General features: G+C 43.6%; 4 pseudogenes; all 4 read left to right on the forward strand.

Annotated features, from left to right (window-relative positions):
- The first annotated feature begins 4094 nt into the window (after window positions 1-4094).
- Window positions 4095-33149, forward strand: LOC139155751 (zinc finger protein 208-like; annotated as a pseudogene).
- A 1865-nt stretch (window positions 33150-35014) lies between these two features.
- Window positions 35015-68307, forward strand: LOC139155754 (zinc finger protein 850-like; annotated as a pseudogene).
- A 7320-nt stretch (window positions 68308-75627) lies between these two features.
- LOC139155755 (zinc finger protein 850-like) lies at window positions 75628-121327 on the forward strand (annotated as a pseudogene).
- Window positions 121328-136170: 14843 nt separating this feature from the next.
- LOC139155748 (zinc finger protein 850-like) overlaps window positions 136171-144179 on the forward strand; it is an 18613-nt pseudogene continuing 10604 nt past the window's right edge.

Consider the following 144179-nt stretch of genomic DNA (forward strand, 5'->3'; position numbering starts at 1 on the left):
TTTGATCAGATTTGTATGCCGTCCCTCTCCGCGGACTCGGGGCGGCTCACAGCAATAGCAATACAGTGATCCCCCGGGTATCACGATCCCGATCATTGCGAACGGGCTAAATCGCGATTTTTCAACCCGGAAGTGAAAACACCATCTGCGCATGCGCGCCCTTTTTTTCTATGGGCACGCATGTGTAGATGGCGCCGGGCAGATCAGCTGCTGGGCGGCTTCCCTGGGTCTTCCCCCTCTTGCTGGCGGGAGGGCGAGCGGCGGGCATCAGCGAGGAGTTTCCCCACCGCCCACGCAAATTCCTCGCTGCCGCTCGCCCGCCCTTTGCCCGCCCACGCCGTTCGCTCGCGCCGCTTCCCAGCTGAGTCCTGAAGCGAATTGGCTTCAGGACTCAGCTGGGAAGCGGCGCGAGCGAGCGGCACGAGCGAGCGGCGCGAGTGAGCGGCTTGTCCGCCGCCTGCCTGCCCACGTGCCCGCCGCCCGCCCGCCCTTCGCTCGCCCATGCCGTTCGCTCGCGCCGCTTCCCAGCTGAGTCCTGAAGCGAATTGGCTTCAGGACTCAGCTGGGAAGCGGCGCGAGCGAGCGGCGCGAGCGAATGGCTTGTCCGCCGCCTGCCTGCCCGCGCGCCCGCCGCTCGCCCGCCCTTCGCCCGCCCACGCCGTTCGCCCGCGCCGCTTCCCAGCTGAGTCCTGAAGCGAATTGGCTTCAGGACTCAGCTGGGAAGCGGCGCGAGCGAGCGGCACGAGCGAGCGGCGCGAGTGAGCGGCTTGTCCGCCGCCTGCCTGCCCGCGCGCCTGCCGCGCGCCCGCCCTTCGCCCGCCCACGCCGTTCGCCCGCGCCGCTTCCCAGCTGAGTCCTGAAGCGAATTGGCTTCAGGACTCAGCTGGGAAGCGGCGCGAGCGAACGGCGTGGGCGGGCGAAGGGCGGGCGAGCGGCAGCGAGGAGTTTGCGTGGGCGGTGGGGAAACCCCAATCTTCGGCTCCTCGCTGCTGCGGCGGAAGTAAAAACACCATCTGCGCATGCGCAGATGGTGTTTTTACTTCCGCAGCGCTACTTCGCGAAAAACCGATCATTGTGAGGGGTCCTGGAACGGAACCCTCGCAATAATCGGGGGATCACTGTACAATGTAAGACAAATCCAATATTTAAATTAATTTAAAAAACACCACAAGTTAAAAACCAATCATACACACTAGCGTACCATGCATAAATTTTAAAGCCTAGGGGGAAGGAACATGTCAATTCTCCCATGCCTGACGACAGAGGTGGGTTTTAAGGAGCTTACGAAAGGCTAGGAGGGTGGGGGCAACTCTGATATCTGGGAGGAGTTGGTTCCAAAGGGTCGGGGCCGCCACAGAGAAGGCTCTTCCCCTGGGTCCTATGGCCGACAACAGGGCAAAACCAGTATAAAGAGCCCTGAAAAGCAATCCACGTTGTTCAGATATTGCTTTTATATCTTCTGAACCTGATGCATGCACCAAATAAACCTGGCAATCTCAATCTTCTCGTGGTCTCTGCTCTCTTATTGGCAACAAGTCGTTCTTGTTCTGCTACAAGAAGAGTTTTAGTGGTAATTCTAACCTGGTGCAAAAGCAGAGGGCTCACACGGGAGAGAAACCCTTTGAATGTCCTGACTGTGGGAAATGTTTTAGGGATAATTCCAACCTGGTGAGACATCAGAAGTCTAATACAGGAGATAAACTCTTTGAATGTCCTGATTGTTGGATTGTCGCATCCCTTGTATCCTGGACATAAACGGTTTCAACTCCTACCCTCAAAATGTAAAACAAATAATTCCCTCAACACTGTCAAAGTAATTACTAACTCTGCACTACTATTACTACTAGTTTTTTCTCATCATTCCTATCACCCGTTTCCTCCCACCAATGATTGTATGACTAACTTGTTGCTTCTATCCTTAAGGTTTTTATTAATATTGATTGTTTCCTCATTGCTTATTTGATCCCTATAATCATTGTGTTGTACCTCATGATTCTTGATATATACACACACACACATAAAAAACCTTTCCTAATACATTATATAATCTATAGAATAAAGTTCTATATATTTAAACCAAAAAACAATAACTACAATTTGTGTTGAATCGCTAGTGCTCCCGCCATTTCTTATCCTCGCCATCTGGTTTCCAATATTTTAAATTCAATTCTCTTTTTTTAGTTTTTACAATATTAGCTAATTAAAATACATATCTCTTAATTTTCTATTCTATCATAAAACTTCCCCCAAATCTTATAATAATCAGAATCGTTTATCTTTAAATTTCAAGTCAGTCTATTCATCTCTGCACAGTCCATGGTTTTACTCAAAACTTCCCTTTCAGTTGGTATTTATTCAATTTCCAGTTGTGAGCATATACAATCCTAGCTGCCGTAACTATATATATTAATAATAATAATAATAATAATAATAATAATATAATAGTAATAATAGTAGTAATTATAATAATAATAATAGTTGTAGTAGTAGTAGTAATTTATTAGATTTGTATGCCGTCCCTCTGCGATGTTTCATCCTTATCAAAAGTATCTGGTAAATTACCCAGAGGTATATTTCCGGTTTAAGTTCAATAGTCTTTCTTAAAATCTCAAGATTGACTTCTAAATGTAGTTCATAAAATCGTCTGCCACAATGTTCTACCAGTCAATGAATGCTTCAGTTTCAACCACAACAACACACAAACACACAATATATTCAAACTCAATGTAAACGGCTCAAACACTAAATCAGTGCCTGGAATGCACTACTTGACTGTGGTTTCTTCCCCAACGCCAAAAACTGAAACCTTAGTCTGTATATAGTCAACCTCACCCCTTTTCTTAGAGGTGTGTAAGGGGGTGCATAAGCGAACCATCGTGCCTACCCTCCCTGTCCTACTGTCCAAATGTTTGTAACTGTTACCACGTACATGTTTTGACAAATAAATAAAATAAAAATACTTCCTTTAAAAAATAAATTTAGGGGAAAATGTTTTTCCATCCCCCCTTCACTTTTTTTTGTATGTTGGTCTTGTAGACATGTATATTTTGCATTTTGTATGTTGGTTTGTTTTAAATAAACAATAAATAAAAATCATTTTTTAAAAAAGTAAGATAAATTCAGGGCTCAGAACATACTAAATTTGGTAAGCTAAGAAGCATCACATTTCACTAGGCTAAAGTGACCAGACGAGCGGGACAATCACACACTTTATGATAATTTGTCCCTTTGAAAAATGTCCTGCTGTTTTTCCTCCCAACCAGCCCTCTTGAGAAGAGGCTTGCGGGAGGGGATTCTGGGCTTTCCGCTGATGCCTCGCCCTCCTCGTCCCTAACCCAGCTTGGCAGGAGGTCTCTGCGGGGAGGAAGAAAGAGCGAGAGGGCCCACTGAGGTAAAGGGGCGCCGCGGCGGGGACGGTGAGGCGCGCACTTGCTGAGGGGAGACGGTGTCGTTGGCAAAGCTTCTGTTGCCTCGGTGCTTCTGGAGGCAGCGGCCAGCCCAAGGACGCAGTCTGTCCGGGCACCTCAGGATCCGCCGAAGGGGAAGCACAGTGTTGCTTTCCCTCACCTCGGAGCTGGCGGAGCCTCCCAGAGTGCGCTTGGGGGCATCCTGAGGCGGGGTCCTCCCCCCCCCGTTTGCCCCCTGCCCTAGGAGCCCCCGTTTTACTGAAGGAGCAGGTGGGGGGGAGCCGGGAGCGTCTGGGAGGAAGGAGCCTCCCGCTTAGGGCCTGGTCCGAAGGGGGAAAAGTGTGTGTGTGAGGGGGAGGCCGGACCAGGCTTCCATTGCGTCTCTTCCAAGAGCCGGAGGGGGCTGGGTTCATGGTGGGGGGAAGGCCCTTATGGAGAATGACGAGGGAGGGGAGAAGAGTGAGGAAGAAAGAGTGAAAAGGAGGGAAGGAGGGAGAAAAAAAGAGCGAGGGGATGGAAATAGAGAAATGGAGGAAGGAAGAGAGAGAGAGAGAGAAAGATAAATAGAAAGGAATGGAGAAAGAGAGGGGGGAGGTAGGAGGGAGAGAGTGAAAGAGAGATGAAGGAAGAGAGAGAAGGAGGGAGGGAGAGAGAAAGGGAGGGAGGAAGAGAGAGAGAATAAAAGAAAGGAAATTTTCTGGTCACTTGCAAAGGTCAGTTGCTAGAAGTGCAAAACGATTTGATAGAATTTATACAGTGAGAACATCTTGCAAACGCCTTAGATAGAGACGGGGCAAGAGTGTTCTTCCTGCTGTCAGGAGATGGCAGTCAGAAAGGCAGCATCTGGGCCAAAAAGGTGAGGAGTTAAAAGCATCGAGTACTGAATTGCTAGAAAAGATCCGAGGAGAGAAAAAACGCAGAGCTTCCTCTTCCGGAAGACTCATGGGAGAAAGAGGGCCTGTAGAGCGGCTTTTGTGCTCTCCCGAGGATCGAAGCAGCAGCTGGAAGGTGAGTTGAGGGCAGGTGGGAGGAAAGTCCGGGAGCAAGTCAGGCTGTTTGTTTTTCCTCCGCGGCCTGGAAGCAGAGAAGCAACTCGGATGAAGCATGTCAGCTGCTGCTGCTGCAGGTTCCCCTCCTGCTCAAATTTAAGCCTTGCGGGTCTTCTATTCCGACGGCCTGCAGGAGACCCAATACCATTTCAGACAATCGATTAATTGTTCTCAGCATCAAGAAAAATTCTCCTTAGTTCTGGGCTACTTCTCTCCCGGATTAGTTTCCACCCATTGTTTCTTGTCTTGCCTTCTGGTGCATTGCAAAATAAGTTGACCCCTTTCTTGACCCTTCAACTATTGGAATACTGCTATCATGTCACCCTTAATCCTTCCTTTTACTAGACTAGACTAGTCATACTCAATTCCTGCAACATTTCTTTATATGTTTTAGCCTCAAGCCCCCTACTGCTCTTCTCTGCACTCTTTATAGAGTCTCAACACCTTTTTAAAAAATGTGGCAATCAAAACTAGTTGCAATAATCCAAGTGTGATCTTACCAAAGCATTATAAATTGATACTAACACTTCACATGATCTTCATTCTAGCCCTGTGTTAAGGCAGCTTAGGATTGCATTAGCTTTTGTGGCCACTGCATCACACTGTTGGCTTTTTAAAAGTTGATTGTTCACTATGGTAGGACTTCAAGATCCATGTCACAGTTACTGCTATTGAGTCAGGATGTACCTATTCTGTACATTGCCATTTGCTTTTTTGTGACTAAGTGTACAACCTCTTTTCTTTTCTCTACTGAATTTCATTTTGTTGGATACGGCCAGGCGTTCAAATCTATCAAGATTCTTCTGTATCTTGAGGTTGACTTTTGGGGTGTTGGTTATTCCTGCCAGTTTAGTGTTGTCTCCAAATTGTCCTCTGGGAGTTGGGTGGAATATAATTCCAAATGAGCTGAGTTCCCATTCTAGAAAAAAACATCCGGTTCCGGCGGAGCAGCGAGAAGGAAGGGATACCGCTGCTCCGCTGGACTACGGCGTTAACATCAAAAATATAGGTGATTTTGAACTAGTTTGAAGGCCAGTGTGCATGTCCGGGAAGCTGAAAGTTCCTTGCCTCGGTGTCCGGTTCCTGTGCGGCGTCCTCTCCTTGGTTTGGCCGTGGGAGAGCTGAGAGCTGGGAGCCCCGATCAGCTGGGGCTCGGAAGATGGCGGCCGCCAGCGGGCACATTCGGTGAGCCGGGGTGCATATTCAGCGAGCCGGCGTGGATATTCAGTGAGCCGGCGTGCATACTCGGTGGGCCGAAGGTTCTTCATCTTGATGCCCGATTCCTGTGCGGCGTCCTCCCCCTGTTTTTTTGCTGTGGGAGAGCGGAGAGCTGAGAGCCCCGATCAGCTGGGGCTCGGAACATGGCGGCCGCTGTGGAGTGAGTGAACTGCCCCGCCTCCGAGTTCTCTCCCTGAGTTCCTCTCTCGCTCCGGGAATGCTCCCACGCCGAGATTGAGGCTGGGGGGACGAGTGAAGGAGTTTGGGGTGAGATTCGCGAATGAACAAGCTGGTGAGTCGGGTGAGTTGATCGAGTTGACTGTGTTGGAGGAGGACACTCTTGAGGACAATGCGACCAGCCAGGCAGACCGGGACGCTGAGCAGCTGTGCGGTGGGTGCGCTCGGCGCTGGAGGAGACCTGGCGGACGGAGAACTGACCATTGCAATAGGAGAGAGGAGACTGAAAGGAGACCAAGGGAGGAGGACTGGTAGAGCAAGGTCTGGTGGTGGGAGAGTTATACAGACATGGACGCCCCCTCCCTATTCTGGGGGGGGGGAGAGAGAGAGATGCTGAATGATCCTTGACTTTTGAATAACCTCTGCCCCTGAGAACTTGGCACTTTGAGAAACTTGGCACTTTGAAAAACTTGGCACTTTGGGAAACTCAGCACGTTGAGAACTTTAGCACTTTTATTAGTTGCTGCTGACCGGATTCCCTAAATGAATTGAATCATTCACTATTACCTATATTTGTATTTTCTGTATTTTTATTGTTATTTTTATTCAGTTTTATATTTATAGGTTTTTTAAAATTTGATAAATTTAGATATTTTTCTTATTGTATTTTAATAATCAAGTTAATCTATTTTAATTATTACTAATTTAATCTTAATATTATTGGGGGGTTTCTTAATGAATGGATGACTGGGGTGTATGTAATATTGTGCATAGGATGAATGATTGGTGTGACTGTGATGGTTGGAGTGGGTGGGGTTGTGGTATGCATGAGATGAATGAAAATAGTACGATTGACAGATTTGGCCCACCTGACGCTCGGGAGACAGGGGAGGAAGGGGCACTGATCTCTGGGGTGGCAGAGGGTCGGAATATTCCAGTGTTGCTGGGGAGAGGCAGATATGGCGGGGGCCACAGAGTTAGCCGTTCCAGGGGAACGGGGGATCGTTGCTTAATAACGATCCCTTGTTCTGGCTCTGTGAGCCCAATCTTGGGTACTGGTGATGAATGTAACTCTGGCCCTGGGCTCAGGTTGCTGCTACTCAATGCCAGGTCGGTGGTAAATAAAGCTCTCCTCATCCGGGATTTGATCCTGGATGAGGAGGCCGACCTGGCATGTATTACTGAAACCTGGCTGGGCCCAGAGGGGGGTGTTCCTCTCTCTGAAATTTGCCCAGCTGGGTTTCAGATATGGCATCAACCTCGACCCCAGGGAAGGGGGGGAGGAGTGGCTATTATAGCCAGGGAGAGCCTTTGCCTACGTGGACTCATTGCTCCGGAAATTGCGGGTTGCGAGTCTCTCTTGATGAAGTTGGACTTAGGGGTTCAGGTGGGCTTATTTCTCACGTACCTGCCTCCCAGCTGCGTGTCAAAAGCCCTGCCTGTGCTACTCGAGGAGGTAGCCGGGTTGGCGGTGGAGTTCCCCAGACTTATTGTCTTGGGGGACTTCAACCTGCCGTCACTCGGCGAAACCTCGGGGTTGGCACAGGAGTTCATGGCCACCATGACAGCCATGGACCTGACTCAAGTAGTATGGGGTCCGACTCATGAGGGGGGGCACGCACCTGACATGGTATTCCTTTCCGAGCAATTGAGCAATGGTCTGAGACTAAGGGGCTTAGAAGCAGTGCCTTTGTCATGGTCAGACCATTTTCTACTACGGCTTGACTTCCTGGCTCCAATCCTTCCCCGCAGGGAGGCGGAACCAATGAAGATGTTCCGCCCCAGACGCCTAATGGATCCAGAGGGTTTCCAGACGGCGCTTGGGGTTATTCCAGAGGCACTCATCCACAGTTCGGCAGAGTCTCTTGCAGAGGCCTGGAATACGGCTGCTGCGGAGGCTCTCGACCGGATTGCGCCTTTGCGACCTCTCCGTGGCGCTAGACCCCGTAGAGCTCCATGGTTCAACGAGGAGCTCCGGGAGTTGAAACGCCAAAAGAGACGTCTAGAGAAGCGATGGAGGAAGAGTAGGTCTGAATCTGATCGAACACTTGTAAGAGCTTTTATTAAGACTTACAAAGTGGCGCTCAAGGCGGCAAGATGCGCGTACCATGCCGCCTTGATTGCATCAGCGGAATCCCGCCCGGCCGCTCTGTTTAGGGTGACCCGCTCCCTTCTTAACCAGGGGGGAGTTGGGGAGCCCTTACAGAGTAGTGCCGAGGACTTTAACACGTTTTTCGCTGATAAAGTCGCTCGGATCCGAGCCGACCTCGACTCCAATTGTAAAACAGAGTCGACTGACAACGAGTCAGTCGAGGTGACTGGGGCACGTACTTGTCCACCTGTCTGGGAAGAGTTTGATCTGGTGACACCTGATGAAGTGGACAAGGCCATTGGAGCTGTGAGTTCCGCCACCTGTTTACTGGATCCGTGTCCCTCCTGGTTGGTTTCGGCCAGCAGGGAGGTGACACGGAGCTGGGCCCAGGAGATTACCAACGCTTCCTTGGGGAGGGGAGTTTTTCCATCACTCTATAAAGAAGCGCTTGTGCGCCCCCTCCTCAAGAAGCCCTCCCTGGACCCAGCCGTACTTAACAACTATCGTCCAGTCTCCAACCTTCCCTTTATGGGGAAGGTTGTCGAGAAGGTGGTGGCACTCCAGCTCCAGCGGTCCTTGGAAGAAGCCGATTATCTAGGTCCCCGGCAGTCGGGTTTCAGGGCCGGTTACAGCACGGAAACCGCTTTGGTCGCGTTGATGGATGATCTCTGGCGGGCCCGGGACAGGGGTTTATCCTCTGTCCTGGTGCTCCTTGACCTCTCAGCGGCTTTCGATACCATCGACCATGGTATCCTTCTGCACCGGCTGGAGGGGTTGGGAGTGGGAGGCACTGTCCTTCAGTGGTTCTCCTCCTACCTCTCTGGCCGGTCGCAGTCGGTGTTAGTGGGGGGCCAGAGGTCGACTCCTAGGTTTCTCCCTTGTGGGGTGCCTCAGGGGTCGGTCCTCTCCCCCCTGCTATTCAACATCTACATGAAACCGCTGGGCGAGATCATCCAAGGACATGGGGTGAGGTATCATCAATATGCGGATGATACCCAGCTTTACATCTCCACCCCATGCCCAGTCAACGAAGCGGTGGAAGTGATGTGCCGGTGCCTGGAGGCTGTTGGGGCCTGGATGGGTGTCAACAGACTCAAGCTCAACCCGGATAAGACGGAGTGGCTGTGGGTTCTGCCTCCCAAGGACAATCCCATCTGTCCGTCCATCACCCTGGGGGGGGAATTATTGACCCCCTCAGAGAGGGTCCGCAACTTGGGCGTCCTCCTCGATCCACAGCTCACATTAGAACAACATCTTTCAGCTGTGGCGAGGGGGGCGTTTGCCCAGGTTCGCCTGGTGCACCAGTTGCGGCCCTATCTGGACCGGGACTCATTACTCACAGTCACTCATGCCCTCATCACCTCGAGGTTCGACTACTGTAATGCTCTCTACATGGGGCTACCTTTGAAAAGTGTTCGGAAACTTCAGATCGTGCAGAATGCAGCTGCGAGAGCAGTCATGGGCTAACCCAGGTATGCCCATGTTTCACCATCACTCCGCAGTCTGCATTGGCTGCCGATCAGTTTCCGGTCACAATTCAAAGTGTTGGTTATGACCTTTAAAGCCCTTCATGGCACTGGACCAGAATATCTCCGAGACCGCCTTCTGCCGCACGAATCTCAGCGACCGATTCGGTCCCACAGAGTGGGCCTCCTCCGGGTCCCGTCAACTAAACAATGCCGGTTGGCGGGCCCCAGGGGGAGAGCCTTCTCTGTGGCGGCACCGGCCCTCTGGAACCAACTCCCCCCGGAGATCAGAACTGCCCCTACTCTTCCTGCCTTCCGTAAACTCCTCAAAACCCACCTTTGCCGTCAGGCATGGGGAAACTAAACATCTCCCCCTGGGCACGTTGAAGTTATATATGGTATGTCTGTATGTGTGTATGTTAGTACAGGGGATTTTCTTAAACTTATAATATTTTAATTAATTGGATTGTATTGGATTGTTTTTCACTTGTTGTGAGCCGCCCCGAGTCTTCGGAGAGGGGCGGCATACAAATCCAAATAATAAATAAATAAATAAATAATAAATAGTCATTTACTGAAATTGGTTATGAAAATATTGAAGAATACTGAGAATAACATACAGTCTCCATATAGATGTAGTTCCATTGACTAATGGTTGAATATGGTTTGTCAGCCAGTTACAAATCCATTGGATGGTGATCATATCCATACCACATTTTCTTCATTTACCAAGTCGTATTTATCAAATGCCTTTTTGAAATGCCAGTATACTATGTCCATAGCATTTTGCTAGTCTACTAATTTAGACACTTTCTAAGAAGGAAATAAGTTTTGTTTGACATGATCTTTTTTCAACAAACCCATATTGGCTTCTGCTTCTACGTTTGCTTGGTTCTAGATGTTTGCAGATCTGTTGCTTGGTTATCTTATTCAGGATCTTAATAATAACACAGCGTTGGAAGGGACCTTGGAGGTCTTCTAGTCCAACCCCCCTGCTTAAGCAGGGAACCCTACACTACTTCAGACAGATGATTATCCAACATCTGCTTAAAAACTTCCAATGTTGGGGCATTCACAACTTCTGGAGGCAAGCTGTTCCACTGTTCAACCATTCTGACTGTCAGGAAATTTCTCCTTAGTTCTAAGTTACTTCTCTTTTTGTTTATTTTCCTCCCATTGCTTTTTGTTCTACCTTCAGGTGCTTTGGAGAATAGGTTGACTCCTTCTTCTTTGTGGCAACTCTTGAGATACTGGAACACCGTTATCATGTCTCCCCTGGTCCTTCTTTTCATTTAACTAGCCGTCCCTTATCCCTGCAACCGTTCTTCATATGTTTTAGACTCCAGTCCCCTAACCATCGTTGTTGCTCTTCTGTGTACTTTTTCTAGAGTCTCAATATCCTTTTGCATCTTGGTGACCAAACCTGAATGCAGTATTCAGGATTGGTTGCAGTGTGACCTTATTAAGGCCTTATAAAATGATATTAACACTTCACGTGATCTTGATTGTATCTTTCTGTTTATGCAGCCTAGAACTGTGTTGGCTTTTTTGACAGCTGCTGTACACTGCTGGCTCATATTTAATTGGTTGTCTTCTAGGACTCCAGGATCCCTCTCAGAGTTACTACTGTTGAGCAATATACCACGTATACTGTACCTGTGCAAAAAAAAAATTCTTGCCTAAATGTAGTTGAAGTTTGCAAACACTCTTCAAAGGTAGTCCCATTTTGCACCCATCTTCTGCAGTGTTGGCTATTCCTGCCAGTTTGGTGTCATAGAAACATAGAAGATTGACAGCAGAAAAAGACCTCATGGTCCATCTAGTCTGCCCTTATACTATTTATCTACGGAGAGGGGCGGCATACAAATCTAATAAATAAATAAATAAATATTTCCTGTATTTTATTTTAGGATGGATATATGTTTATCCCAGGCATGTTTAAATTCAGTTACTGTGGATTTACCAACCACGTCTGCTGGAAGTTTGTTCCAAGGATCTACTACGCTTTCAGTAAAATAATATTTTCTCATGTTGCTTTTGATCTTTCCCCCAACTAACCTCAGATTGTGTCCCCTTGTTATTGTGTTCACTTTCGTATTAAAAACACTTCCCTCCTGGACCTTATTTAACCTGTTAACATATTTAAATGTTTCTATCATGTCCCCCCTTTTCCTTCTGTATTCCAGACTATACAGATTGAGTTCATTAAGTCTTTCCTGATAAGTTTTATGCTAAAGACCTTCCACCATTCTTGTAGCTCGTCTTTGGACCCGTTCAATTTTGTCAATGTCTTTTTGTAGATGAGTTCTCCAGAACTGAACACAGTATTCCAAATGTGGTCTCACCAGCGCTCTATATAGTGGAATCACAATCTCCCCCTTCCTTCTTGTTATACCTCTAGCTATGCAGCCAAGCATTCTACCTGCTTTTCCTACTGCTTTACCGCACTCTTCACCCATTTTGAGACTGTCAGAAATCACTACCCCTAAATCCTTCTCTTCTGAAGTTTTTGCTAACACAGAACTGCCAATACAATACTCAGATTGAGGATTCCTTTTCCCCAAGTGCATTATTTTACATTTGGAAACATTAAACTGCAGTTTCCATTGGTTTGACCATTTATCTAGTAAAGCTAAATCATATGCCATATTATAGACGCCTCTAGGAATATCAACCCTATTGCACACTTTAGAGTCATCGGCAAATAGGCAAACCTTCCCTACCAAACCTTCCCCTATGTCACTCACAAACATATTAAAAAGAATAGGACCCAGAACAGACCCTTGTGGCACACCGCTTGTAACCTGTCTCTGCTCAGAATACTCGCCATTGACACCAACTCTCTGATGTCTACGCTTCAGCCAGCTGCAAATCTACTGAACTATCCTGGGATTAAGTCCAATCTTCACTAATCAGCTCTTTATGTGAAACCCTATAGCATCCTAGCCAAATGGCAGTCCACTTTCCTCTTTAAAATGTCCAGAGTATTGGAGTTCACAACGTCCACTGGTAGGTTGTTCCACTGATTGATCGTTCTGACTGTCAGGAAGTTCTTCCTTATTTCCAGGTTGAATCTCTCCTTGGTCAGCTTCCAGCCGTTGTTCCTCGTCCGGGTCTCTGGTGCCCTGGAGAATAAAGTGAACCCCTCCTTTCTGTGGCAACCCCTCGTATACCTGTAGACTGCTATCATGTCTGCTCTGGCCCTCCTTTTCTCTAGGCTATCCATGCCCAGTTCCTGCAGTCTCTCTTCGTAAGTCTTGGTTTCTAGACCCCTGATCATTTTGGTTGCTCTTTTCTGCACCTTCTCCAGAGTTTCAATGTCTTTTTTGAAGTGTGGTGACCAGAACTGAACACAGTACTCCAGGTGTGGTCTGGCCAGGGCGTAATAGAGTGGTATTAAGTCTTTCCTGGTCTTGGAGTGTATTCCCCTGTTGATGCAGCTTGGGATTGTATTGGCTTTTTTGGCTGCTGCAGCACATTGTTGGCTCATGTTTAGTTGATTATCCACCTTGGTTATGAGTCCTTCTTTCCATTTATTGTATTTGGCTTTTTTTTCTTTTACGTTGTCTATGAGGTCCTTGTTTAGCCATGCTGGTTTCATTTTTGTTTTTCTGCTTTTGTTTTTCATGGGGATTGAATTGTTTTGGGCCTCAATGATAGTGTTTTTTAGGGCTTCCCAGGCTTCCTGTGTGGATTTACTCTTTTGAGGTTCCTTCCAGGGTTTATTTTTCAGGTTCGCTCTGAGCTTTTTAAAGTCCGCTTTTCTGAAGTCTGGGACTGTAATGGAGTTGGGTGTTGGTTATGACCTATAAAGCCCTACATTGCATCAGACCAGAATACCTTCGGGACCGCCTTCTGCCGCACAAATCCCAGCGACCAATTAGATCCCACAGAGTTGGCCTTCTCCGGGTTCCGTCGACCAAACAATGCCATCTGGCGGGACCCAGGGGAAGAGCCTTCTCTGTGATCAACTCCCCCCAGAGATTAGGTCTGCCCCCACCATCCTTGCCCTTTGCAAACCTCTAAAAACCCACCTATGTCGCCAGGCTTGGGGAAACTGACATACCCCTAGCTGTTCCATTTCATGTTTGGTTTGTTTGGATTGTATCACTGTTTCATAATGGGCTTTTTATTATTGTTTTTCATATTAGATTTGTAATTCTGTATTATTTGTTGTGAGTCGCTCCGAGTCTTCGGAGAGGGGTGGCATACAAGTCTAATAAATTGTTATTATTAATTATTATTATTATTTTTCACATCATCTCTAACAACTTTATAAACAAAGTTCTACTTTTCTTTGTATCTTGCAGACAAAGAGGATGGCAATAAGAGCACTCTGGACAATTGTAAATAAGAACCAACATTGAAAAGGGAAGAAGATCAAGCGAAAAGTCAAAATATTTCCATTTCTTTCAGAAAACCATACAATTCTCCTCCTGCTCCTCCAGCAGCTGTTAGAGGAGAGAGAAAATCAAGAAAGATTTCAAGCTCAAATAAGCATTATGAAGAACTGAAGGTTACTTGAAAAGCCAAAGGAGATTATTTTTCAATCAGCAAAAAAGGGAAATATCTGGAAGTCAGTGGGGAGGAAAAGGCCAATAGTAAAGTCACATAGAGCAGACAGGAATGCAGCCCTCTCCCTGTGAGGAATAAAACGGCTTGAATGAAAGCACCACTAAACAAGGCATTGTCCATATTTCTGGTGGCCTCAGCTGTGGAAAAGTGACTTAAATTTGCCTATTGTCCAAAAAGAAGAGATTTCAAATCAGAGCTGTTTATGAAACGAGGAGCTAGACAGGAGAAAAGCCATACACACTATCTCAATGTAGCAAAAACTGCCTTGTGATTCATGGAAGCAACCACACAAGAGGGAAGCCACAAAAGTGCTCCCAATGTGCTAAGTCCTTTAGTGAGCGTGAGAACATGTTGGTACACCAGAAGACACACATGAGGGAGAAAACATATGACAGTGCAAATTGTGTAAGTGTTTCATTAGAAATTCTTAGGTCAGGTCTGTGAGAAAGGTTTCAAAGAGAAAATTCCTGTCTGGTGAAGCAAGGAAGAGTCGCAAAGAAGAGAAAACATTTGAATGTGCTGTAAAATATTCTGCCACAATTTCAGTCATGAAACATCAGAGTATTCACAAAGGAGAGAAATTCTTTCAATGTTCTGACTGTGGGAAAGATTTCAGTCAGAGTTTCAAACTGGTGAGACACCAGAGGACTCACAGAGGAGAGAAACCCTTTGAATGTCCTAAATGTGGGAAACGTTTTAGTTATAATTCCAGGCTGGTGACACACAAGAGGACTCACACAGGAGAGAAACCCTTTGAATGTCCTGTCTGTGGGAAAAGTTTTAGTCAGAGTTCCAGCCTGCTGAAACACAAGAGGACTCACACAGGAGAGAAACCCTTTGAATGTCCTGATTGTGGGAATTGTTATGGTCAGAATTCCGACCTGGTGAGACACCAGAGGACTCACACAGGAGAGAAACCGTTTGAATGTCCTGACTGTGGGAAATGTTTTAGTGATAATTCCAACCTGGTGCAACACAAAAGGTCTCACACAGGAGAAAAACCCTTTGAATGTCCTGACTGTGGGAAAAGTTTTAGTCATAATTCCATCCTGGTGAAACACAAGAGGACTCACACAGGAGAGAATCCCTTTGAATGTCCTTACTGTGAGAAAGGTTTTAGTGACCGTTCCAGCCTGGTCAATCACAAGAGGACTCACACAGGAGAGAAACCCTTTGAATGTCTTGAATGTGGGAAAAGCTTTAGTCAGAGTGCCAACCTGGTAAAACACCAGAAGACTCACACAGGAGAAAAACCCTTTGAATGTCCTGACTGTGGGAAAAGTTTTAGTCATAATTCCAGCCTGGTGATACACCAGAGGACTCACACAGGAGAGAAACCCTTCGAATGTCCTGACTGTGGGAAATGTTTTAGTCACAATTCCAGCCTGGTGATACACCAGAGGACTCACACAGGAGAAAAACCCTTTGAATGTCCTGACTGTGGGAAAGGTTTTAGTGATAATTCCAGCCTGGTGAAACACAAGAGGACTCACACAGGAGAGAAACCCTTTGAATGTCCTGACTGTGGGAAAAGTTTTAGTGAGAATTCCAGCCTGGTGAAACACAAGAGGACTCACACAGGAGAGAAACCCTTTGAATGTCCTGACTGTGGGAAAAGTTTTAGTGAGAATTCCAGCCTGGTGAAACACAAGAGGACTCACACAGGAGAGAAACCCTTTGAATGTCCTGACTGTGGGAAAAGTTTTAGTCAGAATTCCAGCCTGGTGCAACACCAGAGGACTCACACAGGAGAGAAACCCTTTAAATGTCTTGAGTGTGAGAAAGGTTTTAGTAATAGTTTCAACCTGGGACAACACAAGCGGACTCACACAGGAGAGAAACCCTTTGAATGTCCTGATTGTGGGAAACATTTTAGTGAGAATTCCAGCCTGGTGAAACACAAGAGGACTCACACAGGAGAAAAACCCTTTGAATGTCCTGACTGTGGAGAAAGTTTTAGTCTTAATTCCACCCTGGTGAAACACAAGAGGACACACAGGAGAGAAACCCTTTGAATGTCCTGACTGTGGGAAAAGTTTTAGTGAGAATTCCAGCCTGGTGAAACACAAGAGGACTCACACAGGAGAGAAACCCTTTGAATGTCCTGACTGTGGGAAAAGTTTTAGTCAGAATTCCAGCCTGGTGCAACACCAGAGGACTCACACAGGAGAGAAACCCTTTAAATGTCTTGAGTGTGAGAAAGGTTTTAGTAATAGTTCCAACCTGGGACAACACAAGCGGACTCACACAGGAGAGAAACCCTTTGAATGTCCTGATTGTGGGAAAAGTTTTAGTGAGAATTCCAGCCTGGTGAAACACCAGAGAACTCACACAGGAGAGAAACCCTTTGAATGTCCTGATTGTGGGAAAAGTTTTAGTGAGAATTCCAGCCTGGTGAAACACAAGAGGACTCATACAGGAGAGAAACTCTTTGAATGTTGTGTGGGAAAGGTTTTAGTGATAGTTCTAGCCATTTGAAACATCAAAGGACTCACACAAGACAGAAACCCTTAAATATCCTCTATTGTGGGAAAGGTTTTAGTCATAATTCCAGCCTGTTGAGACTCTAGTGGTGTCACATAGGAGGGAAACCCTTAGAAAGACCTGACTGTGAGAATGTGGAAGGTGGGCTATGCTTTGATATCTGTATTTTCATTTTATACTGCAATTCTTGCCAGGATTATGCTCTTTTTGATATATGACCTTTGTCCTACATATATCTGCTATAAACTTGACATTTTCTAAGTGCCGACAACAGGGCAAAACTTTTTGCCTTCACACTTGTGTTTCCTCTATGCTAACCACGAAATGTACTCAGGAAGGGAACATGGCTTTGATAGGGCAGAGATAGATCTGACACCTGCTCTCAAGGCACATAGCTTCTGCAGGAACCCACATACTAACCGCAGGTTCCTTCTTGTTGTACATTCTGCACCTTCTACATAGTAAAACTCTTTCTTTACTTTCTGTATAAGGAAACTTTGACAACTAGTATCTGATTGGCTGATACTGTGTGTTTTTTGTACTCCTTTGGAAATGTATAAAGAGCCCTGAAAAGCAATCCACGTTGTTCAGACATTGCTTTTGTATCTTCTGAACCTGACGCATGCACCAAATAAACCTGGCAATCTCAATCTTCTCGTGGTCTCTGCTCCCTTATCGGCAACAAGTCGTTCTTGTTCTGCTACATTTTCTGGCGACCACGAAGGGACCAGACGGGACTTTGGAGCCCTCTGGACGCCCACCTCAGTGGCGTCTGCCCCAGGTGTGAAAGAGGAACAGTCCAGGCGCCATCGGAAATCTTTCTCCGAGGACCTTCCTGTTGACACCGGGGCAGCCACGCTGACGGTTTGCGATCCAAGAACCACTCCTGAGAGGAAACGAGAGACCAGGACATCTGTTCGCCAGCCTGGAAGAGTAACCGAGTCGCCAAGATAAAAGGCAAGTCCTCAGGCAAGTCCTCAGTTATAGGCACTTTTTAGAGACTGGTAGGAGTCTATCTCTCCCTATGTAGAGGGACAGAGGCGAGGACTGATCCCCCTCGTTTTGGCTCGTTCTTCATTAAGTGGCTCATAAGGTGGGAGGCCCGTGCTTTTGAGAGAAAAAGCTGTGTGTGTGATTGCCTACCGCGGTTCCCACAGGCGGCTGTGAGCTCCAGGACCTTGGGCCGGTAGAGATTGTGTGCAGTGAATAAAAATCATTTTGTGTCTCAAGGGAAGGACCCCTTACCTCCCTTGTATACTCCCTCCCCTTTTCTGTCTGGTGCCCCAGGTGGAAGATGGGAGGTAAACCAAGTGTGCCCAAGACCCCCCTTGAGTGTGTAATGAAACATTTCAACCAGGTTTATAATAATCAAACACAAGAGTATGGTATAAAATGACCTTTGTATATCAGAATGGCCCTCTTTTAACTTAGGATGGCCCGATATAGGAACCTTCAATATTCCCACTATATTGTTCATAGACTTGTATTTGATCCTGCCTTGGGTCATCCTGACCAAGAGCCATACATTGATGTTTGGTTGAAACTAGCTCGAAATCCACCCCCATGGGTCACCAAATGTAGGACCAAACAATGTAAAGTCATGGCCGTGGTCCCCATTCCTTCAGGGGCCACGCTCAGGAGAAGGACCCCTAGGAGAGGGGGAGGTACAGTGATCCCCCGCTCGTTGCGAGGGTTCCGTTCCAGGACCCCCCGCAACGAGCGGGTTTTCGCGAAGTAGCGCTGCGGAAGTAAAAACACCATCTGCGCATGTGCAGATGGTGTTTTAAACTTCCGCAGCGCTAGCGAGGAGCCGAAGATTGGGGGGCGGCGCGGCTCTTTTAAAACATCGCCGCCGACATGGGGGGCTCGCTAGCACCCCCCCGAGCCCCCAACCCGGGTTTGGGGGGGTGCTAGCAAGCCCCCCATGTCAGCGGCGATGTTTTAAAAGAGCCGCGCCGCCCCCAATCTTCGGCTCCTCAGCGGCGAGCGAGCGAAGCCAAGCCGGCAGCAATGTCGCCGCCGCTGCAGCCAACGCGCGCTACGATCTTCCGGGCCAGCCAGGCTCAGTCACGGAAGGCAGCCGCTTGGCCCGGGATGCTGGGCCGAGAGGAGCAGGGCTTGATCCGCTGAGCCTGGCTGGCCCGGAAGATCGTAGCGCGCGTTGGCTGCAGCGGCGGCGACATTGCTGCCGGCTTGGCTTCGCTCGCCGCGCTGCCCCCCAATCTTCGGCTCCTCAGCGGCGAGCGAGCGAAGCCAAGCCGGCAGCAATGTCGCCGCCGCTGCAGCCAACACGCACTACGATCTTCCGGGCCAGCCAGGCTCAGTCACGGAAGGCAGCCGCTTGGCCCGGGATGCTGGGCCGAGAGGAGCCGGGCTTGATCCGCTGAGCCTGGCTGGCCCGGAAGATCGTAGCGCGCGTTGGCTGCAGCGGCGGCGACATTGCTGCCGGCTTGGCTTCACTCGCCGCGCCACCCCCCAATCTTCGGCTCCTCAGCGGCGAGCGAGCGAAGCCAAGCCGGCAGCAATGTCGCCGCCGCTGCAGCCAACGCGCGCTACGATCTTCCGGATCGGGCGGGACCAGGTGGGGGCTGGAATTTCTCCGCCAGGGCGAAGGGCGGGCGAGCGGGTGCTGGGGAGGGCTTCTCGCCCTCCCGCCAGCAAGAGGGGGAGCGAACGGCGTGGGCAGGCGAAGGGCGGGCGAGCGGCAGCGAGGAGTTTGCGTGGGCGGTGGGGAAACTCCTCGCTGATGCCAGCAAGAGGGGGAAGACCCAGGGAAGCCGCCCAGCAGCTGATCTCCCGGTTGCCATCTACGCATGCGTGCCCATAGAAAAAAAGGGCACGCATGCGTAGATGGTATTTTGACTTCCGGGTTGAAAAATCGCGAATTACCCTGTTCGCAATGGTCGGGGACGCAATAACCGGGGGATCACTGTAAATCATCCCCTCCCTGGTGGCCCAGAGAAGTGCACATTGTTCCATCTCCCACACCAAAAGGGTCAGAGGACCCAGCCAACCCCCTGTATTGTCCAGTTGCCCGGAGGAGGTGTCCCAGCCCCCGCCATATGTCCTTTTGCCCTATGGCCAGCCACAATCATCCCTAAAGGACTCCTCCACCGCAGGGACTGGGGGGGTGGCCCTTCTTGAAACCCGCCTCCGCTTGAGGGAACCACCGCTCCCCTACCCGCAGCTTTGGGTGGGGGACTAGGATCCCCTGTTCTCCAAATAGACCCTAATGAAGCCACCGCTGACAGGTTTGCCCGTTATCACACCCTCCTCCAGCAATTTGCCCGGACTACCCTCAGACCCCTTGACTGTTCTGAGGTTGGACTACCCCCTTGTTGGCATGATGGTCGCAAATTCTATCAGTGTAAGACCGGGAGTACTATTAGATGTCATCTCACTCAATCTCCCTGTAAATTTTACCTTTGATGCCTGCTATTATATTAACCGTAATGCCCACCCCCAAGGCGGGTGTGGCAGCCTGAGTTGGGAACGCTCTTATTCCTTCCAGCATGGATATGTTTGCCATGGTTCCCAATGGGGTGACCGCCGTGTCATTAACCACAACTACTGCCCCTATTGGTCTTGTGTTACATTTGCTACATGGACCCCTGGCACTACGGGTGGGATGAAGTTCTCCCTAACTCGTGGGGAGGTTTTCCCAAACTACAAAAGTGGCCAGTGTAACCCTGTCACTCTCTCTTTCACTCCGGTTGTGGTCCCACAAGCTCCTATACTTTTTGGAATGCAAATAGATGGCCAGGGATATGACCCCTCTCTGATTCTGTCCTTGGAAATCACGGGCCAGATCTGGACAGTAGTACGGAAAAAGAGCCTCTTTTGGTCCTACTATCAGGAAATGGATAAACTGAATACATGGGCAGTCCCTTCTGCTGTTACCAATACTTTTGTACAACTTGCACAAGATGTAGCGCGCACCCTTCAGGTTAAGAACTGTTTTGTCTGTGGGGGAACTACCGTGGGTGAGAAATGGCCTTGGGAAGCACTTGAGTTGAATTACACCGTTGTCCATGACATGGAGGTGGCCGGTAAATCTGACAGCCACTGCAGGGAAGGAGGGGAACTGGGCTCTGTCTTCTAACTTGGTGGGCAATGTCTGTTATACCCGTAACCACACTGCTGGCTGTGCCCACGTTGGAAACCTGCGTTGCCTGTCCACGTGGAACAATGCAGCCTGGTGGTCTGGCAAGGGTCTGCAGCCAACCACCATGGCCCGGGCATTGCAAAACGTTAGCCTCCTGAAGCCTTATATTTTGGACCCCCAAAACACCAAATTGCTTTGGCTTGCTCCAGATGGCATGTACTGGATTTGTGGAAAATATGCTTATGCCCAACTCCCTCTCAACTGGTGTGGCTCTTGTGTCCTGGGTGTCATTCGCCCTGGTTTATCCTTGCTCCCCATGAAACAAAGGCAGGTTCTTGGGGTGCCTGTATATGATGAAATTGCCAATGTCCGCTTTAAAAGATCCCTCATTAGCGACCTTAAGATCGGGATCTGGAAGCATGATGAATGGCCCCCCGAGCGTATCATAAAGGTTTATGGTCCGGCCACCTGGGCCGAGGATGGTACCTTTGTTTACCACACCCCCATTTATATGCTTAACTATCTCATCCGCCTTCAGGCAGTGGTGGAAATTGTCACCAACGAGATGGTCTGTGGTCTTGCCCACTTGGCCTCGGAGAGTGTTAGGTCATGCACGTATATCATGCAAAACAGGCTGGCTTTGGACTATCTTTTGGCCAAGGAAGGGTGTGTGTGTGTCAAGTTTAATTTGTCTAATTGCTGCATCAAGATTGATAATAGTGGGGAGGTCATTAAGGAAATCGCCGATCGCATGGTCAAGATTGCACATGTTCCAGTGCAGACTTGGAAAGGTTTGGATCTCTCCCATGCCCTTGCCGTCTTCCTTCTTTTCCCGGTATCGAATATATTGTGGCTTGTGTTGTTTTTCTGGTGGCTGGCTGTGTTATTGTCCCCTGTGTGCTTCCTCTTTTTATGAAACTTTTTCATAGCACTGTTTCACTGGTGGTGGACAAAAAGTCCTCCGAGAAGATTTTGACTCTGTGGCACCTGCAACTGCTTAACAACCGCAGGGGCGGAAATGTGGAAGGGGAACTCAGGACCCCGATAATGAGGACCCAATATATGAAGTTCTCCTGCCGCTCCAGCCCCAGCCCCTCCAACACCTTCAACCCCCTTCCAGTAACATGGTTGAAACCCCATCCGAATAAACTTTATTTCGGTTGCAGTTCCAAGAGGGGGGAAATGTGGAAGCTGGGCTATGCCTTGATATCTGTATTTTCATTTTATACTGCAATTCTTGCCAGGATTATGCTCTTTTTGATATATGACCTTTGTCCTACATATATCTGCTATAAACTTGACATTTTCTAAGTGCCGACAACAGTGTTCCCTCTATTTTTTGGGGGGGGGGCGAAAAGTATAGTGTCTGAGCGGCAGTCCCTTTGGGACTGGGCGGCACAGAAATAATAAATGAATAAACAAACAAACAAACAAATAAATAACCCACCCTGTTTTGCCTCAGAGAATTTCAAAATAAAATACTGTACTGTGTGTCTATAACAGTGAGCTCATAATAGGGCAACTCTATCAATATCAAAATGCCACTTAAATGGTTGAGCTAGTTTCAAACTAGATTTTGATTTTCTTTCTCTCTTCCTTACTCCCATTCTTTTTCTTTCTCTTTTCCTTCCTCTCTTTTTTCTATCTGTTTCTCTCTCTTCCTCTCTCCTTCCTTCTCACTCTTTCCCTCTCGGCTTCTGGGCAGGTTTGAAAAACTCTGAGTTGATGATGATTTTTAAGTGAGCAATTGCTCACTGCTCAGCTTAGTTTAAGTTTAAGTTTAATCAGATTTGTATGCCGCCCCTCTCCGCGGACTCGGGGCGGCTCACAGCAATAGCAATACAATGTAAGACAAATCCAATATTTAAATTAATTTAAAAAACACCACAAGTTAAAAACCAATCATACACACTAGCGTACCATGCATAAATTTTAAAGCCTAGGGGGAAGGAACATGTCAATTCCCCCATGCCTGACGACAGAGGTGGGTTTTAAGGAGCTTACGAAAGGCTAGGAGGGTGGGGGCAATTCTGATATCTGGGGGGAGTTGGTTCCAAAGGGTCGGGGCCGCCACAGAGAAGGCTCTTCCCCTGGGTCCTATGGCCAACAACAGGGCAAAACTTTTTGCCTTCACACTTGTGTTTCCTCTATGCTAACCACGAAATGTACTCAGGAAGGGAACATGGCTTTGATAGGGCAGAGATAGATCTGACACCTCCTCTCAAGGCACATAGCTTCTGCAGGAACCCACATACTAACCGCAAGTTCCTTCTTGTTGTACATTCTGCACCATCTACATAGTAAAACTGTTTCTTTACTTTCTGTATAAGGAAACATTGACAACTAGTATCTGATTGGCTGATACTGTGTGTTTTTTGTACTCCTCTGGAAATGTATAAAGAGCCCTGAAAAGCAATCCACGTTGTTCAGACATTGCCTTTATATCTTCTGAACCTGATGCATGCACCAAATAAACCTGGCAATCTCAATCTCCTCGTGGTCTCTGCTCCCTTATTGGCAACAAGTCGTTCTTGTTCTGCTACAAGAAGAGTTTTAATGGTAATTCTAACCTGGTGCAAAAGCAGAGGGCTCACACGGGAGAGAAACCCTTTGAATGTCCTGACTGTGGGAAATGTTTTAGGGATAATTCCAACCTGGTGAGACACCAGAAGTCTAATACAGGAGATAAACTCTTTGAATGTCCTGATTGTTGGATTGTCGCATCCCTTGTATCCTGGACATAAACGGTTTCAACTCCTACCCTCAAAATGTAAAACAAATAATTCCCTCAACACTATCAAAGTATTTACTAACTCTGCACTACTATTACTACTAGTTTTTTCTCATCATTCCTATCACCCGTTTCCTCCCACCAGTGATTGTATGACTAACTTGTTGCTTCTATCCTTAAGGTTTTTATTAATATTGATTGTTTCCTCATTGCTTATTTGATCCCTGTAATCATTGTGTTGTACCTCATGATTCTTGACATACATACATACATATATATATATATATATATATATATATGTGTGTGTGTGTGTGTGTGTGTGTGTGTGTGTGTCACATGTTTAAGCTGAATTTGAAAATTAAGGGAGACTAGGATAGATCTATTTCGGCCTTATTTTGGCCTCATCAGCTAGCCATACCCACTGAGACTTGAACCTGCAACCTTTGCCTTGTAAGGCAGAGAATTATCCTCTAGGCTACAGTATCCAATCCCTTCAGCTCTGTACCATATATATATATATATATACACACACACACACACACACACACATAAAAAACCTTTCCTAATACATTATATAATCTATAGAATAAAGTTCTATATATTTAAACCAAAAAACAATAACTACAATTTGTGTTGAATCGCTAGTGCTCCCGCCATTTCTTATCCTCGCCATCTGGTTTCCAATATTTTAAATTCAATTCTTTTTTAGTTTTTACAATATTAGCTAATTAAAATACATATCTCTTAATTTTCTATTCTATCGTAAAACTTCCCCCAAATCTTATAATAATCAGAATCTTGTTTATCTTTAAATTTCAAGTCAGTCTATTCATCTCTGCACAGTCCATGGTTTTACTCAAAACTTCCCTTTCAGTTGGTATTTATTCAATTTCCAGTTGTGAGCATATACAATCCTAGCTGCCGTAGCTATATATATTAATAATAATAATAATAATATAATAGTAATAATAGTAGTAATTATAATACAGTAATGATAATAGTTGTAGTAGTAGTAGTAATTTATTAGATTTGTATGCCGTCCCTCTGCGATGTTTCATCCTTATCAAAAGTATCTGGTAAATTACCCAGAGGTATATTTCCGGTTTAAGTTCAATAGTCTTTCTTAAAATCTTCTCAAGATTGACTTCTAAATGTAGTTCATAAAATCGTCTGCCACAATGTTCTACCTGTCAATGAATGCTTCAGTTTCAACCACAACAACACACAAACACACAATATATTCAAACTCAATGTAAACGGCTCAAACACTAAATCAGTGCCTGGAATGCACTACTTGACTGTGGTTTCTTCCCCAACGCCAAAAACTGAAACCTTAGTCTGTATATAGTCAACCTCACCCCTTTTCTTAGAGGTGTGTAAGGGGGTGCATAAGCGAACCATCGTGCCTACCCTCCCTGTCCTACTGTCCAAATGTTTGTAACTGTTACCACGTACATGTTTTGACAAATAAATAAAATAAAAATACTTCCTTTAAAAAATAAATTTAGGGGAAAATGTTTTTCCATCCCCCCTTCACTTTTTTTTGTATGTTGGTCTTGTAGACATGTATACTGTATTTTGCATTTTGTATGTTGGTTTGTTTTAAATAAACAATAAATAAAAATCATTTTTAAAAAAAGTAAGATAAATTCAGGGCTCAGAACATACTAAATTTGGTAAGCTAAGAAGCATCACATTTCACTAGGCTAAAGTGACCAGGCGAGCGGGACAATCACACACTTTATGATAATTTGTCCCTTTGAAAAATGTCCTGCTGTTTTTCCTCCCAACCAGCCCTGTTGAGAAGAGGCTTGCGGGAGGGGATTCTGGGCTTTCCGCTGATGCCTCGCCATCTCCGCCCCTAACCCAGCTTGGCAGGAGGTCTCTGCGGGGAGGAAGAAAGAGCGAGAGGGCCCACTGAGGTAAAGGGGCGCTGCGGCGGGGACGGTGAGGCGCGCACTTGCCGAGGGAAGACGGTGTCATTGGCAAAGCTTCTGTTGCCTCGGTGCTTCTGGAGGCAGCGGCCAGCCCAAGGACGCAGTCTGTCCGGGCACCTCAGGATCCGCCGAGGGGGAAGCACAGTGTTGCTTTCCCTCACCTCGGAGCTGGCGGAGCCTCACTGAGTGCGCTTGGGGGCATCCTGAGGCGGAGTCCTCCCCTCGCCCCCCCCGTTTGCCCCCTGCCCTAGGAGCCCCCGTTTTGCTGAAGGAGCAGGTGGGGGGGATCCGGGAGCGTCTGGGAGGAAGGAGCCTCCCGCTTAGGGCCTGGTCCGAAGGGGGAAAAGTGTGTGTGTGAGGGGGAGGCCGGACCAGGCTTCCTTTGCGTCTCTTCCAAGAGCCGGAGGGGGCTGGGTTCATGGTGGGGGGAAGGCCCTTATGGAGAATGACGAGGGAGGGGAGAAGAGTGAGGAAGAAAGAGTGAGAAGGAGGGAAGGAGAGAAAGAAATAGAGAGGGAGAGAGAAAAAAGAGCGAGGGGATGGAAATAGAGAAATGGAGGAAGGAAGAGAGAGAAAGATAAATAGAAAGGGAGAAAGAGAGGGGGGAGGTAGGAGGGAGAGAGTGAAAGAGAGAGAAAGAAAGATGAAGGAAGAGAGAGAAGGAGGGAGGGAGAGACAAAGGGAGGGAGGAAGAGAGAGAGAATAAAAGAAAGGAAATTTTCTGGTCAGTTGCTAGAAGTGCAAAACGATTTGATAGAATTTATACAGTGAGAGCATCTTGCAAACGCCTTAGATAGAGACGAGGCAAGAGTGTTCTTCCTGCTGTCAGGAGATGGCAGTCAGAAAGGCAGCATCTGGGCCAAAAAGATGAGGAGTTAAAAGCATCGAGTACTGAATTGCTAGAAAAGATCCGAGGAGAGAAAAAACCCAGAGCTTCCTCTTCCGGAAGACTCATGGGAGAAAGAGGACCTGTAGAGCGGCTTTTGTGCTCTCCCGAGGATCGAAGCAGCAGCTGGAAGGTGAGTTGAGGGCAGGTGGGAGGAAAGTCCGGGAGCAAGTCTGGCTGTTTGTTTTTACAGCCTGGGAGCAGAGAAGCAACTCGGATGAAGCACGTCAGCTGCTGCTGCTGCAGGTTCCCCTCCTGCTGAAATTTAAGCCTTGCGGGTCTTCTATTCCGACGCCCTGCAGGAGACCCAATACCATTTCAGACAATCGATTAATTGTTCTCAGCATCAAGAAAAATTCTCCTTAGTTCTGGGCTACTTCTCTCCCGGATTAGTTTCCACCCATTGTTTCTTGTCTTGCCTTCTGGTGAATTGCAAAATAAGTTGACCCCGTCCTTGACCCTTCAACTATTGGAATACTGCTATCATGTCACCCTTAATCCTTCCTTTTACTAGACTAGACTAGTCATACTCAATTCCTGCAACATTTCTTTATATGTTTTAGCCTCAAGCCCCCTACTGCTCTTCTCTGCACTCTTTATAGAGTCTCAACACCTTTTAAAAAAATGTGGCAATCAAAACTAGTTGCAATAATCCAAGTGTGATCTTACCAAAGCATTATAAATTGATACTAACACTTCACATGATCTTCATTCTAGCCCTGTGTTAAGGCAGCTTAGGATTGCATTAGCTTTTGTGGCCATTGCATCACACTGTTGGCTTTTTAAAAGTTGATTGTTCACTATGGTAGGACTTCAAGATCCATGTCACAGTTACTGCTATTGAGTCAGGATGTACCTATTCTGTACATTGCCATTTGCTTTTTTGTGACTAAGTGTACAACCTCTTTTCTTTTCTCTACTGAATTTCATTTTGTTGGATACGGCCAGGCGTTCAAATCTATCAAGATTCTTCTGTATCTTGAGTTTGTCTTTTGGGGTGTTGGTTATTCCTGCCAGTTTAGTGTTGTCTCCAAATTGTCCTCTGGGAGTTGGGTGGAATATAATTCCAAATGAGCTGAGTTCCCATTCTAGTCATTTACTGAAATTGGTTATGAAAATATTGAAGAATACTGAGAATAACATAGAGTCTCCATATAGATGTAGTTCCATTGACTAATGGTTGAATATGGTTTGTCAGCCAGTTACAAATCCATTGGATGGTGATCATATCCATACCACATTTTCTTCATTTACCAAGTCGTATTTATCAAATGCCTTTTTGAAATGCCAGTATACTATGTCCATAGCATTTTGCTAGTCTACTAATTTAGACACTTTCTAAGAAGGAAATAAGTTTTGTTTGACATGATCTTTTTTCAACAAACCTATGTTGGCTTCTGGTTCTACGTTTGCTTGGTTCTAGATGTTTGCAGATCTGTTGCTTGGTTATCTTATTCAGGATCTTAATAATAACACAGAGTTGGAAGGGACCTTGGAGGTCTTCTAGTCCAACCCCCTGCTTATGCAGGAAACCCTACACTACTTCAGACAGATGGTTATCCAACATCTGCTTAAAAACTTCCAATGTTGGGGCATTCACAACTTCTGGAGGCAAGCTGTTCCACTGTTCAACCATTCTGACTGTCAGGAAATTTCTCCTTAGTTCTAAGTTACTTCTCTTTTTGTTTATTTTCCTCCCATTGCCTTTTGTTCTACCTTCAGGTGCTTTGGAGAATAGGTTGACTCCTTCTTCTTTGTGGCAACTCTTGAGATACTGGAACACCGTTATCATGTCTCCCCTGGTCCTTCTTTTCATTTAACTAGCCATGCCTTATCCCTGCAACCGTTCTTCATATGTTTTAGACTCCAGTCCCCTAATCATCGTTGTTGCTCTTCTGTTGCACTTTTTCTAGAGTCTCAATATCCTTTTGCATCTTGGTGACCAAACTTAATGCAGTATTCAGGATTGGTTGCAGTGTGACCTTATTAAGGCCTTATAAAATGATATTAACACTTCACGTGATCTTGATTGTATCTTTCTGTTTATGCAGCCTAGAACTGTGTTGGCTTTTTTGACAGCTGCTGTACACTGCTGGCTCATATTTAATTGGTTGTCTTCTAGGACTCCAGGATCCCTCTCAGAGTTACTACTGTTGAGCAATATACCACGTATACTGTAGCTGTGCAAAAAAAAATTTCTTGCCTAAATGTAGAACCTTACATTTTTCAACATTGAATTTCATTTTATTAGATAGCGCACATCTCTGAGGACTCGGGGCAGGTCACAACTTGTACAGAAAACAATAATCAATAATAGCAATCCAATTAATACATCATAAAACAGTCTTTAAAATTCTAATTAAAAAAGAAGAATCATCAATATCATTCATTCGACAATCAAACTAAGGTATTCATTGGTCAGGGGGGAAGATCTAAGGAACCCCAGGCCTGGCGGCAGAGATGAGTTCTTCTGGAAGGTGAGGAGGATGGGGGCAGTGCGAATCTCCAGAGAGAGCTGATTCCAGAGTGCCAGGGCCCCCACAGAGAAGGCTCTTCCCCTAGGTCCCGCCAGCCAACATTGTTTTGTCGACAGGACCCTAAGGAGATCAACTCTATGGAACCTCAACGGTGGATGGGATTCGTGCAGCAAAAGGCGGTCTCGGAGATAGTCTAGTCCTATGCCATGCAGGGTTTTATAGGTCATAACTAACACTTTGAATTGTGTCCGGAAACAGATTGGTAGCCAGTGCAGTCCGCGGAGTGATAGTGAGATGTGGGCCTTTCTTGGAAAGCCCAGACTGCTCGCACGGCTGCATTTTGGGCAAGTTGAAGTTTGCAAACACTCTTCAAAGGTAGCCCCATTTTGCACCCATCTTCTGCAGTGTTGGCTATTCCTGCCAGTTTGGTGTCATAGAAACATAGAAGATTGACAGCAGAAAAAGACCTCATGGTCCATCTAGTCTGCCCTTATACTATTTATCTACGGATAGGGGCGGCATACAAATCTAATAAATAAATAAATAAATAAATATTTCCTGTATTTTATTTTAGGATGGATATATGTTTATCCCAGGCATGTTTAAATTCAGTTACTGTGGATTTACCAACCACGTCTGCTGGAAGTTTGTTCCAAGGATCTACTACTCTTTCAGTAAAATAATATTTTCTCATGTTGCTTTTGATCTTTCCCCCAACTAACCTCAGATTGTGTCCCCTTGTTATTGTGTTCACTTTTGTATTAAAAACACTTCCCTCCTGGACCTTATTTAACCTGTTAACATATTTAAATGTTTCTATCATGTCCCCCCTTTTCCTTCTGTCTTCCAGACTATACAGATTGAGTTCATTAAGTCTTTCCTGATAAGTTTTATGCTTAAGACCTTCCACCATTCTTGTAGCTCATCTTTGGACCCGTTCAATTTTGTCAATGTCTTTTTGTAGATGAGTTCTCCAGAACTGAACACAGTATTCCAAATGTGGTCTCACTAGTGCTCTATATAGTGGAATCACAATCTCCCCCTTCCTGCTTGTTATACCTCTAGCTATGCAGCCAAGCATTCTACTTGCTTTTCCTACTGCCTGACCGCACTGTTCACCCATTTTGAGACTGTCAGAAATCACTACCCCTAAATCCTTCTCTTCTGAAGTTTTTGCTAACACAGAACTGCCAATACAATACTCAGATTGAGGATTCCTTTTCCCCAAGTGCATTATTTTACATTTGGAAACATTAAACTGCAGTTTCCATTGGTTTGACCATTTGTCTAGTAAAGCTAAATCATTTGCCATATCATAGACGCCTCTAGGAATATCAACCCTGTTGCACACTTTAGAGTCATCGGCAAATAGGCAAACCTTCCCTACCAAACCTTCCCCTATGTCACTCACAAACATATTAAAAAGAATAGGACGCAGAACAGACCCTTGTGGCACACCGCTTGTAACCTGTCTCTGCTCAGAATACTCGCCATTGACAACAACTCTCTGATGTCTACGCTTCAGCCAGCTGCAAATCTACTGAACTATCCTGGGATTAAGTCCAATCTTCACTAATCAGCTCTTTATGTGAAACCCTATAGTATCCTAGCCAAATGGCAGTCCAATTTCCTCTTTAAAATGTCCAGAGTATTGGAGTTCACAACGTCCACTGGTAGGTTGTTCTACTGGTTGATCGTTCTGACCGTCAGGAGGTTTTTCCTTATTTCCAGGTTGAATCTCTGGAGAATAAAGTGAACCCCTCCTCTCTGTGGCAACCCCTCTTATACCTGTAGACTGCTATCATGTCCGCTCTGGTCCTCCTTTTCTCTAGGCTATCCATGCCCAGTTCCCGCAGTCTCTCTTCGTAAGTCTTGGTTTCCTAGCTGTTCCATTTCATGTTTGGTTTGTTTGGATTGTATCACTGTTTTATAATGGGCTTTTTATTATTGTTTTTCATATTAGATTTGTAATTCTGTTTTATTTGTTGTGAGTCTCTCCGAGTCTTCAGAGAGGGGTGGCATACAAGTCTAATAAATTGTTATTATTAATTATTATTATTATTTTTCACATCATCTCTAACAACTTTATAAACAAAGTTCTACTTTTCTTTGTATCTTGTAGACAAAGAGGATGGCAATAAGAGCACTCTGGACAATTGTAAATAAGAACCAACATTGAAAAGGGAAGAAGATCAAGCGAAAAGTCAAAATATTTCCATTTCTTTCAGAAAACCATACAATTCTCCTCCTGCTCCTCCAGCAGCTGTTAGACAAGAGAGAAAATCAAGAAAGATTTCAAGCTCAAATAAGCATTATGAAGAACTGAAGGTTACATGAAAAGCCAAAGGAGATTATTTTTCAATCAGCAAAAAAGGGAAATATCTGGAAGTCAGTGGGGAGGAAAAGGCCAATAGTAAAGTCACATAGAGCAGACAGGAATGCAGCCCTCTCCCTGTGAGGAATAAAACGGCTTGAATGAAAGCACCACTAAACAAGGCATTGTCCATATTTCTGGTGGCCTCAGCTGTGGAAAAGTGACATAAATTTGCCTATTGTCCAAGAAGAAGAGATTTCAAATCAGAGCTGTTTATGAAACGAGGAGCTAGACAGGAGAAAAGCCATACACACTATCTCAATGTAGCAAAAACTGCCTTGTGATTCATGGAAGCAACCACACAAGAGGGAAGGCAAAAAAGTGCTCCCAATGTGCTAAGTCCTTTAGTGAGCGTGAGAACATGTTGGTACACCAGAAGACGCACATGAGGGAGAAAACATATGACAGTGCAAATTGTGTAAATGTTTCATTAGAAATTCTTAGGTCAGGTCTGTGAGAAAAGTTTCAAAGAGAAAATTCCTGTCTGGTGAAGCAAGCAAGAGTCGCAAAGAAGAGAAAACATTTGAATGTGCTGTAAAATATTCTGCCACAATTTCAGTCATGAAACATCAGAGTATTCACAAAGGAGAGAAATTCTTTCAATGTTCTGACTGCGGGAAAGATTTTAGTCAGAGTTACAAACTGGTGAGACACCAGAGGACTCACAGAGGAGAGAAACCCTTTGAATGTCCTAACTGTGGGAAACGTTTTAGTCATAATTCCAGGCTGGTGACACATCAGAGGACTCACACAGGGGAGAAACCCTTTGAATGTCCTGTCTGTGGGAAAACTTTTAGTCATAGTTCCAGCCTGCTGAAACACAAGAGGACTCACACAGGAGAGAAACCCTTTGAATGTCCTGATTGTGGGAATTGTTATGGTCAGAATTCCGACCTGCTGATACACAAGAGGACTCACACAGGAGAGAAACCCTTTGAATGTCCTGACTGTGGGAAAAGCTTTAGTCAGAGTGCCAACCTGGTAAAACACCAGAAGACTCACACAGGAGAGAAACCCTTTGAATGTCCTGACTGTGGAGTAAGTTTTAGTCAGAGTTCCCACGTGGTGGAACACCAGAGGAGTCACACAGGAGAGAAACCCTTTGAATGTCCTGTCTGTGGGAAATGTTTTAGTAATAGTTCCAGCCTGCTGAAACACAAGAGGACTCACACAGGAGAGAAACCCTTTGAATGTCCTGATTGTGGGAATTGTTACGGTCAGAATTCCGGCCTGCTGATACACAAGAGGACTCACACAGGAGAAAAACCCTTTGAATGTCCTGACTGTGGGAAAAGTTTTAGTCGTAATTCCAGCCTGGTGCAACACCAGAGGACTCACACAGGAGAGAAACCCTTTGAATGTCCTGTCTGTGGGAAAGGTTTTAGTCTGAGTTCTAGCCGGCTGAAACACAAGAGGACTCACACAGGAGAGAAACCCTTTGAATGTCCTGACTGTGGGAAAAGTTTTAGTCTTAATTCCTACCTGGTTGTACACCAGAGGACTCACACAGGAGAGAAACCCTTCGAATGTCCTGTCTGTGGGAAAGGTTTTAGTCAGAGTTCCAACCTGGTGAAACACAAGAGGAATCACACAGGAGAGAAACCCTTTGAATGTCCTGACTGGGAAATGTTTTAGTCAGAATTCCGACCTGGTGCAACACCAGAGGACTCACACAGGAGAGAAACCCTTTGAATGTCCTGACTGTGGAGAAAGTTTTAGTCTTAATTCAACCCTGGTGAAACACAAGAGGACTCACACAGGAGAGAAACCCTTTGAATGTCTTCATTGTGGGAAAAGTTTTAGTCAGAATTCTAGCCTGGTGAAACATTTAATATTTAAACATTTAATATTTAAACCAAAAAACAATAACTACAATTTGTGTTGAATCGTTAGTGCTCCCGCCATTTCTTATCCTCGCCATCTGGTTTCCAATATTTTAAATTCAATTCTCTTTTTTCAGTTTTTACAATATTAGCTAATTAAAATATACATATCTCTTAATTTTCTATTCAATCATAAAACTTCCCCCAAATCTTACAATAATCAGAATCTTGTTTATCTTTAAATTTCAAGTCAGTCTATTCATCTCTGCACAGTCCATGGTTTTTCTCAAAACTTCCCTTTCAGTTGATATTTATTCAATTTCCAGTTCTGAGCATATACAATCCTAGCTGCCGTAACATATATATCAATAATAATAATAATAATAATAATAATAATAATAGTAATAATAGTAGTAGTAGTAGTAGTAGTAGTAGTAGTAATTTATTAGATTTGTATGCTGCCCATCTCCGATGTTTCATCCTTATCAAAAGTATCTGGTAAATTACCCAAAGGTATATTTCCGCTTTAAGTTCAATAGTCTTTCTTAAAATCTTGTCAAGATTGACTTTTAAATGTAGTTCATAAAATTGTCTGCCACAATGTTCTACCTGTCAATGTATACTTCAGTTTCAACCACAACAACAAACACACAATATATTCAAACTCAATGTAAACGGCTCAAACAATAAATCAGTGCCTAGAATGCACTACTTGACTGTGTGGTTTCTTCCCCAACGCCAAAAACTTTAACCTTAGTCTGTATATAGTCAACCTCACCCCTTTTCTTAGAGGTGTGTAAGGGGCATGCATACGCGTACCATCGTGCATACCCTCCGTCCTACTGTCCAAATTTACCTATAACTATTTTGCTTTTGTTTATGCTTATAACTGTTATCACGTACATGTTTTGACAAATAAATAAAATAAAAATACTTCCTTTAAAAAATAAATTTAGCGAAAAATGTTTTCCCATTCCCCCCCTCACCTTTTTTTGGATGTTGGTTTTGTAGACATGTACATAGTGGATCTTCTCCGGGTCCCGTCAACCAAACAATGTCGCTTGGCGGGACCCAGAGGAAGAGCCTTTTCTGTGGCAGCCCCGGCCCTCTGGAACCCACTCCCCCCCAGAGATTAGAATTGCCCCCACCCATCTATAAAACATTTTAATTTGGTTTTCTTTTAAGGACACTGATTTTGTCATTTTCCAATTCCCAATCCAGACTTTCTCCCATGTATCTATATCTATTTCTTTTCCAATATTTTTACACCAACTTATCATGTTATCCTTTAATGTTAAATCTATATGTTTATGGGCAATCAAGTATTTATAAATTTCCCCTATTGTTTTAGTTTGATTGATGGTTATTAAATTACTTAATAGGTTTTTATTCTTATTAAAAATATAGAGCATACTATCTTTCTGGTATCTAGATCGAATCTGTGCGTAATGCCACCAATCGATTATTATCCCTTCTTCTTGTAATTTAGTCCTAGATTTTAGTTTCATTTGATCATTTAATAGGTCCTTATATCTTATTATTCTCTTTTCCTGTATAGAATTTGGGTGTATTATTGCTTCTAGAGGGGCAAGCCATTCTGGAACAGTCAAAAAATGATTTTTCCTTATGTCTTTCCAAACTTCTAATAAAGATTTTCTTAATGTGTGTCTTTTGAAATATGAATGATTTTTATCCTTGTCATACCACATAAAGGCATGCCAACCAAGCATAAGATCGTGTCCTTCTAATTTCAATATTCTTTTATTCTCTAATGTTAACCAGTCCCTAATCCACGTTAGGGGGGCTGCCTGATAGTATAATTTCCAATTAGGGAGTGGAAACCCTCCCCTTTCTTTAATATCTTCCAAAATATTTATCTTTATTCTTGCCTTTTTTCCTTGCCATAAGAATTTTTTGACTATCGTAGTTCAGTTTTTGAAAAAATTTCCGCCTGGATTTATTGGAATCACCTGAAACAAAAATAAAATTTTAGGTAAAATGTTCATCTTAATTGTGGCAACTCTCCCCAAAAAGGATATTTTTAAGTTATTCCAAATTTCTAAATCTTTTTAATTTCCATGATTAATTTTATGTAATTATCATTTTTTAGTGTTATTGTTTTGGATGTTATCCATATTCCTAAGTAATTAACCTTTTTAACTATTTGTATTCTGGAAATGTATTCCAATTTTCTTTCTTGTATTTTACTCATATTTTTTGTTATGAATTGTGTTTTACTCTTATTTATTTTTAAGCCTGCTACTTTTCCATATTGTTCTATTGTCTGAATTAATACTGGAACTGTTGTTATCGGATCCTCAATTATAAACGTCAAGTCATCTGCAAAAGCTTGGACTTTATATACCTCCTTTCCAACAGTCAAACCTTTTATTTTTGGATCTGCTCTTATTTTTATCAATAGGGTTTCTAAGGACAAAATAAACAGTAAAGGTGAGATAGGACAGCCTTGTCGAACTCCTTTATTTATTTCAATTGGTTCCAATTTTTCATTATTTAATATAATTTTGGTTGTTTTGTTTTGTATATACAGTGGTCCCCCGATTATCGCGAGGGTTCCGTTCCAGGACCCCTCGCGATGATCGGTTTTTCGCGAAGTAGCGGTGCGGAAGTAAAAACACCATCTGCGCATGCGCAGATGGTGTTTTTACTATCGCCGCAGCAGCGAGGAGCCGAAGATTGGGGTTTCCCCGCCGCCCACGCAAACTCCTCGCTGCTGCCGCGCCCGCCGCTTGTCTGCCGCCTGCCTGCCCACGCGTCGCCAGCTCGCCCGCCCTTCGCCCGCCCACGCCGTTCGCTCGTGCCGCTTCCCAGCTGGGAAGCGGCGCTGGGGTCTTACCGGCCGCCCACGCAAAGGGGAAACCCCGGCTCCTCGCTGATGCCCGCCGCTCGCCCTCCCGCCAGCAAGAGGGGGAAGACCCAGGGAAGCCGCCCAGCAGCTGATCTGCCCGGCGGGGAACGCAAACTCCATCTACGCATGCGTGGCCATAGAAAAAAGGGCACGCATGCGCAGATGGTGTTTTTTACTTCCGGGTTGAAAAATCGCGATATAGCGTTTCGCAATGATCGAGATCGCGAAACTCGGGGGACCACTGTATAGCATCTATTAAATTTACAAATTTAGGACCAAATCTCATTTTATTCAGTTGTATTTTTATAAATGTCCAATTAACGTTGTCGAAAGCTTTTGGGCATCTAAGAACATCAATGATAATGTTTTTTCATAATATTCTAATGTGTTAATCATCATTCTAAGGTTATTTTTAATCTGTCTGCCTGGTAGAAAGCCATTCTAATCTTGATGTATTATCCCATTTAAAATTCTTTTTAATCTATCTGCATATATTGCAGTAAATATTTTATAATCAACATTCAATAATGATATAGGTCTATAATTTTTAATTTTTTCTTTCGGTGTTCCTGATTTATGAATTAGAGTTATTAAAGATTCTGACGATGATTTAGGAATTCTACCATCTAGCCTACATTCATTAAAAATTTCTAACATGTTATTTATTATTGTTTCACTTTCTATTTTATACCATTCCTGCGGTATGGCATCTGGTCCGGTTGCTTTATTATTTTTTTGCTTTTTGATAATTGCAAGGAGTTCCTCTATTGTTATTGGTTCTTCCATGTTTGCCTGTTGCTCTTCCGTTAGTTGTGGTAGTTAAGTATGTTCTAAGTATTTAAAAACTTCGTCCTCACTAATATTTTCTTTTTTACATAGTTCTTTAAAAAAAATTGTACTATATTTGCTTTTCCTTCTGTATCATGTTTTATTGTTCCATCTTTATCTTCTAGTTTTTTAATTATTTTTGATTGTCGCTGTTTCCTAAGTTTATATGCGAGCCATCTTCCTGGTTTATTAGCATGTTCAAAATAATATTGTTTAGCTCTTTTTATTTTTTCCACTATTTGGTTTTGCTCTATTAATCTGATTTTATGTTTGATTACGTCAATTTTCCTTTTTAATTCTCTATTCTTTGTATTTTGTTGTGATAAGATTTCTAATTGTTTTAGTTCATTTATTAATTGTTCATATTTAATTTTTTTTCTTTATTTTGTTTTGCAGTGTAGGAAATCGTTAGTCCTCTTATGTATGCTTTGGTTGTGTCCCACAAATTTTGTGGAGTAGTGTCTGAATTTTTATTAATTTCAAAAAATATCTTTAATTCTTTCTCGATGCAATCCTTGTATTTTTTTTCTTTTAAAACATTTCTATTCATCTGCCAATTTAAATATTTTTTATTATTTCTCATATAGACTACTACGGGGTTATGGTCTGCCCATGTGTTTACATCTATTTCCACCTCTTTTATTTGTTCTGCAGTTATTTTTGGAGCCCATACCATATCTATTCTTGTCTAGATTTTATGGGGGTTAGAATAAAAGGTATACTGTCTCTTTTGAGGATATCTTTCCCTCCAAACGTCATTTAATAATAATTCTGTTTTCATTTTTTGAAAGGTAGTGGGTAATAAATTTTTCTTTTTCTTTTTACTATTTTTCTTTTCCCGGAATGGTCTAATTGTCTATTTGCAACGGCGTTGAAATCTCCAATTATTAACATATTTTCAATATTTAATTCCATTATTTTTTGATGTAACTTTTTAACTTGTACTATCAAGATTCTACCTTCATCATCTGCAAATAATTGTTTGGAATTTATAGAATTCTCAACATACATCACTACTCCTCTTTTTTTTTGGTCTGCTAATGCAGCATACATATTTCCAATTTTAGGATTTAATAATAATTTCCGATTATTCTTTTTTATATGTACTTCTTGTAATATTACAATTTGAGCTTTTTGATTTTTAATTTTTGAGAACATTTGTTTTCTTTTTCTCGGTTCATTTAAGCCATTTACATTTACTGAAAAGATTTTCAAATCTTTCAAAGTAGTCATTTGTAGTGTTTTTTGGTTTCTTTAGTTTTGCGCTGAGGTTGTTTTCTTCGAGCACCTTGGTCCTGCTCTTCTACTTGTGCAGCTGCCCCCATAACTTCTTCCTGCTTTTTTGTCAATTCCTTTGTTGGTTGTTCCAGTTGGCATATTCCACTGTTTTCAAAAAAGTCTCTTGCTTGATCCAGGTTTTCTAATTTGTATCTTTTTGACTGCCAAGTTAATGATAGTCTTTGTGGAATGAGCCAACGGAAAGTTATATTTTCTTTGATCAAAATTCTAGTCAAGAAATGGTAATCTCTTCTACTTTCTCTGACACTTCTTGGCACTTGTTTTAGTATTTTTACTTCTTTTCCTTTATGTTGTAATTTTCCGGTTCTTGCCCAATGTAGTATGTCATCTCTCAGAGCTCTTCTTACAAATTTGATGTGAATTTCTCTCGGAAGATTGTGACGATGTATGTAGCTATTTGAAATTCTGAAAACTTCATCGATTTCTTCGGAGAGGGGCGGCATACAAATCTAATAAATTATTATTATTATTTATTTCTATGGGATCTGCCTGGAGTATTCCTCCGATGGTTTCAGCCATAGTTGTCTGTAAATCTTCATCTTTTTCTTCTATTATATTTTGAAATCGTAGCCCATACGAAGCACGTTGCATTTCAAGCTGTGTGATTGATTCATCATATCTTCTGTATTGTATGTCAGATCTGTTTTCAAAGTAATCCATTCTCTTCTCCATTTTATCAGTCTTTTCCTCTACTATTTTATAGATGGCACCTCCCACCAAATAGGATAGCAAAAATGTTTCCTAAAACTTCTCCGTTGTGTTGGAAATGTAAAAAGGAAATAGGGTCCTACTACCATCAGTGGTGGACGTGTAGCACAGCTAGACTCTATTGGAAAATGATAGAAAAAATGATCAAAGAAATAGTGAAGCAGGATATAGAAATAACCCCGGAATTCTATTTATTAGGAATCACAAATCAGACTTACAAGAAAGAAATTTTATATTTAATTGTACATATTTTAACTGCGGCTAGGATTATATATGCGCAAAACTGGAAAGGGGAGGATATCCCCAAAGAAGAAGAAGTAATTACAAAAATATTAGATTGCGCTGAAATGGATATGATGACAAGACGCTTAAATGATCAAGAAGATACGGAATTTTATGAAACATGGAACAAAGTTTATATATTGATAAATAAGAAGAAACAGTAGAAGGTTAAGATAAATAATTAAATAAATGAGTAAATTGTTTCGGCAAAGATAAGATTTATGTGCTATAATAGAATTACCTAGAATATGTTTGTTTTAGAAGTACTACTGTATATTAGAATTAGTCTATATATGAAGAATTATTATGAGAAGAATTTTGAATTTATATTAGAATTAGTTTTAAATATGAAAAGTTTTAAATATGAAAAATTATAATGAAAAGTTTAACAAATTATTTCTTAACATTTACAATAATGAATTGTACTTAAATATGTATTCTTTTTTCTGTATTCAAATTTATACTTTTGAGATAAGCGGGGAAAATACAACCCCACTTTTATGTTAAATGTCTGTCTGTCTGTTCGTCTATTTTATGAAAATTAATAAAAATATTTGAAAAAAAAAAAAGAATTGCCCCCACCGTCCTTGCCTTTCGAAAGCTGCTTAAAACCCACCTCTGCCGCCAGGCATGTGGGAACTGAGATACACTTCCCCCTAGGCCTTTACTATTTTATGCATGGCATGTCTGTATGTATGATTGGTTTTTATATAATGGGTTTTTAACTGTTTTTAGTATTGGATTTTGTTATATACAGTACTGTTTTATTGCTGTTGTTAGGCGTCCCGAGTCTGCGGAGAGGGGCGGCATACAAATCCAATAAATAAACAAATGTATATTTTATATTTTGTATGTTGGTTTGTTTTAAATAAACAATAAATAAAAATCAAAAATAAGATTAATTCAGGGCTCAGAACATACTAAATTTGGTAAGCTAAGAAGCATCACATTTCACTAGGCTAAAGTGACCAGAGGAGCGGGACACTCACACACTTTATGATAATTTGTCCCTTTGAAAATGTCCTGCTGTTTTTCCTCCCAACCAGCCCTGTTGAGAAGAGGCTTGCGGGAGGGGATTCTGGACTTTCCGCTGATGCCTCGCCCTCCTCGTCCCTAACCCAGCTTGGCAGGAGGTCTCTGCGGGGAGGAAGAAAGAGCGAGAGGGCCCACTGAGGTAAAGGGGCGCCGCGGCGGGGACGGTGAGGCGCGCACTTGCCGAGGGGAGACGGTGTCATTGGCAAAGCTTCTGTTGCCTCGGTGCTTCTGGAGGCAGCGGCCAGCCCAAGGACGCAGTCTGTCCGGGCACCTCAGGATCCGCCGAGGGGGAAGCACAGTGTTGCTTTCCCTCACTTCGGAGCTGGCGGAGCCTCCCTGAGTGCGCTTGGGAGCATCCAGAGGCGGGGTCCTTCCCTGGGCCCCCCCGTTTGCCGCCTGCCCTAGGAGCCCCCGTTTTGCTGAAGGAGCAGGTGGGGGGGAGCCGGGAGCGTCTGGGAGGAAGGAGCCTCCCGCTTAGGGCCTGGTCCGAAGGGGGAAAAGTGTGTGTGTGGAGGGAGGCCCGACCAGGCTTCCTTTGCGTCTCTTCCAAGAGCCGGAGGGGGCTGGGTTCATGGTGGGGGGAAGGCCCTTATGGAGAATGACGAGGGAGGGGAGAAGAGTGAGGAAGAAAGAGTGAGAAGGAGGGAAGGAGGGAGGGAGAGAAAGAAATAGAGAGGGAGAGAGAGAAAAAGAGGGAGAGAAAGAAAGAGCGAGGGGATGGAAATAGAGAGAAAAGGAGGGAGGAAGAGAGGAAAAAGATTAAGGAAGAAAGAAAAAGAAAGAGAGAGAGACAAAGATAAATAGAAAGGGAGAAAGAGAGGGGGGAAGGTAGGAGGGAGAGAGAGTGAAAGAGAGAGAAAGAAAGATGAAGGAAGAGAGAGAAGGAGGGAGGGAGAGACAAAGGGAGGGAGGAAGAGAGTGAGAGAATAAAAGAAAGAGAAAATTTTCTGGTCACTTGCAAAGGTCAGTTGCTAGAAGTGGAAAACGATTTGATAGAATTTATACAGTGAGAACATCTTGCAAACGCCTTAGATAGAGACGGGGCAAGAGTGTTCTTCCTGCTGTCAGGAGATGGCAGTCAGAAAGGCAGCATCAGTGCCAAAAAGGTGAGGAGTTAAAACCATCGAGTACTGAATTGCTAGAAAAGACCCGAGGAGAGAAAAAACGCAGAGCTTCCTCTTCCGGAAGACTCATGGGAGAAAGAGGGCCTGTAGAGCGGCTTTTGTGCTCTCCCGAGGATCGAAGCAGCAGCTGGAAGGTGAGTTGAGGGCAGGTGGGAGGAAAGTCCGGGAGCAAGTCAGGCTGTTTGTTTTTCCTCCACGGCCTGGAAGCAGAGAAGCAACTGGGATGAAGCATGTCAGCTTCTGCTGCTGCAGGTTCCCTCCTGCTGAAATTTAAGCCCGCTGGTGCTGCACGCTGTAAAACTGGGGGCTGCAATTTTCTGCAGGTGGGAAGAATGAAAATGCCTCTTTCAAGTTAAGGTTGATTCTTTGGGAATGGCTTCCCTCCAGAGGTTGTAGGTGCTCCATCACTGGGGCTTTGTGAGAGAGATGGAAGGGACCTTGCGGGTTTTCTATTCCGACGCCCTGCAGGAGACACAATACCATTTCAGACAATTGATTAATTGTTCTCAGCATCAAGAAAAATTCTCCTTAGTTCTGGGCTACTTCTCTCCCGGATTAGTTTCCACCCATTGCTTCTTGTCTTGCCTTCTGGTGCATTGCAAAATAAGTTGACCCCGTTCTTGGCCCTTCAACTATTGGAATACTGCTATCATGTCACCCTTAATCCTTCCTTTTACTAGACTAGACTAGACATACTCAATTCCTGCAGCCCTTCTTTATATGTTTTAGCCTCAAGCCCCCTACTGCTCTTCTCTGCACTCTTTATAGAGTCTCAACACCTTTTTAAAAAATGTGGCAATCAAATCTAGTTGCAATAATCCAAGTGTGATCTTACCAAAGCATTATAAATTGATACTAACACTTCACGTGATCTTCATTCTAGCCCTGTGTTAAGGCAGCCTAGGATTGCATTAGCTTTTGTGGCCACTGCATCACACTGTTGGCTTTTTAAAAGTTGATTGTTCACAATGGTAGGACTTCAAGATCCATGTCACAGTTACTGCTATTGAGTCAGGATGTACCTATTCTGTACATTGCCATTTGCTTTTTTGTGACTAAGTGTACAACCTCTTTTATTTTCTCTACTGAATTTCATTTTGTTGGATACGGCCCAGTGTTCAAATCTATCAAGATTCTTCTGTATCTTGAGTTTGTCTTTTGGGGTGTTGGTTATTCCTGCCAGTTTAGTGTTGTCTCCATATTGTCGTCTGGGAGTTGGGTGGAATATAATTCCAAATGAGCTGAGTTCCCATTCTAGTCATTTACTGAGATTCTTTATGAAAATATTGAAGAATACTGAGAATAACATAGAGTCTCCATATAGATGTAGTTCCATTGACTAGTGGTTGAATATGGTTTGTCAGCCAGTTACAAATCCATTGGATGGTGATCATATCCATACCACATTTTCTTCATTTACCAAGTCGTATTTATCAAATGCCTTTCTGAAATGCCAGTATACTTTGTCCATAGCATTTTGCTAGTCTACTTAATTTAGACACTTTCTAAGAAGGAAATAAGTTTTGTTTGACATGATCTTTTTTCAACAAATCCATGTTGGCTTCTGGTTCTAAGTTTGCTTGGTTCTAGATGTTTGCAGATCTGTTGCTTGGTTATCTTATTCAGGATCTTAATAATAACACAGAGTTGGAAGGGACCTTGGAGGTCTTCTAGTCCAACCCCCCTGCTTAAGCAGGGAACCCTACACTACTTCAGACAGATGATTATCCAACATCTGCTTAAAAACTTCCAATGTTGGGGCATTCACAACTTCTGGAGGCAAGCTGTTCCACTGTTCAACCATTCTGACTGTCAGGAAATTTCTCCTTAGTTCTAAGTTACTTCTCTTTTTGTTTATTTTCCTCCCATTGCTTTTTGTTCTACCCTCAGGTGCTTTGGAGAATAGGTTGACTCCTTCTTTGTGGCAACTCCTGAGATACTGGAACACTGTTATCATGTCTCCCCTGGTCCTTGTTTTCATTTAACTAGCCATGCCCAGTCCCTGCAACTGTTCTTCATATGTTTTAGACTCCAGTCCCCTAATCATCTTTGTTGCTCTTCTGTGTACTTTTTCTAGAGTCTCAGAATCCTTTTTGCATCTTGGTGACCAAACCTGAATGCAGTATTCAGGATTGGTTGCAGTGTGGCCTTATTAAGGCCTTATAAAATGATATTAACACTTCATGTGATCTTGATTGTATCTTTCTGTTTATGCACCCTAGAACTGTGTTGGCTTTTTTGACAGCTGCTGTACATTGCTGGCTCATATTTAATTGGTTGTCTTCTAGGACTCCAGGATCCCCGAGGACTCGGGGCGGCTCACAACATGTACAGAAAACAAGAATCAATAATAGCAATCCAATTAATACATTATAAAACAGTCTTTAAAATTCTAATTAAAAAAGAAGAACCATCAATATCATTCATTCGACAATCAGACTAAGGCATTTATTGGTCTGGGGGAAGATCTAAGGAACCCCAGGCCTGGCGGCAGAGATGAGTTCTTTTGGACGGTGAGGAGGATGGGGGCAGTGCGAATCTCTGGAGGGAGCTGATTCCAGAGCGCCAGGGCCCCCACAGAGAAGGCTCTTCTCCTAGGTCCCGCCAGATCAACTCTATGGGACCTCAACGGTTGCTGGGAATTGTGCGGCAGAAGGCGGTCTCGGAGATAGTCTAGTCCTATGCATGCAGGGTTTTATAGGTCATAACTAACACTTTGAATTGTGTCCGGAAACAGATTGGTAGCTAGTGCAGTCCGCGGAGTGATAGTGAGATGTGGGCCTTTCTTGGAAAGCCCAGACTGCTCGCACGGCTGCATTTTGGGCAAGTTGAAGTTTGCAAACACTCTTCAAAGGTAGCCCCATTTTGCACCCATCTTCTGCAGTGTTGGCTATTCATGCCAGTTTGGTGTCATAGAAACATAGAAGATTGACAGCAGAAAATACCTCATGGTCCATCTAGTCTGCCCTTATACTATTTATCTACGGAGAGGGGCGGCATAGAAATCTAATAAATAAATAAATAAATAAATATTTCCTGTATTTTATTTTAGGATGAATATATGTTTATCCCAGGCATGTTTAAATTCAGTTACTGTGGATTTACCAACCACGTCTGCTGGAAGTTTGTTTCTCATTTTAATACTTTCGTATTAAAAACACTTCCCTCCTGGACCTTATTTAACCTGTTAACATATTTAAATGTTTCTATCATGTCCCCCCTTTTCTTTCTGTCTTCCAGACTATACAGATTGAGTTCATTAAGTCTTTCCTGATAAGTTTTATGCTAAAGACCTTCCACCATTCTTGTAGCTCATCTTTGGACCCATTCAATTTTGTCAATGTCTTTTTGTAGATGAGTTCTCCAGAACTGAACACAGTATTCCAAATGTGGTCTCACCAGCGCTCTATATAGTGGAATCACAATCTCCCCCTTCCTGCTTGTTATACCTCTAGTTATGCAGCCAAGCATTCTACTTGCTTTTCCTACTGCCTGACCGCACTGTTCACCCATTTTGAGACTGTCAGAAATCACTACCCCTAAATCCTTCTCTTCTGAAATTTTTGCTAACACAGAACTGCCAATACAATACTCAGATTGAGGATTCCTTTTCCCCCAGTGCATTATTTTAGATTTGGAAACATTAAACTGCAGTTTCCATTGGTTTGACCATTTATCTAGTAAAGCTAAATCATTTGCCATATTACATACGCCTCCAGGAATATCAACCCTATTGCACACTTTAGAGTCATCGGCAAATAGGCAAACCTTCCCTACCAAACCTTCCCCTATGTCGCTCACAAACATATTAAAAAGAATAGGACCCAGAACAGACCCTTGTGGCACACCGCTTGTAACCTGTCACTGCTCAGAATACTCGCCATTGACAACAACTCTCTGATGTCTACGCTTCAGCCAGCTGCAAATCTACTGAACTATCCTGGGATTAAGTCCAATCTTCACTAATCAGCTCTTTATGTGAAACCCTATAGCATCCTAGCCAAATGGCAGTCCACTTTCCTCTTTAAAATGTCCAGAGTATTGGAGTTCACAACATCCACTGGTAGCTTGTTCCACTGGTTGATCGTTCTGACCGTCAGGAAGTTCTTCCTTATTTCCAGGTTGAATCTCTCCTTGGTCAACTTCCAGCCGTTGTTCCTCGTCCGGCCCTCCGGTGCCCTGGAGAATAAAGTGAAACCCTCCTCTCTGTGGCAACCCCTCGTATACCTGTAGACTGCTATCATGTCTGCTCTGGCCCTCCTTTTCTCTAGGCTATCCATGCCCAGTTCCTGCAGTCTCTCTTCGTAAGTCTTGGTTTCTAGACCCCTGATCATTTTGGTTGCTCTTTTCTGCACCTTCTCCAGAGTTTCAATGTCTTTTTTGAAGTGTGGTGACCAGAACTGAACACAGTACTCCAGGTGTGGTCTGACCAGGGCGTAATAGAGTGGTATTAAGTCTTTCCTGGTCTTGGAGTGTATTCCCCTGTTGATGCAGCTTGGGATTGTATTGGCTTTTTTGGCTGCTGCAGCACATTGTTGGCTCATGTTTAGTTGATTATCCACCTTGGCTATGAGTCCTTCTTTCCATTTATTGTATTTGGCTTTTTTTTCTTTTTACGTTGTCTATGAGGTCCTTGTTTAGCCATGCTGGTTTCATTTTAGTTTTTCTGCTTTTGTTTTTCATGGGGATTGAATTGTTTTGGGCCTCAATGATAGTGTTTTTTAGGGCTTCCCAGGCTTCCTGTGTGGATTTAGTCTTTTGAAGTTCCTTCCAGGGTTTATTTTTCAGGTTCGCTCTGAGCTTTTTAAAGTCCGCTTTTCTGAAGTCTGGGACTGTAATGGAGTTGGGTGTTGGTTATGACCTATAAAGCCCTACATTGCATCAGACCAGAATACCTTCGGGACCGCCTTCTGCCGCACAAATCCCAGCGACCAATTAGATCCCACAGAGTTGGCCTTCTCCGGGTTCCGTCGACCAAACAATGCCGTCTGGCGGGACCCAGGGGAAGAGCCTTCTCTGTGATCAACTCCCCCCAGAGATTAGGTCTGCCCCCACCATCCTTGCCCTTTGCAAACCTCTAAAAACCCACCTATGTCGCCAGGCTTGGGGAAACTGACATACCCCTAGCTGTTCCATTTCATGTTTGGTTTGTTTGGATTGTATCACTGTTTCATAATGGGCTTTTTATTATTGTTTTTCATATTAGATTTGTAATTCTGTATTATTTGTTGTGAGTCGCTCCGAGTCTTCGGAGAGGGGTGGCATACAAGTCTAACAAATTGTTATTATTAATTATTATTATTATTTTTCACATCATCTCTAACAACTTTATAAACAAAGTTCTACTTTTCTTTGTATCTTGCAGACAAAGAGGATGGCAATAAGAGCACTCTGGACAATTGTAAATAAGAACCAACATTGAAAAGGGAAGAAGATCAAGCGAAAAGTCAAAATATTTCCATTTCTTTCAGAAAACCATACAATTCTCCTCCTGCTCCTCCAGCAGCTGTTAGACAAGAGAGAAAATCAAGAAAGATTTCAAGCTCAAATAAGCATTATGAAGAACTGAAGGTTACATGAAAAGCCAAAGGAGATTATTTTTCAATCAGCAAAAAAGGGAAATATCTGGAAGTCAGTGGGGAGGAAAAGGCCAATAGTAAAGTCACATAGAGCAGACAGGTATGCAGCCCTCTCCCTGTGAGGAGTAAAACGGCTTGAATGAAAGCACCACTAAACAAGGCATTGTCCATATTTCTGGTGGCCTCAGCTGTGAAGAAGCGACATAAATTTGCCTATTGTCCAAGAAGAAGAGATTTCAAATCAGAGCTGTTTATGAAACGAGGAGCTAGACAGGAGAAAAGCCATACACACTATCTCAATGTAGCAAAAACTGCCTTGTGATTCATGGAAGCAATCACGCAAGAGGGAAGCCACAAAAGTGCTCCCAATGTGCTAAGTCCTTTAGTGAGCGTGGGAATATGTTGGTACACCAGAAGACGCACATGAGGGAGAAAACATATGACAGTGCAAATTGTGTAAATGTTTCATTAGAAATTCTTAGGCCAGGTCTGTGAGAAAAGTTTCAAAGAGAGAATTCCAGTCTGGTGAAGGAAGGAAGAGTCGCAAAGAAGAGAAAACATTTGAATGTGCTGACTGTAAAATATTCTGCCACAATTTCAGTCATGAAACATCAGAGTATTCAAAAAGGAGAGAAATTCTTTCAATGTTCTGACTGCGGGAAAGATTTTAGTCAGAGTTTCAAACTGGTGAGACACCAGAGAACTCACAGAGGAGAGAAACCCTTTGAATGTCCTAAATGTGGGAAACGTTTTAGTTATAATTCCAGGCTGGTGACACACCAGAGGACTCACACAGGAGAGAAACCCTTTGAATGTCCTGACTGTGGGAAAAGTTTTAGTGATAGTTCCAGCCTGCTGAAACACAAGAGGATTCACACAGGAGAGAAACCCTTTGAATGTCCTGACTGTGGGAAAAGTTTTAGTGATAGTTCCAGCCTGCTGAAACACAAGAGGACTCACACAGGAGAGAAACCCTTTGAATGTCCTGACTGTGGGAAATGTTTTAGTCATAATTCATACTTGCTTGAACACCAGAGGACTCACACAGGAGAGAAACCCTTTGAATGTCCTGTCTGTGGGAAAGGTTTTAGTCGTAGTTCCAGCCTGGTTGTACACCAGAGGACTCACACAGGAGAGAAACCCTTTGAATGTCCTGATTGTGGGAATTGTTATGGTCAGAATTCCGACCTGGTGAGACACCAGAGGACTCACACAGGAGAGAAACCGTTTGAATGTCCTGACTGTGGGAAATGTTTTAGTCATAATTCCAACCTGGTGCAACACAAAAGGTCTCACACAGGAGAAAAACCCTTTGAATGTCCTGACTGTGGGAAAAGTTTTAGTCATAATTCCATCCTGGTGCAACACAAGAGGACTCACACAGGAGAGAAACCCTTCGAATGTCCTGACTGTGGGAAATGTTTTAGTCACAATTCCAGCCTGGTGATACACCAGAGGACTCACACAGGAGAGAAACCCTTCGAATGTCCTGACTGTGGGAAATGTTTTAGTGACAATTGGAGCCTGGTGAAACACAAGAGGACTCACACAGGAGAGAAACCCTTTGAATGTCCTTACTGTGAGAAAGGTTTTAGTGAACGTTCCAGCCTGGTCAATCTCAAGAGGACTCACACAGGAGAGAAACCCTTTGAATGTCTTGAATGTGGGAAAAGCTTTAGTCAGAGTGCCAACCTGGTAAAACACCAGAGGACTCACACAGGAGAGAAACCCTTCGAATGTCCTGACTGTGGGAAATGTTTTAGTCACAATTCCAGCCTGGTGATACACCAGAGGACTCACACAGGAGAAAAACCCTTTGAATGTCCTGACTGTGGGAAAGGTTTTAGTGATAATTCCAGCCTGGTGAAACACAAGAGGACTCACACAGGAGAGAAACTCTTTGAATGTCCTGACTGTGGGAAAAGTTTTAGTGAGAATTCCAGCCTGGTGAAACACAAGAGGACTCACACAGGAGAGAAACCCTTTGAATGTCCTGACTGTGGGAAAGGTTTTAGTGATAATTCCAGCCTGGTGAAACACAAGAGGACACACAGGAGAGAAACCCTTTGAATGTCCTGACTGTGGGAAAGGTTTTACTGATAATTCCAGCCTGGTGAAACACAAGAGGACTCACACAGGAGAGAAACTCTTTGAATGTCCTGACTGTGGGAAAAGTTTTAGTGAGAATTCCAGCCTGGTGAAACACAAGAGGACTCACACAGGAGAGAAACCCTTTGAATGTCCTGAGTGTGGGAAAGGTTTTAGTGATAATTCCAGCCTGGTGAAACACAAGAGGACACACAGGAGAGAAACCCTTTGAATGTCCTGACTGTGGGAAAGGTTTTAGTGATAATTCCAGCCTGGTGAAACACAAGAGGACTTACACAGGAGAGAAACCCTTTGAATGTCCTGACTGTGGGAAAAGTTTTAGTGAGAATTCCAGCCTGGTGAAACACAAGAGGACTCACACAGGAGAGAAACCCTTTGAATGTTCTGACTGTGGGAAAAGTTTTGGTGAGAATTCCAGCCTGGTGAAACACAAGAGGACTCACACAGGAGAGAAACCCTTTGAATGTCCTGACTGTGGGAAAGGTTTTAGTGAGAATTCCAGCCTGGTGAAACACAAGAGGACTCACACAGGAGAGAAACCCTTTGAATGTCCTGACTATGAGAAAAGTTTTAGTCAGAATTCCAGCCTGGTGCAACACCAGAGGACTCACACAGGAGAGAAACCCTTTAAATGTCTTGAGTGTGAGAAAGGTTTTAGTAATAGTTCCAACCTGGGACAACACAAGAGGACTCACACAGGAGAGAAACTCTTTGCATGTCGCGTGGGAAAGGTTTTAGTGATAGTTCCTGCCATTTGAAATATCAAAGGACTCACACAAGACAGAAACCCTTAAATATCCTCTATTGTGGGAAAGGTTTTAGTCATAATTCCAGCCTGTTGAGACTCTAGTGGTGTCACATAGGAGGGAAACCCTTAGAAAGACCTGACTGTGAGAATGTGGAAGGTGGGCTATGCTTTGATATCTGTATTTTCATTTTATACTGCAATTCTTGCCAGGATTATGCTCTTTTTGATATATGACCTTTGTCCTACATATATCTGCTATAAACTTGACATTTTCTAAGTGCCGACAACAGGGCAAAACTTTTTGCCTTCACACTTGTGTTTCCTCTATGCTAACCACGAAATGTACTCAGGAAGGGAACATGGCTTTGATAGGGCAGAGATAGATCTGACACCTGCTCTCAAGGCACATAGCTTCTGCAGGAACCCACATACTAACCGCAGGTTCCTTCTTGTTGTACATTCTGCACCTTCTACAATCTACATAGTAAAACTCTTTCTTTACTTTCTGTATAAGGAAACGTTGACAACTAGTATCTGATTGGCTGATACTGTGTGTTTTTTGTACTCCTTTGGAAATGTATAAAGAGCCCTGAAAAGCAATCCACGTTGTTCAGACATTGCTTTTGTATCTTCTGAACCTGACGCATGCACCAAATAAACCTGGCAATCTCAATCTTCTCGTGGTCTCTGCTCCCTTATCGGCAACAAGTCGTTCTTGTTCTGCTACATTTTCTGGCGACCACGAAGGGACCAGACGGGACTTTGGAGCCCTCTGGACGCCCACCTCAGTGGCGTCTGCCCCAGGTGTGAAAGAGGAACAGTCCAGGCGCCATTGGAAATCTTTCTCCGAGGACCTTCCTGTTGACACCGGGGCAGCCGCGCTGACAGTTTGCGATCCAAGAACCACTCCTGAGAGGAAACGAGAGACCAGGACATCTGTTCGCCGGCCTGGAAGAGTAACCGAGTCGCCAAGATAAAAGGCAAGTCCTCAGGCAAGTCCTCAGTTATAGGCACTTTTTAGAGACTGGTAGGGGTCTATCTCTCCCTATGTAGAGGGACAGAGGCGAGGACTGATCACCCTCGTTTTGGCTCGTTCTTCATTAAGTGGCTCATAAGGTGGGAGGCCCGTGCTTTTGAGAGAAAAAGCTGTGTGTGTGATTGCCTACCGCGGTTCCCACAGGCGGCTGTGAGCTCCAGGACCTTGGGCCGGTAGAGATTGTGTGCAGTGAATAAAAATCATTTTGTGTCTCAAGGGAAGGACCCCTTACCTCCCTTGTATACTCCCTCCCCTTTTCTGTCTGGTGCCCCAGGTGGAAGATGGGAGGTAAACCAAGTGTGCCCAAGACCCCCCTTGAGTGTGTAATGAAACATTTCAACCAGGTTTATAATAATCAAACACAAGAGTATGGTATAAAATGACCTTTGTACATCAGAATGGCCCTCTTTTAACTTAGGATGGCCCGATATAGGAACCTTCAATATTCCCACTATATTGTTCATAGACTTGTATTTGATCCTGCCTTGGGTCATCCTGACCAAGAGCCATACATTGATGTTTGGTTGAAACTAGCTCGAAATCCACCCCCATGGGTCACCAAATGTAGGACCAAACAATGTAAAGTCCTGGCCGTGGTCCCCATTCCTTCAGGGGCCACGCTCAGGAGAAGGACCCCTAGGAGAGGGGGAGGTAAATCATCCCCTCCCTGGCGGCCCAGAGAAGTACACATTGTTCCATCTCCCACGCCAAAAGGGTCAGAGGACCCAGCCAACCCCCTGTATTGTCCAGTTGCCCGGAGGAGGTGTCCCAGCCCCCGCCATATGTCCTTTTGCCCTATGGCCAGACACAATCATCCCTACAGGACTCCTCCACCGCAGGGACTGGGGGGGGGGTCCTTCTTGAAACCCGCCTCCGCTTGAGGGAACCACCGCTCCCCTACCCGCAGCTTTGGGTGGGGGACTAGGATCCCCTGTTCTCCAAATAGACCCTAATGAAGCCACCGCTGACAGGTTTGCCCGTTATCACACCCTCCTCCAGCAATTTGCCCGGACTACCCTCAGACCCCCTGACTGTTCTGAGGTTGGACTACCCCCTTGTTGGCATGATGGTCGCAAATTCTATCAGTGTAAGACCGGGAGTACTATTAGATGTCATCTCACTCAATCTCCCTGTAAATTTTACCTTTGATGCCTGCTATTATATTAACCGTAATGCCCTCCCCAAGGCGGGTGTGGCAGCCTGAGTTGGGAACGCTCTTATTCCTTCCAGCATGGATATGTTTGCCATGGTTCCCAATGGGGTGACCGCCGTGTCATTAACCACAACTACTGCCCCTATTGGTCTTGCGTTACATTTGCTACATGGACCCCTGGCACTACGGGTGGGATGAAGTTCTCCCTAACTCGTGGGGAGGTTTTCCCAAACTACAAAAGTGGCCAGTGTAACCCTGTCACTCTCTCTTTCACTCCGGTTGTGGTCCCACAAGCTCCTATACTTTTTGGAATGCAAATAGATGGCCAGGGATATGACCCCTCTCTGATTCTGTCCTTGGAAATCACGGGCCAGATCTGGACAGTAGTACGGAAAAAGAGCCTCTTTTGGTCCTACTATCAGGAAATGGATAAACTGAATACATGGGCAGTCCCTTCTGCTGTTACCAATACTTTTGTACAACTTGCACAAGATGTAGCGCGCACCCTTCAGGTTAAGAACTGTTTTGTCTGTGGGGGAACTACCGTGGGTGAGAAATGGCCTTGGGAAGCACTTGAGTTGAATTACACCGTTGTCCATGACATGGAGGTGGCCGGTAAATCTGACAGCCACTGCAGGGAAGGAGGGGAACTGGGCTCTGTCTTCTAACTTGGTGGGCAATGTCTGTTATACCCGTAACCACACTGCTGGCTGTGCCCACGTTGGAAACCTGTGTTGCCTGTCCACGTGGAACAATGCAGCCTGGTGTTCTGGCAAGGGTCTGCAGCCAACCCCCATGGCCCGGGCATTGCAAAACGTTAGCCTCCTGAACCCATATATTTTGGACCCCCAAAACACCAAATTGCTTTGGCTTGCTCCAGATGGCATGTACTGGATTTGTGGAAAATATGCTTATGCCCAACTGCCTCTCAACTGGTGTGGCTCTTGTGTCCTGGGTGTCATTCGCCCTGGTTTATTCTTGCTCCCCCTGAAACAAAGGCAGGTTCTTGGGGTGCCTGTATATGATGAAATTGCCAATGTCCGCTTTAAAAGATCCCTCATTAGTGACCTTAAGATCGGGAACTGGAAGGATGATGAATGGCCCCCCGAGCGTATCATAAAGGTTTATGGTCCGGCCACCTGGGCCGAGGATGGTACCTTTGGTTACCACAACCCCATTTATATGCTTAACTATCTCATCCGCCTTCAGGCAGTGGTGGAAATTGTCACCAACGAGATGGTCTGTGGTCTTGCCCACTTGGCCTCGGAGAGTGTTAGGTCATGCACGTATATCATGCAAAACAGGCTGGCTTTGGACTATCTTTTGGCCAAGGAAGGGTGTGTGTGTGGAAAGTTTAATTTGTCTAATTGCTGCATCAAGATTGATAATAGTGGGGAGGTCATTAAGGAAATCGCCGATCGCATGGTCAAGATTGCACATGTTCCAGTGCAGACTTGGAAATGTTTGGACCTCTTCCATGCCCTTGCCGTCTTCCTTCTTTTCCCGGTATCGAATATATTGTGGCTTGTGTTGTTTTTCTGGTGGCTGGCTGTGTTATTGTCCCCTGTGTGCTTCCTCTTTTTATGAAACTTTTTCATAGCACTGTTTCGCTGGTGGTGGACAAAAAGTCCTCCGAGAAGATTTTGGCTCTGTGGCACCTGCAACTGCTTAACAACCGCAGGGGCGGAAATGTGGAAGGGGAACCTGTCACTCAGGACCCCGATAGTGAGGAGCCAATATACGAAGTACTCCTGCCACTTCAGCCCCAGCCCCTCCAACACCTTCAACGCCCTTCCAGTAACATGGTTGAAACCCCATCCGAATAAACTTTATTTCGGTTGCAGTTCCAAGAGGGGGGAAATGTGGAAGCTGGGCTATGCCTTGATATCTGTATTTTCATTTTATACTGTAATTCTTGCCAGGATTATGCTCTTTTTGATATATGACCTTTGTCCTACATATATCTGCTATAAACTTGACATTTTCTAAGTGCCAACAACAGTGTTCCCTCTAATTTTTTTTTTTGGGGGGGGGGGGCGAAAAGTATAGTGTCTGAGCGGCAGTCCCTTTGGGACTGGGCGGCACAGAAATAATAAATGAATAAACAAATAAATAACCCACCCTGTTTTGCCTCAGAGAATTTCAAAATAAAATACTGTACTGTGTGTCTATAACAGTGAGCTCATAATAGGGCAACTCTATCAATATCAAAATGCCACTTAAATAGTTGAGCTAGTTTCAAACTAGATTTTGATTTTCTTTCTCTCTTCCTTACTCCCATTCTTTTTCTTTCTCTTTTCCTTCCTCTCTTTTTTCTATCTGTTTCTCTCTCTTCCTCTCTCTCTCTCTCCTTCCTTCTCACCCTTTCCCTCTTGGCTTCTGGGCAGGTTTGAAAAACTCTGAGTTGATGATGATTTTTAAGTGAGCAATTGCTCACTGCTCAGCTTAGTTTAAGTTTAAGTTTAATCAGATTTGTATGCCGCCCCTCTCCGCGGACTCGGGGCGGCTCACAGCAATAGCAATACAATGTAAGACAAATCCAATATTTAAATTAATTTAAAAAACACCACAAGTTAAAAACCAATCATACACACTAGCGTACCATGCATAAATTTTAAAGCCTAGGGGGAAAGAACATGTCAATTCCCCCATGCCTGACGACAGAGGTGGGTTTTAAGGAGCTTACGAAAGGCTAGGAGGGTGGGGGCAACTCTGATATCTGGGGGGAGTTGGTTCCAAAGGGTCGGGGCCGCCACAGAGAAGGCTCTTCCCCTGGGTCCTATGGCCGACAACAGGGCAAAACTTTTTTGCCTTCACACTTGTGTTTCCTCTATGCTAACCACGAAATGTACTCAGGAAGGGAACATGGCTTTGATAGGGCAGAGATAGATCTGACACCTCCTCTCAAGGCACATAGCTTCTGCAGGAACCCACATACTAACTGCAAGTTCCTTCTTGTTGTACATTCTGCACCATCTACATAGTAAAACTCTTTCTTTACTTTCTGTATAAGGAAACTTTGACAACTAGTATCTGATTGGCTGATACTGTGTGTTTTTTGTACTCCTTTGGAAATGTATAAAGAGCCCTGAAAAGCAATCCACATTGTTCAGACATTGCTTTTATATCTTCTGAACCTGATGCATGCACCGAATAAACCTGGCAATCTCAATCTTCTCGTGGTCTCTGCTCTCTTATTGGCAACAAGTCGTTCTTGTTCTGCTACAAGAAGAGTTTTAGTGGTAATTCTAACCTGGTGCAAAAGCAGAGGGCTCACACGGGAGAGAAACCCTTTGAATGTCCTGACTGTGGGAAATGTTTTAGGGATAATTCCAACCTGGTGAGACACCAGAAGTCTAATACAGGAGATAAACTCTTTGAATGTCTTGATTGTTGGATTGTCGCATCCCTTGTATCCTGGACATAAACGGTTTCAACTCCTAACCTCAAAATGTAAAACAAATAATTCCCTCAACACTATCAAAGTATTTACTAACTCTGCACTACTATTACTACTAGTTTTTTCTCATCATTCCTATCACCCGTTTCCTCCCACCAGTGATTGTATGACTAACTTGTTGCTTCTATCCTTAAGGTTTTTATTAATATTGATTGTTTCCTCATTGCTTATTTGATCCCTATAATCATTGTGTTGTACCTCATGATTCTTGATATATACACACACACACAAAAAACCTTTCCTAATACATTATATAATCTATAGAATAAAATTCTATATATTTAAACCAAAAAACAATAACTACAATTTGTGTTGAATCGCTAGTGCTCCCGCCATTTCTTATCCTCGCCATCTGGTTTCCAATATTTTAAATTCAATTCTCTTTTTTTAGTTTTTACAATATTAGCTAATTAAAATACATATCTCTTAATTTTCTATTCTATCATAAAACTTCCCCCAAATCTTATAATAATCAGAATCTTGTTTATCTTTAAATTTCAAGTCAGTCTATTCATCTCTGCACAGTCCATGGTTTTACTCAAAACTTCCCTTTCAGTTGGCATTTATTCAATGTCCAGTTGTGAGCATATACAATCCTAGCTGCCGTAACTATATATATTAATAATAATAATAATAATAATAATAATAATATAATAGTAATAATAGTAGTAATTATAATAATAATAATAGTTGTAGTAGTAGTAGTAATTTATTAGATTTGTATGCCGTCCCTCTGCGATGTTTCATCCTTATCAAAAGTATCTGGTAAATTACCCAGAGGTATATTTCCGGTTTAAGTTCAATAGTCTTTCTTAAAATCTTCTCAAGATTGACTTCTAAATGTAGTTCATAAAATCGTCTGCCACAATGTTCTACCTGTCAATGAATACTTCAGTTTCAACCACAACAACACACAAACACACAATATATTCAAACTCAATGTAAACGGCTCAAACACTAAATCAGTGCCTAGAATGCACTACTTGACTGTGTGGTTTCTTCCCCAACGCCAAAAACTTTAACCTTAGTCTGTATATAGTCAACCTCAGCCCTTTTCTTAGAGGTGTGTAAGGGGGTGCATAAGCGAACCATCGTGCCTACCCTCCCTGTCCTACTGTCCAAATGTTTGTAACTGTTACCACGTACATGTTTTGACAAATAAATAAAATAAAAATACTTCCTTTAAAAAATAAATTTAGGGAAAAATGTTTTTCCATCCCCCCTTCACTTTTTTTTGTATGTTGGTCTTGTAGACATGTATATTTTGCATTTTGTATGTTGGTTTGTTTTAAATAAACAATAAATAAAAATCATTTTAAAAAAAAGTAAGATAAATTCAGGGCTTAGAACATACTAAATTTGGTAAGCTAAGAAGCATCACATTTCACTAGGCTAAAGTGACCAGAGGAGCGGGTCAGTCACACTTTATGATAATTTGTCCCTTTGAAAATGTCCTGCTGTTTTTCCTCCCAACCAGCCCTGTTGAGAAGAGGCTTGCGGGAGGGGATTCTGGGCTTTCCGCTGATGCCTCGCCCTCCTCGTCCCTAACCCAGCTTGGCAGGAGGTCTCTGCGGGGAGGAAGAAAGAGCGAGAGGGCCCACTGAGGTAAAGGGGCGCCGCGGCGGGGATGGTGAGGCGCGCACTTGCTGAGGGGAGACGGTGTCATTGGCAAAGCTTCTGTTGCCTCGGTGCTTCTGGAGGCAGCGGCCAGCCCAAGGACGCAGTCTGTCCGGGCACCTCAGGATCCGCCGAAGGGGAAGCACAGTGTTGCTTTCTCTCACCTCGGAGCTGGCGGAGCCTCCCAGAGTGCGCTTGGGGGCATCCTGAGGCGGGGTCCTCCCCCCCCCCGTTTGCCCCCTGCCCTAGGAGCCCCCGTTTTACTGAAGGAGCAGGTGGGGGGGAGCCGGGAGCGTCTGGGAGGAAGGAGCCTTCCGCTTAGGGCCTGGTCCGAAGGGGGAAAAGTGTGTGTGTGAGGGGGAGGCCGGACCAGGCTTCCATTGCGTCTCTTCCAAGAGCCGGAGGGGGCTGGGTTCATGGTGGGGGGAAGGCCCTTATGGAGAATGACGAGGGAGGGGAGAAGAGTGAGGAAGAAAGAGTGAAAAGGAGGGAAGGAGGGAGAGAGAAAAAAAGAGCGAGGGGATGGAAATAGAGAAATGGAGGAAGGAAGAGAGAGAGAGAGAGAAAGATAAATAGAAAGGAATGGAGAAAGAGAGGGGGGAGGTAGGAGGGAGAGAGTGAAAGAGAGATGAAGGAAGAGAGAGAAGGAGGGAGGGAGAGAGAAAGGGAGGGAGGAAGAGAGAGAGAATAAAAGAAAGGAAATTTTCTGGTCACTTGCAAAGGTCAGTTGCTAGAAGTGCAAAACGATTTGATAGAATTTATACAGTGAGAACATCTTGCAAACGCCTTAGATAGAGACGGGGCAAGAGTGTTCTTCCTGCTGTCAGGAGATGGCAGTCAGAAATGCAGCATCTCTGCCAAAAAGATGAAGAGTTAAAAGCATCGAGTACTGAATTGCTAGAAAAGATCCGAGGAGAGAAAAAACCCAGAGCTTCCTCTTCCGGAAGACTCATGGGAGAAAGAGGACCTGTAGAGCGGCTTTTGTGCTCTACCGAGGATCGAAGCAGCAGCTGGAAGGTGAGTTGGGGGCAGGTGGGAGGAAAGTCCGAGAGCAAGTCTGGCTGTTTGTTTTTACAGCCTGGAAGCAGAGAAGCAACTCGGATGAAGCATGTCAGCTGCTGCTGCTGCAGGTTCCCTCCTGCTGAAATTTAAGCCTTGCGGGTTTTCTATTCCGACGCCCTGCAGGAGACCCAATACCATTTCAGACAATCGATTAATTGTTCTCAGCATCAAGAAAAATTCTCCTTAGTTCTGGGCTACTTCTCTCCCGGATTAGTTTCCACCCATTGTTTCTTGTCTTGCCTTCTGGTGCATTGCAAAATAAGTTGACCCCGTTCTTGGCCCTTCAACTATTGGAATACTGCTATCATGTCACCCTTAATCCTTCCTTTTACTAGACTAGACTAGACATACTCAATTCCTGCAACATTTCTTTATATGTTTTAGCCTCAAGCCCCCTACTGCTCTTCTCTGCACTCTTTATAGAGTCTCAACACCTTTTTAAAAAATGTGGCAATCAAAACTAGTTGCAATAATCCAAGTGTGATCTTACCAAAGCATTATAAATTGATACTAACACTTCACATGATCTTCATTCTAGCCCTGTGTTAAGGCAGCTTAGGATTGCATTAGCTTTTGTGGCCACTGCATCACACTGTTGGCTTTTTTTTAGTTGATTGTTCACAATGGTAGGACTTCAAGATCCATGTCACAGTTACTGCTATTGAGTCAGGTTCTACCTATTCTGTACATTGCCATTTGCTTTTTTTGTGACTAAGTGTACAACCTCTTTTCTTTTCTCTACTGAATTTCACTTTGTTGGAAACGGCCCAGTGTTCAAATCTATCAAGATTCTTCTGTATCTTGAGTTTGTCTTTTGGGGTGTTGGTTATTCCTGCCAGTTTAGTGTTGTCTCCAAATTGTCCTCTGGGAGTTGGGTGGAATATAATTCCAAATGAGCTGAGTTCCCATTCTAGTCATTTACTGAGATTGTTTATGAAAATATTGAAGAATACTGAGAATAACATAGAGTCTCCATATAGATGTAGTTCCATTGACTAATGGTTGAATATGGTTTGTCAGCCAGTTACAAATCCATTGGATGGTGATCATATCCATACCACATTTTCTTCATTTACCAAGTCGTATTTATCAAATGCCTTTCTGAAATGCCAGTATACTTTGTCCATAGCATTTTGCTAGTCTACTTAATTTAGACACTTTCTAAGAAGGAAATAAGTTTTGTTTGACATGATCTTTTTTCAACAAATCCATGTTGGCTTCTGGTTCTAAGTTTGCTTGGTTCTAGATGTTTGCAGATCTGTTGCTTGGTTATCTTATTCAGGATCTTAATAATAACACAGAGTTGGAAGGGACCTTGGAGGTCTTCTAGTCCAACCCCCCTGCTTAAGCAGGGAACCCTACACTACTTCAGACAGATGATTATCCAACATCTGCTTAAAAACTTCCAATGTTGGGGCATTCACAACTTCTGGAGGCAAGCTGTTCCACTATTCAACCATTCTGACTGTCAGGAAATTTCTCCTTAGTTCTAAGTTACTTCTCTCTTTGTTTATTTTCCTCCCATTGCTTCTTGTTCTTCCCTCAGGTGCTTTGGAGAATAGGTTGACTCCTTCTTTGTGGCAACTCCTGAGATACTGGAACACTGTTATCATGTCTCCCCTGGTCCTTCTTTTCATTTAACTACCCATGCCCAGTCCCTGCAACTGTTCTTCATATGTTTTAGACTTCAGTCCCCTAATAATAATAATAATAATAATTTATTAGATTTGTATGCCGCCCCTCTCCGAAGACTCGGGGCAGCTCACAACAAGCGATAAAACAATATTGTACAGGCACAAATCTAATATTAAGAAAAAACTAAAAACCCTATCAATTTAAAAAACCAAACAACACATACATACCAAACATAAATTATAATAAGCCTGGGGGAAAAGTGTCTCAAATCCCCCATGCCTGGCGGTATAGATGGGTCTTAAGTAGTTTACGGAAGACAAGGAGGGTGGGAGCAGTTCTAATCTCTGGGGGGAGTTGATTCCAGAGGGCCGGGGCCGCCACAGAGAAGGCTTTTCCCCTGGGGCCCGCCAGACGACATTATTTAGTCGACGGGACCCGGAGAAGGCCGACTCTGTGGGACCTTATTGGCCGCTGGGATTGGTGCGGTAGTAGGCGGTTCCGGAGGTATTCTGGTCCAATGCCATGTAGGGCTTTAAAGGTCATGACCAACACTTTGAATTGTGACCAGAAACTGATCAGCAGCCAATGCAGGCCACGGAGTGTTGTAGAAACGTGGGCGAATCTGGGAAGCCCCACGATGGCTCTCGCGGCTGCGTTCTGCATGATCTGAAGTTTCCGAACACTTTTCAAAGGTAGCCCCATGTAGAGAGCGTCGCAGTAATCGAACCTCGAGGTGATAAGGGCGTGAGTGACTGTGAGTAATGACTCCCTGTCCAAATAGGGCCGCAACTGGTGCACCAGGCGAACCTGGGCAAACGCCCTCCTAATCATCGTTGTTGCTCTTCTGTGTACTTTTTCTAGAGTCTCAGAATCCTTTTTGCATCTTGGTGACCAAACTTAATGCAGTATTCAGGATTGGTTGCAGTGTGGCCTTATTAAGGCCTTATAAAATGATATTAAGACTTCACGTGATCTTGATTGTATCTTTCTGTTTATGCAGCCTAGAACTGTGTTGGCTTTTTTGACAGCTGCTGTACATTGCTGGCACATATTTAATTGGTTGTCTACTAGGACTCCAGGATCCCTCTCAGAGTTACTACTGTTGAGCAATATACCACGTATACTGTACCTGTGCAAAAAAAAATTTCTTGCCTAAATGTAGAACCTTACATTTTTCAACATTGAATTTCATTTTATTAGATAGCGCACATCTCTGAGGACTCGGGGCGGGTCACAACATGTACAGAAAACAAGAATCAATAATAGCAATCCAATTAATACATCATAAAACAGTCTTTAAAATTCTAATTAAAAAAGAAGAATCATCAATATCATTCATTCAACAATCAAACTAAGGCATTCATTGGTCAGGGGGGAAGATCTAAGGAACCCCAGGCCTGGCGGCAGAGATGAGTTCTTCTGGAAGGTGAGGAGGATGGGGGCAGTGCGAATCTCCAGAGCGAGCTGATTCCAGAGTGCCAGGGCCCCCACAGAGAAGGCTCTTCCCCTAGGTCCCGCCAGCCAACATTGTTTTGTCGACGGGATCCTAAGGAGATCAACTCTATGGAACCTCAACGGTGGATGGGATTCGTGCAGCAAAAGGCGGTCTCGGAGATAGTCTAGTCCTATGCCATGCAGGGTTTTATAGGTCATAACTAACACTTTGAATTGTGTCCGGAAACAGATTGGTAGCCAGTGCAGTCCGTGGAGTGATAGTGAGATGTGGGCCTTTCTTGGAAAGCCCAGACAGCTCGCACGGCTGCATTTTGGGCAAGTTGAAATTTGCAAACACTCTTCAAAGGTAGCCCCATTTTGCACCCATCTTCTGCAGTGTTGGCTATTCCTGCCAGTTTGGTGTCATAGAAACATAGAAGATTGACAGCAGAAAAAGACCTCATGATCCATCTAGTCTGCCCTTATACTGTACTATTTATCTATGGAGAGGGGAGCATACAAATCTAATAAATAAATAAATAAATAAATATTTCCTGTATTTTATTTTAGGATGGATATATGTTTATCCCAGGCATGTTTAAATTCAGTTACTGTGGATTTACCAACCACGTCTTCTGGAAGTTTGTTCCAAGGATCTACTACTCTTTCAGTAAAATAATATTTTCTCATGTTGCTTTTGATCTTTCCCCCAACTAACCTCAGATTGTGTCCCCTTGTTATTGTGTTCACTTTCGTATTAAAAACACTTCCCTCCTGGACCTTATTTAACCTGTTAACATATTTAAATGTTTCTATCATGTCCCCCCTTTTCCTTCTGTCTTCCAGACTATGCAGATTGAGTTCATTAAGTCTTTCCTGATAAGTTTTATGCTTAAGACCTTCCACCATTCTTGTAGCTCATCTTTGGACCCGTTCAATTTTGTCAATGTCTTTTTGTAGATGAGTTCTCCAGAACTGAACACAGTATTCCAAATGTGGTCTCACCAGCGCTCTATATAGTGGAATCACAATCTCCCCCTTCCTGCTTGTTATACCTCTAGTTATGCAGCCAAGCATTCTACTTGCTTTTCCTACTGCCTGACCGCACTGTTCACCCATTTTGAGACTGTCAGATATCACTACCCCTAAATCCTTCTCTTCTGAAGTTTTTGCTAAGACAGAACTGCCAATACAATACTCAGATTGAGGATTCCTTTTCCCCAAGTGCATTATTTTAGATTTGGAAACATTAAACTGCAGTTTCCATTGGTTTGACCATTTATCTAGTAAAGCTAAATCATTTGCCATATTACAGACGCCTCCAGGAATATCAACCCTATTGCACACTTTAGAGTCATCGGCAAATAGGCAAACCTTCCCTACCAAACCTTCCCCTATGTCGCTCACAAACATATTAAAAAGAATAGGACCCAGAACAGACCCTTGTGGCACACCGCTTGTAACCTGTCACTGCTCAGAATACTCGCCATTGACAACAACTCTCTGATGTCTACGCTTCAGCCAGCTGCAAATCTACTGAACTATCCTGGGATTAAGTCCAATCTTCACTAATCAGCTCTTTATGTGAAACCCTATAGCATCCTAGCCAAATGGCAGTCCAATTTCCTCTTTAAAATGTCCAGAGTATTGGAGTTCACAACGTCCACTGGTAGCTTGTTCCACTGGTTGATCGTTCTGACCGTCAGGAAGTTCTTCCTTATTTCCAGGTTGAATCTCTCCTTGGTCAGCTTCCAGCCGTTGTTCCTCGTCCGGCCCTCCGGTGCCCTGGAGAATAAAGTGAAACCCTCCTCTCTGTGGCAACCCCTCGTATACTTGTAGACTGCTCTCATGTCTGCTCTGGCCCTCCTTTTCTCTAGGCTATCCATGCCCAGTTCCTGCAGTCTCTCTTCGTAAGTCTTGGTTTCTAGACCCCTGATCATTTTGGTTGCTCTTTTCTGCACCTTCTCCAGAGTTTCAATGTCTTTTTTGAAGTGTGGTGACCACAACTGAACACAGTACTCCAGGTGTGGTCTGACCAGGGCGTAATAGAGTGGTATTAAGTCTTTCCTGGTCTTGGAGTGTATTCCCCTGTTGATGCAGCTTGGGATTGTATTGGCTTTTTTGGCTGCTGCAGCACATTGTTGGCTCATGTTTAGTTGATTATCCACCTTGGTTATGAGTCCTTCTTTCCATTTATTGTATTTGGCTTTTTTTTCTTTTACGTTGTCTATGAGGTCCTTGTTTAGCCATGCTGGTTTCATTTTAGTTTTTCTGCTTTTGTTTTTCATGGGGATAGAATTGTTTTGGGCCTCAATGATAGTGTTTTTTAGGGCTTCCCAGGCTTCCTGTGTGGATTTACTCTTTTGAAGTTCCTTCCAGGGTTTATTTTTCAGGTTCGCTCTGAGCTTTTTAAAGTCCGCTTTTCTGAAGTCTGGGACTGTAATGGAGTTGGGTGTTGGTTATGACCTATAAAGCCCTACATTGCATCAGACCAGAATACCTTCGGGACCGCCTTCTGCCGCACAAATCCCAGCGACCAATTAGATCCCACAGAGTTGGCCTTCTCCGGGTTCCTTCGACCAAACAATGCCATCTGGCGGGACCCAGGGGAAGAGCCTTCTCTGTGATCAACTCCCCCCAGAGATTAGGTCTGCCCCCACCATCCTTGCCCTTTGCAAACTTCTAAAAACCCACCTATGTCGCCAGGCTTGGGGAAACTGACATACCCCTAGCTGTTCCATTTCATGTTTGGTTTGTTTGGATTGTATCACTGTTTTATAATGGGCTTTTTATTATTGTTTTTCATATTAGATTTGTAATTCTGTATTATTTGTTGTGAGTCGCTCCGAGTCTTCGGAGAGGGGTGGCATACAAGTCTAACAAATTGTTATTATTAATTATTATTATTATTTTTCACATCATCTCTAACAACTTTATAAACAAAGTTCTACTTTTCTTTGTATCTTGCAGACAAAGAGGATGGCAATAAGAGCACTCTGGACAATTGTAAATAAGAAGCAACATTGAAAAGGGAAGAAGATCAAGCGAAAAGTCAAAATATTTCCATTTCTTTCAGAAAACCATACAATTCTCCTCCTGCTCCTCCAGCAGCTGTTAGACAAGAGAGAAAATCAAGAAAGATTTCAAGCTCAAATAAGCATTATGAAGAACTGAAGGTTACATGAAAAGCCAAAGGAGATTATTTTTCAATCAGCAAAAAAGGGAAATATCTGGAAGTCAGTGGGGAGGAAAAGGCCAATAGTAAAGTCACATAGAGCAGACAGGAATGCAGCCCTCTCCCTGTGAGGAATAAAACGGCTTGAATGAAAGCACCACTAAACAAGGCATTGTCCATATTTCTGGTGGCCTCAGCTGTGGAAAAGTGACATAAATTTGCCTATTGTCCAAAAAGAAGAGATTTCAAATCAGAGCTGTTTATGAAACGAGGAGCTAGACAGGAGAAAAGCCATACACACTATCTCAATGTAGCAAAAACTGCCTTGTGATTCATGGAAGCAACCACACAAGAGAAGCCACAAGAGTGCTCCCAATGTGCTAAGTCCTTTAGTGAGCGTGGGAACATGTTGGTACACCAGAAGACACACATGAGGGAGAAAACATATGACAGTGCAAATTGTGTAAATGTTTCATTAGAAATTCTTAGGTCAGGTCTGTGAGAAAGGTTTCAAAGAGAAAATTCCTGTCTGGTGAAGCAAGGAAGAGTCGCAAAGAAGAGAAAACATTTGAATGTGCTGTAAAATATTCTGCCACAATTTCAGTCATGAAACATCAGAGTATTCACAAAGGAGAGAAATTCTGTCAATGTTCTGACTGTGGGAAATATTTCAGTCAGAGTTTCAAACTGGTGAGACACCAGAGGACTCACAGAGGAGAGAAACCCTTTGAATGTCCTAAATGTGGGAAACGTTTTAGTTATAATTCCAGGCTGGTGACACACCAGAGGACTCACACAGGAGAGAAACCCTTTGAATGTCCTGACTGTGGGAAAAGTTTTAGTGATAGTTCCAGCCTGCTGAAACACAAGAGGACTCACACAGGAGAGAAACCCTTTGAATGTCCTGTCTGTGGGAAAAGTTTTAGTCAGAGTTCCAGCGTGCTGAAACACAAGAGGACTCACACAGGAGAGAAACCCTTTGAATGTCCTGACTGTGGGAAAAGTTTTAGTCATAATTCATACTTGCTTGAACACCAGAGGACTCACACAGGAGAGAAGCCCTTTGAATGTCCTGTCTGTGGGAAAGGTTTTAGTCGTAGTTCCAGCCTGGTTGTACACCAGAGGACTCACACAGGAGAGAAACCCTTTGAATGTCCTGATTGTGGGAATTGTTATGGTCAGAATTCCGACCTGGTGAGACACCAGAGGACTCACACAGGAGAGAAACCGTTTGAATGTCCTGACTGTGGGAAAAGTTTTAGTGATAATTCCAACCTGGTGCAACACAAAAGGTCTCACACAGGAGAAAAACCCTTTGAATGTCCTGACTGTGGGAAAAGTTTTAGTCATAATTCCATCCTGGTGCAACACAAGAGGACTCACACAGGAGAGAAACCCTTCGAATGTCCTGACTGTGGGAAATGTTTTAGTCACAATTCCAGCCTGGTGATACACCAGAGGACTCACACAGGAGAGAAACCCTTCGAATGTCCTGACTGTGGGAAATGTTTTAGTCACAATTCCAGCCTGGTGAAACACAAGTGGACTCACACAGGAGAGAAACCCTTTGAATGTCCTTACTGTGAGAAAGGTTTTAGTGACCATTCCAGCCTGGTCAATCACAAGAGGACTCACACAGGAGAGAAACCCTTTGAATGTCTTGAATGTGGGAAAAGCTTTAGTCAGAGTGCCAACCTGGTAAAACACCAGAAGACTCACACAGGAGAAAAACCCTTTGAATGTCCTGACTGTGGGAAAAGTTTTAGTCATAATTCCAGCCTGGTGATACACCAGAGGACTCACACAGGAGAGAAACCCTTCGAATGTCCTGACTGTGGGAAATGTTTTAGTCACAATTCCAGCCTGGTGATACACCAGAGGACTCACACAGGAGAAAAACCCTTTGAATGTCCTGACTGTGGGAAAGGTTTTAGTGATAATTCCAGCCTGGTGAAACACAAGAGGACTCACACAGGAGAGAAACTCTTTGAATGTCCTGACTGTGGGAAAAGTTTTAGTGAGAATTCCAGCCTGGTGAAACACAAGAGGACTCACACAGGAGAGAAACCCTTTGAATGTCCTGACTGTGGGAAAGGTTTTAGTGATAATTCCAGCCTGGTGAAACACAAGAGGACACACAGGAGAGAAACCCTTTCAATGTCCTGACTGTGAGAAAAGTTTTAGTCGTAATTCCAGCCTGGTGAAACACCAGAGGACTCACACAGGAGAGAAACACTTTGAATGTCCTATCTGTGGGAAATGTTTTAGTCAGAATTCCAACCTGGTGCAACACCAGAGGACTCACACAAGAGAGAAACACTTTGAATGTCCTGACTGTGAGAAAGGTTTTAGTCAGAATTCTGACCTGGTGAAACACAAGAGGACTCACACAGGAGAGAAACACTTTGAATGTCCTGACTGTGGGAAAAGTTTTAGTCGTAATTCCAGCCTGGTGAAACACCAGAGGACTCACACAAGAGAGAAACACTTTGAATGTCCTGACTGTGAGAAAAGTTTTAGTCAGAATTCCAGCCTGGTGAAACACCAGAGGACTCACACAGGAGATAAACCCTTTGAATGTCCTGACTGTGGGAAAAGTTTTAGACAGAATTCCAACCTGGTGCAACACCAGAGGACTCACACAGGAGAGAAACCCTTTGAATGTCCTGACTGTGGGAAACGTTTTAGTAAGAATTTCAACCTGGTGCAACACCAGAGGACTCATACAGGAGAGAAACCCTTTGAATGTCCTGACTGTGGGAAAAGTTTTAGTCAGAATTCTGACCTGGTGAAACACCAGAGGACTCACACAGGAGAGAAACCGTTTGAATGTCCTGTCTGTGGGAAATGTTTTAGTCAGAATTCCAACCTGGTGGAACACCAGAGGACTCACACAGGAGAGAAACCCTTTGAATGTCCTGACTGTGAGAAAGGTTTTAGTCATAATTCCAGCCTGGTGCGACACCAGAGGACTCACATAGGAGAGAAACCCTTTCAATGTCCTGACTGTGGGAAATGTTTTTGTCGTAATTCCAGCCTGGTGCGACACCAGAGGACTCACACAGGAGAGAAACCCTTTGAATGTCCTGACTGTGAGAAAGGTTTTAGTCATAATTCCAGCCTGGTGCGACACCAGAGGACTCACACAGGAGAGAAACCCTTTCAATGTCCTGACTGTGGGAAATGTTTTTGTCGTAATTCCAGCCTGGTGCGACACCAGAGGACTCACACAGGAGAATAACCCTTTCAATGTCCTGACTGTGGGAAACGTTTTAGTCGTAATTCCAGCCTGGTGCAACACCAGAGGACTCATACGGGAGAGAAACCGTTTGAATGTCCTGTCTTTGGGGAAAAAAATTTAGTGGTATTTCCAGTCTAGTGAAACTCAAGTGGACTCACACAGGAGAGAAACCTTTTGAATGTCCTGACTGTGGGAAACGTTTTAGTCGTAATTCCAGCCTGGTGCGACACCAGAGGACTCACACAGGAGAGAAACCCTTTGAATGTCCTGTCTTTGGGAAAAGATTTAGTGGTATTTCCAGTCTAGTGAAACACAAGAGGACTCACACAGGAGTGAAACCCTTTGAATGTCCCGACTGTGGGAAAAGTTTTAGTCGTAATTCCAGCCTTTTGAATCACAAGAGGACTCACACAGGAGAGAAACCCTTTGAATGTCCTGTCTGCGGGAAAAGTTTTAGTCAGAATTTCAGACACCAGAGGACTCACACAGATGAGAAACCCTTTTAATGTAGGAAAAGTTTTAGTCGTAAGTTCAGCCTGGTGCGAAACCTTTTGAATGAACTGATTGTGCGAAAAGTTCTAACCTGGTGCAAAACCAGAGGACGCATACAGGAAGAAAACCCTTTCAATGTCCTGATTGTGGGAAAGGTTTCAGTCATGATTCCCATCTTGTGATACACCAGAGAACTCACACAGGAGAGAAACTCTTTGAATGTCCTGATTCCTAGATTGTTGCATCCCTCTCATCCTTGACACAAACTGTTTCAACTCCTACCCTCAAAACGTTGCTACAGAGCACTGGACACCAAGACAACTAGACATAAGAATAGTTTTTCCCCAAACACCATCACTCTGCTAAACAAATAATTCCCCCAACACTGTCAAACTATTTACTAAGTCTGCACTTTCCTCCCACTAATGACTTTATGACTGTAACTTTTTGCTTGTATCCTTAAGATTTATATTAATATTGATTATTCCTTCATTTCTTATTTGACCCCTAAAATCATTAAGTGTTTTATCTCCTGATTTTTGACAAATGTATCTTTTATGTACACTGAGAGCATATCCACCAAGACAAATTCCCACTTGGGCAATAAATAATTCTATGAATATTCTTATGGTTGGAAAGGTTTTAGTCATAATTCTAGCCTGATGAAACACCAAAGGACTCACACAGGACAGAAACACTTTGAATGTTCTGATTGTGGGAAAGGTTTCAGTCTTATTTCCCATCTTGTGATATACCACTGATGTTAAAAAAAATATGAACAGAAATACAATATAAAATACCAACAACATCAAATTGCATCACAATAAATCAATTTTGAGATTATGGTGTACAAATCCAATGCTACCTCCTTTATTTTTGACATCTGGACAAAAATAGCTTACATTATACTAATAAGCTATTAACTAACTTTTTAAGCTGTTCCTAATTTTGATCACCTCTAATTGACTTGGCTGTAATATTTCAAATTTCTCTATACAGTGGAACCCCGACATACGAGCAGCTCTACTTACGAGCTACTCGAGATACGAGCTGGGAGAGTAGAGAAATTTTTGTTCGACTCACGAGCTTCCATTCGGGATACGAGCCGAGAAGAGCCGGCCTGGCTTGCTTTGCTTCCGAGCTGATGCAGAGCCGAATAAAGCGTCACGCCCCTCTGACGCTTTCGGCGGCTTCCGAAGCGATGCTGGGCTCTTTTGCCGCCAAAAGCTTCAGGGGGGCGTGACGCTTTATTCGGCTCTGCATCAGCTCGGAAGCAAAGCAAGCCAGGCCGGCTCTTCTCAGTATCCAGCTCTTGGTGAGTCCTTGGCTTCTGCTGGGGGTGCAGAAGCGGGCGGGGGGGGGGGGGGCGGCAAAAAAAACGCCCGGACAAGCACTTGCTGCGAGGCGGGCGGGGGGGGGCAAAAAAAAACGCCCGGACAAGCACTTGCTGCGAGAGGCGGGCGGGGGGGGGCGGCAAAAAAACGCCCGGACAAGCACTTGCTGCGAGGCGGGCGGGGGGGAGGGGGCAAAAAAAACGCCCGGACAAGCACTTGCTGCGAGGCGGGCGGGGGGGGGGGGCGGCAAAAAAAAACGCCCGGACAAGCACTTGCTGCGAGGCGGGCGGGGGGGGGCGGCAAAAAAACGCCCGGACAAGCACTTGCTGCGAGGCGGGCGGGGGGGGGGGCGGTAAAAAAAACGCCCGGACAAGCACTTGCTGCAAGGCGGGCGGGGGGGGGGGTGGCAAAAAAAAACGCCCGGACAAGCACTTGCTGCGAGGCGGGCGGGGGGGGTGGTGGCAAAAAAAAACGCCCGGACAAGCACTTGCTGCGAGAGGCGGGCGGGGGGGGGCGGCAAAAAAAAACGCCCGGACAAGCACTTGCTGCGAGGCGGGCGGGGGGGGGCGGCAAAAAAAAACGCCCGGACAAGCACTTGCTGCGAGGCGGGCGGGGGGGGGGGCAAAAAAAACGCCCGGACAAGCACTTGCTGCGAGAGGCGGGCGGGGGGGGCGGCAAAAAAACCGGGGCACTTTCGCTGCGAGTGGCGGGAAAAAATAAGCAAGAAAAAATAAGTGGCTTTTCCGCTGCCTCCTAAAGCGGGGAAGTTCGCCAGGAGGCAGCAGAAAAGCCGCGCGTGTCTTTTAAAACATCGGAGCCGGCATGGGGAGGCTCTCAATCAACCCCCGAGTCCGGGTTCGGGGCTCGGGGGCTGATTAAAAGCCTCCCCATGCCGGCTCCGATGTTTTAAAACACGCGCGGCTTTTCCGCTGCCTCCTAAAGCGGGGAAGTTCGCCAGGAGGCAGCAGAAAAGCCGCGCGTGTCTTTTAAAACATCGGAGCCGGCATGGGGAGGCTCTCAATCAACCCCCGAGTCCGGGTTCGGGGCTCGGGGGCTGATTAAAAGCCTCCCCATGCCGGCTCCGATGTTTTAAAACACACGCGCGGCTTTTCCGCTGCCTCCTAAAGCGGGGAAGTTCGCCAGGAGGCAGCAGAAAAGCCGCGCGTGTGTTTTAAAACATCGGAGCCGGCATGGGGAGGCTCTCAATCAACCCCCGAGTCCGGGTTCGAGGCTCGGGGGCTGATTAAAAGCCTCCCCATGCCGGCTCCGATGTTTTAAAACACACGCGCGGCTTTTCCGCTGCCTCCTAAAGCGGGGAAGTTCGCCAGGAGGCAGCAGAAAAGCCGCGCGTGTCTTTTAAAACATCGGAGCCGGCATGGGGAGGCTCTCAACCCCCGAGTCCGGGTTCGGGGCTCGGAGGCTGATTAAAAGCCTCCCCATGCCGGCTCCGATGTTTTAAAACACACGCGCGGCTTTTCTGCTGCCTCCTGGCGAACTTCCCCGCTTCAGCCGACGTCTTTTCCCCTCAGCCCTCGGGCTTGCACGCATTAATCGCTTTTACATTGTTTCCTATGGGAAACAATGTTTCGACATACGAGCTGTTCGACGTGCGAGCCTCCTTCCGGAACCAATTAAACTCGTAAGTCGGGGTTCCACTGTATCAATTTTCATGTACATTTATTAACCTTTTTAATAGTAAATGCCCTTTAAAATAAAAGAATCTATGAATAACACCCTCCCCCCAAAAAACCTTCCAATAATGAATTCAAGGGGGAAAAGCCAAATAGTATACAGTGATCCCTCGATTTTCGCGGGGGTTGCGTTCCCAGATTGCCCGCGAAAGTCAAATTTCCGCGAAGTAGAGATGCGGAAATAAAAACACAATTTTTTGCTATGGACAGCCAAAAACTATGCCCGCGCACCCTTTTCCAAGGCCGCGCAAGGAGCCGGGATTGAAGTTGGCGGGGAGCGACGAAAGTGCGGAGGCCGGCAAAGATTGTTTTGAATGTCGGCTGCCCCCGCCCTCCCAGCGCCTCCGGCCCCCCTCGCTGCTACCCCCCGCCTGATCCGCCCCTCTCACCGGCTTTCTTGGTGCACGAGTCCTCCTGCAGCAGCGCTGGCGGCTACAACTTCTCGTCCTCATTTGGCCGCTGGCCGCTCTGAGCGCTTTGAGAATGCCCGCCCCGCCCCTATCGCAGTCCCTTAGCTGAGAGCGCTTTCGTCCCAGCTGTTAGCGAGGGGGCTGCAGGAAAGGTGGGGCAGGTGTTCTCACAGAGAGAGAGCAAGAGATAGAGCGAGATAAAAAGGAGAGGGAGAGAGAGTAAGAAAGAGAGAGAGAGAGCAAGAGGTGGGGAGAGTGGAAGGTAGAGAGAGACAAAGAAATGATAGAAAAAAGGGGAGAAAAAAAGAAATGAGAAAATGATTGAAGCTGAGAATGACAGGAAAGAAAGAGAGAGAGAAGTGACTCTTGGTGATGACGTATGACGTCATCGGGTGCGAAAAAACGTGGTATAGAAAAAAACCCGCGGATTATTTTTTAATTAATATTTTTTGAAAAACCGTGGTATAGCCGTTTCGCAAAGTTTGAACCCACGAAAATCGAGGGACAGCTGTATTGTCAAATTAACCAAATTAACAAATCTAATTAATAATAATTCCTTTAAATAGGAACTATAAAGAGAAAAAATAAATATTTAAAGTTAAAATGTTAGAATAAAGGAAAAGGGGAGGTGTAAAAAGAAAGTGCAGTAAGAAAGAAAAGAAAAAAATAAATAAAAAGGATCTTTCTTCTTCTTACCAACCTCCCATGTAAATCCAAGTAACACTATCGTAGCTTGCAGAACTTTATGGTTTGCAAATGAACCAATAAAATCCTCCAACCCACTCTAGACCATATTCCTTTAAATCCAGTGACCTAATAAACTCATCATAACCTCAATTATCTATACCAGCGGTCCCCAAACTGCGGGCCGGGGGCCGCATGCGTCCGGCTGAGGCCATTTATTTGGCCCGCGGGTGAGTCTGTCAGCCTGGAGAAACCCCCATGGGCTTTGAGCCCTGCCCGGCTTCTCCGGCTGTGTCCAGGGACCACGCCAATGTCCCCTGTAAGGTGTGCTGCCACGCACACAAAGACAACCCCCTGTGCAGTCTTTTCTAAGGCCGCACTGGGGAGCTGGGCATTGGAGTTGGGGTGGGGAGGGACAAGGAAAGTGCAGGGAACTCTTGCACCAGGGAAGGTTCGCACGTGCCTATGCGCACGAGCTCTCCATTCCACTGCCAGCCTGCCATACACCTGGGGGTGGGTGGGGAGGCTGAGCACTCCAACGCGAACTTCAAAGAGGCCCTTACATGCAAAAGTAAGAATATAGTAGAGGCCTTTACAGGAGCAGCTCTGGCACAGCTGGTTAAGACACCGACTAGAGGGGAGAATATTCTAGATTTAGTTTTTACAAATGGGAATTGGGTTTCAGAGGTCAAGGTGGGAGAAAATTTAGTTTGCAGTGACCATCTATGTTTCCGTTTTAATGTAAAAACTGATTGTGAGCAATCCTATACTGCAACCAAACTATTGCATTTCAAAAAAACAAATTTTAATGCAATGGGGGAATATTTAAATAATGAATTAAAGGGCAGGGATAAAATGGCAGGAGCGAGCACCCAGTGGACTGTATTAAAAAAAGCCATCGTAAAAGCCACTAGACTGTATGTAAGGAAAATAACTAAAGGTAAAAGGAAGAAGAAACCGCTATGCTTTAGCAATGATGTAAGGGCTATAGTCAATGAAAAAAATTCTGCCTATAGGACTGAGGATTGGAGAATGGCCAGTGTTGTGCCTATCCACAAGAAGGGCAGTAGAGAAGAAGCTGGTAACTACAGGCCAGTTAGCTTGACATCAGTTATAGTTAAAATGATGGAGACTCTACTCAAAAAGAGGATATATCAGCACCTAAAAACAATAACTTATTGGACCCAAATCAGCATGGCTTTACTGAAGGCAAATCATGTCAGACTAATATTCATTGATTTCTTTGACTGTCACAAAGGTGGTGGATGGTGGTGCCATGGATATTGCCTATCTGGACTTTAGCAAAGCCTTTGAAAAGGTTCCACATAAAGAGCTGATAGATAAGTTAGTGAAGATTGGACAATCGCTGGATAGTTCAGTGGATTTGCAGCTGGCTGAAGCATAGACATTAGAGGGTTGTTGTTAATGGCAAGTATTCTGAGCAGAGACTGGTTACAAGCGGTGTGCCACAAGGGTCTGTTCTGGGTCCTATTCTTTTTAATATGTATGTGAGTGACATAGGGGAAGGTTTGGTAGGGAAGGTTTGCCTATTTGTTGATGACTAAAGTGTGCAATAGGCTTCATATTCCTGGAGGCCTCTGTAATATGGCAAATGATTTAGCTTTACTAGATAAATAGTCAAAGCAATTGAAACTGCAGTTTCATGCTTCCAAATGTAAAATAATGCACTTGGGGAAAAGGAATCCTCCTGAGTATTGTATTGGCAGTTCTGTGTTAGCAAAAACTTCAGAAGGGAGTAGTTATGTATGTATGTATGTATGTATGTATGTATGACATATTTTTGCTGAATATTTAAAATTAAGGGAGACTAGGATAGCGCTATTTCGGCCTTGTTCTGGCCTCATCAGCTAGCCATACCCTTACTGGGATTTGATCCTGGGGCCTCTGTCTTGTAAGGCAGAGAATTAACCTCTAGGCCACTAGATGTGATCCCTTCAGCTTTGTACCAGGGAGGGGCTATATGTATATAGCCCCTCCCTGGTATATTGAAGGAATGTCACAGCTCCTTTTTGCCTCTAGACCCAACCCAGGGCCATTTCAAGAGAGTTAATTTATTCATAACCCACAAATGTGGTGTCACCAGTACTCTATACACAATCTCCCTCTTCCTGCTTGTTATACCTCTAGCTATACAGCCAAGCATTCTACTTGCTTTCCCTACCACCTGATCGCACTGTTCTCCCATTTTCAGACTGTTAGAAATCACTACCCCTAAATCCTTTTCTGAAGTTTTTGCTAACACAGAACTGTCAATACAATACTCAGATTGAGGATTCCTTTTCCCCAAGTGCATTATTTTACATTTGGGAACATTAAACTGCAGTTTCCTTTGCTTTGACCACTTATCTAATAAAGCTATATCATTTGCCATATTACAGATGCCTCCAGGAATATCAACCCTATTGAACACTTTAGAGTCATTGGCATATGAGCAAACCTTCCCTACCAAATTTTCCCCTTTATTTCCTTAAAAAAAATTAATTCAGGGAAAAATGTCCCCCCCCCTTTTTTGTATGTTGGTCTTGTAAATATGTAAATATATAAATAAATAAAATAAAAATCTTTCCTTCAAAAATAAATTTAAGGAAAAATGTTTCCCCATTCCCCCTCCTTTTTTAATATGTTAGTCTTGTAGATATTTTGTCCTCGGAGAGGGGGGCATACAAATCTAAATAATAATAATAATAATAATAGTAATAATAATAATAATAATAATAACAAAATTAACAACAACAACAATAACAATAATCACAATAATCACAATCCCCGGGGACAGCAGAATTGAGGAGAAGCAGCTAGAAAAATTAGTGAAATACGAAGATCTAAAAATCGAGCTGCAACGACTCTGGCATAAGCCAGTGAAAGTGGTCACAGTGGTACTTGGCATGCTGGGCACAGTGCCAAAGGATCTCAGCGGACATTTGAAAACCATCGGAATTGACAAAATCTCCATCTGTCAGTTGCAAAAGGCTGCTTTACTAGGATCGGCAAACATAATTCACCGCTACATCACGCAGTCTTAGGTGCTTGGGAAGTGCCCGACTGGTGATGAAATACGAAATCCAGCATAGTGATCTCGTTTGCTGAGTTGTATTGACATAATAATAATAATCCTAGGTGTTTGGGAAGCGCCCGACTGGTAATAAAATATGAAATCCAGCATAGTGATCTCATTTGCTGAGTTGTATTGACATAATAATAATAATAATCCTAGGTGTTTGGGAAGCGCCCGACTGGTAATAAAATATGAAATCCAGCATAGTGATCTCATTTGCTGAGTTGTATTGACATAATAATAATAATCCTAGGTGTTTGGGAAGCGCCCGACTGGTAATAAAATATGAAATCCAGCATAGTGATCTCGTTTGCTGAGTTGTATTGACATAATAATAATAATCCTAGGTGTTTGGGAAGCGCCCGACTGGTAATAAAATATGAAATCCAGCATAGTGATCTCCTTTGCTGAGTTGTATTGAAATAATAATAATAATAATAATAATAATAATAATAATAATAATAATAATAATAATAAATCTAAACTTGGTAAGCTAAGTAGCATCATATTTCACTAGGCTCACTTGAAGAAGTCAGTTGCTAGAAGTTAAAAACTTTTTGATATTTTATAGAATTTGTACAGTGAAAACATCTTGCAAACTTAGAGACGGGACAAGATAACTTTTCTATCATGAGATGGCAGTCAGAAAGGTAGAATCTCTGCCAGAAACGTGAGGAGTTAAAACCATCGAGTACTAAATTGCTAGAAAAGATCGGAGGGAAGAAACGCAGCAGTTCCTTTTCCGGAAGACTGATGGCGGGAAGGTAGCCTGCAGAGCGGCTTTTGTGGTCTTCCGAGGATCGAAGCAGCAGCTGGTAGGTGAGTTGAGGGCAGGTGGCAGGAGAGTCCGGGAGCAAGTTGGGCAGTTTGGTTTCCTCCACGGTCTGGAAGCAGAGAAGCAACCGGGCTGAAACCTGTCAGCTGCTGCAGGTTCCTCTCCTGCCCAAATATAAGCCCACTGATGCTGCACGCTGTTAAACTCATGGATGCAATTTTCTGCTAGTGGGAACAATGAAAATGCCTCTTTCAAGTTAAGGTTGATTTTTTGAGAATGGCTTCCCTGCAGAGGTTGCGGGTGCAAACTTAGATCAGCTGATGTGCAAGGGAAGAAACCATGTTAAGCTTGTTATATATTATTTGTTAACCAAACTAATTTATGAGTAGAAATAATAGATTTAAAGATATATTTGCTCCCAACCAGTATATTATGTTCATAGAAGGCTTCATTTTAACAGAAGGCTACAATTGTTTGCATATTTCTTTGGCTATAAATGCCAACTAGCAGTGGAATCTACTAAATATCTTGCTAAATATTGGTCTAGTCACTAAAGTATCATACATTTGCTGATTCCTCCAGTTCAAAGTTTGGAAATGTAAATTAGCATATTACTTAATGTTCAATTTTATAAGAGCTCTGTTTTAAGAGAACTGTCTGAGAGAGCTTATCTACAATTTTGGTCAGGAAACTATCTTTACTGCCCAAAAGCAATATCAGTAAGTCTTACTAAGCCCAACATTTATTACAAAAGCGAGTACAGTTTGTGACAGTCTCCATCATTTTCCAACCATAGTTGATGGGGGGGGGGAGGTTCCTACTGTTTTGAGCCTGGAAGTGAAATCTGTGGCATCTCACTATGATACTACGCGGTATTCCAACTATAAGGTCACACTTGGAATACTATGTTTAGTTTTGATCTCCACAATGCAAAAAGGATGTTGAGACTTTAGAGGAAAAAGTGCAGAGAAGAGCAACAAAGATGATCAGGGGACTATAAGCTAAAACATATGAAGAATGGTTGCAGGAACTGAGCACGGCTATTTTAATTGAAAGAAAGACCAGGGGAGACATGATAGCAGTGTTCCAATATCTCAGGGGTTGCCACAAAGAAGAAGGAGTCAACCTATTCTCCAAAGCACCTGAAAGCAGGGCAAGAAGCAATGGGTGGAAACTAAACAAGGAGAGAAGCATCTTAGAACTAAGGAGAACATTCCGCTGACTTGCATCTTAAGGAGGTACAGTAACTTCACATTTGAAGTATGTGGAAAAATTCAGAATATTAGTTTCCCAATTCATGTAAACATAATGATCTCATAATGATCTCCTGTTTCAGGAACTGGTAAACAATGGAAGTACACAGGAGCTTACACAGGGAAATAATGTTGAACAAGTTATCCCTTAGTGTAGTACATAACCAATTAAGTATGGTGATAGGAATAAAAAAGATAATTCATAAGAATAAAAGGCAAACATGTTCGACAAGGAGGGTTGCTCTCAAGGCCAAATTCAAAGTGAAAAGGAAACATAATAAAGTATATCTCCAGCATGACCACATTGTACATATTTTCAACAAGAGCTTTAATAAGTAAGTTTTACTTTGCAAGATGTAGAACATATATTAAATATGAAATAAATACTCCATATTAACACTGTCTATTCCTTATTAAAGCACAGGCAATTTGGCATTTCATGACAATAACAGTTATTGTTTCTATTGTATCATAACTCCCATTAAAGACCAAAATAATGAGCCATTCTTTAGCCAAAAGGGGAAATAAGTGGAGCAGGGGGGGAAAGCAAATTAAGTAAGATTGTATTGAATTGCTAGAAAAGATCAGAGAGAAGAAACACAGAACTTCCTTTTCTGGAAGACTGATGGGGGGAGGTAGCCTGAAGACCGACTTTTGTGCTCTTCCGAGGATCGAAGCAGCAGCTAGAAGGTGAGTTAGAAACATAGAAACATAGAAGACTGACGGCAGAAAAAGACCACATGGTCCATCTAGTCTGCTCTTATACTATTTCCTGTATTTTATCTTACAATGGATATATGTTTATCCCAGGCATGTTTAAATTCAGTTACTGTGGAGAAAGTAGAAAAGTTGAGGGCAGGTAGGAGGGGAGTTTGTGACAGAGTTGGAAGGGACCTTGCGGGTCTTCTATTCCGACGCCCTGCACAAGCAGGTGACTCAATACCATTTCAGACAATTAGTAAGTTGTTCTTAGTTGTCAGGAAAATTCTCCTTAATTAATTGTAGGCTGCTTCTCTCCTGGATTAGATTCCATCCACTGCTCCTTGTCTTGCCTTCTGCTGCACTGCAAAATAGGTTGATCCCATTCTTGGCCCTTCAACTATTGGAACATTGATATCATGTCACCCTTAATCCTTCTTTCAATAGACTAGACATACTCAATTCCTGCAACCCTTCTTTATATGTTTTAGCCTCAAGCCCCCTATTGCTCTTCTCTGCCTTCTTTATACCTTTTTAAAAAATATGGTAACACCTTCAACACCTTTTTTAAAAATATGGTAATCAAAACTAGTTGCAGTAATCCAAGTATGATCTTACCAAAGCATTATAAATTGATACTAAAACTTCACATGGTCTTCATTCTAGCCCTGTGTTAAGGCAGTCTAGTATTTCATCAGTTTTTGTGGCTACTGCATCACACTGTTGGCTTTTTTTAGTTGATTGTTCACTATGGTAGGACTTCAAGATCCATCTCACAGTTACTGTTTTACCACTGTTGTTAGCCGCCCCGAGTCTACGGAGAAGGGTGACATACAAATCCAATAAATAAATAAATAAATACTTCACTGCTTACTTCCCTCCATATAGATGTACAGTGGTACTTCTACTTACGAACTTAATTTGTTCCGTTACCCGGTTTGTAAGTAGAAAGATTTGTAAGTAGATGCAATTTTTCCCATAAAAATCAATGTAAATGATTTCGAATAATGCGAATAATGCGTGCAAACCCATCCCAAAACTCACCCCTTTTGCCTTATTACTGCCTGCATTCTCATCTTTTTTCGGGGGAGGGGGCTGGGGGGGCGTAAAGACTGTGGAGGCTGCCCGGAGAGAACCTCATGGGTGGATTTAAATGTGCAGGAAGCTGCCTGGTGGCTTGTCAGCCGGCAAGGCTTCCACCCTCCTTGAAAGTTTTCCATGACAGTAGCAGGCAAAGGGGAATCTGGAGGAGTCCCTTCAAGGCGCCCAAAGCAGCGGGTTTTAATTCCTCCTACCTTCCATCCCCGCGGACCCTTCCCGATGCCTCCCTGCCAACCGCCAAGGAAGAAGTTTTCGGAGAGGGGCAGCATACAAATCTAATAAATAATAATAATAAATAAATAAAAAGAAGAAGAGAGCGGAAAAGTTGTGAGGGATGGTAGAAGGACCCGCGTGAGGAACTAGAAGGACACCCGTGGAGCAGGGTGAAGAGAGCCAGGCAGAGGAGGAGGGTGCAAGGCAGGGTTTATCCCCAGCCTTGATCCCGAAGGCCAAACCGTGAAGTGAGCATCGGAGTCGCTGCGGTCTTTTGGGGAGCGCTCCATCAGAGACTTCTCCATGTTTTCACTACTAAAGGCTTTGGTGCACAAAAGCCAAGGACGGTTGCTCCCTTTTAGGGAGAGGGACTTGGACTGAACGACTCTCCATTGGAGTTTTTGCCGGTCCATGGTGAGAATCCGGCACTACGGCAAGAAATGTGTTGCCCCCGCTGTGCTCTGGCTTCCATGTTTTTTAAATTATCAATGAGTCATCTGGTAGGGTGGGTTGTTTCCAGGTTCCAGCTACCACCATTCCGGCTGCCGTTAATATGTGTATCGTTAGGTAATAATTATCTTGGCCCAATTTTTTATCTATGATTCCTAGAAGAAATGCTTTCGATTTCTTATTTATTTTGACTTTAATTATGTCCCTTATCCATTTTTGTATTTTGGTCCAAAATTTCTTGATCGATGGACAAGTCCACCACATAAGATAATAGGTTCCCATATTTTCTTTACGACTCCAACAATGTGGCTTTAATCTAGAATACATTTGGGCTAATCTTGCGGGAGGGAGATGCCATCATCTATAACACGTTTTGTATAAGCTCTCCCTATAAGCAGTCAATTTCATCAATTTATAATTTTTAGGCTAAGTTATGTCCAAAATTTTTGTTCCAATTGTGAATATTAGTTAGAAAATTAGAAAGGAGATTCGTACGACCCCCACCCTCCTTGCCTTCCGTAACAGTCTGAAGACGCACTTATACCGCCAGGCCTGGGGCCATCAGAACTCAATGAATGTGTTGAGAGAATGTAACATGAATAGAATGATTGTTTTTTATAGGGGTTTTTTTTGGGGGGTGTTCAATTTTAATTAAATCAAGAGGCATAAACGATAATGACTATTTTTGGAAGTTAAGTTATAGCATTTAATTAGGAAGAAAGTGGACAATTACAGGTGGTAGACCCAGGCAACAAAAATAGGAGGAAGGAGGCAGCATTAGAGCAAAAGTAGATGTACCCGGAATAATATATTAAAAATATAAATATATATAAAGGGAAAGATATGTTTAAGAAATAGCTCTGATGTTGACATGATTGAAACATTTATATATGTTAAAGGGTTAAATAAAGTCCAGGAGGGAAGTGTTTTTAATAGGAAAGTGAACACAAGAACAAGGGGACACAATCTGAAGTTAGTTGGGGGAAAGATCAAAAGTAACGTGAGAATATATTATTTTACGGAAAGAGTAGTAGATCCTTGGAACAAACTTCCAGCAGACGTCGTAGATAAATCCACAGGAACTGAATTTAAACATGCCTGGGATAAACATATATCCATTGTAAGATAAAATACAGAAAATAGTATAAGGGCAGACCAGATGGACCATGAGGTCTTTTTCTGCCGTCAGTCTTCTATGTCTCTATGTTGAAATGAAGTTAAGGCTTCTGAATTGATAGTCTGCTAACCATAAAAGAGAGTAAGAGGAGGTAGAAAGGGAAGTAGGAAAGAGGTAGAGAAGGAGAAAGAAGGTAGAGGGAAGAGAGGGAGATAAAGGGAGGGGAATAGTATGAAATATAGAAGGAAAGCAGACTGGAGATAAAAGTATGAAAGGAGAAAACCAAGGATATATGTTTATGATATTTCGGATAGAAATATATAACTGGATGTCTCGATAATATGGTATATGTACGAATGTTTGTGTAAGTTTGGTGAAAAAAATAGAAATTATTAAAAAAAATAAATGAGTGACCACACATATTTTTGACGTCAAGAATATAAGTGCTGGAAAAGCTCCAGGGATTGTGGGGAAATGCAGATATTGCAAATGACAGCTGATTATGCACAAGAAGATCCACACGGGAGAAAAGTCTTGAAAGTGCTCCCAATGTGGTAAATTCTTTAGTGAGCATGGCAACATGGTGATACCTCAGCGGAATCGCATGATGTAAGAGTGTCCAGATTGTGTGAAAGTTTCATTGGAAGGCCTCACCTCATGAGACAACAGAGGACTCATATATGGGGGGTAAATGTTCCCGCTAATATTTTTTCGGTGTGGGCGGAAAAGTATAGTGTCTAAGTGGCATAGAACAGAGGTCCCCAACCTTTTTTGCACCAGGGACCGGCTTTCAGCTAGACCAGTTTTCCATGGCCCGGTGGGGGGGGGGAGCTAGCTGTCAGCGGCGCCGTAAAAGGGGCGATCAAGAGAGGAATGGGTGAATGAATGGACGGAGGGTGGGAAGGAAGGAAGGAAAGAGGGAAGGTACAGGAACAGAAGAAGGGTGCAAAGAAGCAAAGAAAGGTGTGAAAGGGGAGAGTAAGAGAGGAAGGAGTGAAAGAAGGGAATGAGGGAGGAAAGAAGGGAGGAAGGAAAAGGAAAGCAAGAAATGGAGGGAGGAAAGGAAGGGAGGAAAGGAAGGAAGGAAGGAAGAAAGAAGGAAAGAGGGAAGGGACAGGAACAGAGGAAGGAAGCAAGGAAACTTATGAAAGGGGAGAGTAAGAGAGGAAGGACTGGAGGGAGGGAGGGAAGAAGGTAGGAAGGAGAAAGAAAAGAAATAGAGGAAGGAAAGGTAAAAGAGAGAAAGAAAAAGAGCAAGAAAGAAAGAAAGAGAAAGAAAGAAAGAAAGAAAGAAAGGCAACTTCAAAGAAAGGCTCACTGAGCATCTCTCACTCTCTCTCTCTTTCTATCCCTCTTTCTTTCTTTCTCTTCCTTTCTCTCTCTCCTCTTCCTTTATCTCCTCTTTCTCTCCCCCCTCTCTCCCCCTTTCCCTCTCTCTTTCTCTCTCCCTCTCTTGCTATCTCTCCCCCCTTTCCCTCTCTTTCTCCCTCTCTTTCTCTCTCTCCCCCCTCTCTCTTTCTCTCTCTCTCCCCCTCTTTCTCTCTTCTTCTCACTTTCTCTCTCTTGTTTTCTTTCTGTCTCTTTTGCTTTCTCTCTCTCTCACTCTTTCTCTCTTGTTTTGTTTCTCACGCTCTTTCTCTCTCTTGTTCTCTCTCTCTTGCTATCTCTTTCTCCCCCCCCTTTCTCTCACTCTCTCTTTCTCACTTTCTCTCTATCTTGCTGTCTGTTGCTTTCACTCACTCTCGTTCTCTCTCCGTTCTTCTCAGCGGTGACGCGCGCAGGCACTCTGCTGCACTTATGCATGCCTCTTACTGACTTCTTAGGAATCTTGCCGGCGAAGGCTTTTCTTATTTTGAATACAGTATTCCGAGTGGGCTAGCAGGGAGATAGGGAGCGCGCGCAAAACCGCCCGTGCGCCCCCGACATTGAATATCACCTTCCGCCGGCCCCGCCTCTCATGCAGCCCCCTTGCTGAGAGCCCGGGGCGAAAGTCCTCTCAGCAAATGTGAGGCGGGCAGGGCGTGCGTTCCGGGTGCGGGAGGAGCTGCGGTGAAAGGCAGGAGGTGGCAGAGGAGCAGAGGGGGCAAATCGGGCGGGCGGTGGGCAGCGCGGAAAGGCCGAGGGGGCCCTGGCGCCGCGGACCGGCTGAAAACCCCCAACGGCCCGGTCCGCGGACCGGCAGTTGGAGACCCCTGGCATAGAAGTATAAATAAATAAATAAATAAATAAGCAAATAAATAAGCAAATAAACAAAGAAACAAATAAAAATTAAATTAAATTTAAAAATTAAATTAAATTAAATTATTAAATTAAATTATTAAATTAAATTAAATTAATCTCCCCCCTGCCTCTGTGTGTGTGTGTTTCTATGTGAACTCTTGAACCATTTCCAAAAAAAGGTGAGGGCTGGGGTTTTTTTTCTGTGTTATTATTTAAGTGCTTTTTACCATATGCTTTAAATCAAGAGTCACTTCTCTCTCTGTTTCTCTCTCTTTCCTGTCATTCTCTGCCTCATTTTCTCATTTCTCTTTTTTTCTCCCCTTTTTTCTATCATTTCTCTCTCTCCCTTCCTTCCACTCTTCTCTCTTTCTTGCTTTCTCTCTCTCTCTCTGGCTGGCATTTTGTCAGACTTTGAAGACATAGATTTTCTCCATATGTGTTTGTGTGTGTAGGTGGGTGTGTTTGTTTTTTTATTCAATCCATATACACTGTTTCCCCGAAAATAAGACATCCTGAAAATAAGTCCCACAGGGCTTTTCAGGACATGCATTGAAATAAGCCCTGTCCTGAAAATAAGCCCCCTCCCCAATACTTTCTGGGGAAAAGAGGAACATGCTGGGAAGTGTTCTTTCCCTGGCGGGGACTCTTTTACACAAGAAAGTGAGAGAAAGCGAGAGCAGGTGTGCAAACACCCGCAGGACTAGCTCGGCTCATATGGGCTCTGCGTACATCATTTTGAAATGCGCTCCTCCCTGTGAAAAACAGCAGACAACCTTCGAAGCCTTCATCGCAGGCAGGAGCATGTTTCAAAATTCTGCAGAAGGCAGCTCAGAGCAGCCAAACCAGTTTAGCAAGTGAGGGAGTCAGAGAAAAGGTGCAGAGCCAAAAGCGAGGGCGACAGGGACCTCTGCTTCTCAAGCCCTGGGCTCATCTGGGCTCTGCCTATGTTAGTTTGAAACGCCTCCTGCTTGCTCGCCGGCTCAGGTCTTTTCATCCACCACCTGTCTCCTTCAGATGGGGGATGCAGGCAAGGGCGGTGCATTTTAATGCCCTGCAGGACACTGATCCTCCTCCGCCTCCTAATATCGGGGAAAGGAGGAGGGGGAAAAAACTCTCGCAGGCTGCATAAGGTATCTGAGCTGAGAGCCAAACTTCTAGTTGGGCTGAGCTGCGCTTCCTTCCTTGCCAGTACAGTGGTACCTCAGGATACGAACTTAATTGGTTCCAGGAGGAGGTTCGTAAGGTGAAAAGTTCGTAAGACGAAACAATGTTTCCCATAGGAATCAATGTAAAAGCAAATAATGCGTGCAAATCCTTCAGGAAAATCCCAAACTTTAGAAGGGAGGCGAACAGAGGGCAGGGAGGAGCAGCTAAAGGGGGCGGGTGGAAGAAGCAAGGCGGGTGAGTGGGAAGGAAGAAAGGCAAGGGAGGCGCCCTTCCCTTTTCTTTCTTCAAAAGACACCCTTTCAGTGCCTCTGCAGGCACGCTGTTCTCTGCAAAGTCTTTCCCCCTCCAAGCCGCCCCTCCCTTTTCTTTCTTCAAAAGACACCCTTTCAGTGCCTCTGCAAGCACGCTGTTCTCTGCAAAGTCTTTCCCCCTCCAAGCCGCCCCTCCCTTTTCTTTCTTCAAAAGACACCCTTTCAGTGCCTCTGCAAGCACGCTGTTCTCTGCAAAGTCTTTCCCCCTCCAAGCCGCCCCTCCCTTTTCTTTCTTCAAAAAAGGGGGGGGAAAGAAACCCCTTCACCCCAGCAGCAGCGGCTTGGGTTCGTAAGGTGAAAATAGTTTGGAAGAAGAGGCAAAAAAATCTTAAACACCAGGTTCGTATCTCGAAAAGTTCGTTAGAAGAGGCGTTCGTAAGATGAGGTACCACTGTACTTGAGTTTAGCAGCTCTGTGTGCCGGTTGGCTGGTCTCTTTAGGAAATAAAAGCTTGAAAAATACAGAAACTCTCCTCATGAGGTTAAGCAATTAACAACTTCTCGCAGTGAGAAGAGTTTCTCTACCGTGCAAGGGTTTTTTCTGTAAAGAGACCAGCTGAGAGATACACAGAGCTGCCAAACTCCAGTACCGGTAAGACACCTGTCTCGCGCCCCACCCCCTTGGTGATCTGCTCCGCCCTCCCAGCCACCCCAAATTGTGTCTTATTTTCAGAAGGAAACAGCATCTACAATTATATAATCTATCCCTAGCATTTCAAGATTTATTTGATGATAGTCCTTTGTATTGCTGAGAAATCTTGATTGACCCGATTAAATCTCTAACTATTTTATAAACAATTAAAATACTACTTTTCTTTTAATCTTACAGACAAAGAGAATGGCAATAAGAGCACTCTGGACAATTGTAAATAAGAACCAACGTTGAAAAGGGAAGAAAATCAAGCGGAAAATCAAAATATTACCATTTCGTTCAGAAAACCATACAATTCCTACAGCAGCTGTTACACGAGAGAGAAAATCAAGAAAGATTTCAAACTCGAATAAGCAGATTAAGAAGAACTCAAGGAAAGGTTAAATGAAAAGTCAAAGGAAATTATTTTTCAATCAGAAAACAATGAAATATCTGGAAGTCAGTGAGAAGGAAAAGGTCAATAGTAAAATCATGTAGAGAAGACAGGAATGAAAGCCTCTCCCACCAATAAACAAAGCATTGCCCATATTTTTGGTGACCTCAACTGTGGAAAAGCAACATAAATTTGCCTAATGTTGGAAACAAAGAGATAGTAAATCATAGCTGTTTTTGCAATGAGGAGCTAGACATGCGAAAAGCATATGTATTATCTCAATGTAGCAAAATCTGATCAGAACAGCTCCCTTGTGATTCATGGAAGCAACCACACAAGAGGGAAACCACAAAAGTGCTCCCTATGTGCTAAGTACTTTAGTGAACATGGCAACATGGCAACATGGTGGAATACCAGAAAACAATGGAAGAGAAAACATATGACTGTGCAGATTGTGTAAATGTTTCTTTAGAAATTCTCAGGTCATGAGACACTAAAGGACACACACGAGAATAAAAGGATTTGAACATCCTTTTCTGTGAGAAAGATTTCAAAGAGAGAATTCCAGTCTGCTGAACTACCAGACTCGCAAAGAAAACATTTGAATGTGCCGAGTATGGAAAAAAATTAGTAGTAATTTCAGTCATGAAACACCAGAGGACTCACACAGGAAAGAAATCATTTGAATGTCCTGAGTGTGGGAAAAGTTTTAGTCAGAATTCTGACCTGGTGAAACACCAGAGGACTGACACAGGAGAGAAACCCTTTGAATGTCCTGACTGTGGGAAAAGTTTTAGTCAGAATTCCAACCTGGTGCAACACCAGAGGACTCACACAGGAGAGAAACCCTTTGAATGTCCTGTCTGTGGGAAATGTTTTAGTCAGAATTCCAACCTGGTGGAACACCAGAGGACTCACACAGGAGAGAAACCCTTTGAATGTCCTGACTGTGAGAAAAGTTTTAGTCAGAAGTCTGACCTGGTGAAACACCAGAGGACTCACACAGGAGAGAAACCCTTTGAATGTCCTGACTGTGAGAAAGGTTTTAGTCAGAATTCTAACCTGGTGAAACACCAGAGGACTCACACAGGAGAGAAACCCTTTGAATGTCCTGACTGTGAGAAAAGTTTTAGTCGTAATTCCAGCCTGGTGAAACACCAGAGGACTCACACAGGAGAGAAACCCTTTGAATGTCCTGACTGTGAGAAAGGTTTTAGTCAGAATTCTGACCTGGTGCAACACCAGAGGACTCACACAAGAGAGAAACACTTTGAATGTCCTGACTGTGAGAAAGGTTTTAGTCAGAATTCTGACCTGGTGAAACACCAGAGGACTCACAAAGGAGAGAAACCCTTTGAATGTCCTGTCTGTGGGAAATGTTTTAGTCAGAATTCTAACCTGGTGAAACACCAGAGGACTCACACAGGAGAGAAACCCTTTGAATGTCCTGACTGTGAGAAAAGTTTTAGTCGTAATTCCAGCCTGGTGAAACACCAGAGGACTCACACAGGAGAGAAACCCTTTGAATGTCCTATCTGTGGGAAATGTTTTAGTCAGAATTCCAACCTGGTGCAACACCAGAGGACTCACACAAGAGAGAAACACTTTGAATGTCCTGACTGTGAGAAAGGTTTTAGTCAGAATTCTGACCTGGTGAAACACAAGAGGACTCACACAGGAGAGAAACACTTTGAATGTCCTGACTGTGGAAAAAGTTTTAGTCGTAATTCCAGCCTGGTGAAACACCAGAGGACTCACACAAGAGAGAAACACTTTGAATGTCCTGACTGTGAGAAAAGTTTTAGTCAGAATTCCGGCCTGATGATACACAAGAGGACTCACACAGGAGATAAACCCTTTGAATGTCCTGACTGTGGGAAAAGTTTTAGTCAGAATTCCAACCTGGTGCAACACCAGAGGACTCACACAGGAGAGAAACACTTTGAATGTCCTGACTGTGGGAAATGTTTTAGTCGTAATTCCAGCCTGGTGAAACACCAGAGGACTCACACAAGAGAGAAACACTTTGAATGTCCTGACTGTGAGAAAAGTTTTAGTCAGAATTCTGGCCTGATGAAACACAAGAGGACTCACACAGGAGAGAAACCCTTTGAATGTCCTGACTGTGGGAAAAGTTTTAGTAAGAATTCCAACCTGGTGCAACACCAGAGGACTCACACAGGAGAGAAACCCTTTGAATGTCCTGACTGTGGGAAAAGTTTTAGTCAGAATTCTGACCTGGTGAAACACCAGAGGACTCACACAGGAGAGAAACCCTTTGAATGTCCTGACTGTGGGAAATGTTTTAGTCAGAATTCCGACCTGGTAAAACACCAGAGGACTCACACAGGAGAGAAACCCTTTGAATGTCCTGACTGTGGGAAAAAATTTAGTCAGAATTCCGACCTGGTAAAACACCAGAGGACTCACACAGGAGAGAAACCCTTTGAATGTCCTGAGTGTGGGAAAAGTTTTAGTCAGAATTCCGACCTGGTGCAACACCAGAGGACTCACACAGGAGAGAAACCCTTTGACTGTCCTGTCTGTGGGAAAAGTTTTAGTCAGAATACCAACATGGTCAAACACCAGAGGATTCACACAGGAGAGAAACCCTTTGAATGTCCTGACTGTGAGAAACGTTTTAGTCAGAATTCTGACCTGGTGAAACACAAGAGGACTCACACAGGAGAGAAACCATTTGAATGTCCTGACTGTGAGAAAGGTTTTAGTCAGAATTCTGACCTGGTGAAACACAAGAGGACTCACACAGGAGAGAAACCCTTTGAATGTCCTGACTGTGAGAAAAGTTTTAGTCATAATTCTGGCCTGATGATACACAAGAGGACTCACACAGGAGAGAAACCCTTTGAATGTCCTGACTGTGGGAAAAGTTTTAGTCAGAATTCCAACCTGGTGCAACACCAGAGGACTCACACAGGAGAGAAACCCTTTGAATGTCCTGACTGTGGGAAAAGGTTTAGTCAGAATTCCGACCTGGTGAAACACAAGAGGACTCACACAGGAGAGAAACCCTTTGAATGTCCTGACTGTGGGAAAAGTTTTAGTCAGAATTCTGACCTGGTGAAACACAAGAGGACTCACACAGGAGAGAAACCCTTTGAATGTCCTGAGTGTGAGAAAGGTTTTAGTCAGAATTCTGACCTGGTGAAACACAAGAGGACTCACACAGGAGAGAAACCCTTTGAATGTCCTGACTGTGGGGAAAAATTTAGTCAGAATTCCAGCCTGGTGGAACACCAGAGGACTCACACAGGAGAGAAACCCTTTGAATGTTCTGACTGTGGGAAAAGTTTTAGTCAGAATTCCAACCTGGTGCAACACCAGAGGACTCACACAGGAGGGAAACCCTTTGAATGTCCTGAATGTGGGAAAAGTTTTAGTCAGAATTCCAACCTGGTGCAACACCAGAGGACTCACACAGGAGAGAAACCCTTTGAATGTCCTGACTGTGGGAAACGTTTTAGTCAGAATTCCAACATGGTAAAACACAAGAGGACTCACACAGGAGAGAAACCCTTTGAATGTCCTGACTGTGGGAAACGTTTTAGTCAGAATTCTGACCTGGTGAAACACAAGAGGACTCACACAGGAGAGAAACCCTTTGAATGTCCACAGTGTGAGAAAGGTTTTAGTCAGAATTCTGACCGGGTGAAACACTAGAGGACTCACACAGGAGAGAAACCCTTTGAATGTCCTGACTGTGGGGAAAAAATTAGTCAGAATTCCAGCCTGGTGCAACACCAGAGGACTCACACAGGAGAGAAACCCTTTGAATGTCCTGACTGTGAGAAAAGTTTTAGTCAGAATTCCGACCTGGTTCAACACCAAAGGACGCACACAGAGAAACCCTTTGAATGTCCTGTCTGTGGGAAAAGATTTAGTGATCGTTCCAGCCTAGTGAAACACAAGAGGACTGACACAGGAGAGAAACCCTTTGAATGTCCTCACTATGAGAAAGGTTTTACCGATAGTTCCAGCTTGGTGAAACACCAGAGGACTCATACAGTAGAGAAACCCTTTGAATGTCCTGACTGCAGGAAAAGTTTTAGTTAGAATTTCATCTTGATCAGACACCAGAGGACTCACACAGATGAGAAACCCTTTTAATGTAGGAAAAGTTTTAGTCGTAAGTTCAGCCTGGTGCGAAACCTTTTGAATGAACTGAGTGTGCGAAAAGTTCTAACCTGGTGCAAAACCAGAGGACTCATACAGGAGGAAAACCCTTTCAATGTCCTGATTGTGGGAAAGGTTTCAGTCATGATTCCCATCTTGTGATACACCAGAGAACTCACACAGGAGAGAAACTCTTTGAATGTCCTGATTGCTGGATTGTTGCATCGCTCTCATCCTTGACACAAACTGTTTCAACTCCTACCCTCAAAACGTTGCTACAGAGCACTGGACACCAAGACAACTAGACACAAGAATAGTTTTTCCCCAAACACCATCACTCTGCTAAACAAATAATTCCCTCAACACTGTCAAACTATTTACTAAGTCTGCACTTTCCTCCCACTAATGACTGTATGACTGTAACTTTTTGCTTGTATCCTTAAGATTTTTATTAATATTGATTATTCCTTCATTTCTTATTTGACCCCTAAAATCATTAAGTGTTGTATCTCATGATTCTTGACAAATGTATCTTTTATGTACACTGAGAGCATATCCACCAAGACAAATTCCCACTTGGGCAATAAATAATTCTATGAATATTCTTATTGTTGGAAAGGTTTTAGTCATAATTCCAGCCTGATGAAACACCAAAGGACTCACACAGGAGAGAAACACTTTGAATGTTCTGGTTGTGGGAAAGGTTTCAGTCTTATTTCCCATCTTGTGATATACCACTGATGTTAAAAAAATTATGAACAGATTAAAAATCTGGCAACGGGCCTGGAAAAGCGGGAACAGCTGGCTCTGGAGCAGGAGGATGAAGCGGAGAATCAGGATTTACTGAAACAAGTAGGGAGCCCTGAAACACGGGATGTACACGAAGAGGCAGTCAGGCGATAAATCACTGGATTGATGACCTTTTCGACAGGCAAATGTTCCGGATAAAGAATTTTAAAAATGCTTTTCTCTCCAATCAGAAATACAATATAAAATACCAACAACATCAAATTGCATCACAATAAATCAATTTTGAGATTACGGTGTACAAATCCAATGCTACCTCCTTTATTTTTGACATCTGGACAAAAATAGCTTACATTATACTAATAAGCTATTAACTAATACACTTTTTAAGCTGTTCCTAATTTTGATCACCTCTAATTGATTTGGCTGTAATATTTCAAATTTCTCCATATCAATTTTCATGTACATTTGTTAACCTTTTTAATAGTAAATGCCCTTTAAAGTAAAAGAATCTATGAATAAACCCCCCTCAAAAAAACTTCCAATAATGAATTCAAGGGGGAAAAGCCAAATGGTATACAGTGTTCCCTCGATTTTTGCAGGGGATGCGTTCCCAGACTGCCCGCGAAAGTTGAATTTCCGCGAAGTAGAGATGCGGAAGTAAATACAGTATTTTTGGCTATGAACAGTATCACAAGCCTTCCCTTAACACTTTAAACCCCTAAATTGCAATTTCCCATTCCCTTAGCAACCATTTAGATTATTACTCACCATGTTTCTTTATTAAAGTTTATTAAAAGAAATATTTATTAAAAGTGGATGAAAGTTTGGTGATGACATATGACGTCATCGGGCAGGAAAAACCGTGGTATAGGGGGAAAAACCGCAAAGTATTTTTTAATTAATTTTTTTTAAAAAAACCGTGGTATAGACTTTTCGCGAAGTTTGAACCCGCGAAAATCGAGGGAACACTGTACAGTGATCCCTCGATTTTCACGGGGGTTGCATTCCCAGACTGCCCGCGAAAGTCAAATTTCCGCGAAGTAGAGATGTGGAAGTAAAAACACCATTTTTTGCTATGGACAGCCAAAAACTACCCCCGCGCACCCTTTTCCAAAGCCACGCAAGGAGCCGGGATTGAAGTTGGGGGCAGGGAACAACAAAAGTGCGGAGGCTGGCAAAGATTGTTTTGAATGTCAGCCGCCCCCGCCCCCCCCCCCAGCGCCTCTGGCCCCCTTGCCGCTACCCCCTGCCTGCCTGATCCGCCCCTCTCATCGGCTTTCTTGGGGCACGGGTCCTCCTGCAGCAGCGCTGGTGGCTACAGCTTCTCGTCCTCCTCATTCGGCCGCTAGCCGCTCTGAGCGCTTTGAGAATGCCCACCCCACCCCTATCGCAGTCCCTTAGCTGAGAGCACTTTCGTCCCAGCTGTCAGTGAGGGGGCTGCAGGAGAGGCGGGGCAGGTGTTCTCACACAGAGAGAGCAAGAGACAGAGCGAGATAGAAAGGAGAGAGGGAGAGAGAGAGTAAGAAAGAGAGAGAGAGAGAAACGGGGGAGAGTGGAAGGTAGAGAGAGAGAGAGAAATGATAGAAAAAAGGGGAGAAAAAAAGAGAAATGAGAAAATGATTGAAGCTGAGAATGACAGGAAAGAAAGAAAGAGAAAAGTGACTTGGTGATGACGTATGATGTCATCAGGTGCGAAAAACCGTGGTATAGGAAAAAAACGCAGATTATTTTTTAATTAATATTTTTGAAAAACCGTGGTATAGCCGTTTCGCAAAGTTTGAACCCACGAAAATCGAGGGATCACTGTATTGTCAAATTAACCAAATTAATAAACCTAATTAATAATAATTCCTTTAAATAGGAATTATAAAGAGAAAGAATAAAGATTGAAAGTTAAAAGGTTAGAATAAAGGAAAAGGGGAGGTGTGAAAAGAAAGTGCAGTAAGAAAGAAAAGAAAAATAAAGAAAAAGGATCTTTCTTCTTCTTACCAACCTCCCATGTAAATCCAAGTAACACTATCGTAGCTTGCAGAACTTTATGGTTTGCAAATGAACCAATAAAATCCTCCAACCCACTCTAGACCATATTCCTTTAAATCCAGTGACATAATATACTCCTCATAACCTCCATTATCTATACTAGCGGTCCCCAAACTATGGCCCAGGGGCCGCATGCGTCCCTCTGAGGCCATTTATCCGACCCATGGGTGAGTCTGTCAGCCTGGAAAAAAACCCGTGGGCTTTTAGCTCCGCCCGGCTTCTCCGGCTGTGTCCAGGGACCCCGACAATGTCCCCTGTAAGGCGTGCTGCCATGCACACAAAAACAACCCCCCGTGCAGTCTTTTCCAAGGCCGCACTGGGGAGCTGGGCATTGGAGTTGGGGCGGGGAGGGACAAGGAGAGTGTGGGGAAGTCTTGCACCAGGGAAGGTTCACACGCGCCTATGTGTGTGAGCTCCCCATTCCACTGTCAGCCTGCCATACACCTGGGGGTGGGTGGGGAGGCTGAGCACTCCACCACAAACTTCAAAGAGGCTCCGCGGCTCCCTCTCCTTCCCCACCGCCTGTGTCTATCGCTGGCGCCTCCCGCCAAGGTGGGGATTGGGCCCAGAGGAGGTGGTGAGTCTCTGTGCCCGCTCGCTGAGGCACCCCTGTATCCGAAGCCAGAGTGACAGCGGCGAGAACGTCCCCCTCGATCTCATCTCACCCGAGATAAAGGAACATCTGCCGAAAGCTGAGCCGGGCACAACACACACACATACATGCACACACCCGCCTCCTCCTTCTCTTTGAGTTGCCAGCTCCTGTTTTCTCAATGGGGATTGAATGGGAGTCAGGGGGAGGGGTAGAGGCTTGTCGGGTGAGTTCTCCGTGGGGAGAGAAGAGGGAGGGTGAAAGAGGGAAAAGACAGAGAGAGAAGTGGGGAGAAAGAAAAGGGAAAGAGAGGGAGGGAAAGAGAAGTGGAGAGGAAGGAAGGAGAGAGGGAAGGAAGGGGGAGAAAGAGGAAGAGAGAAAGGGAGGGGGGAGGAAGAGATAGCAAGAAAGATAGTAAGAAAGAGACTGAGTGAGAAAGCAAGCAAGAGAGAAAAGGAGAGGAAGGAAGGAGGGAGGGAGAGAAGAAAGGAAGGAGAAATGGAGAGAAAAGGAAAGAAGGAAGGAAGAAGAAATGGAGGGAACAAGGAAGGAAGGAAGTTAGGAAGAATGAAATGAATGGAGGGGCAGAGGAAGGAAGGACTTTTTGGGGGGATGTAAATTTTCAAAAGAAATTCTCTCAACATACATTCAAACAATACAGTGTACCATCTAGTTTTCCATGAATAAAATGCGGTATTTTGTTAGTAACTAATATCAATCATCAAAAAAGTTGCAAATGTTTTTTTTCTAAAGTTGTCATCCAGGTACATACTTTTCTTTTAATTAAGTTCCCTCCTTAATGTTCCTTCAAAAAGTACACCAATTATATTTCTAACGTATTAACCATTACGACAAAGTGCTTCCTTCTTTCTTTATACATTTTTCTATAAACCAAGAAAACCTTGTACAGCCAATCAGATGTTAACAAAAGAAAATTAAAAACAAAACATAAACTTTTGTGAATTTCAGACTTCCCCTCTAAATAGTAAGTTCCCATTTTGTTTTTTACTTTAAAATAAGGTATTTGCAGTGTGCATAGGGATTTGTTCATTTTTTTTAATAGTCCGGCCCTCCAACAGTCTGAGGGACCGTGAACTGGCCCCCTGTGTAAAACGTTTGGGGACCCCTGATCTATACCCTGTGAAATCATGATACCCTACTCTAATTTTATTGCTGTATACTCAGCGGAATCCTCATACCCTATTCTAATTATATTGCTGTAAACCGAGCAGAATCCTCATACCCTACTATAATTGTATCACTGTAAACCCAGTGGAATCATCATGCCCTATTCTAAAAAGCAAAAAAGAGAGAGAAAAGAAAAACCCTCTAATAACTCATTTGAATCAACCTCTAAGTATATCACTGCATACCCAGCTGAATCTTCATACCTTACTCTAATTATATCACTGCATACCCTCTGGAATCATCATGCCCTACTCTAAATATATTGATCCCAATAGATAAAAAGAAAAGTTCCCTTTCTTTAAAACAAATTAAATTATAACCATTCATAAATTTACAAAAAAGTTTTTTAAAATAATCATCATAATCTACCTTTTTAAATTATAATGTGTTTGTGTAATTCCATAAGTTCTATAATCAATTATAGAACTTATTATTTCCTTTTCTTAAAAAAATTAAAAAGATCAAACGTAATCCTCCTTATTTTCTATTTCCATAATTCTTATAATTCTATTTCTGTAAATTATATATCATAATTAAATTTATTAATCAGACACCTAGATAAATTCCATAATCATTACTTATTTGATAATAATTATTCATAATAAAAGCCTGTTAACTGTAACATTCATTCTAGTTATTATTTTCCTTTGTTTTTTTCGCTACCTCTGCACCACACCTCTCCTCCCAATATTTTAAAAAATATGATTAAACTAGTCATTAATATTAATCATCCCTTTAAAAAACATGACCATTTTCCATGTTTCATTATTTCACTATTCAAAATTTTTACCCAGAAAATAATTTAATAAATCCAAAAATATATTAATTAAACATTATCATATATGCAACTTAAGTAACTTTTTTCACTTTAATTAATTCCCCCTCCATCAGACCATTCTATCTCCTAACCAATATCATTCCCTTTGTCATTATAATTTCCTTATAATATAAACCAATTAAAATTAAAATTTCTTAAAATCTTAGAGATATAAATCTGTATCATAATTTCAGTCTTTTCCCTTAAAACTGTTGTTGTTGTTGTTATTATCAGTCATATTTCCACTCCATAATTCTTTCTCAGAATGCAACTCCAATCTGTCTCTGATAGAAAAATCCAGTATGTAAAAGTTTGTTCTATTGCCAATTTATGTAACCATGTCTCTGCAAAGTTCCTTTCTTCCAAAACATATCGTCCTTTCTTCATAAAAATAAATACATAACAAAGAGAATCCATTCTTCCAACCATACAGCCGATAAGGGACCATATGTTGCCCTCTTACAAATACAAACCACAAGTCTCGATGCAGTAACTCCTCAAAACCAGAAGATGGCAGACCATAAGCAAAGCTGATACCTCTCTTCCTTGAATACAAAGGGAAATAACTTCAATGAAAAAAGAACTTCATCCAAATTTAATGTTTAATGTTTCCAAATGTAAAATAATGCACTTGGGGAAAAGGAATCCTCAATCTGAGTATTGCATTGTCAGTTCTGTGTTAGCAAAAACTTCAGAAGAGAAGGATTTAGGGGTAGTGATTTCTGACAGTCTCAAAATGGGTGAGCAGTGTGGTCGGGCAGTAGGGAAAGCAAGTAGGATGCTTGGCTGCATAGCTAGAGGTATAACAAGCAGGAAGAGGGAGATTGTGATCCCCTTATATAGAGCGCTGGTGAGACCACATTTGGAATACTGTGTTCAGTTCTGGAGACCTCACCTACAAAAAGATATTGACAAAATTGAACGGGTCCAAAGACGGGCTACAAGAATGGTGGAAGGTCTTAAGCATAAATCGTATCAGGAAAGACTTAATGAACTCAATCTGTATAGTCTGGAGGACAGAAGGAAAAGGGGGGACATGATCAATACATTTAAATATGTCAAAGGGTTAAATATGGTTCAGGAGGGAAGTGTTTTTAATAGGAAAGTGAACACAAGAACAAGGGGACACAATCTGAAGTTAGTTGGGGGAATGATCAAAGGCAACATGAGAAAATATTATTTTACTGAAAGAGTAGTAGATCCTTGGAACAAACTTCCAGCAGATGTGGTTGGTAAATCCACAGTAACTGAATTTAAACATGCCTGGGATAAACATATATCCATTGTGAGATAAAATACAGGAAATAGTATAAGGGCAGACTAGATGGACCATGAGGTCTTTTTCTGCCGTCAGTCTTCTATGTTTCTATGTTTCTCAAATAAAATCCAAATGAAGTCCAAATTTGAAGTCCATAAAAGCTTTTAGAGCTCTTCAAAAGAGAAGAGAAGATATTAGGCACTTTGCTGTAATTTAAAGTTCAAAATCTTAATTGGAGGGCACTAAATAAAATTCTCTATTTCTATAAATCTTAAGAATTTAAATGAATAGTTTGGCTGGGGAAATTCACACCCGATCCCAGAGCTCCTTGGGACCAACCAGGACACCTGCAGCCCTCTTCAGGTGTTGGAATATGTGTGTGTGGGGGAGATACTTTTGAAGGAGATACAAGGAAGCTGAGAGCTAGTTTCTGTCCCACAGGTAAGATTTTCTTCAGAACCAATCCCAACATAAAGGTCTTTTATTTGTTCATTGTACTCCTTATCTTTGCATTTTTACCATGTAAGAAATTAAATTTCTGATGATGTAAAAATAGCTCATAACTCACCTTGCTAGACAGTATCATATCAAGTGTCGTTAGTAGAAATAAAAAGAGGATGCATTTTCTTGTGGGTGACTCAACTGTTAGAGGTGTTGATTTGGGACAGAGTAAAGATGTGGTGAAGCTGATGAGGTGTCTCCCAGGGGCCACTGCCAGCAGGGACAGGAGCCGGATTACAAATATTATCAAGGCTGTGAGTAAAGGTAATAACGATGTCGTGGTGCATCTTGGCACAAATGATTTGTCCCAGAGAATGTTAATGTAGTAAAAAGAGATTTCCAATGTCTTAGTGTGGAGCTGGGCAGAATAACTGATTCAGTGACTTTCTCAGAGGTGTTACCGGTTTGTGGTGAGGAGGATAAAACAACTTGTATCAGAGAGTTTAATGTGTGGTTAAGGCAGTGGTGTAAAGCTGAAGGTTTTGGCTATGTAAGTCATGATGTCAGTAGGTGGTCTAATAAGGAGTTGTTTAAGAGGGATGGTTTACATCCATCATACAGAGGTACCCAGGTGCTCGGTGAAGAGTTCAGAACTTTTTTGGACAGGCATTTAAACTAGGTAAAGGGGACAGAGATGTAACTGATGTGGATGGTTTCTGTCCCCGACCAATGAGGATAAATCAATTTCTTGAAGTTTATTAAAAGGGAGCTGTAAATAAAATAGATGTAGTTGTTGATGATAAAGGGCAAACTAATAATGATAATAATGCTATTCGGGTAATGTGCACAAATGCTCGAAGCTTGAGCAACAAGCTCTGTGAGTTAATGGCCATAATATCTGGAGATAATTTGGATGTGGTTGCCATAAAACAGACATGATTTAAGGACTCTAATGAATGGGAAATATCCATACCAGGATATACATTGTATAGGAAGGATAGAGTAGAGAGAAGGGGAGGTGGAGTAGCCATTTATGTTAAGGAAAGTCTAAAACCAACACTAATTCAAAAGATATATAAAGAACTGGAGACTTTCTGGGTTTGCATGCAAACTAAAGAGGGTTCTGTCATTAGAATTGGGGAGATCTATAGGCCTCCAGGGTGATCTGAGAATTTTGACAGCAAGATGGTGGATGAAATTACCCAAATGGCAGTAAAGGGAGATATTGTGGTTATGGGTGATTTCAATATGCCTGACATTGACTGGAAGAACCCCAGTGCCCTTGTTGTATCCTGAAAAAACGTCCTGGGACGAATACATGGCCACCTTCGAGATCTTCCTCGAAGCGGCGGGAATACAGGACGCCGAAGCCGATCGCAGACGGGCTATTTTTCTTAATTACTGCGGCCCAGAAATCCGTGGCCTTGCCCAGACTCTCACTGACCCGCAGCCAGCAAGAACCGTAGCTTGGGACGTCCTACAGGAGAAGCTAGCGAGCCATTTCAAACCGACCAAACCAGCCATGGTTTTTCGGCATCAGTTTTCCATGATGGCTCAGAAGGAAACTGAATCAATCAACCAGTTTACAACGCGACTTCGGACGGTACTTGCTCAATGCAAGTTTAAAGACCCAGAAGCTCGCCTCACCGACGCCCTGGTTTTCGGCATGAAAAGCGCCACAGTGAGAAATAAACTCCTCACCGAAGAAGAGCCGACCCTACAAACCGTGATTAAACTAGCGCAAACCGCAGAAGCCGCCGACGCAGCAGCGAGAGAATTGAAAGAACACGGAAGGCGAGAACTCATTGCCAAGATTGACTCCGCGTCTCCCCGCGCCGTAGAATCAGACGACCCCAGCCAACCAGCCCACAACGGGGACAACTGCTTCCTGGTACAAGACCAGCCAAGACACCACAGAGCTACTCACCCAGCCCCCTGCGCGGGCTGCCGGGGAAACCACCAGCGCCATCGATGCCCCTTCCGGGACGCCACATGCCACCGCTGCAACCGTCGAGGCCACATCGCCATCGCATGCAGAGCAACGGCACCAGAAGAGACATTCGCCACACCGCAATACCAACGACCACAAAACCAGATCCCCCAATCGCGAGAAAAGAGACCGTTCCGCAATTCGGGTCAAAGAAACTACTCAACCGCTAACCGCGACTACTATAGAGGTAACACTCAATTTTCCGTGAATAACACGGCAACAAAAAAGGGGGCTAAAATTGTTATCTCACTGTTACTAAATAACCAACCTTGCTCAATGGAGCTTGATACGGGATCTAGATATACCATCATGCCTTGGGAGAAGTTTAAACTGTATATGCCTAATATGTCTAAAGCTGATCTAATTCAAACCTCTTTAGTGATCAGAGATTTTCAAGGGGGGGTAATCTCGGTCCTGGGAACAGCAAATGTACCTATTGCATTCAAGAATGTTAAATGTACCCTACCCATGCTTATTGTAACGGGGGCTAAGCACTCTCTTTTGGGTTTAGCTTGGATGGAACCGTTGGGGATCGAAATTTCGGGTGTGTGTAATGTAAACTGTGATAATATGCCTAACTTTGTGCAAGAGTTCCCTGAAGTGTTCAGCCCCACCTTAGGGTCGTATAAGGGGCCCCCTATATCATTTTCTATTGACCCCAAGGTCCCACCAGTCAGACTAAAACCTCGCAGGGTCCCCCTTCCGCTTCTCCCCAAACTAGACCTGCAGCTTGATAAACTTATAAGCCAAGGTATTTTGGTCCCTGTGGAACAAGGGCCATGGGAAACTCCCATAGTTACGCCCCTGAAGCCAGATGGTTCTCTAAGAGTCTGCGCTGACTATAAATCTACCCTTAATAAGGCCCTCCAACACCACCCCTACCCCATCCCGGTGGTACAACAACTCCTTCACTCCCTGGGGGAAGGGAAAAGGTTTGCAAAAATCGACCTCGCGCAAGCTTACCAGCAACTCCCGGTCGATGAACAAACAGCAAACGCACAAACAATTGTAACGCACAGGGGGGCTTTCAAATGCACGAGGTTACAGTTTGGGGTAAGCATAGCCCCAGGGATATTCCAGAGCATTATGGAACGCCTATTGTCAGGGGTAAATGGGGCCATTCCATATTTTGATGACATCTTAATTGCAGGGGAAAACCAGGAACAAGTAAACAAAAGAATAAGGGAAGTACTTAAGAGGTTACAGGACAAAGGCTTAAGAATCAAGCCTGACAAATGTGTCTGGGGAACCAACAGTATAGAATTCCTAGGATATAAAGTTGACAAAGAAGGTATCCACCCCACAACAGAGAAGCTGAGAGCCATTAGGGAAGCCCCAGAGCCACGAGATAAGAATGAGCTGCAGGCATTTTTAGGCCTCCTTAATTTTTACTCCGTTTTTTTAAAGCAGAAGGCAACAGTAGCAGAGCCTCTACATCGTTTACTCCAGAAGGAAGCCCGCTGGACCTGGGGGGAAACTGAACGTGAAGCTTTTTTCCAAGTAAAGCAATTATTAACTTCTAAAAGTGTGGTAGTCCAGTATAGTGCTTCACTACCCATTAGGCTCACGTGCGACGCTTCACCGTACGGCATAGGAGGAGTCCTAGCTCACGTTTTGCCTAATAAGACAGAGGCCCCAATAGCATTTTTCTCAAGGACCATGACCAGCACAGAGAGGAATTATAGCCAGTTAGACAAGGAGGCTCTAGCTTTAGTGGCAGGGGTAAAGAAATTTCACAATTACATTTTTGGAAGAAGTTTTGAATTAGTCACTGACCACAAGCCTTTACTAGGTCTGCTAGCCCCCAACAAGCCCACTCCGCCTTTTATGTCTCCAAGACTGATCAGATGGGCTCTTTTCCTCTCAGGGTACCAGTATGATCTCACCCACAAGGGGGGGAAGGAAATCAATCACGCAGATGGCCTCAGCAGGTGCCCCATAACAGACTTAGTGGAGGACCCTGTTCCTTCCACAGATGTACTAATGATAGAACTCGAGGATAACCCACTAACCACGGCCAAAGAGGTAGCTGCACACACGCAGCAAGATCAAATCCTTAAACAAGTGGTAAACTGTGTACTTAAGGGATGGCAAAATGATGCTGTGAAACCTGAATTGTGTGACTTTAAAAACAAAAGACTTGAGTTATCTTATGTAAAGGGTTGTCTGCTGTGGGGAGATAGAGTGATCATCCCCAAAAGCCTAAGGGAAAAGGTACTCAAAATGTTACATGTGGGTCATCCTGGGATTGTCAGGATGAAGAGCCTAGCAAGGGGGCATTTATGGTGGCCAGGTCTGGATGCTGACATTGAGAGTTGGGTTTCGAAGTGTGACCCATGCCAAGAGTCACGGCCTAGTCCCCCCAAAACAACTCTGGCTGAGTGGGAGCAGCCTGCGGGTCCTTGGTCAAGAATCCACATTGACTTTGCTGGTCCAGTGGGGTCCCAGTATTTCTTAATAGTGGTTGATGCTTTCTCCAAATGGGTGGAAATAATAGCAATGAACAACATAACCACAAGTGCCACCATCAAGGTTTTGAGTAGACTGTTTGCATCCCATGGTTGCCCAGATATCTTAGTGTCTGACAATGGGCCACAGCTAACAGCCAGGCAATTCGAATTGTTCCTAGATGGCCTAGGGGTCAGGCATGCCCTCATCTCGCCTTATTCGCCCTGGGCTAATGGATTGGCAGAACGTTACGTTCGTGTGGCAAAGGAGGCATTGCGCAGGTCAGGCCCTGGGGATGTACAACAAAACTTGGACCAATTCTTACTCACCCAACACATTACCCCTAACTCGCACACACATGTAAGCCCTGCAGAGTTATTGATGGGAAGGAAATTAAGGTCACCACTAGATAGGTTGAACCCAAGGTTCTGTGTTAATAATAACCAAATGTGTGTAAAACCTGAAAGAGAAATGTATTTGGGACAAAATGTATATGTAAAAAGTTTTGATGGAAATGTAAACTGGATGAAAGGAATTGTTGTTAAGCAAAATGCACCAAAGACTTATATTGTAAAACTAGAGGATGGTCGTTTGTGGAAACGACACATAGACCACATTCGGAAGCGAACAGAAAATCAATTGCCACAAACCGCTGACATGGACTCTCCCCCTTCAACAGACTTTAACACATTGCCCGAGTTAAGAAACATGCAAAGAGACTTATCGGGCCAGGGGGAACCATCCAGCGACGCCGAGCCATCCTCATCCTCCGAAGCCTTCGTTGGGCCCGCTAGGCCAAGTCCGCCGCGCCGGGAGAACAGCGGCGAGCCATCCTCCACAGTCGGTGTCGAAGGAGAAATTGAACTGCGCAGGTCAGCGCGAGCTCCACGGAGGCCCCACCGATTGGACGACTTTGTCACATGGCTTTCGTGATGGATGTGTCCAACTATGAGGGGAGGGGTGTTGTATCCTGAATGGCTACCTTGTATCTCCTGTAAATAGTTTGTTCCTCTTTCCAGCGCTGTCTGAGCCGAAGCAGGAAGTCGCTCCTGATTGGCTCAGACGCGGCTGGCTCTAGCTTTGGCGGGAACCGCAAATGTATAAAAGGAGCGGTTTCTCCAAGCAGAGTCAGTCGGTACTCGCTGAATTGTCACTTTGCCTTGCTGAGCTGTCACTTGTTCTCTGAGCTGAATAAAAGTACCGATTGCTTGAACCCCGCGTCTGGGTCTACTTCACCCTTACATGCAAAAGTAAGAATATAGTAGAGGCCTTTACAGGAGCAGCTCTGCCACAACTTGTTAAGACAGCAACTAGAGGGGAGAATATTCTAGATTTAGTTTTTACACAATGGGAATTGGGTTTCAGAGGTTAACGTGGGAGAAAATTTAGGTTGCAGTGACCACCTATGTTTGTGGTTTGATGTAAAAACTGATTGTGAGCAATCCTATACTGCAACAAAACTATTGGATTTCAAAAAAAGTTTTTTTAATGCAATGGGGGAATTTTTAATTATGAATTAAAGGGCAGGGATAAAATGGCAGGAGCGAGCACCCAGTGGACTCTATTAAAAAAGGCCATCTTAAAAGCCACTAGACTGTATGTAAGGCAAATAACTAAAGGTAAAAGGAAGAAGAAACCGCTATGCTTTAGCAATGATGTAAGGGCTATAGTCAATGAAAAAAAGTCTGCCTATAGCAGTGTTTTTCAACCAGTGTGCCATGGCACACTAGTGTGCCGCGAGAAATGGTCAGGTGTGCCGCGAAGCTCAGAGAGAGAAAGAAAACAAGAGAGAGAGAGAGAGAAAGAAAACAAGAGAGAGAGCAAGAAAGAGCAAGAGAGAGAGCAAGAAAGAGCAAGAGAGAGAGAAAGAAAGAGAGAAAGAAAGCAAGAAAGAGAACGAGAGAGAAAGAAAGAAAGAGAGAAAGAAAGCAAGAGAGAGAGCAAGAGAGAGAGAGAAAGAAGGAGAGAAGGTGGGAGAGAGAAAGACTGAGGTATGGAGGGAGAGAGAAAGAGAGCAAAAAAGAAGAAGGAAGGAAGGAAGAGAGAAAGAGGGATGGAGAGAGAGAAAAAAAAGAGAAAGGGAGAGAAAGAGGGAGGGAGAGGGAAATAGAGTCAAAGGGAAGAAGAGAGAGAGAGAGAATTTTTTTGTCCAAACTTTTTTTAGCCGCCCACCCCCTCAATGTACCCTATGGTTTTGTAAATGTAAAAAATGTGCCGCGGCTCAAAAAAGGTTGAAAATCACTGGCCTATAGGACTGAGGATTGGAGAATGGCCAGTGTTGTGCCTATCCAGAAGAAGGGCAGTAGAGAAGAAGCTGGTAACTACAGGCCAGTTAGCTTGACATCAGTTGTAGTTAAAATGATGGAGACTCTACTCAAAAAGAGGATATATCAGCACCTAAAAAACAATAACTTATTGGACACAAATCAGCATGGCTTTACTGAAGGCAAATCATGTCAGACTAATCTCATTGATTTCTTTGACTATTTCACAAAGGTGGTGGATGAAGGTGGTGCCATGGATATTGCCTATCTGGACTTCAGCAAAGCCTTTGAAAAGGTTCCACATAAAGAGCTGATAGATAAGTTAGTGAAGATTGGACAATTGCTGGATAGTTCAGTAGATTTGCAGGTGGCTGAAGCATAGACATCAGAGGGTTGTTGTTAATGGCAAGTATTCTGAGCAGAGACTGGTTACAAGCGGTGTGCCACAAAAGTCTGTTCTGGGTCCTATTCTTTTTAATATGTTTGCGAGTGACATAGGGGAAGGTTTGGTAGGGAAGGTTTGCCTATTTGTTGATGACTAAAGTGTGCAATAGGGTTGATATTCCTGGAGGCCTCTGTAATATGGCAAATGATTTAGCTTTACTAGACAAATAGTCAAAGCAATTGAAACTGCAGTTTAATGCTTCCAAATGTAAAATAATGCACTTGGGGAAAAGGAATCCTCAATCTGAGTATTGTATTGCAGTTCTGTGTTAGCAAAAACTTCAGAAGGGAGTAGATGTATGTATGTATGTGAAGTAGACCCAGAGACAGGGTTTGGAGCAATCGGTACTTTTATTCAGCTCAGAGAACAAGTGACAGCTCAGCAAGATAAAGTGACAATTCAGCGAGTACCGACTGGCTCTGCCTGGAGAAACCGCTCCTTTTATATATATGCGGTTCCCGCCAAAGCTAGAGCCGGCCGCGTCTGAGCCAATCAGGAGCGACTTCCTGCTTGGGCTCAGACAGCGCTGAAAGAGGAACAAACTATTTACAGAGTTACAAGGTAGCCATTACAGGATACAACACCCCTCCCCTCATAGTTGGACACATCCATCAAGAGAGCCATGTGACAAAGTCGTCCAATCGGTGGGGCCTCTGAGGAGCTCGCGCTGACCTGCGCAGTTCAATTTCTCCTTCGCCACCGACTGTGGAGGATGGCTCGCCGCTGTTCTCCCGATGTGGCGGACTTGGCCTGGCGGGCCCAACGAAGGCTTCGGAGGACGAGGATGGTTCGGCGTCGCTGGATGGTTCCCCCTGGCCCGATAAGTCTCTTTGCGTGTCTCTTATTTCGGGCAATGTACTAAAGTCTGTTGAAGGGGGAGAGTCCATGTCAGCGGTTTGTGGCAATTGATTTTCTGTTCGCTTCCGAATGTGGTCTATGTGTCGTTTCCACAAACGACCATCCTCTAGTTTAACAACATAGGTCTTAGGTGCATTTTGCTTAACAATAATTCCCTTCATCCAGTTTACATTTCCATCAAAACTTTTTACATATACATTTTGTCCCAAATACATTTCTCTTTCAGGTTTTGTACACATTTGGTTATTATTAACACAGAACCTTGGGTTTAACCTGTCTAGTGGTGACCTCAACTTCCTTCCCATCAATAACTCTGCAGGGCTTACATGTGTGTGCGAGTTAGGGGTAATGTGTTGGGTGAGTAAGAATTGGTCCAAGTTCTGTTGCACATCCCCAGGGCCTGACCTGCGCAATGCCTCCTTTGCCACCCGTACGTAACGTTCTGCCAATCCGTTAGCCCAGGGCGAATAAGGCGAGATGAGGGCATGCCTGACCCCTAGGCCATCTAGGAACAATTCGAATTGCCTGGCTGTTAGCTGTGGCCCATTGTCAGACACTAAGAGATCTGGGCAACCATGGGATGCAAACAGTCTGCTCAATACCTTGATAGTGGCACTTGTGGTTATGTTGTTCATTGCTATTATTTCCAACCATTTGGAGAAGGCATCAACCACTATTAAAAAATACTGAGACCCCACTGGGCCAGCAAAATCAATGTGGATTCTAGACCAAGGACCAGCAGGCTGTTCCCACTCAGCCGGAGTTGTTTTGGGGGGACTGGGCCGTGACTCTTGGCACGGATCACACTTTGAAACCCAACTTTCAATATCAGCATCCAGCCCTGGCCACCATAAATGCCCCCTTGCCAGGCTCTTCATCCTGACAATCCCAGGATGACCCACATGTAACATTTTGAGTACCTTTCCCCTTAGGCTTTTGGGGATGATCACTCTATCCCCCCACAGCAAACAACCTTTTACATACGATAACTCAAGTCTTTTGTTTTTAAAATCACACAATTCAGGTTTCACAACATCATTTTGCCATCCCTTTAGAACACAGTTCACCACTTGTTTAAGGATTTGATCTTGCTGCGTGTGTGCAGCTACCTCTTTTGCTGTGGTTAGTGGGTTTTCCTCGAGTTCTATCATTAGCACATCTGTGGAAGGAACAGGGTCTTCCACTAAGTCTGCTATGGGGCATCTGCTGAGGCCGTCTGCATGATTGATTTCCTTCCCCCCCTTGTGGGTGAGCTCATACTGATACCCTGAGAGGAAAAGAGCCCATCTGATTAGTCTTGGAGACATAAAAGGTGGAGTGGGCTTGTTGGGGGCTAGCAGGCCTAGTAGGGGTTTGTGGTCAGTGACTAGCTCAAAGCTTCTTCCAAAAATGTAATTGTGAAACTTCTTTACCCCTGCCACTAATGCTAGAGCCTCCTTGTCTAACTGGCTATAATTCCTCTCTGTGCTGGTCATGGTTCTTGAAAAAAATGCTATTGGGGCCTCTGTCTTATTAGGTAGAACGTGAGCTAGGACTCCTCCTATGCCGTACGGCGAAGCGTCGCACGTGAGTCTAATGGGTAGTGAAGCACTATATTGGACTACTACACTTTTAGAAGTTAATAAATTTTTTATTTGAGAAAAAGCTTCACGTTCAGTTTTCCCCCATGTCCAGCGGGCTTCCTTCTGGAGTAAACGATGGAGAGGCTCTGCTACTGTTGCCTTCTGCTTTAAAAAAACGGAATAAAAATTAAGGAGGCCCAAAAATGCCTGCAACTCATTCTTATCTCGTGGCTCTGGGGCTTCTCTAATTGCTCTCAGCTTCTCTGTTGTGGGGTGGATACCTTCCTTATCTATTTTATATCTTAGGAATTCTATACTGTTGGTTCCCCAGACACATTTATCAGGCTTGATTCTTAAACCTTTGTTCTGTAACCTCTTAAGTACTTCCCTTATTCTTTTGTTTACTTGTTCCTGGTTTTCCCCTGCAATTAAGATGTCATCAAAGTATGGAATGGCCCCATTTACCCCTGACAATAGGCGTTCCATAATGCTCTGGAATATTCCTGGGGCTATGCTTACCCCAAACTGTAACCTCGTGCATTTGAAAGCCCCCCTGTGCGTTACAATTGTTTGGGCGTTTGCTGTTTGTTCATCGACCGGAAGTTGCTGGTAAGCTTGCGCCAGGTCGATTTTTGTGAACCTTTTCCCCTCCCCCAGGGAGTGTAGCAGTTGTTGCACAACCGGGATGGGGTAGGGGTGGTGTTGGAGTGCCTTGTTCAGGGTCGATTTGTAATCAGCGCAAACTCTTAAAGAGCCATCTGGCTTCAGAGGGGTAACTATGGGAGTTTCCCATGGCCCCTGTTCTACAGGGACCAAAATACCTTGGCTAATGAGTTTGTCCAGCTGTATGTCTAGTTTGGGGAGGAGCGGCAGGGGGACCCTGCGAGGTTTTAGTCTGATCGGTGGGACCTTGGGGTCAATAGAGAAAGATATAGGGGGGCCCTTATACAATCCCAATGTGGGGCTGAACACTTCGGGGAACTCTTTCACAAAGTTAGGCATATCATAACAGTTTACATTACACACACCCGAAATCTCGATCCCCAGTGGTTCCATCCATGCTAAACCCAGAAGAGAGTGCTTGGCCCCTGTTACAATAAGCATGGGAAGGGTACATTTAACATTCTTGAATGCGATAGGTACATTTGCTGTTCCCAAGACCGAGATTACTCCCCCCTGAAAGTCTCTAATCACCAAAGAGGTTTGATTTAGGTCAGCCTTAGACACATTAGGCATATACAGTTTAAATTTTTCCCAGGGCATGATGGTATATCTAGAGCCCGTATCCAGCTCCATTGAGCAAGGTTGGTTATTGAGTAACAGTGATATAACAATTTTAGCCCCTTTTTTGGTTGCCGTGTTATTCACGGAAAATTGAGAGTTACCTCTATAGTAGTCGCGGTTAGCGGTTGAGTAGTTCCTTTGACCCGCGTTGCGGAATGGTCTCCTTTCTCGCGATTGGGGGGTCTGGTTTGGAGGTCGCTGGTATTGCGGTGTGGCAAATGTTTCCTCTGGCGCTGTTGCTCTGCATGCGATGGCGATGTGGCCTCTCCGGTTGCAACGGCGGCATGTAGCGTCTCGGAAGGGGCATCGATGGCGCTGGTGATTTCCCCGGCAGCCCGCGCAGGGTGCTGGGTGAGTAGCTCTCAGGTGTCTCGGCTGGTCTTGCACCAGGAGGCAGTTGTCTCCGCTGGGAATTTGTTGGCTGAGGTTGTCTGTTTCCACGGCGCTGGGAGACGCGGAGTCGATTTTTGCAATGATTTCTCGCCTTCCGTGCTCTTTCAATTCTCTCACCGCTGCGTCGGCTGCTTCTGCGGTTTGCGCCAGTTTAATCACGGTTTGTAGAGTCGGCTCTTCTTCGATGAGGAGTTTATTTCTCACCGTGTTGCTTTTCATGCCGAAAACCAAGGCGTCGGTGAGGCGAGCTTCCGGGTCTTTAAACTTGCATTGAGCAAGTACCGTTCGCAGCCGCGTTGTAAACTGGCTGATCGACTCGGTTTCCCTCTGAGCCATCATGTGGAATTGATGCCGAAAAACCATGGCTGGTTTGGTCGGCTTGAAGTGGCTCGCCAGTTTTTGTTGTAGGACGTCCCACGCTGTGGCTCTTGCTTGTTCCGGTTCGGTGAGAGTTTGGGCAAGTCTGCGGATTTCTGCGCCGCAGTAGTTAAGGAAAATAGCCCGTCTGCGATCGGCTTCGGCGTCCTGCATTCCCGCCGCCTCGAGGAAGATCTCGAAGGTGGCCATGTACTCGTCCCATGTCGATTTCTCGGGATCGAAGAGTTCCGGAGCCTGGCCGATCTGGATTTTGTCCATGTTGCACGCGAAGTTTCTTCCGTCCGTTCGTCGCCAGTGAAGTAGACCCAGAGACAGGGTTTGGAGCAATCGGTACTTTTATTCAGCTCAGAGAACAAGTGACAGCTCAGCAAGATAAAGTGACAATTCAGCGAGTACCGACTGGCTCTGCCTGGAGAAACCGCTCCTTTTATATATATGCGGTTCCCGCCAAAGCTAGAGCCGGCCGCGTCTGAGCCAATCAGGAGCGACTTCCTGCTTGGGCTCAGACAGCGCTGAAAGAGGAACAAACTATTTACAGAGTTACAAGGTAGCCATTACAGGATACAACAGTATGTATGTATTTATGTATGTATCACATATTTTTGCTGAATATTTAAAATTAAGGGAGACTAGGATAGCACTATTTCGGCCTTGTTCTGGTCTCATCAGCTAGCCATACCCTTACTGGGATTTGATCCTGGGGCCTCTGTCTTGTAAGGCAGAGAATTAACCTCTAGGCCACCAGATGTGATCCCTTCAGCTTTGTACCAGGGAGGGGCTATATGTTTTTTCTGTTGGATCACCCTGGTATATTGAAGGAATGTCACAGCTCCTTTTTGCCTCTAGACCCAACCCAGGGCCATTTCAAGGGAGTTAATTTATTCATAGCCAACAAATGTGGTGTCACCAGCACTCTATACACCGGGATCACAATCTCCCTCTTCCTGCTTGCTATACCTCTAGCTATACAGCCAAGCATTCTACTTGCTTTCCCTACCACCTGATCGCACTGTTCACCCATTTTGAGACTGTTAGAAATCACTACCCCTAAATCCTTTTCTGAAGTTTTTGCTAACATAGAACTGTCTATACAATACTCAGATTGAGGATTCCTTTTCCCCAAGTGCATTATTTTACATTTGAAAACATTAAACTGCAGTTTCCACTGCTTTGACCACTTATCTAATAAAGCTATATCATTTGCCATATTACAGATGCCTCCAGGAATATCAACCCTATTACACACTTTAGAGTCATTGGCATATAGGCAAACCTTCCCTACAAAAACCTCCCCTTTATTTCCTAAAAAAAAATTAATTCAGGGAAAAATGTCCCCCCCCTTTTTTTTGTATGTTGGTCTTGTAAATATGTAAATATATAAATAAATAAAATAAAAATCTTTCCTTCAAAAATAAATTTAAGGAAAAATGTTTCCCCATTCCCCCTCCTTTTTTTATATGTTGGTCTTGTAGATATTTTGTCCTCGGAGAGGGGGGCATACAAATCTAAACAACAACAACAACAATAATAATAATAACAACAACAACAATAACAATAATCACAATCCCAGGGGACAGCAGAATTGAGGAGAAGCAGCTAGAGAAATTAGTGAAATACGAAGATCTAAAAATCGAGCTGCAACGACTATGGCATAAGCCAATGAAAGTGGTCCCAGTGGTACAGCGGACATTTGAAAACCATCAGAATTGACAAAATCTCCATCTGTCAATTGCAAAAGGCTGCTTTACTGTGATCGGCAAACATAATTCGCCGCTACAACACGCAGTCTTAGGTGCTTGGGAAGCGCCCGACTGGTGATGAAATTCGAAATCCAGTATAGTGATCTCGTTTGCTGTGTTGTATTGAAATAATAATAATAATAATAATAATAATAATAATAATAATAATAATCCTAGGTGCTTGGGAAGCACCCGACTGGTGATGAAATACGAAATCCAGCATAGGGATCTCGTTTGCTGTGTTGTATTGACATAATAATAATAATAATAATAATAATAATAATAATAATAATAATAATAATAATAGTAATAATAATAATAATAATAAAAATAAAATAATAATAATAATCTAAACTTGGTAAGCTAAGTAGCATCATATTTCACTATTTCACTAGGCTCACTTGAAGAAGTCAGTTGCTAGAAGTTAAAAACTTTTTGATATTTTATAGAATTTGTACAGTGAAAACATCTTGCAAACTTAGAGACGGGACAAGAGAGCTTTTCTGCCGCTATAATGAGATGGCAGTCAGAAAGGCAGAATCTCTGCCAGAAACGTGAGGAGTTAAAACCATCGAGTACTGAATTGCTAGAAAATATCGGAGAGAAGAAACGCAGAACTTCCTTTTCCGGAAGACTGATGGAGGGAAGGTAGCCTGCAGAGCGGCTTTTGTGGTCTTCCGAGGATCGAAGCAGCAGCTGGTAGGTGAGTTGAGGGCAGGTGGGAGGAGAGTCCGGGAGCAAGTTGGGCTGTTTGGTTTCCTCCACGGCCTGGAAGCAGAGAAGCAACTGGGCTGAAACCTGTCAGCTGCTGCAGGTTCCTCTCCTGCCCAAATATAAGCCCACTGGTGCTGCACGCTGTTAAACTGATGGTTGCAATTTTCTGCTAGTGGGAACAATGAAAATGCCTCTTTCAAGTTAGGTTTGATTGTTTGAGAATGGCTTGCCTGCAGAGGTTGTGGGGGTTTGTGACAGAGTTGGAAGGGACCTTGCGAGTCTGCTATTCCGATGCTCTGCACAAGCAGGAGAACCAATACCATTTCAGACAATTGATTAATTGTTCTCAACAAAAGGAAAATTCTCCTTAGTTGTGGGCTGCTTCTCTCCTGAATTAGTTTCCATCCACTGCTTCTTCTCTTGCCTTCTGGTGCATTGCGAAATATGTTGACCCGGTTCTTGACCCTTCGATTATTGGAACACTGCTATGATGTCACCCCTAGTCCTTCCTTTCACTAGACTAGACTAGACATACTCAATTCCTGCAACCCTTCTTTATATGTTTTGACCTCCAGTCCCCAACTGCTCTTGTCTGCACTATTTATAGAGTCTCAACACCTTTTTAAAAATACGGCAATACTCCAAGTGTGATCTTACCAAAACATTATAAATTGATACTGACACTTCAAATGATCTTCATTCTAGCCCTGTATTAAGGCAGCCTAGGATTGCATTAGTTTTTGTGGCCACTGCATCACACTGTTGGCTCTGTTTAGATTATTAGTCACTGGTAAGACTTCAAGATCCATCTCACAGTTACTTCTATTGAGTCAGGTTGTGCCTATTCTGTACCTTGCCATTTGATTTTTTGTGACTAAGTGTACAACCTCTTTTTTTCCTCCACTGAATTTCATTTTGTTAGATAGGGCCCAGTGTTCAAATCTATCAAGATTCTTCTTTATATTGAGTCTGGCTTTTGGGTTGTTGGCTATTCCTGCCAGTGGGTGGAATATAATTCCAAATGAGCTGAATTCCCATTCTAGTCATTCATTGAAATTGTTTATGAAGATATTGAAGAATACTGAGACTAACATAGAGCCTTGGGGTTCTTCACTGCTTACTTCCCTCCATATAGATGTAGTTCCTTTGACCAATGGTTGAGTGCGGTTTGTCAGCCAGTTACAAATCCATCAGATGGTGATCCTGATTTTTTTTCACAGATGTCACTCAACACAACTTGTCGTTAATTATTTGGGGCTCGGTGCTGAGGCAGAATAAGGTCCCTTCCCACTATGTTATTCTCTTACTCTGGTTGCCTAATTATTGACATCACTAACATACAAAGATTCCAACTGGAATTAGCATGATCAATTTAAAGAACAGAAGACTACAAATAGGCAAACTTAGATCAGCTGATGTGCAAGGGAAGAAACCATGTTAAGCTTGTTATATGTTGTTTGTTAACCCAGTGATTTTCAACCTTTTTTGAGCCGCGGCACATTTTTTACATTTACGAAACCCTGGGGCACATTGAACAAGGGGAGGGGGGCGGCTGAAAAAAGTTTGGACAAAAAAATCCTCTCTCTCTCTCTTCCTCCCCTTCACTCTATTTCTTTCTCCCTCCCTCTTTCTCTCCCTTCCTTCCTCTTTCTTTCTCTCTCTCTCCATCCCTCTTTCTTTCTCTTCCTTCCTTCCTCTCTTTTTTGCTCTCTTTCTCCCTCCCTCCCTCCCTCCCTCTATGTCTTTCTCTCTCTCTCTTTTCCTCCCTCTCTCTCTCTCTTTCTCTCTTTCTTTCTCTTGTTTTCTCTCTCTCTCTTGTTCTCTTTCTAGCTCTCTCACGCTCTCTCTCTCTTGCTTTCTTTCTCTCTTGCTTTCTCTCTCTCTTGCTTTCTTTCTCTCTTTTTTTCTCTCTCTTGCTTTTTTTCTCTCTGAGCTTCGCGGCACACCTGACCATGTCTCGCGGCACACTAGTGTGCCCCGGCACACTGGTTGAAAAACACTGTGTTAACCAAACTAATTTATGAGTAGAAATAATAGATTTAAAGATATATTTGCTCCCAACCAGTATATTATGTTCATAGAAGGCTTCATTTTAACAGAAGGCTACAATTGTTTGCATATTTCTTTGGCTACAAAAGCCAACTAGCAGTGGAATATACTAAATATCTTGCTAAATATTGGTCTAGTCACTAAAGTATCATACATTTGCTGATTCCTCCAGTTCAAAGTTTGGAAATGTAAATTAGCATATTACTTAATGTTCAATTTTATAAGAGCTCTGTTTTAAGAGAACTGTCTGAGAGAGCTTATCTACAATTTTGGTCAGGAAACTATCTTTACTGCCCAAAAGCAATATCAGTAAGTCTTACTAAGCCCAACATTTATTACAAAAGCGAGTACAGTTTGTGACAGTTTCCATCATTTTCCAACCATATTTGATGGAGGGGGGGGGGGGGAGGTTCCTACTGTTTTGAGCCTGGAAGTGAAATCTGTGGCATCTCACTATGATACTATGCGGTATTCCAAGTATAAATGCAGTATGGAATGCAGTATGGAATACTGCATTTAGTTTTGATCACCACAATGCAAAAAGGATGTTGAGACTTTAGAAAAAGTGCAGAGAAGAGCAACAAAGATGGAAGCTAAAACATATGAAGATTGGTTGCAGGAACTGAGCATGGCTATTTTAATTGAAAGAAAGACCAGGGGAGACATGATAGCTGTGTTCCAATATCTCAGGGGTTGCCACAAAGAAGAAAGAGTCAACCTATTCTCCAAAGCACCTGAAGGCCGGGCAAGAAGCAATGGGTGGAAACTAAACAAGGAGAGAAGCATCTTAGAACTAAGGAGAAAATTCCTGAAAATTCCGCTGACTTGCATCTTAAGGAGGTACAGTAACTTCACATTTGAAGTATGTGGAAAAATTCAGAATATTGGATTTTATTGTATATTGTTCATGATTGTTGTTAGCCACCCCGAGTTTTCGGAGAGGGGCGGCATATAAATCCAATAAAACTTGAAACTTGAATATTAGTTTCCCAATTCATGTAAACATAATAATCTCTGTGCACAACTGTTTCAGGATCTGGTAAACAATGGAAGTACACAGGAGCTTACACAGAGAAATAATGTTGAACAAGTTATCCCTTAGTGCAGTACATAACCAATTAAGTATGGTGATAGGAATAAAAAAGATAATTCATAAGAATAAAAGGCAAACGTGTTTGACAAGGAGGGTTGCTCTTAAGGCCAAATTAAAAATGAAAAGGAAACATAATAAAGTATATCTCCAGCATGACCACATTGTACATATTTTCAACAAGAGCTTTAATAAGTAAGTTTTACTTTGCAAGATGTAGAGCTATAGCTCTCTATATTAAATATGAAATAAATACTCCATATTAACATGTTGACAAGAAAAAAGAATAAAGAAAAGAAGGGAAATAAATGAGACTATAGTAGGTCAATTGGCATTTAGGAATAGCATTTATAAGCTGGGGGGTTTTTATGGGAAATTTAAAATGTTATTAACCAATGGATGGAATAGTAATGCCAAGAATTGTCTTTGTTTAAATATAGAGAATGAGTTACAATAAAATTTTAAAAGTTAGAAAGTTGGAAGGGAGATTCGTACGGCCCGCACCCTCCTTGCCTTCCGTAAGAATCTGAAGACGCACTGGGGCCATTAGAACTCTGCCCCCTGCCCAGTGAATGTGTCGAGAGAATCTGGTGTGAATGGAATGATTGTTTTTAATCGTTTTTTGGGGGGGGAGGGTTAGATTTTAATTAGTTGGATTATAATGTGTATTGTACATTTTATATGTTGTGAGCCGCCCTGAGTCTTCGGAGAGGGTGGCATAGAAATCCAATAAATAAACAAACAAACAAACAAACAAATAAAAAGTAAAAAAAATAAAAAAAATAAAAAAATAAAAAATACAAATACAGTGGTACCTCGATTCTCAACCACAGTTCTGGAAGTGTGGTCGAGAACCGATTTGGTTGAGAACCGAAACAATTTAAAATCAATTCCTCTCCTCAGTTGTCTCTCCCTCTAGCTTGCCTGCTTCTGTCCCCGTGTGTGTGTGTGTGTGTGTGTGTGTGTGTGTGTGTGTGTCTCTCTCTGTAGCTTCCGTCTTCAGTTCTCTTGCTCGTCCCTGTCTCTCTCCCCCTCCCCTCTCTCTCTCTGTGTAGCTTGCTGGCTTCCGGCTTCAGTTCTCTTGCTCGTCCCTGTCTCTCTCTGTCTCTCTCTCTCTCTGTCTAGCTTGCCGGCTTCCGGCTTCAGTTCTCTTGCTTGTCCCTGTCTCTCTCTCTCTCTCTCTCTCTCTCTCTCTTTCTGTAGCTTGCCGGCTTCCATCTTCAGTTCTCTTGCTCGTCCCTGTCTCTCTCCCCCCCCTCTCTCTCTCTGTGTAGCTCTCGTCCCTGTCTCTCTCTCTCTCTCTCTCTGTACCTTGCCGGCTTCTGTCTTCAGCTCCCTCTAGTGTTCGAGTTCCAAATATTTGTTCAGATTTCAGGGCAAAAGTTTCTTGAATTTCCTGGTCGAATACCGATTTGTTCGAACTGAGAAGCGTTCAAAAACCGAGGTACCACTGTAAATACAAATAAATACAGTAGAACCCCGACTTACGAGTTTAATTGGTGCCAGAAGGAGGCTCGTAAGTTGAAAAGCTCGTATGTCGAAACATTGTTTCCCATAGGAAACAATGGAAAAGCGATTAATGCATGCAAGCCCCACGGGGAAGGGCTTGAGCCGCCGCCCGAGACTCACGAAAGCGCCGCCGGGCCGATTGCCAAGCGTGGGCGGGGCGTGGGAGGAGGCAGCGCCGCACCGGACCCCTCAGGCTGCTCCGCCCGGGATGGGGCTCCTCCGGAGGGGCGCGTGGGGTCATGCAGCCCATGAACTAGAGGCGAGCCGCGCGGCAAGACAACGGGCTGAGCACAGCCGAGCAAGGGAGCACTGCGCCTCCGAGGGGGTGGACCTCGGCGCTGGTTCGCGGGGCAGCTGGAGTAAAATCAAAACGGCGTCCTCCGGCCAGCGCCAGCGTTTGAGGCGGCAGCTTGAGGAATAAAAGGCGGCGGCGGCGCGAAGGCAAGCGCCGCTCGCCTCAGGATATCCGCGCACAGCCTGCTCAACAGCGTCTTCTCGTGCTCTTCCTCGCCAGCGGCTGCCGGGAGTCCTCCGCTCTGCCCCAAGAGCTTCTCCAAGCAGGGGCTTCGCCAGACCCGCAGCCTGGACCCCGCCGTGATTGGCCGCTCCGGCGGGGAAGAAGGGACGGCGCCGGAGAGCTCGGGCCGCTTCGCGCGCACCAAAATGACTAGCGGTCCTTCGGCCGAATACTTGGCGGCCTTTACTTCGCGCGCGCTGCTGCAGCCGCCCCGCAGGGTCCAAAGCGGCGCCTTCTCGCTCTCTGTGCCCAGCACGCCTCTGGAGAAGTCCCCCTCAGGCAGCTTCCACTTCGACTACGAGGGCCCTCGAGGCAAGAGGCTCACGGCGTGGGAGCTGCCCTTTTTGGTGCGCGCGCCCTCAGCCTCGGCTCTCAGCGGCGGCTATGGGGGCAACGGGGCCAACAGCATCTTCTTTTCCCCCCGAAAGTGGCTCCAGCAGAGGAAGGGATAGCTCGTATCCCGAATTTGGGCTCGTAAGTTGAAGAGAAATATCCCTCCCCTCCTAGCTCGCATCTCAAAATGCTCGTATATAGAGCAGCTCGTATGTCGAGGTTCTACTGTACAAATAAATGCAAATAAATAAATAAGAAAGGGGAGAAGAAAATAAACATTTCGGGCATCTAGAGATGATAGAACTAAAAAGATGGCGAGTAAAGATACCAATTGGGGAGAGGGAGAAATACGACCTAAAATCAAGAGGCATACGTGATAATTACTATTTTTGGAAGTTAAGTTATAGCATTTAATTACGAAGAAAGTGGAAAATTAGAGGTTGTAGACCCAGGCAACAAAAATAGGAGGAAAGAGACAGCATTAGAGTAATCAATGAGTGGAATGGGTGGGAGGTTATGCATGAGATAAATGAATATAGTATGAATGATAAATTTAGCACACCTGATGATGGAGAGGCAGGAGAGGTGGTGGGGGTCTATCTCTGGGGAGGCCGAGGGCCGGAATATTCCAGTTCTGCTGGGGAGAGGCAGATATGATGGGATTCGTGGGGCAGGCCATTCTAGGGGAAGAAGGGATCGCTGCCTGAAAGAGATCCCTTGTTCCGGCCCCATGAGCTCAAACTGGGGTACTGGTAACAAGTGTAATCTGGACCCTGGGCTGAATGCCAGGTCGGTGGTAAATAAAGCTCTCCTTATCCGGGATATTATCCTGGAGGAGGAGGCCAACATGGTATGTTTGACTGAAACCTGGCTGGGCCCAGAGGGAGAACTTCCTCTCTCCGAAATGTACCCAGCCTTTCGTAAGCTACTTAAAACCCACCTATGTCGCCAGGCTTGGGGTAACTGAGTTACCCCTAGGCCATGGTAGATTTGTGTATGTTATGACTGAATTGTATGGTTTTAATAATGGAGTTTTTATGTGTTTTTTAATATATTGGATTTGTGACATTTTATTTTGTTGTGAGCCGCTCCGAGTCCTCAAAGAGGGGCAGCATACAAATCTAATAAACTATTATTATTATTATTATTATTATTATTATTATTATTATTATTATTATTATTATTAATAGTAGATATACCCGGAATAATATATTAAAAAATATAAATATATGTAAAGGGAAAGATATAAGTTTAAGAAATAGCTCTGATGTTGAAATGAAGTTAAGGCTTCTGAATTGCTAGTCTGCTAACCATAAAATGGATTATGTAGAAACATAGAAACATAGAAGACTGATGGCAGAAAAAGACCCCATGGTCCATCTAGTCTGCCCTTTTACTATTTCCTGTATTTTATCTTACAATGGATATATGTTTATCCCAGGCATGTTTAAATTCAGTTACTGTGGATTTACCAACCACGTCTGCTGGAAGTTTGTTCCAAGGATCTACTACTCTTTCAGTAAAATAATACTTTCTCATGTTGCCTTTGATCTTTCCCCCAACTATGATCTTTCCCCCAACTAAGTACTCAGGGAAGGATAAGAGGGAGAAAGAGGAAGTGGAAAGGGATAGACAGAGAGAGGAGGGAAGTAGGAAAGAGGTAGAGAAGGAGAAAGAAGGTAGAGGGAAGAGGGAGATAATGGGAGGGGAGTAGTTTGAAATATAGAAGGAAAGCAGACTGGAGATAAAAGTATGAAAGGAGAAAACCAAGGATATGATATGATATTATGATATTTTGGATAGAAATATATAACTGGATGTCTCGATAAGATAGCATATGTATGAATGTTTGGGTAAGTTTGGTGAAAAAATAAAAATTATTTTAAAAAAATAAATGAGTGACCACACATAGAATATAAGTGCTGGAAAATCTCCAAAGGATTGTGGGGAAATGCAGACTTAGCAAATCAAAGCTGATTATGCACAAGAAGATCCATTGCATTGGATTACTAATTTGAACTTTTCTTATCACAACCAAATGAAATGAAAAAAATAATGTTTAGTTGTATAAACAAGGTACATCCTTGTTTTTAGTACAATGGATTGCTTGCATAAAATTAGTTGTCTGGGTATCATTTACTTAATTTTCTGGGTACAGTGATACCTTGTCTTACAAACTTAATTGGTTCTGGGACGAGGTTCTTAAGGTGAAAAGTTTGTAAGACAAAACAATGTTTCCCATAGGAATCAATGGAAAAAACGATTAATGCGTGCAAGCCCAAAATTCACCTCTTTTGCCAACCGAAGCGCCTGTTTTTGTGCTGCTGGGATTTCCCTGAGGCTCCCTTCCATGAGAAACCCCACCTCCGGACTTCTGTGTTTTTGCAATGCTGCAGGGGAATCCCAACATCGCAAAAATGAGTGCTTCACTGGCAACGGAAATACGGTGGTGGGGTTTACCAACGAAGGGAGCATCGGTGAAATCGCAGCATCGCAAAAACTCCGAAGTCCTTGAAACTCCACCTCCGGACCTCTGTGTTTTTGCGATGCTGCGATTTCACTGAGGCTCCCCTCACTGGGAAATCCCACCTCTGCACTTCCGTTGCCAGCGAAGCGCCCGTTATTGCGCTGCTGGGATTTCCCTGCTGGGATTCCCCTGCAGCATCACAAAAACACGGAAGTCCAGAGGTGGGGTTTCCCATGGAGGGGAGCCTCAGGGGAATCCCAGCAGCGCAAAAACGGGTGCTTCGCTGGCAACACAAGTCCGGAGGCGGAGCATTCCAGTGGCGGCAGTGGGTTTGTAAGGTGAAAATAGTGTGTAAGAATAGGCAAAAAAATCTTAAACCCCGGGTTTGTGTATCGAAAAGTTTGTATGACGAGGCGTTTGTAAAACGAGGCATCACTGTATCTCATCTAGTGGTGGGCTGCAGGCAGAACAAACAGGTACGCAGTACCATATATACTCGACTATAAGCCTAATTTTGCTACCGGTACTGTGTACCAGTTTGTTGACATACATTTTTTCATATCTGGAAGTCAGTGTTGAGAAAAGGTCAATAGTAAAGTCAAATAGAGCAGACAGTAATGCTAGCTTCCCCCTGTAAAGAAGATAATGGCTTGAATGAAAACACCACTAAACAAGGCTTTGTCCATATTTTTCTCTTTTAGTGATCATGGCAACATGGTGGTACACCAGAAGACACACATGAAGGAGAAAACATGACTCTGCAAATTGTGTAAATGTTTCATTACAAATTTTCAGATCATATCCGTGAGAAAGGTTTCAAAGAGAGAATTCCAGTCTGGTGAAGCAAGGAAGACTCGCAAAGAAGAGAAAACATTTGAAAGTGCTGACTATAAAACTTCCCGTCACAATTTCAGTCATGAAACACCAGAATATTAACACAAGGGAGAAACCCTTCAAATGTCCTGAGTGTGGGAAAGGTTTTAGTGATAGTTCCAAGGTGGCGCAACACAAGAGGACTCACACAGGAGAGAAACCCTTTGAATGTCCTGAGTGTGGGAAAAGTTTTAGTGATCATTCCAGCCTGGTGCAACACCAGAGGACTCACACAGGAGAGAAACCCTTTGAATGTCCTGACTGTGGGAAAAGTTTTAGTCATAATTCCAGCTTGGTAAGACACCAGAGGACTCACACAGGAGAGAAACCCTTTGAATGTCCCGATTGTGGGAAAGGTTTTAGTCATAATTCCAGCCTGGTGCAACACCAGAGGACTCACACAGGAGAGAAACCCTTTGAATGTCCTGACTGTGGGAAAAGTTTTAGTCAGAATACCACCCTAGTGAGACACCAGAAGACTCACACAGGAGAGAAATCCTTTGAATGTCTTGTCTGTGGGAAAAGGTTTAGTAATAGTTCCCGCCTGGTGCAACACCAGAGGACTCACACAGGAGAAAAACCCTTTGAATGTCCTGAGTGTGGGAAAAGTTTTAGTGATAGTTCCAGCCTGGTGAGACACAAAAGGACTCACACTGGAGAGAAACCCTTCAAATGTCCTGAGTGTGGGAAAAGTTTTAGTGATAGTTCCAAGCTGTCAAAACACAAGAGGACTCACACAGGAGAGAAACCCTTTGAATGTCCTGAGTGTGGGAAAAGCTTTTGTCAGAGTTCCAGCCTGGTGAAACACCAGAGGACGCACACAGGAGAGAAACCCTTTAAATGTCCTGAGTGTGGCAAAACGTTTAGTGAGAGTTCCAGCCTGGTGAAACACAAGAGGACTCACACAGGAGAAAAGCCCTTTAAATGTCCTGAGTGTGGGAAATGTTTTAGTGATAGTTCCAGCCTGGTGAAACACAAGAGGACTCACACAGGAGAGAAACCCTTTGAATGTTCTGAGTGTGGGAAAAGTTTTAGTCGTTATTCCAGCCTGGTGCAATGTGAGAGGAATCACACAGGAGAGAAACCGTTTGAATGTCCTGACTGTGGTAAAGGTTTTAGTCAGAGTTCCGACCTGGTGCAACATCATAGGAGTCACACAGGTGAGAAACCCTTGGAATGTCCTGACTGTGGGAAAAGTTTTAGTCGTAATTCTAGCCTTTTGAATCACCAGAGGACTCACACAGGAGAGAAACCCTTTGAATGTCCTAACTGTGGGAAAAGTTTTAGCCATAATTCCAGTCTGGTGCGACATCAGAGGACTCACACAGGAGAGAAACCCTTTGAATGTTCTGACTGTGGGAAAGGTTTTAGTCAGAGTTTCAACCGGGTGCAACACCAGAGGACTCACACAGGAGAGAAACCATTTGAATGTCCTGACTGTGGGAAATGTTTTTGTCGTAATTCTAGCCTTTTGAATCACCAGAGGACTCACACAACAGACAAACCCTTTGAATGTTCTTGATGTGTGAAGGTTTTAGTGATAGTTCCAGACTGGTGCAACACAACAGGACTCACACAGTAGAGAAACACTTTGAATGTCCTGACTGCAGAAAAAGCTTTAGTCAGAGTTCCCACCTGGTGCAACACCAGAGGACTCACACACTAGAGAAACACTTTAAATGTCCTAGAAACATGGAAACATAGAACATTGATGGCAGAAAAGACCTCATGGTCCATCTAGTCTGCCCTTATACTATTTCCTGTATTTTATCATAGTATGGATTTATCCCAGGCATTTTTAAATTCAGTTACTGTGGATTTACCAATCACGTGTGCTGGAAGTTTGTACCAAGCATCTACTACTCTTTCAGTAAAATAATATTTTCTCACATTGTTCATGATCTTTCTCCCTACTAAGCTCAGATTGTCCCCCCTTGTTCTTGTGTTCACTTTCCTATTAAAAACACTTCACTCCTGAACCTTACAGATTGAGTTCATTTAGTCCTTCCTGATAAGTTTTATGCTTTAGACCAGAGGTCCCCAACCTTTTTTGCACCAGGGACCGGCTTTAAGCTAGACCAGTTTTCCATGGCCCAGTGGGGGGGGGGGGGAGCTAGCTGTCAGCGGCGCCGTAAAAGGGGCGATCAAGAGAGGAATGGGTGAATGAATGGACGAAGGGTGGGAAGGAAGGAAGGAAAGAGGGAAGGGACAGGAACAGAAGAAGGGTGCAAAGGAAGCAAGGAAAGGTGTGAAAGGGGAGAGTAAGAGAGGAAGGAGTGAAAGAAGGGAATGAGGGAGGAAAAAAGGGAGGAAGGAAAAGGAAAGCAAGAAATGGAGGGAGGAAAGGAAGGAAGGAAAGAAAGAAAGAAGGGGGGAAGGGACAGGAACAGAGGAAGGAAGCAAGGAAACTTATGAAAGGGGAGAGTAAGGGAAGAAGGTAGGAAGGAGAAAGAAAAGAAGAAATAGAGGAAGGGAAGGTAAAAGAGAGAAAGAAAAAGAGCAAGAAAGAAAGCAAGAAAGAGAAAGAAAGAAAGAAAGAAAGAAAGGCAACTTCAAAGAAAGGCTCACTGAGCATCTCTCTCTCTCTCTCTCTTTCTATCCCTCTTTCTTTCTTTCTCTTCCTTTCTCTCTCTCCTCTTCCTTTATCTCCTCTCTCTCTCCCTCTCTCTTTCTCTCCCCCCTCTCTCCCCTTTCCCTCTCTCTTTCTCTCTCTCCCTCTCTTGCTATCTCTCCCCCCTTTCCCTCTCTCTTTCTCTCTCTCCCTCTCTTGCTATCTCTCCCCCCTCTCCCTCTCTCTTTCTCCCTCTCCCTCTCTTTCTCTCTCTCCCTCTTTCTCTCTCTTCTTCTCACTTTCTCTCTCTTGTTTTCTTTCTGTCTCTTTTGCTTTCTCTCTCTCTCACTCTTTCTTGTTTTCTTTCTCACGCTCTTTCTCTCTCTTGTTCTCTCTCTTGCTATCTCTTTCTCCCCCCTTTCTCTCACTCTCTCTTTCTCACTTTCTCTCTATCTTGCTGTCTGTTGCTCTCACTCACTCTCGTTCTCCGTTCTTCTCAGCGGTGACGCGCGCACGCCCTGCCCGCCTCACCTTTGCGAGAGCACTTTCGCCCCGGGCTCTCAGCAAGGGGGTTGTAGGAGAGGTGGGGCCGGCGAAGGTGATAGTCAATGTCGGGGGCGCACAGGCGGTTGCACGCGCTCCCTATCTCCCTGCTAGCCCACTCGGAATATTCAAAATAAGAAAAGCCTTCGCCGGCAAAGGTTTTTCTTATTTTGAATACTTCGAGTGGGCTAGCAGGGAGATAGGGAGCGCGTGCAACCGCCCGTGCGCCCCCGACATTGAAGACCTCCGCTGAGAAAAGCCTTTGCCGGCATTTCCTCTCGGCGTCAAGGAGGCGCAGCGGCGGGCGGAGAGAGGGAAGGGGGGGCAGCAGCGTCCCTCCTGGCCTTGGCGGGCCGCCCGACCCTCCCCACCTCCTGCAAACGCGGCGGGCGGCGGGGGGAGAGCGAGGAGCCGGTTCCGGCGGGCGCGGGGCTTGGCTGGCTGGCGGGGGGAGCGCCGCTGGTGGTGCGGAAAGGCCGAGGGGGCCCTGGCGCCGCGGACCGGCTGAAAACCCCCAACGGCCCGGTGCCGGTCCGCGGACCGGCGGTTGGGGACCTCTGCTTTAGACCTTCCAGCATTTTTGCTGGCCATCTTTGGACTCATTCAATTGTATCAATATCTTTTTGTAGGTGAGGTCTCCAGAATTGAACACAGTATTTCAAATGTGGTCTCACCAGTGCTATACAGCAGGATCACATTCTCCCTCTTCCTGCTTGTTATACCTCTAGCTATGCCACCAAGCATTCTACTCACTGACTGTAGGAAAAGGTTTTAATGATAGTTCCAGCCTGGAGAAACACAAGAGGAGAAAACCCTTTGAATGTCCTGAGTGCAGGAAAAAATTTAGTCATAAGTTCAGCCTGGTGAGACACCAGGAGTCTCATACAGGAGAGAAACCTTTTGAATGTCCTGATTGTGGGAAAGGTTTTAGTCATAATTCTAATGTCGTGCAACACCAGAGGACTCATACAATGTCCTGATTGTGGGAAAGGTTTCAGTCATAATGCCCATCTCATGGTATACCAGGGGACTCACGCAGGAGAGAAACTCTTTGAATGTCCCGATTGTTGGATTGTTGCATCCCTCTCATCCCGGATATAAATTGTTTCAACTCCTACCCTCAAAACGTTGCTACAGAGCACTGCACACCAAGACAACTAGACACAAGAATATTTTTTCCCCAAACACCATCACTCTGCTAAATAATTCCCTGAACACTGTCAAACTATTTACTAAGTCGGCACTAGTATTACTACTAGATTTTTCTCATCATTCCAATCAGCCGTTTCCTCCCACTAATGACTGTAACTTGTTGCTTGTATCCTTAAGATTTTTATTAATATTGATTGTTTCCTCATTGCTTATTTGACCCCTACAGTCATTAAGTGTTGTACCTCATGATTCTTGACAAATGTATCTTTCCTTTTATGTACACTTAGAGCATATGCACCAAGACAAATTCCTTGTGTGTCCAATCACACTTGGCCAATAAAGAATTCTATGAATATTCTTATTGTTGGAAAGGTTTTAGTCATAATTCCAGCCTGGTGAAACACTGGAGGACTCACAGGAGAGAAACCCTTTGAATGTTCTGATTGTGGAAAATGTTTCTGTCTTATTTCCCATCTTGTGATACACCACTGATGTTAAAAAGATTATGAAGAGATTAAGAATTGTCTGGGCAACGGGCCTCGAACAGCAGGAACAGCTGGGTCTGGACTTACTGAAACAAGTAGGGAGCAGTGTTCCTTCTAATTGTTTTTGGGGGTGGGCGGAAAAGTATAGTGTCTGAGCGGCAGTCCCTTCGGGACTGGGCGGCACAGAAATAATAAACAAACAAACAAACAAACAAACAAATAAATAAAAAACCCACCCTGTTTTGCCTCAGAGAATTTCAAAATAAAATACTGTACTGTGTGTCTATAACAGTGAGCTCATAATAGGGCAACTCTATCAATATCAAAATGTCACTTAAATAGTTGAGCTAGTTTCAAACTAGATTTTGATTTTGTTTCTCTCTTCCTTACTCCCATTCTTTTTCTTTCTCTTTTCCTTCCTCTCTTTTTTCTATCTGTTTCTCTCTCTTCCTCTCTTCCTCTCTCTCTCCTTCCCTCTCACTCTTTCCCTCTCGGCTTCTGGGCAGGTTTGGAAAACTCTGAGTTGATGATGATTTTTAAGTGAGCGATTGCTCATTGCTCAGCTTAGAGGGAACTATGGTAGGGAGTGATGAAACATGGTATGTTGCGGATGCCGCAAAGTCCCTGTGGGGAATAGGGTCATCAGAGGGACTAGGGGCAACCCAGACGCGTGGGGTCACTCATGAAACCGAATCCTAGAAAGAAAACCTGGACACATTTCTCTCCGGGTGAAATGACACAGTTTTGAGCCGTGCACTTCCTTTTATTGGGGGGAATATGCAAATTGGGTAAGGTTATACGTATATGTCAAGTGGTATACAAACATCCAATAACATAACTCTAAGATATGACACAACTTCCGAGTCCTTCCTATCTACATATGACACGTAACTAGTTTCTACTGAACAAATGTCTCTTATGGCCAATTTCCTGGGACCTTTGTTGTGAATATGGTTATCTCCTGTTTTCCACAAAGCAAGGTCTCTTATTGCTGTTTTCGTCCGGTGAGCCCCAGGAAATGTAAACATGCATCCTTTTATCACACAATTCTCATCCTGCTGACACATTCTTGTTATTCAAGGAGAGCTGCCTTGAACCGCTTTATGGCCAGTCACTTCCAAGCAGAATTCACCAGAAATGCAGACTCACTTTGTGACCTACGTGCAGTCCTGTTCCTGGCTAATGGAATAAAAGTGTATGAGACATTTATGTTAGAAGTCCAGGTATTAAATCCTATCCTAACATGATATCCGAGTCTGCGGAGAGGGGCAGCATACAAATCTAAATAATAAATAATAAATAAATAAATAAATATGGCAGCCACAGGATGTACACCAAGAGAGCTGGGCAAAGTCAGGCGATAAGTCACTGGATTGATGACCTTTTCGACAGGGAAAGATCCCAAGAAACATTGGTCAAGCTTGTGGCTGGGTTTCTCTGAGGATAGACACTTGGTCAAAAGCCAAACTGGATCTCCGACAGTCAATGGTGGGATGTCCTTGGGTAAACGGTCTGCAAAACTGTTGTAGTCTTCTTTGGCTTTATTCAGTGAACGCATGACCATCTTGTGGATGGACTGTAGCTTGGACAGAAAATCCTCAGCAACAGGAACTAAAAAGAGTGAGTGGGAAAAATCTGGGATGATAGCCGAAATTGGCAAAGAACGGCATGGTTTATGTGGCGTTTGCCCAGGTTAGCCTGGTGCACCAGTTGCGGCTCTATTTGGACAGGGAGTCATTGCTCACAGTCACTCATGCCCTCATCACCTCGAGGTTCGATTACTGCAACACTCTCTACATGGGGCTACCTCTTAAAAGTGTTCGGAAACTTCAGATCGTGCAGAACGCGATTTGCCCACGTTTCTTAAACACTCCGGGGCTTACATTGGCTGCCGATCAGTTTCCGGTCACAATTCAAAGTGTTGGTCATGACCTTTAAAGCCCTACATGGCAATGGACCAGATTACCTCCGGAACCGCCTGCTACCGCACGAATCCCAGCGACCGATAAGGTCCTTCTCTGGGTCCCGTCGACCAAACAATGTCATTTGGCGGGCCCCAGGGGAAGAGCCTTCTCTGTGGCAGCCCCAGCCCTCTGTAACCAACTCCCCCTGGAGATTAGAACTGCCCCCACCCTCCCTGTCTTTCGTAAACTACTCAAGACTCATTTATACCGCCAGGCATGGGGGAGTTGAGATAGCTCTTCCCCCTAGGCCATTACAAGTTATGCATGGTATGTTTGTGTGTATGTTTGTTTTTATAAATAGGGTTTTTTAGTTGTTTTTTATTATTGGATTGTACATGTTGTGTTTATTATTGTTGTTAGCCGCCCCGAGTCTGCGGAGAGGGGCGGCATACAAATCCAATAAATTATTATTATTATTATTATTATTATTATTATTATTATTATTATTATTAAATATGCTGAGAGTTATTAAATGTGGACTCGGCTACGGAGAGGAATTTTGCCCAATGTTTCTGTTCGTCATGGGCAAAACAGTGCAGGTACTGCTCTAAGATGCCAATGACTTTTTCTGCATCCCCTGCCAGTCTCTGGGTGATGCGTGGATGCCAGGGAAACTTGGACCTGGAGCTTTGACATTTATTTATTTATTTATTTATTTATTTATTTATTTATTTATTGGATTTATATGCCACCCCTCTCCGCAGACTTGGGGCGGCTAACAACAATAATAAAACAGCATATATAATAATAATCCAATACTAAAAACAGTTAAAAACCCATTATTATAAAAACCAAACATACATACAGATATACCATGCATAAAATTGTAGAGGCCTAGGGGAAAGAGTATCTCAATTCCCCCATGCCTGGCGGCAGAGGTGGGTTTTAAGCAGCTTACGAAAGGCAAGGAGGGTGGGGGCAATTCTAATCTCTGGGGGGAGTTGGTTCCAGAGGGCCGGGGCCGCCACAGAGAAGGCTCTTCCCCTGGGGCCCGCCAACTGACATTGTCTAGTTGACGGGACCCGGAGAAGACCCACTCTGTGAGACCTAACTGGTCGCTGGGATTTGTGCAGCAGAAGGCGGTCCCGGAGATATTCTGGTCCGGTGCCATGAAGGGCTTTATAGGTCATTGCCAACACTTTGAATTGTGACCGGAAACTGATCGGCAACCAATGCAGACTGCGGAGTGTTGGTGTGACATGGGCATATTTGGGAAAGCCCATGATTGCTCTCGCAGCTGCATTCTGCATGATCTGAAGTTTCCGAACACTTTTCAAAGGTAGCCCCATGTAGAGAGCGTTACAGTAGTCGATCCTCGACGTGATGAGACATGAGTTCTCTCCAGAACGTAGCAGTGAATTGAGCTCCTCAGTCAGATACTATTCTGTCAGGTAGACCATGTAGCTGGAAGATGTGCTGGATGAATAGTTGAGCAGTGACCTTAGCCGTCGGGGAATAAAATACACCCCCTTGGTTCACATGTCCACCACCACGAATATGGCTGTGAATCCTGTGGAGACAGCTAATTGTATCAGGAAATTTGTGGAGGTGCCCCCCCCAAGGTCTCTTTGGTATAGGCAAAGACTGTTGGGGGAAGGGCTCCTGTGGCTGTCTTGGCTTGATGACAACTGGCACAAGAATTTACATAGGAGTGGACATCACGGCGAAGTCTAGACCATCAGAAAGTCTAAGAGACTAGGTGTAGTGTCTTGAATGGCCAAAATGGCGAGCTGCAGGGTTATCATGGCACTGGTTCAGGGTTGCCACATTTGCAAGGTCTCGAGTTTCTTGGGGTCTATGGCGATGCCTTGGGAAGAAATAATATGTCCCAGGAATTCAATGGTGGTCTGGTAAAATTGAGATTTCTCCAGCTTGACGTAAAGGTGGTGTTCTCTCAGGCATTACAGGACTTGTCGTAGATGCCGAAGGTGACTTTCTCATGAGGGGGAGTAAATCAAAATGTCATCATGATAAACCACTACTAATCGGTCCGATAAATCTTGGAAAATGTCGTTCATGAAGTGTTGGAACAAGGCTGGAGCATTGGCAAGTCCAAAGGGCATGAGCGTATACTCGAAATGGCCATACCGGGTCCCAAACACGGTCTTCCACTCGTCCCCCTCCCAGATCTGTACCAGGTTGTAAGCGCATCGCAGATATTGATATTGGTGAAGATGGCTGCTGATCGAAGACACTCCAACGGTTCAGGGATCAAAGGCAAATGGTACCAGTTACACACTGTAATCACATTCAACTTGCGATATTCACAGTATAGGCGTTTTTGTTTTTTTGTTTTTTCCAAATAGCACTGGGGTGGACAAAGGCATTGAGGAAGGATGGATGAAATCCCTGGCCAGGTTTTTATCCCAAAAATCTTTTCCCCCCAACATATTTTATTAATTTTCTTAAAATAGACAAGACTGACAAACATACATTTAACATAGAGATGGGGTTGTATCTTCCCCGCTTATTCTAGAAGTAAAATTTCAATACAGAAAAAAGAATACATTCAAAAAATACTTAAAATCAACTTATTACTTTAAATGAAAAGAAGAAATTTGTTTTACCTTATATAATAAAGCTTCATACGTAAACTAATTCTAACATAACTCTTAAATCATATCCCTACTTATGCAATTCTCTTATTCTTTTTACTTTTAGTATTTCTTCTTATTTATCCATATATACACTTTGTTCCATATCTCATAAAATTCTGTTTCCTCTTGATCTTTTAACCGTCTTGTCATCATATCCATTTCAGCGCAATCTAGTATTTTCTTAATAACTTCCTCTTCTTTGGAAATCTTTTCCCCTTTCCGATTTTGCGCATACACTATCCTGGCCACAGTCAAAATATGAATAACTAGATGTAAAATTTCTTTCTTATATTTCTGGTTAGTTATGCCCAGTAAATAAAATTCTAGGGTTATTTCTATCTCCTGTTTTACTATTCCTGGCCAATTCCGGTTCCGACTTTGAGTAAAGGCGTCCCCCGGGAAGCTTGGCGTTTGGTAATAAGTCAGTGGCCCAGTAATAGGGTAGATGGGGCAATTGGTTCACCTATTTTTTATTAAACACATCGGCAAACTCTGAGAGGTTGGAAGGCACTTTGATGTCAGGTTGGGCTGGCACCTGGGCTGTGCAGATTTGGCACATGTGGTCCACGCACTGCAGGCTGGGAAAAGAAATACAGATCTGGGACCACAAGATGTGAGGATCCTGATTTATCAGCCAGGCTAAGCCAAGGACTATGGGAAAATGAAGGCCTTTGGTAACATAGAATTGGATGGCCTCTTCCTGTTGACCAATGGCTAGGCTTACTGGTTGGGTCATGAACCTAGATTAGATTAGATTTATTGGATTTATATGCCGCCCCTCTCCGAAAACTCGGGGCGGCTCACAACAATAATAAAAAACAGTACACAATAACAAATCCAATGCCCACCAATCTAATTACAATTTAAAATTAGTAATTTCATAAAACAATCCCAATATATATAAAAAACAGGCACACAGTCAATCAATCAACAAAACAGCATGGGCAAGGGGGAGGTGTTTTAGTTCCCCCATGCCTGACGGCAGAGGTGGGTCTTAAGGAGTTTACGAAAGGCAGAGAGGGTGGGGGCCATAGTTCCCTCTAAGCTGAGCAGTGAGCAATCGCTCACTTAAAAATCATCATCAACTCAGAGTTTTCCAAACCTGCCCAGAAGCAGAGAGGGAAAGAGTGAGAGGGAAGGAGAGAGAGAGGAAGAGAGGAAGAGAGAGAAACAGATAGAAAAAAGAGAGGAAGGAAAAGAGAAAGAAAAAGAATGGGAGTAAGGAAGAGAGAAAGAAAATCAAAATCTAGTTTGAAACTAGCTCAACTATTTAAGTGGCATTTTGATATTGATAGAGTTGCCCTATTATGAGCTCACTGTTATAGACACAGTACAGTATTTTATTTTGAAATTCTCTGAGGCAAAACAGGGTGGGTTTTTTATTTGTTTGTTTGTTTATTTATTTACTTATTTATTTATTTATTTATTTATTTATTATTTCTGTGCCGCCCAGTCCCGAAGGGACTGCCGCTCAGACACTATACTTTTCCGCCCCCCCCCCCAAATATTAGAGGGAACACTGGTGGGGGCAATCCTAATCTCAGGGGGGAGCTGGTTCCAGAGGGTCGGGGCCCCCACAGAGAAGGCTCTTCCCCTGAGTCCCGCCAGACGACATTGTTTAGTCGAAGGGACCCGAAGAAGGCCGACTCTGTGGGACCTAACCGGTCACTGGGATTCGTGCGGCAGGAGGCGGTCCCGAAGATATTCTGGTCCGGTGCCATGAAGGGCTTTATAGGTCATAACCAACACTTTGAATTGTGACCGGAAACTGATCGGCAACCAATGAACCTAATGGGTCCAGACAACCATACACAGCCATCGATTGTCTCAACTATCATGGGAAGCTTGAGTGGGCACAAGGGCATAGCATGGGAGCAAGCAAAAGTCTCATCCATAAAATTGGTGGTGGCTCCAGAATCTACCAGGGCATGGGCTGGGAGGGCTTGGTCAGGGTTCTTGAGTATTACCTTGGTTGCTAGGATCAGATGTCTCGAGGATCAAGGTTCTCATCTGTAGAATTGGAACTACATGGGGCTACCTCTGAAAAGTGTTCGGAAACTTCAGATCGTGCAGAACGCAGCCGCGAGAGCCATCGTGGGGCTTCCAAGATTTGCCCACGTTTCTTCAACACTCCGTGGCTTGCATTGGCTGCCGATCAGTTTCCGGTCACAATTCAAAGTGTTGGTCATGACCTTTAAAGCCCTACATGGCATTGGACCACATTACCTCCGGAACCGCCTGCTACCGCACGAATCCCAGCGACCGATAAGGTCCCACAGAGTTGGCCTTCTCCGGGTCCCGTCGACTAAACAATGTTGTTTGGCGGGCCTCAGGGGAAGAGCCTTCTCTGTGGCAGCCCCAGCCCTCTGGAACCAACTCCCCCCGGAGATTAGAACTCCCCCCACCCTCCCTGTCTTTCGTAAACTACTCAAGACTCATTTATACCACCAGGCATGGGGGAGTTGAGATAGCTCTTCCCCCTAGGCCACTACAAGTTATGCATGGTACGTTTGTGTGTATGTTTGGTTTTATAATAGGGGTTTTAGTTGTTTTTTATTATTGGATTGTACATGTTGCTTTTATTATTGTTGTTAACCGGCCCGAGTCTACGGAGAGGGTCGGCATACAAATCCAATAAATTATTATTATTATTATTTTTATTAATTATTATAACTTGGCTTGGTGCCTGCTTGACCTAATGTTTCCACTAGGCCAGGCTCTGGTCATTTGCTGGAAGGGTGGCCAGGCACTGTTGAGCTGGGCCACGGGCTGGAACCGGAGCAGGAACTGTGGCACAATGACTTTTCTGGGGGCAGGCGATGGCAAAATGTCTGGCTTCTCCACAGTACAGGCACAAACCTTCAGCTCGGCACTTGGGTTTCTCAGCTTCAGTCAGGCAAGATCTGGCAATGCTGAGGTCCATCGACTCATCTCTGGCTATGGCAGCTGGGTGATTCCCACAGTATGCTGGACTGGTGGCATCTGAAAGTCACATCTTGACGCAGGGATGGGTGGATTGGCGTGTGTGGCCTGGATTCCCTGGCGAGGAGCAGGAACTGGTCTGTGGTTTTCGAAGAATGGTATCTGTTGTCTGGTCACACAGGTCTGGTTGGGTCACATTCTGGCTTCAATTTCAAAGCACAGCTGGTATAAAGCATCCAGTGTACGAGGAGTAGCATTGTGCATGAGCTCAGTCGGTATTTTGGCAGACTGTCCTTCTTGGAACATCTCCATCACCGCCTCCCAATTCCAATTCAGGGGAGCACTTAAAACGACGAAACTCGGCTATATAGTCAGCTACAGATCTGGCACCTTGTCGTATCTGGCGTAGTTGAGTGATGGCATTCTGGATGCGGAGGGGATCAGAGAATTCATGCTGCATCATCTGGAAGAACCCTGCATAATTTTGTAGAATTGGATCTTGATGTTCCAACAAGGGGGATGACCACACGGCTGCTGAGCTAATTAACAGGCTCAAGATAAAAGCAGCTTTCATCTCACCATGAATAATAATAATTAATAATAATAATTTATTGGACTTGTATGCCGACCCTCTCCGTAGATTCGGGGCGGCTAACAGCAACAATAAAAACAACATGTACAATCCAATAATAAAAAGCAACTAAAACCGCTATTATAAAACCAAACATACACACAAACATACCATGCATAACTTGTAATGGCCTAGGGGGAAGGAATATCTCAACTCCCCCATGCCTGGTGGTATAAATGAGTCTTGAGTAGTTTACGAAAGACAGGGAGGGTGGGGGCAGTTCTAATCTCCGGGGGAGTTGGTTCCAGAGGGCCGGGGCTGCCACAGAGAAGGCTCTTCCCCTGGGGCCCGCCAAACGACATTGTTTAGTCGACGGGACCCGGAGAAGGCCAACTCTGTGGGACCGAACTTATCACATTCCTTAGCTAACTCCCATCTCATTAATCAAAACATAGGCAGAAGCTCACCAAATACTTTTACTAACGCAGGAACCCAGCGCAGAATGTCTTGGGAGACAGAGATCATGATTTTTAGAATTTCTTTTCACGCACACCACAGTTTCTCGGCTCTTCCGCGGAACAAACGTTGAAATTCCACACCCCTATTTCCCACAACCCTTCCTTTATTATTATGATTATGATTATGATTATTATGATTATTATTATCTATTAGATTTGTATGCCACCCCTCTCCGAAGACTCGGGGTGGCTCACAACAATAATAAAAACAATATTCCAGCGAAAACAAATCTAATATAAAAAAGCACGTAAAACCCTATCATATTTTAAAAAGCAAACAACATATACATACCCAAACATAAATATATAAAAAAAGCCTGGGGGAAAGGTGTCTCAACTCCCCCATGCCTGGCGGTATAGATGGGTCTTAAGTAATTTATGAAAGACAAGGAGTGTGGGGGCAGTTCTAATCTCTGGGGGGAGTTGATTCCAGAGGGCCGGGGCTGCCACAGAGAAGGCTCTTCCCCTGGGGCCCGCCAAATGACATTGGTCGACGGGACCCGGAGAAGGGCAACGAGTCTGCGGAGAGGGGCGGCATACAAATCTGATTAATAATAAATAAATAAATCAGTCGCTGGGATTCGTGCGGTAGCAGGCGGTTCCAGAGGTACTCTGGTCCAATGCCATGCAGGGCTTTAAAGGTCATAACCAACACTTTGAATTGTGACCAGAAACTGATCGGCAGCCAATGCAGGCCACGGAGTGTTGCAGAAACGTTGGCGAATCTAGGAAGTCTTTATATTGCCTGGAAGAACTGAATTTAATAATCAAAAGGTAACGTAAAGCTCATTTCCCAACTCTTGCTCAGTGATGACTCCACAAATGCAGTGGATTTCCAACACACTACAATTGTTAACTTGTAAGCTCTCTCTCCTGAATTGTGCATCTCTATGACCAATCTGTCTTCCTCAGCCTCCCTTTCCTCCTCCTTATAAATTTAGAATTTCAGTTTCAGTCATAGTATATCAGTCCATGCACTCTGTGACTCTGATGATGTGAGCTGCAATTAGGCTTCTGCCTCTTAATTTATTTGTTGCGTTGCTGATTGTTCCAGTGCTACATTCTATGAAAAGAATGACATTTCATTAGGCACAATTAAATTAGAATGGCTAACTTGGATCTGTTCTGATTGCCATTCCTTTCAGATATAGGGATGGTTTTCTCCACCACTGCCAATTTGAGAAGGAAGTTAGGACTTTTCAAACTGGACAACTAAGCTACAGTTCTCCTTGTAACTTTACAACCTATAAAGCAGCCATTGGTTGTGCCAGTAGGTTTGTAGGCTTTTGAAAATCATACCATTAAAAAGGATCTATCTGGCTTCCCTGATGACTCTTTCCTTTATGAATCAAATTCAACAGACATCTTGAAAGTTGAGGTCCCCACGATGGAGTAGAAACAAATGTTTCAATAAGCCAACAAGACGTTATAGTACTGCTTCACATTATGCCAGTGAGAACACACTTAGAATATTGAGTCCAATTCTGGTCAACATAAAGTGAAAAAGATTAGATTAGATTAGATTTATTGGATTTATATGCCGCCGCTCTCCGCAAACTCGGGGCGGCTCACAACAAAGTAAAAACAATACATAATAACAAATCCAATACCCACCAATCCAATTACAATGTTAAGCTAAAAAATTCATAAAAAACAACCCCAGAATATTACAAAACAAGCACACAATCAATCGAACACCAAAACAACATAGGCAAGGGGGAGATGTTTCAGTTCCCCCATGCCTGACGGCAGAGGTGGGTTTTAAGGAGTTTGCAAAAGGCAAGGAGGGTGGGGGCAATCCTAATCTCAGGGGGGAGCTGGTTCCAGAGGGTCGGAGCCGCCACAGAAAAGCCTCTTCCCCTGGGTCCCGCCAGACGACATTGTTTAGTCGACGGGACCCGGAGAAGGCCAACTCCGTGGGACCGAACCGGTCGCTGGGATTCGTGCGGCAGAAGGCGGTCCCGGAGATATATAGAAAAAGATGTTGAGATTATGGAAAAGGAGCAAAGAAGAGCAACTAAGATGATAAAGGTTCTGGACACTAAATCGTATGACGATCAGTTAAGAGAGCTAGGATTACAAGGCTATTGAAGGGAAGGATCAGAAGTAAGCATGGTAAAGGAGCTTTTAAGAAGTGGCTGTGGTCCTCATGGCAGCTACGCAGGTTTATTTATTTATTTTATTTTAATTAGATTTGTATGCCGCCCCTCTCCGCACACAGTCCTCGAGACTATACAGATTAAGTTCATGAAGTCTTTCATGATAAGTTTTATGCTTAAGACCTTCCACCAATTTTGTAGTCCGTCTTTGGACCCATTCAATTTTATCAGTATCTTTTTGTAGGTAAAGTCTCCAGAACTGAACACAGTATTGCAAATGTCGTCTTACCAGCGCTCTATACAGCGGGATCACAATCTCCCTCTTCCTGCTTGTTATACCTCTAGCTATGTAGCCAAGCATTCTACTTGCTTTCCCTACCACCTGACTGCACTCTTCACCCATTTTGAGACAGACTGTGCCCCCTTGCTTTCCCTACTGCTTGACCAAACTGTTCACCCATTTTGAGACTGTCAGAAATCACTACCCCTAATTCCTTCTCTTCTGTGTTTGCTAACACAGAACTGGCAATGCAATACTCAGATTGAGGATTCCTTTCCCCCAAGTGCAGTACAGTGGTCCCCCGATCATTGCGAGGGTTCCGTTCCAGGACCCCTCGCAATGATCGCGATACCCGGGGGATCACTGTATTTTACAGTTGGAAACATTAAACTGCAGTTTCCATTACTAAGGTATCTATCAGCTCTTTATGTGGAACCATATCAAAGGCTTTGCTGAAATCCAGATAGGCAATATCCACAGTATCATCTTCATCCAACACCTTTATGACATAGTCAAAGAAATCAATGAGATTAGTCTGACATGATGCCCTCAATAAAGCCATGGTTTCCTTTAAAAAATAAATTTAGGAAGAAATGTTTCCCTGTTCCCCCCCCTTTTTTGGTATGTTGTCTGGTAGATATGTAAATATGTAAATAAACAAAATAAAAATATTTCTTTCAAAAAATAAATTTAAGGAAAAATGTTTTCACATTCCTCCCCCTCCCCCTCTTTTTGTATGTTGGCCTTGTAGATATGTATATTTTGTATTTTGGTTTGTTTTAAATTCAATAAAAATCATTTTTTTAAACAAAAGTAAAATAAATTTAGGGCTCAGAACATATCTAAACTTGGTAAGCTAAGTAGCATCACATTTCACTATTTCACTAGGCTCACTTGCAAAGGTCGGTCGCTGGAAGTGAAAAACGATTTGACAGCATTTGTACAGTGAAAACATCTTGCAAACGCCTTAGATAGAGACGGGGCAAGAGTGTTTTTATTCTTGCTATCAAGGAGATGGAAGTCAAAAAGGCAACATCTGTGCCAGAAACGTGCATAATAGAGGAGTTAAAACCGTAGAGTACTGAATTGCTAGAAAAGATTGGAGGAGAGAAGAAACGCAGACGAACTTCCTCTTCCGGAAGACTCATGGGAGGAAGGTGGGGTGCAGAGCGGCTTTTGTGCTCTTCCAAGGATCGAAACAGCAGCTGGAAGGTGAGTTCAGGGCAGGTGGGAGGAGAGTTCGGGAGCAAATCGGGCTGTTTGTTTTTCCTGTACGGCCTCGAAGCAGAGAAGCAACTCGGCTGAAGCATGTCAGCTGCTACAGGTTCCCCTACTGCCCAAATTTAAGCCCACTGGTATTGCACGCTATGAAACTGGTTGCTGCAATTTTCTGCTGGTGGGAAGATTGAAAAATTCTTTGGGAATGGCTTCCCTCCAGAGGTTGTGGGTGCTCCATCACTGGAGGTTTGTGACAGAGTTGGAAGGGACCTTGCGGGTCTTCTATTTTGACACCCTGTGCAAGCAGGAGACCCAATATCATTTCAGACAATTGGTTACTTGTTCTCAGTATCAGGGAAATTCTCATTAGTTGTATTCTGCTTCTCTCCTGGATTAGTTTCCATCCATTGCTTCTTGTCTTGCCTTCTGGTTCATTACAAAATAAATGGACTCCTTTTTTTTTTTTTTGACTCCTCAACAATTGGAACCTTACTGTCATGTCATCCCAGTCCTTCCTTTTACTAGACTAGACATACTTGATTCCTGCAACCCTTCTTTATATGTTTTAGCCTCCAGCCCCCTGTTGGTCTTCTCTGCACTCTTTTTTTGGTGGGGGGTATAAATTTCTTATTGTTTTTCACACCTTACAGAGATTCCAATTTACATACCTCAAATTAAAATATAATACAATACAAAATCAAATGTCAAATTCTTAGTCAAATTAATAAAATGTTTCTAATTATTTATCCAATTATTTCTGGTATGTATCATTCAACTTGTGCTACCTCCTTTCCAAATGCTATCATCCGGATTTTAGATAATGTTCTTTGCTTTCATTTATATTTAAAGTGCTATAACTCTCTAAATTTCTCTTGGCTATTTGCTATTTTTCCTAACTATGCCATCGTGCTTCACTCCCTTTCTAGCGTTCTTACATTCAATCTTCTTACACTCCTACTTTCATTTGGGAAAAAAAATCACCTCATTTTATCGTAACTGCCCTTAACAATAGAAAATATCCAAATTTACATCTCTTTAAAAGCCCAGAAAGGAAAGAATTTTTAAAAAAAAGAATAAAAGGGAAAAGGAAAGAAAAAGAAGAGCGGAAAAGAAAAAGAAAAGGAAAAACACTATTCATATTGTATCTTAATCTATACATAGGAGGAAGGGTTGTTGTTAGAAATTTTAAAATACATTTCCTACTCAATTCATTTATTTCACTTATTTCATTATATCAGTATATCATTTCTACTTTAAAAGATCAAAGTAAATTTAAATAATTATTATTCCATTATTTTATGCCAAAAGTATCTTCCATTAAAAAAGACCAAAGTATTAACATTCTTCCCTAATCTAGATATTTTCCACTGCCGTTCTTAGTATGATAATCTTCCCTAATCTATAAACCCCGCTGTGAATCCCAGCGTAATCTTCCCTAATTTGTGTGTCACTGTCATATTAGTGCAATAATCTTCCCTATTCTAATTATTTTCACTGCTAAATGCAGTGCTAAATCTTTTGATCTGTTAAAGTAGAAATGATATGATATAATGAAAGAAGTGAAATAAATGAATTGAGTAGGAAATGTATTTTAAAATTTCTAACAACAACCCTTCCTCCTATGTATACATGAAGATACTGCTAAATCTTCCATAATCTATATATTATTCCTAATTCTAAATATCTTCCACCATTGAACTCAGTGATAATGATAAAAGAGCTGGGGTGGCGCAGCAGGTAGAGTGCTGTACTGCAGGCCACTGAAGCTGACTGTAGATCTGAAGGTCAGTGGTTCAAATCTCATCACCAGCTCAAGGTTGACTCAGCCTTCCATCCTTCCAAGGTGGGTAAAATGAGGAGCCGGATTGTGGGGGCAATAGGCTGGCTCTGTTAAAAAGTGCTATTGCTAACATGTTGTAAGCCGCCCTGAGTCTAAGGAGAAGGGCGGCATAAAAATTGAATGAATGAATGAATGAATGAATAAATGAATGAATAAATGAAAAAATAAATAAATAATCTTCCCTAATCTATTGATTTTAACTCTTTGTTGTTTCTTCGGTCTTTCCTTATAATGCCTAACATAATTAGTGCTAGTTATTATCCCATATTATTGTAACTCTCCTCCCTTTTCTTTTCCCCCTTCCTCCCACTTTGTTTATCGCCATAAATCAAATATGCAATTTATAATTCAATCAAAAAAGAGCAAAGAAGAGAAAAAAGGTCATCCAGAAATAATCATAATCATTATCAGATATCTCACCTATATCTCACCAGTAATCCAAGTGTGATCTTATCAAAGCATTATAAATTGATACTAACACTTCACATGATCTTCATTCTAGCCCTGTGTTAAGGCAGCCTAGGATTGCATTAGCTTTTGTGGCCACTGCATCACACTATTGGCTTTTTTTTAGTTGATTGTTCACTATGGTAGGACTTCAAGATCCATGTCACAGTTACTGCTATTGAGTCAGGTTGTACCTACCTATTCTGTACCTTGCCATTTGCTTTTCGTGACTAATTGTACAGCCTCTTTTCTTTTCTTCACTGAATTTCATTTTGTTGTCAAGATTCTTCTGTATCTTGTGTTTGTCTTTTGGGGTGTTGGCTATTCCTGCCAGTTTAGTGTTGTCTCCAAATTGTCCTCTGGGAATTGAGTGGAATATAATCCCAATTGAACAAACAACGAGTTCCCATTCTAGTCATTCATTGAAATTGTTTATGAAGATATTGAAGAATATATATTTAAGGGGAAACAGCATCTGCAATTATGTAATCTATCCCCAGCATTTCAAGATATATTTCATGATAGTCCTTTGCATTGCTAAGAATTCTTGATTGACCCAATTAAACAACTGAATTTGAATGGATATTTCAACATGGATCTCGGTAGTCTTCTATCAATTATAAATAATGTAAGTGATTAATGTTTGGGCGTGTTTGCTTTTTCATTATATATACTTTTTTTTTCATTTTTCACATCATCTCCAACTCCCTTATACACAATTAAAGTACTACTTTTCTTTTAATCTTACAGACAAAGAGGATGGCAATAAGAGCACTCTGGACAATTGTAAATAAGAACCAATGTTGAAAAGGGAAGAAAATCAAGCGGAAAATCAGAATATTTCCATTTCTTTCAGAAAACCATACAATTCCTCCAGCAGCTATTAGACAAGAGAGAGAAAATCAAGAGATGTTTCAAAATCGAATAAGCAGATTAAGAAGAACTCAAGGAAAGGTTACATGAAAAGTCAAAGGAGATTATTTTCAATTAAAAAAAAGGAAATATCTGGAAGTCAGTGGGGAGGAAAAGGTCAATAGAAAAGCCACATAGAAGCCAAATACAGCAGACAGAAATTCAAGCCTCCCCTTGTAAGGAAGATAATGGCTTGAATGAAAACACCACTAAACAAGGCATTGTCCATATTTTTACCTTTTAGTGAGCATGACAACATGGTGGTACACCAGAAGACACACATGAGGGAGAAAACATGACTCTGCAAATTGTGTAAATGTTTCATTAGAAATTTTGACATCATATCTGTGAGAAAGGTTTCAAATACTCGCAAAGAAGAGAAAACAATTGAATGTGCTGACTATAAAATTTTCTGTCACAATTTCAGTCATGAAACACCAGAGTATTCACACAGGAGAGAAACCCTTTAAATGTTCTGACTGTGGGAAAACTTTTAGTAATAGTTCCAGCCTGGTGCAACACCAGAGGACTCACACAGGAGAGAAACCCTTTGAATGTCCTGACTGTGGGAAATGTTTTAGTCGTAATTCCAGCCTGGTGCAACACCAGAGGACTCACACAGGAGAGAAACCCTTTGAATGTCCTGACTGTGGGAAATGTTTTAGTCGTAATTCCAGCATGGTGCAACACCAGAGGACTCACACAGGAGAGAAACCCTTTAAATGTTCTGACTGTGGGAAAACTTTTAGTAATAGTTCCAGCCTGGTGCAACACAAGACGACTCACACAGGAGAGAAACCCTTTCAATGTCCTGACTGTGGGGAAAGTTTTAGTGATAGTTCCAGCCTGGTGCAACACAAGAGGACTCACACAGGAGAGAAACCCTTTGAATGTCATTTCTATGGGAAAAGTTTTAGTCAGAAAATTAGGCTGGTGAAACATCTGAGGTCTCACACAGGAGAGAAATCCTTTAAATGTTCTGTCTGTGGGAAAAGTTTTACTCATAATTCCAGCCTAGTGATACACCAGAGGAGTCACACAGGAGAAAAACCCTTTGAATGTCCTGACTGTGGGAAAGGTTTTAGTCAGAATTCCGACCTGGTGCAACACCAGAGGACTCACACAGGAGAGAAACCCTTTGAATGTCCTGACTGTGGGAAAAGATTTAGTGATAGTTCCAGCCTGGTGAAACACAAGAGGACTCACACAGGAGAGAAACCCTTTCAATGTCCTGACTGTGGGAAAAGGTTTAGTGAAAGTTCCACCCTGGGGAAACACAAGAGGATTCACACAGGAGAGAAACCCTTTCAATGTCCTGACTGTGGGAAAAGGTTTAGTCAGAATTCCAGCCTTGTGCAACACCAGAGGACTCACACAGGAGAGAAACCCTTTGAATGTCCTGACTGTGGGAAAAGTTTTAGTCATAATTCCAGCCTAGTGGAACACCAGGGGACTCACACAGGAGAGAAACCCTACGAATGTCCTGATTGTGAGAAAAGTTTTAGTCATAATTCCAGCCTGGCGCAACACCAGAGGACTCACACAGGAGAGAAACCTTTTGAATGTCCTGACTGTGGGAAACGTTTTGGTCAGAATTCCAGCCTGGTGCAACACAAGAGGACTCACACAGGAGAGAAACCCTTTAAATGTCTTGACTGTGGGAAAGGTTTTAGTGATAGTTCCAGCCTGGGGCAACACAAGAGGACTCACACAGGAGAGAAACCCTTTGAATGTCTTGACTGTGGGAAAAGTTTTAGTGATCGTTCCACGCTGCTGCAACACAAGAGGACTCACACAGGAGAGAAACCCTTTGAATGTCTTGATTGTGGGAAAAGTTTTAGTCAGAATTCTAGCCTGGTGAAACACCAGAGGACTCACACAGGAGAGAAACCCTTTGAATGTCCTGTCTGTGGGAAAAGTTTTAGTCAGAATGCCAACCTGGTGAAACACCAAAGGACTCACACAGGAGAGAAACCCTTTGAATGTCCTGACTGTGGGGAAAGTTTTAGTCAGAGTTCCCACCTGGTGGAACACCAGAGGAGTCACACAGGAGAGAAACCCTTTGAATGTCCTGTCTGTGGGAAAAGTTTTAGTCAGAGTTCTAACCTGGTGAGACACCAGAGGACTCACACAGGAGAGAAACCCTTTGAATGTCCTGATTGTGGGAAACATTTTAGTGATAATTCCAGCCTGGTGAAACACAAGAGAACTCATACAGGAGAGAAACTCTTTGAATGTCGTGTGGGAAAGGTTTTAGTGATAGTTCCAGCCATTTGAAACATCAAAGGACTCACACAAGACAGAAACCCTTAAATGTCCTCTATTGTGGGAAAGGTTTTAGTCATAATTCCAGCCTGTGGAGACTCTAGTGGTCTCACATAGGAGGGAAACCCTTAGAAAGACCTGACTGTGAGAAGAGTTTAAGTGGTAATTCTAACCTGGTGCAAAAGCAGAGGGCTCACACAGGAGAGAAACCCTTTTAATGTCTTGACTGTGGGAAATGTTTTAGGGATAATTCCAACCTGGTGAGACACCAGAGGTCTAATACAGGAGATAAACTCTTTGAATGTCCTGATTGTTGGATTGTCACATCCCTTGTATCCTGGACATAAACGGTTTCAACTCCTACCCTCAAAATGTAAAACAAATAATTCCCTCAACGCTGTCAAAGTATTTACTAACTCTGCACTACTATTACTATTAGTTTTTTCTCATCATTCTTATCACCTGTTTCCTCCCACTAACGATTGTATGACTAACTTGTTGCTTGTATCCTTAAGGTTTGTATTAATATTGTTTCCTCATTACTTATTTGATCCCTATAATCATTGTGTTGTACCTCATAATTCTTGACATATATATATATAAACATAAAAAACCTTTCCTAATACATTATATAATCTATAGAATAAAGTTCTATATCTTTAAACCAAAAAACAATAACTACAATTTGTGTTGAATCGTTAGTGCTCCCGCCATTTCTTATCCTCGCCATCTGGTTTCCAATATTTTAAATTCAATTCTCTTTTTTCAGTTTTTACAATATTAGCTAATTAAAATACATACATATCTCTTAATTTTCTATTCAATCATAAAACTTCCCTCAAATATTATAATAATCAGAATCTTGTTTATCTTTAAATTTCAAGTCAGTCTATTCATCTCTGCACAGTCCATGTTTTTTCTCAAAACGTCCCTTTCAGTTGGTATTTATTCAATTTCCAGTTCTGAGCATATACAATCCTAGCTGCCGTAACTACATCAATAATAATAATAATAGTAGTAATAGTAGTAATAATAATAATAGTAGTAGTAGTAATTTATTAGATTTGTATGCCGCCCCTCTCCGATGTTTCATCCTTATCAAAAGTATCTGGTAAATTACCCAAAGGTATATTTCCGGTTTAAGTTCAATAGTCTTTCTTAAAATCTTCTCAAGATTGACTTCTAAATGTAGTTCATAAAATCATCTGCCACAATGTTCTTACCTGTCAATGAATACTTCAGTTTCAACCACAACAACAAACAAGCACACAATATATTCAAACTCAATGTAAACGGCTCAGATACTAAATCAGTGCCTGGAATGCACTACTTGACTCTGTGGTTTCTTCCCCAACGCCAAAAACTTTAACCTTAGTCTGTATATAGTCAACCTCACCCCTTTTCTTAGAGGTGTGTAAGGGGCGTGCATAAGCGAACCATCGTGCCTACCCTCCCTGTCCTACTGTCCAAATTTACCTATACCTATTTTGCTTTTGTTTATGTTTATAACTGTTACCACGTATATGTTTTGACAAATAAATAAAATAAAAATACTTCCTTTAAAAAATAAATTTAGGGGAAAATGTTTTCCCATCCCCCCCCCCCTCACCTATTTTTCTATGTTGGTCTTGTAGACATGTATGTTTTGTATTTTGTATGTTGGTTTGTTTTAAATAAACAATATTTAAAATTTGTATTGGCAGTTCTGTGTTGGCAAATACTTCAAAAGAAAAGGATTTAGGGGTAGTGATTTCTGACAGTCTCAAAATGGGTGAACAGTGCAGTCAGGCGGTAGGGAAAGCAAGTAGGATGCTTGGCTGCATAGCTAGAGGTATAACAAGCAGGAAGAGGGAGATTATGATCCCACTATATAGAATGCTGGTGAGACCACATTTGGAATACTGTGTTCAGTTCTGGAGACCTCACCTACAAAAAGATATTGACAAAATTGAACGGGTCCAAAGACGGGCTACAAGAATGGTGGAAGGTCTTAAGCATAAAATGTATCAGGAAAGACTTAATGAACTCAATCTGTATAGTCTGGAGGACAGAAGGAAAAGGGGGGACATGATCGAAACATTTAAATATATTAAAGGGTTAAATAAGGGCCAGGAGGGAAGTGTTTTTAATAGGAAAGTGAACACAAGAACAAGGGGACACAATCTGAAGTTAGTTGGGGGAAAGATCAAAAGCAACATGAGAAAATATTATTTTACTGAAAGAGTAGTAGATCCTTGGAACAAACTTCCAGCAGACGTGGTAGATAAATCCACAGTAACTGAATTTAAACATGCCTGGTATAAACATATATCCATCCTAAGATAAAGTACAGAAAATAGTATAAGGGCAGACTAGATGGACCATGAGGTCTTTTTCTGCCGTCAGACTTCTATGTTTCTATGTTTCTAATAAATAAAAATCTTTTTTAAAAAAAGTAAGATAAATTCAAGGCTCAGAACATACTAAATTT

This window comes from Erythrolamprus reginae, unplaced genomic scaffold (genome assembly GCF_031021105.1).
Source record: "Erythrolamprus reginae isolate rEryReg1 unplaced genomic scaffold, rEryReg1.hap1 H_51, whole genome shotgun sequence".
NCBI lineage: Eukaryota > Metazoa > Chordata > Lepidosauria > Squamata > Dipsadidae > Erythrolamprus > Erythrolamprus reginae.